The sequence below is a fragment of the Centroberyx gerrardi genome, chromosome 20 (genome assembly GCF_048128805.1).
Source record: "Centroberyx gerrardi isolate f3 chromosome 20, fCenGer3.hap1.cur.20231027, whole genome shotgun sequence".
Classification (NCBI taxonomy): Eukaryota; Metazoa; Chordata; class Actinopteri; order Beryciformes; family Berycidae; genus Centroberyx; species Centroberyx gerrardi.
In genome coordinates this window covers 5,511,367-5,623,638 of record NC_136016.1, presented here as the reverse complement: position 1 = coordinate 5,623,638, position 112,272 = coordinate 5,511,367, and the positions used below count along the sequence as shown (strand labels likewise).

The window sequence follows — 112,272 nt, the reverse complement described above, 5'->3', positions numbered from 1 at the left end:
AGTGCTCCTCGTAAGCTCTTACTTCCAGATTCCAGAAGTTGTAAATAGGACTTGTCAGGCATTCAAGTGTTTTTGGTTTTTGGATAACTAATAAAATGGCTCCAGTGACAGAAGTAGTTTTTTGGTGGCTGTTGTTTGATTTATTTTATTTATTTATTTATTTTTTAAATCAACCGGCACAGAGCTATTTTGTGCGTATGTAATTGTTCTTGTAATTAATTTTGAACTTTGAACTTTTAGTTGTCAAGCATTTTAACAGAAAAAAGTGAAGCACCAATTCTTTTCATAGCATGCATGCAAACAATAACTTTTAATAACATGTAATAATACAGTACATCACTTTTAGCATCAGTTGTTGACAGAGCTTCCATGCTCTCCGCCGGCAATCTTGGCAATTCGGCTGTCACAGAAAATTCCCACTTTCCCATGGGTGTGAATTGGGCATATCAAGGTGTGGCACTTGCCTAAAAGTGAGTCCAAATTCGTAATGCCGATATTTCCGACGACCCCTGAACGCAGCATAGTCTGTACGGAGACAGCGAGGAGCGGCGGACCCGGGCGGAGCGGCGCCGCGATTGGCCGAAGCGGCGAGGAGGAGGAGGGATTTGCCTCTCCTCGCCTCGCTACTGGAGCTCCTCTCCTCTCCTCCTCTCCTCCTCCTCCTCCTCCTCTCTCTCTCTCCTCCTCTCCTCCCATCCTAGAGGACAGAGCGATGCGGAGACAATAGGACGCAGCGCCGGAGGAAGGCTGCAGGATGCGAGGCGGCACACTCACCGCCGGACTGCTGTTCACTGGCTCAGAGGAGACACCCGGCTCGGACAGGCGTTTCTCCCGGCTCGTCTGGCCTTAGTATGCGCTCATACCCTCCGGTCTATTCGCCACCTGCCCGGGCTGCCAGGGCGGACTTCACAGCGCTCATATGGAAACCAATTGAATGGTGAGTATAGCGGAATATACGCGGATTGACGCTTTATCCACCTGCAAAAATAACACTGCAATTACTTAGGCTGACTGGGAAGGGGCTGCCGTTCCACTGCGCTGCCTTGTATCCAATGCATGATCGATTAGGCCTATTCTGTGCAGCAGCATCTCCACAGAAAACAATGCTGTGATTGCTCCTTTAGCGGTGTGTGGTGTTATTGTGGTGCTGTTGCACACTCAGTCCCGTTTATCTCCTGGCGAACAGCAATTCTCTAGCAACTTATTGCCGTTTTAGATTGCTCTGTTCCAAAAAAAAAAAAATGTTTGGGTGTTTTCTCTGGAATTTTGTGTTATTGATCGCTGCACAACCCCCCTTTGCTCTCTCTCTCTCTCTCTCTCTCTCTCTCTCTCTCTCTCTGCCAAAGCAATATAGAGGTACAGATGACTAGTGGTAATTAAAGAAAAATCAATCAACATCAGTGAAATTAACAATAACAACAGCAATATATAACCAGTAACAATTCAATTCAACTGTTCCACTCAGTTAATTATAATGTCCTTCCTGTATGTACTGTAGATGGGTAGAATGTCTGTATGACCCTCTCTCTCTCTCTCTCTCTCTCTCTCTCTCTCTCTCTCTCTCTCTCACACACACACACACACACACACACACACACACACACACATACACACAAACACAAACACATCTGCATTTTGGGGACAGCCAGGTATCTGCAGCTTGCAGCGGGGGGGTGGGGGCGTCCATGTTTCCCCCGTTTCCCCCGTCACTCAGCTCTGGGCTCTGTTACACTGAGTGACATTGATTTTCATCAGAGTCAATGCAGTCAGGGAGAAACTGAGGACACACACAGAGAGAGAGAGGGTGTGTGTGTGTGTGTGTGTGAGAGAGAGAGAGAGAAAGAGAGAGAGGCCTGCAGGTGGGATTCAACATGACGATATGGGGAATAATAATAAGCCGTAGTGTTTATATCAGTCAACACACTGCTAACACCAGTGATTTACATGTGTTGCAGCCTCGTGTCTCTGCTGTGTGTTGTTGTGTGTTTTAATCAATATCCCTGCTTCCCTCAGAAGACCTTTTACATTCCACCAGGCTGGAATCTGCTGATTGAATAAAGGTGAAGTGCAAATAGAAATAGACAGACAGAAATAAGGGGAAAACAGAGATAAAGAGGTTTTTCACTGCTATCACTGGCCCAAACAGTTTTTATTCTTCCTTATGGGATTTAAAGGATTGTACCAAACTGTCGGCACCCATTATGTAGCTCTGTTGTAATCATAAAAACTCGGTAATAACACAATTATTAGTAATTGTTTTGCAGGAGAAATCTAGGAACAAGCTTTCCTTAAGGCCAACATACCAGATTCCTCTTTCCAATAATCATCTTCCATCCTTTAATGTGCTCAGAGGCACTGTGGGAGGCTGTGTATGTCTGAGCGTGTGTGTGTGTGTGTGTGCGTGTGCGTGTGTGTGTGTGTGTGTGTGCCTGTTAAGCCCATAGGCAGCGACTGAGACACAGCTGATCAAAGGGGGCTTAAGCTATTTGCATGCACGTAAACCGCGCACACTCTCTCTCGCGCGCGCGCACACACTCGACCATGATGAGTCACAAATCACAATGTAGGTCACACAGACACAGAGTGTTGACTGGAGCCGCTGTGTACTCAACATGCAGCACCGGCAGCGTCTCGGTGGGACGGCAGACAGCGGTGGACGGTCGTCGCCCCGGCTGCTCTTGGCCCTTATCAAATTAGAATACAACTCCAATAGGACAAGATAAACAATTACTCATCTGTCCCGGTCCAGTCTGTGCCCTCGTCTGCAGTAGGAGTGGCGCCTCGTCTCGGCCGTTTCGTCGTCGCTCTTGTGGTGAAAATCCATTGCCTTAAGGTGGATATGGAGACGTTATGTTCTTCTTCTACTGAGTCATCTCCACCATGCCTATGTGGATCGGAGTGAATGGTAGAAAGTAGAGGAAGAGAATTAAACCTGTCAGTCAGCTCTATAATAAGAGACTTGAATGTGTAACGCTGCTGTAAACAAAACGGTAGATAAAAACCCAGAATATTTGAATGGATTTTGAGGCCGTCAGTGGGTTTCTAATGATGATTCTGGGGTCAAAGGTCAGGGTCAGTTACAGAGCAATGGTGTGATGTGGTCAAAGGAGCTTCAGCAGGTTGTTTGCATATGAAAAGTATGGAAAATGTAGAATTATATATTAGATTTTGTGAAAACAGCATACATTTATATGGCCGCTACACTGAGGCTTTGAATTGGTATTGCTTCAATTGGTGCGTAGGGATTAATCACTACACCCTTTTCTCTCTCTCTCTCTCTCTCTCTCTCTCTCTACACACACACACACACACACTAGGTGGTACTTTGTTACTCAACAGCCCTTGTGATTGTGTTGTGTCTCTTTCCTCTCTTATTTTCTTTTCTCTCTAATACACCACTCCTCGAAAACGCATTAACACACACACACACACACACTCCCTGATTGTGCATGTCAGTCGGCGACTCTCTGACCGTGCCGTTGTTCTCACAGCTTTACCTTGTGGAACCAGAAGCCAAAACCTACATGGGCAGAAAATGTAATAGCTTCAATTTTTTTTAGTTGTTGTTGTTCAAGTGGGGCAACAGGAACGCTTAACCTTGCAGCAATCCAATAAAAACCTTATTCCCCTTCAAGCATTCTTTAACATGGCCTTACATAACGCTCGTGGCTCGCGGCGGGGCAACTGAAAGGCCGCTGAAATGGAAAAAAGGCTTCGAGGAGCGCTTGGTTTTCGCGGCTGACGATGCCGTCGCTCTAGTTGTCTGAGGACAGGGGGGGTTTTCTGCCCCGGGGCTTACCGGGGCTTGCGGGCCGGTCAGCTCTGCCCGCCGGTTGCATAAGCAGTCTGGGATTGTTTTTTGTCAATTCCCGGAGAGTGTTAAACCTGACGGTAACGAGAGTCGGTGTGCAGGGGGGAGGCGGGAGGAGGAGGGAGGGGGGGCGGATGGATGTGTGGTCACTTCAGAGGAACACGGTGTATTTTCTGTCTGTTTCCGGAACATCGCTTTCTCAGGCCGAGGAGATTGGACAGGGGGAGACATGTTACGCAAGATTTTTGATTTAAAGGACCTACATGTAGCGTTTTAACATTGAGAAATCATCACCACATTCATTTTGAGATATTATTATGATTGCTGTAAACAAATGAGACTGTGGGACACTGGGTTTGATTTGGAGGGAAATCTGCTGGATTGCTTTACGGCACAAAACAGAGGCTGCCAATCATCTCCGCCATGGTCTCATTTGTTTACCAGTAAATTTATGGTAAACAAAAGTACCACAATTAATTCGACAATGATATATTGATGTTTCAAAATGCTACACACGGCACCTTTAAGGGCATTACAATACATTTGAAAGGACAATCTTTGGTTCCTATCATAAATCTATCTTCAACAATCTTCCTTATCCTTCTCATTTGGTGTGTGACAGACTTCCTATATTCCTCCAGCCAATCAGATTCCAGTGCTGCCAGGCCTACTGTCCAATCACTCGCTCTGCGGTTGTTTCTCCCAAAGATGTGAAACGTCTGTCCTGCATCTATTTGCGCATCGAGTTGCTTGTTAACGCTGAGAGCTTATGTGACGCAGCACGCGCTCACGCACGCACACACACACACACACACACACACACACACACACACACACACACACACACACACACAGTGGGGTATCAAGCTTCCTCTCCACATTGGCAGCCGACATTGGCTCTGACCTGATGACTCATCCGGCTATGAGTCTAATGCTGCTTCTATATAAATACAGATGCAACTCTCTTTGTGGTAAACACACACACACACACATACACACACACACACACACACACACACACACACACACACACACACACACATAGAAAGAGGTAGAGGTCCCTGTGAATCTGTATATGAACCGCCAACACAGAGCTGAGAGCAGAGTCTGATAAAATCCTTCTCCCAAAACTGGCTGTGGTGAGGAGAGTGTGTGTGACGTGTGTGTTGAGCTCCAGGAGAGGATGATACCACTGTGGTGTGATACAGTGACAGAGTGTTCTCCATAATGCACACACACACACACATACACACACACACCAGGGCTGAATGCTGAAGTAATGCTGTATAATCATATATGGGGATTTTAGCTTCCGGAATCAATAATTGTTGATATTGGATATAAGTTAGAATGTCCACTGTAGTTGAAAACAGTCAAGATGTTGATATAAGAGAAAAAAAAAGTGTTTTAAAATGATTTTTTCCCTTAAATCACTTACATGTAGCATCAACAAATCATCACCTGAGACATAACAAGCAAAGATCCTCTTTTTGACAGGAGGCAAGGGGGGTTTATGGGTAATGTAGTCTTAATTTTGAGAAACACTAGCACTAACAATACCACTAGTGTGAGATAGAGGCTACCAGTACCATGGACAATTCATTTGACAATGATATATTTATGTTTAAAAATGCTAAACGTGGCACCTTTAACTGATAATAATGATTAATAACTCGATACCAAAGCCAAACAAGATATTCCGGATTATCATAGTGCACTCACCCACCCCCACCTCCCTTCCACACACACACACACACACACACACACACACACACACACACATACACAAAGGGACATACATGGCAATATCAGGCGCTGCTAAGTAAGCGCTTCTGATCTTCGACAGATACAAATGGCCCTCTCTGTTTACAACTCCTGCAGAGCACAGCACAGCTCAGCACCGCCTTTGTGTGTGTGTGTGCGCGCACATGCTTGAGCGCATGTGTCCGAGAGTGTGAACGCTTTTATTTGAGTCAGAGAGAGAGAGAGAGAGAGAGACATCTCCCCTCTCTCTCTCTCTCCACTGCCATTTATCACCTAAACTGACTCATTCCTCCTCACCTGCTGGTGTCAATCCGCTTCACACAGAAAGATTACACTCCCACAGCGCAACACAGAGGCCTGTAGAGGGGGATGACAAGGTACTTAACTAGTGTGTGTGTGTGTGTGTGTGTGTGTGTGTGTGCATTTCACTGCATAGCTGGTGACCTCCTGTGTGTTGAAGCAGAACTGTGACGTTTCGTTTTTCGAGGTGGAAATCCACATATTTTGCTCCTTTCAAGCCTTTATGGGGCAGCATGGGGTTGGGGCTCGATCTCCCATGATGCCTCACCTGCCCAAGTGTCCTTGAGCAACATACTTGTGTTACTATAAGAGCAGATAAAGATGGCCGCCAGCAGCCAGTGTTACTGGTTTCATTGTGAGCGGCGGCTGAACGGCAGATTCACAGAGAGAGGCTGGCTGCTTCTCGGCATTTTAAGTTATGTAAGGAGTGTGATTCTGTGTGTGTGTGTGTGTGTGTGTGTGTGTGTGTGTGCCAGCTCACATATTTCTTCTCTCCTCCACACGTGCATTGGATCTATAGAGTGAGGGTCAGGGAAAAAAAAGAAGTAACAGGCCAATCACTAAGAATAATCACACTGCAGCAGGGATTGGATTCGGGAGAAAGGGCTGTTATTGGCTGATTGTGTGTGCACGTGTGTGTGTGTGTGTGTGTGTGTGTGTGTGTGTGATTCAGCTCTGGCATCCCTCCTAGCTACTAGCATTTAGGATTCAGCCTCCACTGGAGATAATTAGCATTTTCAATGACTAGCACATCACAGAGGAGCGCAGCAGACTCTGTTCTTAACAAATGAACATCAGAGGCTTGTTGTCCATCGACGCCCTTCAACACTGAAGGGAATTTCACACACACACACACACACACACACACACACACACACACACACTCATATTGACTGTATGTGGATATGGATTTTGTGCATTGTGTGTGTTTGTGTGTGTCCATGCAGCAAAATACAGTATCTTTATACAGTAGACTTGTTCCAACTATGAAATAAAAATGGAATAGTCATTGGGGCAAAAATGAATCCATACCTGCTCTTACTATGAACTCTAGTCTGTACTTTGTTTTTTATTCTTGTTTAAATTATGCTGTGCTTTGGCCCTTAGGCATTTTATTATTTTTATTTCTAAATGTATTCATTTATGTATGTATGGACTTATTTATTACATTTTCTATTTATCTTAATAATAACAATGTAATAATAATAATGTATTATTATTGATAAACGTCATCATATACATACATGATATATATAGATATATATCATTATTTATATATATTCACATTTATATAGACATTATTTATATACTGTATATATATACCACTACTACTAAGAATAATGATAATTTATACTTTTATAATGATAAATAATTTAAATAATTTAAATTAAAACTATTTTGTTATGATTATATAGTAGTATTAGTAGAAGTAGTGATGGGACAATATGTTTATCTCACAATATGATTCGATACGCGACATGGAGTTCATGATTCAATAAAACCACGATACGATGTAATAAATAAAAGTTCAATGACAAAGTCTGTCTATGCAGAATTATGTTTATTTCTTTCTAGCGATGCCATTGGCTTGCTAGAATGTAAACAATTTAAAAATGTCACTACAAAGTGCAAATATATAATTTCAATGGAGAGCTTTTGTGATGGTCAAGCGTCTCATTTGTGATTACTACAGACGAATAAAATGGAGCTAATATCGCGATTCACTTTTCTACCCCACGATAAGTATTGACACATTTTTGTATCGCGATATATTGAATTTCCATATATCGTCCCATCCCTAGCAGTAATAGTAGTAATATAACTACTACTTCAGTTTTTCTTCATCAATATACTCACTTCATTTAAACAAGTTCTTGCTTCTTGTTTCCTCGTCTGCAGTGACACCAGCTGTTAGCCGCTGCTCTTGTCCCGCCTGAGCGTCCATCCCCCCCCCCCTCGGTCTGTTCCCCCCCCCCGGGTCTGTCCCCCGAACCAGTCCCCGGCATGAGTTCCTCTCCGCTGGTGTCGCGCGCCAACATGGACATCCTGGACGAGCTGCAGCTGATCGCAGCCCAGAACCTGGAGAGGCTGGAGGTCAACAAGTACTACGAGGTGATCAGGGAGCTGGGCAAGGGCACCTACGGCAAGGTGGACCTGGTCATCCACAAGATCAGAGGTGAGGGAGCACGCACACACACACACACACACACACACACACACACACACACATGCACACACATGCATACACACAGGCTGACAAGCAATTATACTTAGTGAGCCACTCAAGGCTGTGATTAACAGTGATTATAGAACAACTAAGAGGCAGGTCAAGTGGAGTACCCTGTAAACCCTCTCAGCTGGTCTAAAATCACTGCAAATCACATCCTCATTGCTTTTTAACGCACTATTGTAATAAAAAAGAATGCAAATCTTGAAGAAATCTTTCATTTTTAATCAGTAAATCAAATGTGATTTTTCCACATAGCAATATAGTTCATGAACAGTAGCTAAACAAAGTGGTTGCTTAGAAACACTTAAGTGTGTGTTTATATATTATAATATAATATCATTAATATTTAAATGAACTGTTGTGTGATCAGCGATATAACAACTTCAATTGTGACTCAGCCAATCAGAACTGAGGACTGCAACTATCCCTTTTATATATAAATATACAACACACACGTGATTGTTTCTCTCCCGTTTCCCCCCAAAGGTACAAAAATGGCCCTGAAGTTCCTGAAGAAGAAGACGACCAAGCTGAAGTCTTTCCTGCGGGAGTACAGCATCTCTCTCTACCTGTCTCCCTGCCCCTTCATCATCAACATGTTCGGCATTGCCTTCGAGACGGACGAGTACTACGTGTTTGCGCAGGAGTACGCTCTGGCCGGGGATCTCTTCGACATCATTCCTCCACAGGTACTGCCATCACTGTTACTGTTCTCCGGTGTTGCAGCTGCACCCTTGATTTTGAGTCACGGACCAGCCCATTCACTGCAAAAATATCCATCTCAAGTTCTTTTGAGTCTCTAAAAACCTGTTCTTTTAAAAAATAAGTGAGAAAATATGCCAATGGGGTGAGATAAGTTCATTGTTTCCAATTCAAATGAACTTGAAATGAATTTTCCTGAATCATGTGAAACTTCCTTAAGCTGTATTGTAAACAAATGGAATTATCTCACCCTACTGGGAGAATTTTTCACGTTTTAAGAAATATTTTAAAGGAATACACTAAGTTTTGAAAGACTGGTTAACGTACCTGTAAAGCAATGAGAACACAGACATCAAAATCCTCCATGTGTCCCTCGATAGATAGATAAGTTGCTCTGGTGCTCCATGCTAACACTTTAGCATACACTGTGTTGAGTGATAGTAGCCTAGCATTATCTCAAAATGGAGAAAATGACAACTTGTAACCGCTCTATATTCATTGGTAAGTAATTTTAAATATGTATATGTACAGGAAATATGACACAAAAATAACCTTCCTATGAGACTTGTTTTGTTTTCATAGAAAATGAACATGGTGGGTGATGGGAGACTGTGTACAGCTAAAAATCACTGCACAGTGGATGAATATGAAATAGGCTACATTAGCTATATTGAGCTAATGATATTACATTTCCTAAATATATGAATCACAGGCCATATAATGCAAACCGCTAACAACTGTCTTCTTACATTTGCCTACTATCAGTCAACATAGTGTATGCTACAGTATTAGCATAAAGCAATGGAGCGAACGATCTACCGGGGATTTTGGTGTCTATTTTCTTGTCACTTAAAGGGTAAGTAAGACCAACAGACCAATCTCCCAAAAGCTCTCTGTATTCCTTAGAGACTGAATATGACACTAAATGACTTGGGCATTGGGCTTGGATTTGGGCTTAACATGGGCATTTGCAGTGTTTGATTTTAATTTACAACAAAAGCAGCAGGTATAGTGACGTGTTCATGCTTTCCTATTGGTACACATGTATTATTTTGCACGCGATTCTGACCTCTCTCTGCTCACGTCCTTCAGGTTGGTCTTCCTGAGGCCGTGGCGAAGCGCTGTGTGCACCAGGTAGCCATCGCCCTGGACTATCTGCACTGTAAGAAGCTGGTCCACCGGGACATCAAGCCCGAGAACATCCTCATTTTTGACCGAGAGTGTCGCAAGGTCAAGCTTTCTGACTTTGGCATGACCCGCCGAGCCGGCTCCCCGGTCAAAAGGGTGAGTAAATAAAATGAAAACGAAGTAGGATCAGATTATTGTTGGTAAAAATTGACTGACAATACGTGAACAGTAGATTTTGGAGTGCCTTCTGCTATTGGCTGATCTTGCCAGGTGATGCCACCACCTAATGCCACTACCCTATTGTACTCCTGGCAAGCAAAGACCAGCCAAAGGCAGATGGCCAGTTCAGTAATCAGTACCCTACTTTTCGCCATTAGATGTCAGGCTTCACCACAGATTTGGGTTTGGGGTTTAGATGCTCTTTAATGAGGAACATTACGGGACATTCGGCAGCTCAAGCGCCTCTTGATGTCTCATGTTGGAATGCAGCACTTCATATGACGCTGACCTGCTGTGTTTCCCCTCCAGGTGAGCGGCACCATCCCCTACACCGCCCCGGAGCTGTGCGACGTGTCCCGCCACGAGGGCTTCTGCGTGGACTACAGCACGGACGTGTGGGCCTTCGGCGTGCTGCTCTTCTGCATGCTGACCGGCAACTTCCCCTGGGAGAAGGCGCTGCCCTCCGACTCCTTCTACCAGGAGTTCATCCGCTGGCAGAGGCGGAGGACGAACGCCGTGCCGTCCCAGTGGCGCCGCTTCACCGAGCAGGCCCTCCGCATGTTCCGTCGGCTGCTCTCCGTGGAGCAGGACCGCCGCTGCTCCGTCAAAGAGGTGTTCGGGTACTTCAGCCACTCCTGGATGCTGGACGTGGAGAACAACAACGGCAACGGCGCGGCGGGAGGAGGCGGCGGGGAGAGGGAGCGGGAGCGGGAGCGGGTTGGAGGAGGTGGAGGCGGAGGTGGAGGAGGAGGAGGTGGAATCCGGGGAGAGGCGGACGGCACCATCTCGTCGTCGTCGTCCGGGGAGGAGGACGAGGAGCTGCTGGTGGAGCGGATGAAGCAGCAGACTCTCTCGCCGCTGTCTCCCGTGGCGGTGGACAGGGGGAGCGGCGGCACCAAGGCGGGGATGATGGAGCCGGGCGGCGGCGGCGGCGGCGGCCACCACTTCGTGTCCGTCTCCACCACCAGCTCCGTGTCGTCCACCAACAGCTACGAACGCATGCCGCGGGAGAACAACTCGCCGGGGGGCCGCATGCTGGTGGCCACGCCCATCGAGATCTGCGTCTGAGCACGTCGGACGAAAGACGTTGGCGCTTTGACGCTGCGGCGGACGCACTGGTGCACACTTTTATACCACTCACTCTCCACGTCGACATGCATGCACGGAAATACACACACCCAACACATGCACACACACACACACAGATAATAAGTATACAAGCGTATCCTGTTGTACAAACCTTGGGAAAGGAACGGCACACGAATGGAAGGCTATTGTACGCACTGACAGAAGACAGAAGGTCTTTGCCTATTGCTTTGAAGAATGCACACATTCCTCATGACAGTCTTTGGTCAGGTTTCCTCACACAAGAGCGGGACGTTTTTCAAGAAGATCGGGCTACGTTTCTGCGGAACGGGCCACTGGTTAGAACGTCCAATTCAATGAAACCCAGAGGAAACGTTCCAAATTGCTTCCATCCGAGATTCCGTCACTAAAAACCATCTGAAAAGAAGACCAAAATGTATTTCTTAAAGCAATATTTTCAGCAAAAAAAACAAAAAAAAACGAAGAAAAGCAAATAGAGGCAGAGATTCTGTGCGATCTTTCCAGGATGAGACTGGGTATCGTTTTTCGACAAAGCCAAGGGACAAAGAGAAGTTCTACTGATTTGTATTTTTGAAGCCGACTTAAAAACACAGCTCATGGAAATACCATGAAAGACAAAAAAAAACAAGCGAACGGTGGTTTTAAACGTCTCATGTGTAACAAAATGTGAAAGTGCGAGTGTGTCTGTGCGTATATCACTGTGTCGTATGAATCCAAAAAGATGACTAAGTGGATTTATTTTCCTTTTATGCTTTGAGAATTCTAGTATTTATTTGAATCGAAAAAGACTCCAGACTCTATTTTTTCTATTGGTTTTGTAAAGTAGCTTTGTTTGTGTTTTTTTTCCGTTTGATTTCACTTCACTAAGTAACGAGGCATTTGGGGGCAAACCTGTGCCAAATCCACTTGTTTGTGCAACATGTTTGGTTGGCTGCTGTACATAATTGAATCAATAGATGTACATATCAAAGCTGGAGCGCTCGAGGCCAGCAGATGGCGAGAGGTAAAGTATTCATTTTGATTCAATGCTTTCTAGAGGGAATATTTTCCCCGCTATTGGCCGCAAACCAAGATGTCCCTCCTGAGCCTCAGACCAGACAGAAGGCTTCTGATGTCTCTTTACTTTACCCCCGTTCTTCACGTCAAACATATCTACTTCATGGTTTAAAGACTATTTTCTACACACGCTCGGAATTCTGTTTTTGTATAGTTTCTCCTTTCTTTGAAATGTTCGACAAGTCTGAAAAGAAACGAAAAAAAATTGCTCATTTAGCATTTTCAATTCGATCTGAAAAAACTCATTGAAGAAGTACGCGGTAACATTTTATAAATTGCATGATGAATAGCTCCAACATATCTTTATGAAAATTTGACTTTGGCTTTACAAAAAACAAACAAACATGAAAAAAAAAAAAAGAATTGTAAAATGTTGTGATGTGGAATTTTTGCTGTAGCACAATTTCTTGCATTATGTCCCAGAGTGAATATTGCTGTTATGATCTCTCGAGACATCCTAGGGCTAAAAATCTGAACAATAATTAGTTTTTATTCAGTGTGTTGTATTTGTATGCTGTTAATGTTGTGTATCCATCTCACCACCTTTTAGGAACAGAAAAATACTTTACGCTAAGCATGAAAGACATACAGCGAGAGGCGTTGTTTCAAAATAAAAGTCTCAAACGATGTTATTTTTAGGAGAAAACTTTGCTTTGAAATTTGAAGTCTAGAGCGGATTTTCTTAGGTTTTTGCCAAAAAATAAGGAGAAAAAAAAGTAAACCATTACCCTTTCTTTGGCTTATCATAAATATTACCAAAATAATTTGAAGAGAAAAAAAAAGTCAAGAGCATTGGATCATGCGTGGGGAATGGGCATTTTGTGCGTCGCGATTTCCGGACATAAATCTGCATGAACTTGTATGTGCTGAAGCTCTGTTGTGAAAAACTGCTCATTGCTTTCTCTTGTCACAAGCTGTAGTTCTATAGATATAGATATAGCAGAGCTGCGAGGAAAACGTGTCTTTATCTCATTAAAGTCAAAAGCCTCAACTTTGATCTGCTTAATGGCTTTGAACAGGGATCAAGGATCAGCTCAGACTCTTTATTCACAAAGCTGCTCTCAGATCAGTGAGCCAGTATGCAAATGACTACATCTTGTGACAATCTCTGACCTCATCGGGCAGCCTTCTGACTCGGAACAAAGGGCGGTCCTGATCCGAACACTGTAGCGGTGCTGTTTTCATTCACACTGGTTCTGGAACAGCGATGTCAGATTCAACTGGGTTCAAGTGTTTAAGACGAGACCAATCTACCTTCACTGGCCTCTACAATACCTCATCATGTCACTCTCTTACAGCTTTCTGCTCAGTATTCCCCCTCCAATACCTCATGACGACCCTTTCCTCTTAAGCACTTCCCATGTGAATCTACAAAGCAGGAAAAATGTATCTTAAGTCATTTTGCCTCATATTCAGTCTTAACATTGTTCTTAAAATAAGTGAAACATTTGAGATAATTCCACTTGTTTCCAATTCAGTTTCACTTGTTTCAGGAATTTTCTAGAAACAAGTGTCAAGTATCTTGAAGCAAGACGGAATAAGGGAGATTACTCAGCCTAAATCAAGAACATTACACTTGATTGAAGAAAATTCTTGGATTGAAGCTGATTTTCAATGGAATCAAGTGAAATAATCTCCCCAAATCTTCACCTGTTCCAAAAAAATCAAGATTTTACGACTCGGTTCAAGATTAAATGACTTGTTAAGTTGGATATCTTTTAGTAAAGTGATGTGAAACAAAGATCAGGGTCAGTAAACGCACCGCTGCAGCTGAGGACACCTGAGTTAGGAGGAAGAACGAGGAGGAGTCTTCCTCCTGACGCCCGAGTCGGTCACTGCTCAGCTCCACCATGACGTAACGTGTTGCAAGCCGTGTAATGGAGTTCCCGTGTCTTTCTGTCCAGTGGCATATTTTCGAAGCACCATGGTTTTAGTGGAGTTTTAGTGAGTAGATTGAAACACAGCACTAGAACTCGTATCCGGTTCTGTCTTTGCAATACAACTGTCTTCCTGTAAGCTCCGATTTAGTCGACAAATAAACTGAGAATTCTTGTTGGAGTGATGTTTGGTTGGGAGTTTTGTCTTGTTTTTTTTCCCCCCCAGGGTTTTTGGCGTGTGATGCAGGGTCGGGGTCAATTCATGAATGAACGCATCGATTCCAACTGAGGAATTGGATTTGGAATTGAAATTTGAAAAAACCTACAAGAAATAGATTTGGAATTGAATTGGAATTTCAGGAAGTTGAATTTAATTCAATGAAATTCTTCGAAATTCCATGTGTTTTTGTTTTTTCTTACCACATATCTGGGATTACATGTAGTGTTATATATTGTCAAGTCAAGACAACCTCTCTTAGAAGTGGAATTAAATAGAATTTAATGGAATTCTGTTCTGTTTCCTATCATTCCAATTCAATTCCAATTCTGTTTCTTCAGAGATGGGTACAATTCAAATTCCAACTCATTCTCAATTCAGGTCATGAATGGCCCCAACCTTGGTGTGATGCTCCAGGACAATGCAGGAGATGCAGGCGGAGTCTTTTCTGATTGCCTCAAATTACATCACATCATCATTTGTATGCTAGTGGTCAGTTAGCAGCCAACCAGCACAGTGTGCAGCTGCATGTCTAACACCAGCACCTAGGGGACTGAATGAATTTGTAGTGATGTTTGCATTAGGAGCCCATACAGTCGGTAATGCTCTGAATATAACATTTGAGACTGAATAAGAAACCCACTGCACAAGCCGATCAAAGGAAACAAGATTTGATGTCCAAGAACAACACGAATCTTCTGCGGAAAGGACAACATTGAACAAAATATTTATTTTCGACAATTACATGACCTCCGACTCGCAAAGAGGTGGAACACACAGTACAAAATGTTGCCGTAAAATAAAAGGCGATGAAAAAAAAACGACATGAGTTGGCAGTCCTAACCCCATGTTAAACCTAAAAAACGCCACAGCACTGACAGACACATGGAGGAGGCGTTGGAATGTGATGGGTAGCGTGTGTACCAGTAGAGAAGGCTTTGCATCTGCTCAGATAACAATGTCCTGCTACATGTATCATTGCTCCAGTCAAACAAAAGACAAAATCATAAAATTCAAATCATTAGAATATCTGAGATTCAGCCCTGAGATTTAGACACGGACAAAATATTAGAAAAATCCAAACACGTTTTCATAAAACATATTCCAAAAGCTGTATTTGGTACGATGCGTACAACTGCTTGAAATAAAAAACAAAACGTACTGCAGTGAGAATTCAGGCTTGGTGACACACCCATACATGTGCCGCTGCTTGTTGAAGTCAAAAACACAGTCACTGCAACAGATATAAAATACACAAAAACAGAAAAGATGGCACAAATTAATGATAGGTGGTGTTGCGGGTGTGTTGGTCTCCCGCTGTGTTGGTGAGACAAAGCCATCAGTTCCCTCTGTGTGGATCTCTGCAACATTCAGTCATGGCTACGATCCAGCCTGCACGGACCACACACACACACACACACACACACACACACACACACACACACACACACACACACACACACACACACACACACACACACACACACACACACACACACACACACACACACACACACACACACACACACACACACACGGTCTCGGACAGCACACCGCTGCCCCTAATGGTGCTATGCAAAAATTACATACGGGACGTTTCACTAACACTGATCACATTGACTTCTTCTCTAAAAACGCATGAACGAAACATGCAGGCTTTACAGTGTGGCCGGTCCCGGGAACCCAGCAGCCCTGAACCTCCACACCTGATTATGCAGGTACAAATAAGCTGGGGACAAATCTCAACGCATGGTTCACACAAGTCCCGGATACTCAGAGTGTGCCTATGTGGTAGGAGGGTGGGGGCGAAGGGTGGGGGGTGGGGTGGGGTCGTTTGGAGCCGGCCTACCAGACGTCTTCTATTAATAACAACAAAGTTTGCAGCAGAAAAGTGCATGCAAGCTGCCTTTAGTCATCAGGATGTCCAAAGGAAGGCAATGTACATCCAATGATTTGTCGTTGCACCACAAGCTGGTAAGTATAGGAAAGGAAAAACTAATTTGTATACCTCTAGTAGATCAGATAAGGCTTTTTAAGAAAAAAGGTTGTGGTGGAAAAGCATCGCTTAGGCCCGAGTCAGAAACTAGCAGTGAACTGAGCTGAAAGAGAAAAACAAAACAGCGGATCAGGAATCTTATCAATACCAGAATGGCCGTTCCTGTAAAAACTAAAGATACAGGAAGATGTAAACCAAAGACTTCCAATGTCAGAAGGGAAGCAACTTGCTACAACACTCTCGGTTAAACATTAGTGACACTGTCGAGGTCAGAAGACGCGAAGATCCTGCAGCTGAATGGTCCTGTGATTCTAAAGAGAGCAAAGACGCTTGCCCTTGTAAATAGATCGTACAAAGAAACTGAGCGAGGTACACCAAGTTTAGTCAGCGATGCAGGCTAGGGCTGGCTGACTTTAAATATTGGTACAATGGAAACTGAAACTGAGACCAGAAATTAACTATTGTGATGAGTTGCCACAGTGGAGAAATCCCAATAAACAACACAGTACTTGTGACGAACGCCATCACTTTCCTTCCAGGAAAACCTAAGCCTGCTTGAACCAATTCTCCCCCAACCAGGGAACACAATAAAACTATATTCAAACTCCTTTAAGATAACACGTAGTATTGGGGCCGTGCAGGCAGCTACCCCTCCGTTTTCAACACTGGAACATGGGGCATCTACAGGATACACATTCAAGCCTGACGCAGATGGACAAAGTGCTTTAAGCCAACATAAATCATGAAAACGGTCTCATTCTGACAGTGAGACATGGCAAGTTCTCTCTACAGGTGGATCTAAAAGAACCACATGGGAGTGTCTGAACCAAATGAGACGATTGGGGCGGGGGGCGGTCGGGTGAAAGAGATAATACTGCGGCCGGAGCAGAAGACGAGACATTTTCAGAAGGTAAGTGCCACTCAAAAGTGCTTCCTGCAAAGACCCCGGACACGGGGAAAGTACATTCAAACACACGCGCTGTTCAGTTCCCTACATAACGTTCTCTTCATACCCGGCTACCGTCGACCGGGCCGACCGTTTAGCGCGAGTGCAATTCGTCTGAATTTGAGACTTTGCCCTTTGCGCCCTTCGTTGCGAGAGGAAACGTAATACCATGCGTAACGACGACGAAAACGGGCGTTCTGTTTAATGCAAAAGTTAAAACCCTGTTGCGTTGACAGTGTCCAATGGCATTTTGTGAAAAACATGTCAGGTACCTAGGTCAGAAGTTGGGTCATTTCTAGACCGTCCTGCCCCCCCAACCCTAACGCAACCAGCATTTCCTTGACTGGCTTAAGTTCTCAGCATCGAAATTACCTTACCAATAACTTAAAACACACAATCGAAAACCTCTTTGACAAACTGCTAAAGAAGACGCCTATGAGAAACTCCAGGAATAAATAAACCAAATATAATCAAATACTTACAAATTCTTTAAAAAAATTAAATATCTTTGATTGTTATTCATATTCAATCCAGAAAAAAAAACATTTTTCCTCATAAATAACTACAAAGTGATAACACAAATTACAAATTCAGCATGTTATTGTAAGTGAAAGTGTTTTTTTTTCCTCGGTCCAACGGTGTTCTTGGCTTTGAGGTGTGGATTAAAACCCCTGTGCGTCGGCGGCCGTGTCTTGAAGCCAGCGGCTGTGGCGAGTACCGTCAGACGGGACTGAGGGGAGGTACTGGGACCGGGGGAGGGGGGGGGGAGGACCGCGTCTTCCCAGTCGGAGTGTTGGGGGTTAACAGTGCAGCTGAAGAGCAGAGGGTGAAGTTAAGGTTTGCGGGTGCTGATTGCGGGTGCTGGCTGTCAGTCGAAGGAACCCTGGTGCCACGGTCGCCGTGGGTTACCAGGAGAGGGCGGAAGAACCCCCTGCGGAACGTCACAGGTGAACGTCTGGAAGAGCGAGCAGAAAAACATCTTAAAGTGATGAATTCATCTGACGGAGAGCAACGCAACGTTAGCGGGTCTTCATACCATTCTGCTTTTAGGAGAGAAAGCGCTGCCTCAACCACATTATGTGCTGATTAAAAAAAACACAACACACACTTTGTTCCTATAATGACCAGCTGCAGTAGCTGCCACTATCAGCAAACAGTACTTATGTACAACTTTCAAACACTTAGCAGAAAGTCCCACAACACAGCCAGTGTGCTCCCATCAAAGAAACAACTATTTCCAACTTTTCTACAGCTACTTTCTCCAATTTCACTCTGGTTTTTGTTGTTGTCGTTGTCCTCAACTGTAGCTGTTCTCTTTAGAAGGCCCTCTGCTCTGCTTAGAAAGAAGAAACATGGCTTTATGGATGGTGACCTCAACAGCTGAAACATTTTGAAACATGCCTTGCAAGCTGGTTTAGTAGGTGAAAGAAGAGTGCATTGCATGTTTGTTGCAACTGACTCCAACCAGCTGAAATAGGTCTGCATGCCCTCCCTATATTCATCTGCTAAATAGGTGAGCACTTTTGGTTGAGATTGTGACTTGTGGTTTTAACCACGCGCTCACTTTGTGAGATGAGCTGTTAGCAGAGGAGCGTTGACATTTGGATGGGGTGATAAGGTCACTGGGGGGATTTTAAACACAAACAAAACACACAACACAGTTGCTTGATTAAAGTATAGAGGGCTTTTACTAACCACGTGCAGTTTCCGCTCACTTTGTCACCTGTCATCCCATCGGTTCCCAGGAGGAGCTTTGAATGTCTTGTTCTAGGGTGAGGGGAGAAAAAAAATGAAAAGATTAATATTTAGTTTAAAAAGTCTCCCTAGAATATATTAGCGGAAATGCATTGCTAGATTCTGAGAACTTACACTTGAGACTTACGCTAGAGACATTAACATTTTAAACTACCAGCGCAATTATTCATGCTCACCTTGTGCTTTTTACACTTCATGGAGAAATTTTCCTCAATGAGCACACAGTCTGCAAGGACAAGAACGGAACATGAATCGATGGGGCAGTGATTCATCCAAAAGGTTGACCGGCCCACACATGCGAGTTCAGGCTTAACAGATGTAATAATAACAGCCTGCCGCAGACCACAAAAGAACTATTTACAGAAAATACACAAATACACACAGATGAACTCACACACACCAACACAAAGCGCTTATAGTGGGTGTATTCAATATATTGTGAGCAAGAGTTATTATGTTAAGAAAATACAGCAGATTTGGAAACTCTGAGGAAAAATCTCTTCTGGTGCACCTAAGAGAACAACTCCTCTTCATATCAGTGCTATTCTTGTCAGTCATCAGAGCTTGATGCAAGAATGCAGGAGTCAGATGTTCGAAGTGTAAAGATAAAAGAAATCAAAAAAACGTGCACATTGTGCCTGTACACACACAGAGAAAGGACTGGGCAAGATAAAGAATTACACTTTGACCCCTTTTCCCCTTGGGCTGGGTGTAGGTGAAGGGCGGAAGGCGGGGCTTACCTGACTCTAGAGCACATCTGTAGTGATACTTGTTGGGGCAGCCCTTGAAGAAGCAGCCCAATGTGGCACCTGGGTTGTGGCAGCCTGAGCACATCTAAAAACACCACAGAATAAGATTTCAGTCATAACCAGGGTGTCCGCAAGTTTCATGAAGGTAAACAAGACTTTTCAACACCTTTTTACTGCCAGTTAGACCAATTTCACCACTGAAATGAATGTGACAATGAAAAAAAAAGTTCTTCGGGCCTTTTACAGTCAACAATCACCCGATCAAATGACGGAACTGGGAAACATGAATAATTAACTTCCTGCATCTATCGAGAATTATGACTAACTGAGCCCCTTTGTGTAACAACACACTCAGATTACAAGATTAGACTGCAGCTTTACCGTCTCCTGCGCCACCTTGACAGCCTCCTCCAGCCCGTAGACTCTGCCCTTCACGAGGAAGACTCCCGCCGACCAGATGCCGCAGTCTTCGTGGAGCCAGTGCTCGCAGGGTTCCTGGGGCACGACGGGCGGGCTGTACCAGTCCTCCACAGCTGCCGAGCCGGCGTCCAGCCTGGCCCGCTTGGCCGCGGGGCTGCCGGTGACGTCGTCGGTCCACGGGTGGCTCCCCAGCAGGTCTTCCTGCTTCAGCTGAGATCCCGGCCTGAGGGGCCATGGTGCCGGCGCGCGCGCGCACTTCCGTCCCCTTCCTCTCACGCTGCAGGACGAAGAGTCGGAATCGCTGTAGTCCTCCTCGTCTTCCTTGAGGCCCGGCGTGCTGGCCGGCGTTTTGGCGCTGGGTTGGTAGCCCTCGGGGTAGTAAGGGCCGTGGAGGTCACCCAAGTCCATGGCGTTGGCCGACTGACCGCACAGGCAGCAGACGAGAGAGCGCTGGTGCTGGCTGTGGTTGGAGGCCCGGCCCAGCTGGAGGCAAGAGGTGCTGGGTACGACTCCGGACATGAAGTGGCCCTGCTGCTGCTGGCCCTTCTTGTGCTGCGGCTTCACCTCCTCGGGGTAGTTGATTACAGTACACAGTGACGGGGACGACTGCTTGCGCTGCACGCGGACGAACGGAGAGAAAGTGTCTAACCTCAGGTCCCTTTTCTCTTCCTTGTAGTTGACGTACCTCAACTTGATCTCCGGCTCGTTGGGGGAGAACATGGAGGACAACTGGCTAGGCTTGTGTTTCTTTATTCTCCTCTTGGGAGGGTGAGCCGCCTTCACCTTGGCAGCGGGAGATTGTTTGCTACCTGTAGCCTTGCCTTTGGAAGGGCTTTTCTTTGGAGATTTGGGTGGTGGGGACATTCTTGCCACGTGAATCTCTGGTGAGGGATCAGGTTGAGAAATATGCTCCGGCTCTTTCTTTGACTTTTTGTGTCCAGCGAACTGAGGACTGGACTGTGGAGAGGGTTGGGGATGTGAAATTTGCTCCGTTTTCTTCTTTGACTTTGTGTGAACAGCACAGTTGGGGCTAGCCTGCGGTGAGTGTTCGGGAGGTGAAAAATCCTCTGGCTCTTTCTTTGACTTCTTGTGCACAGCGAACTGAGGGCTTGACATTTTTGGGGGTGTGCTGTTAAGTGAGTTTTTGGAATTATTGATGATTTCAGAATCTGAGGTAGACTCTTTGCAACTGTCAGTGTTAATGCTGTTAGTTTTACCCCTTTTCAGCGGGGTTGCTGCTTTTTGTTTCTTCTTTTTCGCTGAGATAGACGCTTTCACTCTGCCTTTCTTTTTTCCTACCAATGCGGTGTCATTCTTCTTAGGACTGGCTAAATTAGAAACACTAGCTGCGGTTTGAAAAGCCTTGGCTTTCTTAGCAGTGCGTATGCATCCTGACACTTTATACCTGTTGGGATTGATGTTCATGACTATGGCCTCTAGCCTTGTCCCTCTGCCAGGACGCACTGGCAATTTCTTTTTTTTTAAAGTCCTCTGCAGCGCACTTGTATTCCCGTTCATGTGAGGAACGACACTCGTCTTGTTGGACTTCTCTTCTAAAACATTTGACAGAAAATCACCATCATCTGTCAAGTCAATCATAGGCTCCAAAACTGCCTTGCGTCTATGGACTGTCTGCTTGTGTTCATTGCTGGTATCTAACCTTGGTGTACTATCGCTGCTGCTAGACCTTGGACCCGGGACAGACGGCTGGATGGGCCCTTCTCTGTTCAGGCCATCCCACGCAGCCTCATCAGTCGCCTCTAGAAACGAGTTGTCGCCGCTGGGCGAGCTGGAGGCCTGGGGCAGGACGAACACATCGTCCACGTCGTCCAGTGAGGTAGCGGAGGGGGAGACGGGGTCCTCCAGAGGACTGATGTACTCCCTGCTCAGTGAACACAGGTCTCTAGCGCCCACGCTGTCGGGGATGACCACCGGCTCCTGTGTTCTAGAGATGAGGAGAAGCACTTCAGAGCCCCCCCTGTCCTGATGCTCCCCTGAAACAGGGGTGAGGGTCTCCGGGGAGGATTCAACGCAGGCTCCCGAACCCGACCAGCTATCACCTTGACCATTTTCCAAGCCCCTACCGTTTTCTGTATCCCGAGAAAGGCTGTGATCCGCTCCGCTTTGTAGGGGCGTATCCGTGTCGCCATCACCGGAAACGACTCCGCCGTTGATCTCATGAGACTGCTGCGTTAGACTTACTCCCACATCGTTCTCTTCCCCCACCTGAGCCTGAAAAAGTCCTGTCTGTGTGGCAAGGTCCATAGGCCTGTCGACCTGCTCTAAGTAGTGCTGGCTCAGTGCATAGCCAGTCTCCCCGAGCCCTTTGTCCAAGTCACAGGGCGGGTGCAGGGAGAACTTGCCGATAGACGGTACGCCATACAGCGGCGAATGCTGAGATAGAGAGTCATGAGTGGAGAAGACGTGAGACCTGCTCACATAGGACAGGGTGACTGTAGTGTTGGAGAAGGCATTGTCTGGTTGAATTTGATCCCCTGATTGGAGCCTGATGTCCGAGGAGGCAGTCTCTGAGAAGGAAGGTAGTCCAGTTTTGCTGGTCCCGGAGTTTGGGTACCAGCTGGGGTTCTTGACCATCCGCAGGGCCTCGAGGGAGTTGGCGTTGAGGACGCATTCCTCGCCTTTCCTGGTCAGGTCGATCACAGTGGGGATGCTGGAAGTGGAGAGGTCTTGGGGTTGTAGTTCATCTAAGCTCCCGGGTGGCTGCTCCATAACAACTGCAATGGATGGAGAAGAGAAGAGAATGTTAAGATTTGTTGAGTTGGGCTTACCAATACTTACAAGCAGGAATGTAGTGGAGGGTAAACCCACTTAAACTGTCTTTATCCTCGTTTTTATTAGCAGAATAGTGTTTACCCACCTTTTTAGGCTGACGTCAATCTGTATGAGGTAAATGCATAGTGCACACCACAGTAATAAGTAAACTGATGCAAGTTATGAGAGGATGAGGTCTTCTAATTAAAAAGCATACAATAATGTTGTAATGAAAATAAAGTTGTTTTTTTTTTATATTGGTGACTGTTTGCCTTATTATGACCACAAGAGGTTACAGTTTACCCACCTTTTAATTTACCACTGCATCACTACTTACAGGTCAGCTGTGTCGCAATTTACTTGATTCACGTCACCTGCCGATAAAATGCGTTGGCTAGTGCTATTTGTTAAGTTTTACTTTTTCCCCCCTACAAAACGACAAGTGGAAAGTTGAACCAGGTAACGTTAACATTGGCTAAGGGGAACTGACGTGTGTCTGAATTTGAATACGAAACATGGCTGTGACTTGACTGATAATTAACGTTATAGTTTATTTCCAGTATACGTAAATGTTGAGCCGTAATATGTAATTGCCTGGCATGCCCCACTCCAGACGACTGACGGAAGGGGCTTTGGAAAATATTTACCAATAACGTCGACAGGTCAGGGTCGCTAACGTTAGCTAGCTTAGCTACAGCTAACGTTAGGTAGCTAGGCCCGGCTTAGCCCCGATAACGCTCCGTTCCCTCTTACATGGAGAGAATGGTACGTTAAACTCCATTCAATATCTGGCAATTTAATGTGGCCTTGCTTAACGACAAAGGTACATAGCTCGTTGAACATGACTTGGCAGATTTTGCTGATCGACAGGACCCACGCTTCAATTCGGCACGATTTGATCCCCCAAGAAGCACTTTATTTCGATAAAATGTCAACTTATATTGTGGGTTCACACTGTTCGCTACCGCCAACGTTATTTTGGTGCAAGAAGATCGTGTGAACAACAGGCGAACCAATCTTAAAATGTGATATTTTTACTTCAATAAGTGGTTCTTGGTTTGTTGGATGTATGCCGAATTGAAGAGTGGATCATAACAGTTTGTAAAGCTCTAGGCTGTGTTCTGCCAATTGTGTAAGTTCGCCGATAAGCAAGGCAACATTAAATTGACATATTTTAATGGAGTTTGGCGACACATTCTCTCCATTAAAGAGAACGGAACGTATCGGGGCTAGGCCCGGCTGGATGAAACAAAGACAGAGCGGAGCTAATGCACTGCGCTGCCGATCAAAACTTACCCGGACGGGAGGGATCGGAGGGTTTTTAAACGTCCAATTCAAGAATCTGCCCCACCCTGCATCTCTTTCAAGAACCCATCAGCTTCCAACTCATCTAAAAAAAACAAATAAGAGAAACCCCCAAATTAAATAAATATGCACACACTTTCCATGAACACACTACTCTGATAGCAGCAGTGTCAAGTTAGCTACAATATAAACCTGAACTTCCGAATACAACCTTCAAAATAAAACGTTGTTGTCGAACGTGTTTTCAATGTTTTTTCAGTAATACAAAATACAAAAGTGAAAATAAAGAATGCATTTTTAGGATGACTCTAGTAAGTATAGTCAATTTAACAAATGGTGGCCTGGGTTCAGTCGGCCACTGACCTGCCCTGTGCTTACCATCGATGTGAGGCTGTCAAATTTCAAAAAATTCTCAAACACTAAACTTAGAACAGACAACTAACTTGGGAAGATGTATGCTATCTTATTTTTTTAAAATTTTGTTTATCTAAGAGTGACTAAATTTACACATTTATTTCGCATTACTTCCGGTCGTGTTGTAGCTAACTGTGGGTAACATGACACTGCTGTGATAGCAGCAGTGGAGCAGTTGTCACTCAGCTGGAGAACAGTGAGGCATCATGGGAGACAAGTGAGGGACTTGCTCCAGTCCAGAGCCAATGGCTCTGCTCCAGTCTAACTCTATTATTCACTCTCAAAGAACATTTTATAGCATTTCTTATGATTTATAAACTAATTCCTAAATTATACACTTTGCTACTTGTGTAACAGTTTCAGATGATCCTTTCAGACCAAATAAATTCACTTAGCAAGACCCTGTTGCCCTGTTTTCTACCTTTTATTACATTGATTTTCTTTGGGTACAGAGACCTCGTAGTGGAAAACTCCAAAGATTCACTTACTTTAAGAAAAAGAACTATAGAAACCCCATACTCATTTTTTAAAGGATACTATACAAACATCACAGCAAACTTATAAACTATGTATAATATCATATTGGAATATTATAAGGATATTATCGGGATAGCATAGGAGATTAAAAATGTCACTACAAACTTACTGAGTACTACAAACACATTGTAAGTGCCTATAGGAACATTACAGTCATACTATAGATTTAAAAAATATAAAGTATGATAAGGTTACTATAACCGTCCTATACTTTAGACACACTGTATTATTATATAGGGAATAGCAGTATTATATAAATATTATAGTGATTTTTCATCCTGGTTTATCTAACAATCTGAAACCCAGAATGAAAGAGAGAAGGCACATATGCTCTTCATTTAGATGCTATTCACAAGAACTCTCTCCCAAAGGTAGAAAGCAGAACCAAAGCTAGAATCTGTGGAGTCAACCCATGAAATATAGAGCCTCACTTATAAAAGCTTCTCAACTACAAAGTATGTCCCCATGACCAAATCCAAGCAAAGCTGTAATTTATGGAAAATTGATCTTGATGCCAAAACCAGCAGGCTACATTTCTCCAACTGTCAGAGATATATCAAAAGCTGACATGAAATTTCTAGCATTATCCAAGGTATGAATTCCTTAGAGATTTTATCACGTTCTTTGAAACGACGGTATGATAGAATCAAGGGCAGAGCCGAAAGTGATTGTTATAAATGAGGAGCAAAGCAAGACGGAAACCTCAAAGCAGTCACACAAGGGACAGGGTGCAAAAATATTTATTGCTAATAAACCTGTAGTCAGTTGGTGTATATTTGCTTTATATTTACAATAATAGAGTACAGAGGAATGGGAATGTGAGACAAAAAAATCCAAAACATTTAAATAAATACAAAGGGACTGCCACTGAACAAGACTACAAACATAACCAACTCCAACACCTCCTATACAGTTGGACCCATGATTGCAGTGAGGAAAAAAAAAAATCTATATAAATTTTCATATATATATTTATATTATAATCAGTGAATCCCATCCATATGCATTCAGCAAGTCGCCTTTCCACGGGTAATCTAAGATCGATCCAAGGATTTCAGAAAACATCTATGATGTTAATCACCATTTAGAAGCTGACAAGTCAGGCGATGAAGCAACGTGGCGGATAGTTTACTTGTGTAAGAATGCAGGCGAACATTTTTGTGCCATAGCTTGTTTATTGAGCAAGACTTCCATCTGTGCTGAAATGATAACGGAGTGGTGGGGAGGTTCAATATGTGCGTACTGACCACACCTAGCGTAACGTGCGGGCCTGCAGGCCAAACTTGTTCCTACGGTCGGTTATGCAAGTATTATTCAATCAATATGTAGTTGTGTTTAGCCGTTAAACATCACACGTAATCCTTTGGCTAGCAACACAGTCTACGGAGTTAAAACAGTAGCTTACACAGTCATGGTTTTAGTGTATGCATGATGCTCAATTAAAAACAGTACAGAGTATTTACAGTAAGACATGGCAACAAAAAATAAACAATACAAAAAAAAATTGTCACAGTAACTGAAGTGCATGGAATGCAAACTCTATAGACATGAAATTCAAACTTCATACCATGTTTTTTTAATAATATACGACGTGTGTTTTGTGACCAGTAGTAGTAGTGTAGTGTTACTAAATAAGTCATTACAGAGCTAAAATATAGTGGGCCTCTAAACATGCAGCAAGGTAGGCGGACGTGATGCGTCACTGTCAGAACTCCTTAGTGTCTTTATTTTCAAACAGGTGGAGTCTCTGCTCGGCCGTCAGCCCTTCCTTTAGACTCTGGAGGGAGAAAGAGAGCAAGATGTTAACACTGACCACGATACACAGAACTTCTTCTGGACAGTCGTGTTGTTCCTGAGCAGGCAGTGAAGCGCGGTGTTTCTCTCTTCGGTGAAGCTGCTACAGTGCCAATCTACTGTCAACATGTAATTAAATATCTAGAACACGGGCGAATAATGAGATCCCAAACACCACGCTACATTTGATCCCGAAACCTCCTACACCCTGTGTGGCACTGGCTCTGTAAGCAACACATACACGTAGAAGTGATAGGGTGGCTAGTGTGAGAAGACAGATTAAAGTCAAGACGAGAACCATGTCGACAAAGTTATTATTAAACCCCGTGATTTCTAAGGGAGATCATCACTCTGCGAGAGCTCAAATCATTTCATCTTCACCACCTTGCATCTGTGAAGTGGGAAATTTGTGCAGACTAATGTGCAATAGTGACGCAGTCAGGTCTATTCAGTGCTTTAGAGGTGGATTACAATAGGATGTACTTGACACCCGTGGGTGCGTCGGGTTTGGTTTACCTAAAGGAGAGGGGGAGGAGGCCTACACGTCCTCAGCAGCCCTAACTGTCCCAGGGCATGTCACGATTCACAGACTGAGGACAGAAGGGGGAAACACACCAGCAAGTGTGTGTTAGACTACTGTGGCGTTTACTCGTGCAGCACAGTCCAAAATGATGAAGAGCGCAGGGTTTATGGATTCACAAAATGGATAAATGAAACAAAATGTATGTGCACGTGCAGCTAAAGCAGTAATACTGCCGATGGTGACGCACCATTAGGCATTCAGTACTGCATGCAATTGCGCAGCCGTCCTCTAGATGGCAGTATGAAACCACTTGTTATCAGCCTTACCAAGTTTCTGTTGTGGTGGGAGACCTCTACTTGCAAAATACATCTCACTTCAAATAAGACTGCTCTTTCAGCTCAAACTCAGTTGCTGTGTAAGCAGCATGACTTAATGGGTGATACAGTTCAATGAGAAAAACTAAATAAACAGCTTAGTGGGTTGTAGGATTGATTTTAGTCTTAGTCTGCCTGGTGCTAGGGAACCCACCTTTGACCTCATGGTGCGCTCCGAGCGTTTAGCTGCAGCAGCTGCCATCTTGAGGATGTCTGGGTTGCTTTTGGACTTCATGATATCTAGGGAGGGAAACAGAGACTTTAATGGAAAATACTGCTGAATCGGTGAGGAAAGAGAATTCTGCAGGTACAGATTTCATTTGCTGCAAAGTAAAATAAAGCAGTGTCAGAGCTCAAATACAGGGGAAAAAAACAGAGGAAGGAGTCTAGTAGTCAGGTATAGAGAATGGCAGATTAGATGTTAGTGGTCACTTGACATGAGGTGTGTTTCGTACCGTATCCTCCTCCTCGCTCCACCTCCTCCAGCGACGGCTCCCCCAGTGCCTCGTGAGCCAGCTGCAGCTGGTCTCTGAGCCGGCCCAGGTCCCGCTCTGCTTTGGCCTTGACGATGCTCAGCTCTGTGTAGATGTCCTTGTACTTATCTGTCGCGTATTTCTTATCCTGCGCACACACACACACATTATTTAGGGGTTGAGATGAAAGGTATGCATTCATGCCATGCGCATCTCTCAGCCTTGATTTCCTGCATGTTCCCTGTGGGAGCGTTATCCTAACAGGAAAACCTCTTACTCTTTGGGCAGCCTGGAGTTCATCTTTCAGGGAGTTGATTTCCTGCTTCAGGTACTGGACCTCAGACTCCTTCACCCTCAGCATCACCTAGAAAATGAGATGATGAAACAAGATGAAAGATTATGTTGAAAACAACTTTGCCATCAGGGCTCCAAGACTTTGGAAGAACCTCCTTGAGGAGCTTAGGCTAAATCTATATCTGTATCATTATTAAAATCACTTTTTAAAACTCACTTTTTAAGTCTTTGCTTCTGTTTTTATGCTATACTTTTATGTTTCTTGCTCTGCTTGTGCTGTTGATTTTATCTTAGTCCTTTGTAAAGCACTTCATGGCTGTGTTTTGAAGGGTGCTGTGCAAATAAAGATTATCATCATCACCTGGCAGGAGAGTAGTAGCAATTAAAAACAGTCTAATCTATTTCACGCACTTGAAATAACTACACCTCTTGTTGATTCATCTCTTTGCCATGTGTTGATGTGCATTTGCCAGATATGTTTTAGGATCAGGCGACCCTACCTCTAACTCGTAGAGCTCTTTGCCCTGTATCGTGACGACCGAGTCTCCGTCCTCGCTGGTCATGGAGCGCATCTTGGTGATCTCTGCTGCAAGGCGGTTGTTCAGCTCCTAGAAACACAAGAAGCAAAGTTTAGCGCAGTCCAGGAGGGGGTTTCGGCGGAACCATGACATAATGAAAGGTATATACATGCACTCTGTGTCACTCTGCTATGTGTACGGTGTCAACGCACCTGGTTGTGTGCGTTGAGCTCCTGGTTCTCTCTCTGACACTGCCTGAGGGCCTGCCTCTCGGCCTCCAGCGCCTGCGCCAGGTGGGCGTTCTCCAGGCACTTCTGCGAATACTGCTCCGACAACACCTCGATCTCCCGCTGGAACGAACACAGCTCCTCCCTGGAACACAGCGCCGCACCGGGAGAAAATCAAATACCACCAGATTGGCTTCGGGACACAGTCAGAGGGTTCAATTATGGCTGCAGTGGCATCATTCATCAATCCTTTAATATGTCCAGTCTCTGCTTTACTTCACCGCTTGATCTTTAACGTCTAGACAGACCTGGAGCCAGAATGAGGTTAATCAAGATCTGATGAGGATCAGACGGGCTGAGACAGACGTAAAAACACAATGTCCCAAACACTGGACTGGAGCTGTGTCTGTAACTCCGTGTTTGGCAGGGTCACATATTGCTACCTCAGCCACCAGTCACCTTGGTTACAGTTGGCAAGCTGTGGGCTAGCAGCCCTTTGCCCTGCCCTATTCAGACTGAGATGGCTTTGGGTGAAGTCTCACAAAGCAGGATCAGTAAGTGAGCCAGCAATCGCTGACAAACAATGGTTCTGGTTCATAGAAAGGGCTTCAGTTGAATAAAGAGCTATTGAGTGTATTGAGTTATTACATTAGCATTTCAAGCAAACTTTCCCTTTTGAGCATAGAAGAAAGTGGCTGACATAATGAAGAAAGAAGAACGCAATTTACAGCTTAATGAAATTCCCCTTGATTTACTGTGCTGGATTTTAAACTACTCCTTTATTTTGCTAATGGAACCTCATCAGTCAGATCATAACACCTGCAGTTCCTCAGGTGATGCCAAGTGAAGTGTCGCAGCATGCAGAAGACAGGCAGGTGAGCAGTAAACACCCAGTGCCTCCACACGTGTCCCAGCCAGTCATGGACAACAGCCTGGTACCTCAGCATCTTATTAGTACTAAATCATTCTTCCATGAAGCAAATGCAGAGAAGCCAACAAGCTTGAGTCAAGCTCAGGATAAATCACATAACAAAGACTAGAGATTTGAGATGACGACAAACTGTCTGGCATTACATGAAAGAATCTTTGCTGGAGCCTGGATTTATTAAGGGAATACACTGAGTTTATGAAAGCTGGGTCTGTTGGTCATCTTACCTGTTAAGTGATAAGAACATAAAAGCCAAAATCATCCATGTGACCCAGTAGATTGTTCACTCTGGTGCTCCGTGCTAACTGTTTAGCATACACCATGTTGAGTGATAGTAAGTGACTAGCATTATCCAAAGTAGATTGACCTTATTTTTGGAACTATTTCAGGTGAGCAACCACGTATTCATCCACTGCACAGTGATTTTTAACTGTACACAGTCTCCCATCGCCCACCATGTTGACTTCATATAGACACAGAGGAAGTAGTCCCTGCTAGTTAAAAACAGCCCATAATTTTTGTATCATATTTTGTGTACATTTTTACCAATCTCCTACATAAAAGTGCCAGACTTGGCTACATATCAGTTAATATTACAAACCATTTAGTTTTAGAGTTGCTACTAGTTCTAATTTTCTCACTTTTAGATAATACTAATCACCTGCTATCACTCAACATAGTGTATGTTAAAGGAGCACTGGACCAGTGATCTACTAGGGACACATGGATGATTTTGGTTCTCACCATTTAACAGGTATATGGACCAATGAGCAAATCCTATTCCTTTAAGCTTGTTGGAGCAGGAGAGCTAATCTGGGATGATTGACCAGAAGCCCTCAGTCATAATGAGCTGAACATCAACACTGAGTGTGGAACAGCATTAATACCCAGAGGCTCTTGATCAATATGGGCCCTGGTCATAAATGCCATAACAGAGTACTGTTGTATAGGAAGCTTACTCGTGCTGTCTGCGAATCTCCTCGATGTCTGCGTTCTCTGCGTTGCTGTTGGCCTTGCGAGCCTTGTCCAGCTCCTTCTCCAACTCCGTCCGGTGGGCGTTTTTCATCGCTTCAATCGCTACGGCAACAGAAACAAAGAGCTTTATTGAGGGGAGAACACCCTGCAAACTCTTAAAAGTTGTGTAATTGCATTATCACCGAAGTATGGTGAGCTAAAAATATGGCAGCAACAAAGCTAAATCACATTAGTGACAAATTTGCACAGCAATAGTTTTACACTCTTTCAAGTCCCTTCGGAATTGTAACGTTTAGTAAGAGGAGACTAACGTTTTCTTCAGTTTAGACCACGGTTTTCCATCTGTGGTGCTACTTACCAGCGATGGTGGCTGCCGTCTCCTCTGCCAGCAGTCGCTCCTTCTCGTCCTGCAGGTTCTCCAGCTCTCTCTGGTGTTTCCGCATCAGCTCGTCTATCACCTTTTGGTGGGACTCCTCCATGGCGGCAAAGCCCCTCTCGCAGGTGGCCTACGAGACAGGAGGAGGATGCGGGGGCGACATTGAGTTCACAGGTCACCTGGACAAGGACCGAAAGGTTCTCCTGGCCGCGTGAGCCGAGCAGGAAAAACCCCCGGGCCCCAGAACATAAGCTAGTGCTGATCATCCGTTTCATGACAGCAAACAACCGGCAAGCTACAGCCTGTTAGCACCGAGCAAGATGAGCCTGTGTGAGTACAAAACGGGTTAAGAGAAATGGCAGAATACACAATACGTTGAAGGAATGCGTAGGCAATAAAGAGCGGTGGGTGTAAGAAAGTTATGTGCTGCCATTTCCTCTGCACAGCAAAATCATTCATCCACTGACAGGTCTTTGCTATGTAAACTTCTAACCACACTCATAAAACGCTTATTACAAACCGAGTTCATGTCTGGTTGAATAGTGCCCGCAGTCTACAACTATTGTGCAAATCATAATCTGTCTATGAGCCACATCTTTGATGGAATGTAGGGTTAAGCCGATGCCCTAATACAATCATGAATAGCTGGGCCCGGGCTTCTGGTGGGGAGGCTGGGACCGCTGGAATCAAATGTATCTTCAGCATAGGGCATTTTTGGCAAGCCTGTCTGTGTCAAATGAGGCAAGCTCGCCAAACTTGCACTGACACCTTTGGGCAGTATGGAGAAAGGGGGAGAGGAGGGTAATCCTGATCAACACCCTTTTAGGAAGGGCCATTCACAATGCTATTATAATTACAGTGCAAGTTTCCACAAGAGGGGATTTGAATGGCCTTCCGACTAGCCCGACCCGAAACTTAGTCCTACTTCCGTCCTCTATTCACTGCCACTAATCTGAGTACTCAGTCAACGGTGCTGCCCTGGCCAGCGGTCCCTCACTCTGCCTCAATCCAACTGCAGCCAAACAGGGGAACTGTAGGCCTCGTCTGTTTTCACAGGGATAAAAACCCTGAGAGCTCACAGTGGCCCGGGAACCTACTGTGAGAGACTGAACTAGCCAGTCCTCCCCCACTGGGCATGTGGAAACTTCCTGCTCTGACATCAGAGAAAGAAGCACCTGCACTTTATTTAGATACATTAGGCTGTGTATCTTGTGTGCAAAGGCTCATATCCTGTTTAAATAGTGTAATGGGACGGCTTGAACTCACTACTCAGACATTCCAGACTATTTAGGTAGCTTATAATGGAGCGGAGGGCTAATTAAGTGCAATGTTTAAGACGTGCTGAATATTTGACCATCTAACACACTGTATTCAAGAATGGACTATTGGCAACAATCAATGTTCAAAAATCATTTAAAGCTTTAAGAGTATTGATCCTGGCCCCCTTTACAATTGCCATTAAAATATCCAGATTGTATCTAGATATGACTTAGCTATTACACTTTAGATACACCACAGGCAATAGCTGATGAAAAGATAGTTTTATGCAGCTGCTGTCCTTACAACTTCAGTTTTATCAAAACAAACTGACAGCTGACATCTAGCTTCATTTGCTCCCCAACAATGAGTATCCTGACTATACAATTTCATAAGTTACCATGTTCAAACCTTAGTTAGTTTTAAGTTAAGTTTGTTTTTAAGTTTATCAGAGTTGCTTCATGTGCCCTTCCTATCTGTGTGCTAATGTTTATTTCAGTTATTATAGTTGTATGTACTTAGAGATGCAACTGCATTCACACTTTGTTGTTAATGTGGCCAAAATGCATCTCCCATAGGTGGTTTGGGTGATCAGATCTTCAATGCATCTTGGGTACATTTACACCTGGATTTCATACATTTTGCTCTATCCAAATACAATACCCAGGATGCATCTAAATGCCAGGTGTAAAGGGGGTCACAGATGAGATCACTTACATTGTGATTCAAATTAACTCAACTAACCTACACTGACAGTGTAATACAAATAGGACTAGAATAGGCAAACCTACTGTATTTCTGTCAACAACAATGAATTTGCATCAGTATGCACAAAATAATAATGTACATATGCGATTAAATAAAATGTTGAATCTGACCAGAACTTTATCAGACAGCGCTTTATGTTAAGTTGAAATGTTATGTCATACATTGTTAATCAGAGACAAAAGGAGGAAAATTAAACAGTAAGTCAGTAGAAACAGCCAAAGGAAAAGAGATCAGACCCATACAAATTAAGCTCATTAAGCTGAATTGATAAATTACAATTTTGGTTCTAAATACATAAATGCTTGGAAAATGTTAAAAAGGGTCAACTCTTTGCCCTTAGCACTTTGGAACTATCGCACCATGGCTGAGTAAAAGGGAAAGATTAATAAGCACATTGAACTAACAGCAGAGGAACTCATTTCACAAGGGTTTATAGATTCAGATGACTTGTAGTAGTGACAGAATCTGATAGCTTCTGTTTAAATTTTTACATAGCTGATCTAACTTTTCGGTTACTGGAGATTCTACAATTGATGGTGATGAAAATTCAACAAAATGGGTTCCTCGGTACACGACTACAGCAGCGTCAACAATCACATGCACTTAAAGGTTAGTCGTCATGCAACACTGAAGAAAACTGGTTTACAGAACAGAGAGCGGGAGTGAGGTGAGCGAGGTTAGGAAGGCAAGTAGGGGGTTGGGGAAGGAAGAGGATCTGGGAATGCCACAAAGGAACACAAGGCATCACGGATGGAGGATGGCAAGGACAAGGAGCGCTTCCACCTTCAGATTTTCCAGGTCTTTCTCGTACTTCAGCCGCAGAGTCGTTGCGTCGCCCTGCTCTTCGCGCCGCCTCATCTCTTCGGTCATGACTGAGACTTGGGTCACCAGCTCTTGAATGCGCTCCTTGAGGTCGGACGGATGCGTTGGTCTGTCCTCGGCCTCGTCTGCAGAGTTCCCGTCTGGGCGTACCGGAGTCACGACGCTCCTCAGCTCTTCCATCTCCCGGTCAAACTTCTCCGTGAGAACATTCCTTTCCGTCTCATGCTTCTTCTTCAGGTTCTCCATGCAGATAGTCAGCGAGTCGATCTCTTTCACGTTTTCTTCTGAACGGAGGCGCAGCGTCTCACCGGCCTTGGCAAGTTCCTGCCTCAGCTTTTCGGCTTCCAGCTCGTAGACATCTTTGACCTCCCGCAGCTCCTTCCTGTGCTTGGCTATCATGTCCTGAAGCTCAATGGTTTTATCCAACGAGTCTATGGGCTCTCCTTCAATCTGAATGAAAGTTTGTGGCCCTGTGTCATTTCTCAGTGGTGCTTCAGATAGTCGATTCTGAAGATCTGCCAGTTTGGACTGGAGATCTCTGGTAAGTTCTCTCAATTTAGGACAGTTTACACAATCCGAGCTACCAATCTGAATTTCTGCATGATTTTGCTTTAGTTCTTTCTCATGTTGGAATTTCAGCCGAATGATGACATAAGACACGTAAGCTTCTCTAAGGGCATCAAGCAGATATTCAGAAGCCCGTTTCTGTTCACTGCCAGAATCAAAGCTCGCTAGAGCCAAGGACAGGAGCTTGTCATGTTTTGACAACTTCACAGTGGAGGCAATTTGCTTCAAAAAGCATACCTTTGCTTCCAAGGTTTCTGTTAAGTCTTTTAGAATGAGAGTATTTGTTTCATTATCAAGCCAGCTATACATATTTGAAAGGTCTGGCTCTGTCACTGCCATCTCGCTATCAACTTCAATTTTTGCTCGTGGACAAATCCTACTAATCAAAAGCATCATGCTCTTCTCTGCCATCATGCGTTCTGCCACACGCCTTTCACAACTTTCTCCCTCATTTTCCTGTGGCCTCGTTTCAATAGTACTCAGCAGCTGGCTCCAGAACTCTCCCTCCAATACCAACCTCTTCATGTCTTTTTGACTCACACAGAAAGGCTCCTCTTTGGAAGAACCAAGGCAATCTGTGACAAGTAAAGTGCTTTTTAAATCACTGAGCATTTTCTCTACATTAACATCTACCTTTGCTAACATCTCTAATACCTGATTAATCGCCTCAGACTTCTTCTCAATCTCTTCTACTACTTGCTCAATACGTCCTTCATCAGCAACCTGCTCCTCACCTGACTGAATCAACTCTTCACTAACATGCGCTGTCTTTTCACCTCTACCCGCTTTCATTTCTACCTCTAACTTCTCTCGTAACATCCTTATTTCGTCTTCTGCTTCTTTTAGTTTCTGACTACTGGCTCTCTCAGATTCCTGGTTTTGTTCGATTAGTTCACTGTTCTGGGCTTCGAGTTCCATACAGCGCTGCTCTGCAGACTGGAGGTTTGCCTCTCTCTCAACTAACTTTGCCTCTGAGGCTTCGAGGAGCTCTTTGAGTTGCTCTTTCTCCAGTTGCGACTCATCGTCCTCATAAGATGCCACCTGGAATCCCAGACCTTTCAGCGTGGCCTCTTTCAAGTGCAGTTTCTTCTCCGTGTCCTTTAGGGAGTTCCCAAGCTCCTCCAAGGTCACCAGGGCTTCGTGAAGCCTCAGGGATTTCTCATTCAGCTCCCTCTCATAATACTCTCTGTCTATGGCATTTGCCTGGTTCTTGGCCAGTTCAGCCTTCAATCTGTTCAGCTCCTCCATGACGAGATGGTGCTGTTTGCCACCCTGCAAGTCGATCAGCTCGGCTTTCAGCCTGTCTATTTCTCTGTCAGCCTCAGTCAGCTGGTTCACTATCTCCTGACATCGTTGGTTCAGTGCCCCATTTTCACTGGTTAACAGCTCAACTCTCTGGGAGAGTATTCCGACAGTCATCTCGTTTGCTTCTGAATGGTTTTCAATTTTTGAGAGAGGGCCATAAGGGTTTTTTAGGCTTTCAAAATTTTGCTTCTGAACCTTCCCCACCATGTCCTCCATCGTTAGGAGACGGGCTTCATAGTCACGGATGCTTTCTCCTGCCCTGGCTAAGCTCTTTTTTATAGTTTCATTTTCTAGCTCCTGTTGACATTTCCAGGTCTCCAGGAGCTTCTGAAATTGACTTTTTTCTGCTATCTCCTGGCTACAGCTATGTGATCGCAACAATTTCATCAGCCCCTTAAGAGTCAGAGGTTTACCAGTCAACAAGTCCTCTAGTTCTTGAATCCGCTCTGTGCTATCCTGGAGCAAGAAGCTAACTGTCTTTTGGACAGGTTCTGGGGGAGGGCTTTCCAGAATGGATGTTTGTTGGGGTTCGGAAAAGTAAGGCTCCTTGATGGAGAGGTGAGAAAGTGAGAGGCCAAGCTGTGCCTGCATATTGCGCTTTTTCAGCTCTTGCAGCTGCAGGAGCTCTTTGGTCTCCTGGTACTTCTTTGTTAAGCTCTGTGCTTGAGAACTAACCAGTTCTGGCCTCTTCGTCTGGGGCGTCAGATCGGCCTCCAGACCCAAAGGGTGCTCCAGCTTGGAAAAGGGGACCAGACAGTTGGTTAACACACAGCAGGGGAGACACAAGCTTGCTAATCGTTTTCAGCGTCATCTACCAATCATTTCCCCCCCAATTTCTCTCAAAATGTGACATTACATTTAACATCCTCACATGATAATGTCAAATTATATAGATGAATATAATGATTCAAAACATTATCATTCAACTCTTCTTAGGCCTAAATGGTATGAATTAAAAGCACAGGAAAGAGATTTAATGGCCAAGGTTAGTTAATCACGACAGAGCATGCACATTAAATGGTTAAAAGTTATTTCATGAGGTAAGTAATGCAATATTAGTTTCAGCTGGATGGTTTACTTAGGGATGGAAGGCATACCAGGTCCTACAAACACGTTTTGTTCCAAGCTCATGTCTTGCAGCAAACAGATCTTTTTCCTCAGTAGAGATGTTGAATTGTGTGTGTCCAACTTAAGTGTAATGTTCAAACACATTTTTCAAATTTCTATATGGCTTAGTGCACTGAAATGTAATATTTCTACAACAAAAAGCAACACAAAAATGACATACTGTATATTCCTAAGAATCACAGGAATATAAATTCAGCTCATGGAAAAGTACTCAGAATGTAATCCATCTACAAAACTACTCATTCAGCTTTACTCTAACAAACCCATCCATACATCCACACACAAATATCAGAGGAATTCATCCAACAAAACTAATCTAAGCCATGACATAGCTGACAATATTTGTTAAAACAAAAAAAATGGATGGTCTACATAGTAGTTAATAGAAGATGAGAATCTGACTTCCATGCAAATAATTAGAAAACAAGCCAAGAGGTTATTCTTCATACATTTCAAGCCAAACATTTCAACAGCTAAAGCTATTATTTCATTAACAACAGCAACCACGGCACTGGAAATCAGACTTCTTTGGTCCATAATCAACTGATTATTCAATATATCACTGCTAGCATGAGTTCATGACTTCTATACAACACAGACCTGTCAAACAGAAAAAGAGATTCACTAGTAGAAGCCAAAGTAGTAACAAGATCTCACTGTTTTTCTTCACATGCAATGAACTCATGCAAAGGCACATAGCCGTTTGAAGCTTTGATGTCAGTTGGTTTGATGTTTTCTTACAATAAAGTACAACATGCAAAGGATGTTACAAAATGGAGGGAAAATACTGCTCAGTGGAGAACATAGGCCTAAACGCTACAACAGGACTTCCTATGATAGTAGAGTACTGTGAAGTACAGCGCAGCACAACGCTGAGTGCACAGAGGCTTGTAATCTGGTGACTCACCGGAGAGATGTAACCTGTCCGGATGTCCTGCTCTCTCTCCAGAGCCGTTCTCAGTTGGAGCTCCAGCTCCTGCTTGTGCTGGCTGGAGTCGACGAGCTGCTGGTGACAGCTCTCCAACTGTGCCTTCAGGTCTTCTACCTGGAGGAGCGGCAGGCAATGTAGAATGTTAGTAACAGAAAAGGAGAAAGTCTCTCAGTTTTACACAATTCTACAATCTCCACTACACATGCTGGGTAAACCTACCCCTTTCTTGTAACTCTCCAATAGTTTCTCCAGCTCTGCGGTCTCCCTGGGGTGCATTGTTGAGGGCAGGGGCACCCTCCTCTCCTCCCGTATGGGTGTCTTCTCCACCTGTTGCCAGTGCTGTTCAATCACCTCCTCCACTCTCTGCTGCCTCTCCAAAGATATGGGAGCTCCTGAATCAGGCCCCGTGTGTCCATCTCCCTCTCCGCTATCATAGTCCATCCTCCCTACCTCGCCGGCGGTTGGAGGCTCCGCCGATGAGCTGGTCACAGACTCGTACCTCCTCCGCCTCTCCTCCCTTCGCCTACTTCGCTCGAGGTCTCCCAGGTCTGCCTGCAGGCCCTCGGCCTCCTGGGCCCGTTGCTGAGCCAGGGCCTGGGCGATGGGCCTGAACTCTGCCCAGTCAAAGGTCTTAGACCGGCCTTCCCTTCTACGTTCGCGTGCCCGGCTCTTTTTGAGGCCGGGAGCGGAATCTCTCTCCACGGACGAGGCCTCGGAAGAAGGAGAGTCCTGCGTCACATCTGGCCTAACCAGACCCTCCAGAGGAGAGAAGGAGCCGTGATCCTCAGTTGAGCTGAAAGGCAGTAAAAAAGATAAAAGGCAGGAAAATTATTTTTCAGTAAGTTGCAGCTATTCTGAAGTAGTACCCATTGTCTAAATACCAAATAATGCTCTTGTGATGACTGAATCCTCAAACATCTTTTCAACAGAAGTCTGGATTAAAGAATAAACATCATGGTTGATTAATGTGTGCAATAGTATAGATATTATTGTGCTGACCTCGCCACATCGGGAGCAGTGGAGGGTCTGACGTTCTTCATGACTGCCTGGATCCAGTTCCTACGTATACCTGCCGTCATGGCCGACAGAGTGTGCACTCCCTCCTGGGTCTGTAGATTTAGAAGCACCATGAGATATAATGGTCAAGGCTAAATGGGGGAAGACATACCCTTTTTCATATGCTAAAATCACAACCCAAATAAGTCATGCAGCAAGAAAATCTGTACTTTAGAAGGCAATGCCTCTTACGTGTATTTGGAAACCATAGTTGCGTTGAGCCTGGTATTCAGTTACATTGTAGCAAGTAGACAGGTCAATCTCACCATCCAGGTCGGAAGCCTGTGGTAGTACAAATATGAGATAAGTGACAAACGTGAAATGTAACACAAAAAATTGCTCAAAAGAAAAAAAAGCAATAACAGTTGACATAAAGAGAATGACAGGTCACCTCCTCAGCGATGGAGTCCTTGTAGTATCGCAGGCTGTGATCTGTCAGCACAAACCAATATTTCTTCCACTGCCGAGGGGAGAGGAAAAAGAGCAAGTTGGGTTATACAAAGTTCAAAGGCAGAGTTCTGTCACAGCAATCGCGCCCATCTAAAAAGAGCATATAACAGTCATCTGGAGCGCTGGAACACCGATGAGTTATTGAGAAATGAAAAATTAGTCACATATATTATCGAATACTCCCTCCGAGTCAGTGAAACCTGCTCTAGGATGCGGTAGAGTGTGCAACTGATGACACCCTCCCTCCCCATATATCATATAAAGATGCATGTCAAAAGCCTTCAGGCCCCACCCTGGTCTTTTAACCGTTCTCTATTGAAGCTTCCACATCAAAGTCTGGCCAGGTCTCTTTAAAGGCCATAGAATGCTACAGACATTCAAAAGTGCTTTAGGTGGACAGTTCAGATGCTGTTTGAACTAGCTACCGACTCCCTTCTTTGATGACTCCATCCCTCCCATTCATGAAGACACCAATGACGTGAAACTGTGTTTATGTTTTTTAAATGTCAACATTTGCTGTTTATTTGCTGCTCTGTCTCAGTCTGGAGTGTTAGTAATCTGATTCCTTCCTTAGCTTCAGATTTTTACTCAAACATCAGCAAATAGAAATGTCATTTTAAGACATTTGGCGACCTTCCTTTTGTTTCAAAGTTTAATTTGTTCCTCCTGGCCTGACTGATCCACACAGACAAGTTCAGGTTACCAGCTCATACAGTACCTGGCCTTGCTCATCCAGCTTCACCATCCAACCTTTTTTGAAGTTCAGCAGATCCGGCTGTAAAGAAAAAAATTAAGTATAATGAGAAACCATCTCTGAATGAATATTCAAAAATGCATCTTGGTGTGTCCACAATGTTTCATCATGCAAGATGACCTCAGAGGTACTCAAAAATGCAAATACTGTGTGTCAACCCATTTCATATTACTCTTTGACACTGTAGCAGTAGCAGATTATCACCACTTACCTGAGCCTTTAAATACAATGATAAAAGGTAACAAAGATAAAAGCAGACCATATTCGCCCAAAACATAGCAAAAAATAATTCCTTACTCTTTTTCTTAATTGTTCAAGTGCAAAAAGTTGTATTCTCATTGTTCAGGTTAAGAGCAGGACAAACACATGCTCAGTCAGTCAGCTGAGGGTAGAAGTTGACCCTACCGATGGTTCAGACAAATCAAGCAGAGGATATGAGACCGTTTCAATGTGGGCCACTGGCCAGGGGCAACTTCTGCCAGTTTTACTGCCGTTCTGTGCTACTCTAGCTGAGTATGCGGAGTCCAGTGCTCAGTATTGCTGTACTCTGCTGTGATTCCACACAGTGGGAGAAACACACACACACACGTGAACAGTGCCCTTATGAAGCAGTGGTAAATTGTGACACACACACACACACACACACACACACACACACACACACACACACACACACACACACACACACACACACACACACACACACACACACACACACACACACACACACACACACACGTCTCTCTTCACCAGCAGACAGACATATAACAGCATAATAACAACGCGCAATATGGGTGCAATGAAAACACGCAGAGGGCAAAAATCTGAAAACGGAGGTAGCAGGAGGAGGAGGATAACCTGGACAGGAGAGGGAGAAGAGGGGGCTGCACTGCCCCCCGCAGCACGGAGGACTGCCCTACAACATCCACACCCTCACACACCCACACCAAGGCCAGAGAAACAGTGTTAGTCTTGAAGAGAAAGACACTTTCAACTACAATGGAAATATATCACAGACCAAGATATGAAGTCTTCTCATGCATTTTCAAACTGGATGGTCAACAGCTCTACCATATAATAATGTGATACGTTATTGCTCCCTATGGGGAAATTGTCTTTCCTCCAGGGATTTTTTTTTTACTTTATTGGCTTGTGATCAATTATAAGAGAAAGGAAATGGATGGAAGGATTAAACAGGACACGTTGAGTGTTCCACCTAAAGCTCCTACATGTAGAATATTTATCTCAATAAATCATTCTCAAATGAATTTTGATAGCATCGTATAGTGGCCATAAAAAAACGGGTTATTGTGGTGAAAATTGGTTAATTCTATGTGTTGCTTTCGACGTGTTAACTCCATTTGTCCTGGGGTATTTTTTGGCACAAAATGTGCAGGATTGACTTACGGCACAAAGATAGGGCCTCAACCAAAACAGAAAGAGGACTCACTTTGAACAAGTACAGTTGAACACGAATTGAGGGATGTCTGCCGAGACCTTTCTCAATCTTTTATTTCTCCTCACTCTGTTACCTAACCAAATCTAGCCCTGCAGCCCCGACAACAACCCAGTGACCTCTCTCAGCACAGCTAAAGGCCTGGCACTGATGCTGACCTTGGACCCTACAGCTTAGCAGAACAGCAGAGGTATTGTGTGGAAAACACAGTCCACACACAACACACACACACGAAACACCTTGAGTAAACAACGGTGGCTGATTCCTGGGTTTTCTCTTTATGACTTACTATTATGTTGTGTTGCAGGTTTAACTCACCTAGCTACCGCCGAGTCCTGCCATTCATTAACAAAATGCATAACATAACCTACTGGTTACAGAGACAAACACGCCTCGGTCACGGCGTGAACACATTTTCTCCACAAACACACCGCAACGACCACTACACCCTTACTTTGTGTGTTAATACTGGGCTGTAAAACAACATTACTTGGTTTCACATCTTCCAGCATCTGTTAGTCACAGAAGATGCTGTCTAGATGAACCCTGAACCTTGGTTAGGCCACAAAAGCGAGAGAAGAGTAGAGGCTCACCGTCATGACTGACTCGGTGGTCCGCCGGTCCAGGGACTTGGCTCTCCTCAGCGGGGGCAGGGTGGAGGGGAAGTCCAGACCCTGACCGAGGTCATGCCTCTGCTCCTGGAACAGACAAGCATACTACATTGTTTTTTATACCCTTGGATCGGAAAATAACTCACTCTAATGGTCAAACAGAGTGTGAGAGTCAATGTGCAGTGGATAAATGCCATGGCAAATGTTTTTTACTGTTACGGTCAAACATATGACATATATGAAATACAATAATCAGAGATCTTGACATTTAAAAAGCAGGATATAATCTAATTTGGTATGGGTTCGGGTGGGAATCAATATGCTGTGGATAAATGTCATGACAACCGATCCTTCCACATATTTTGCGAGGCTCAACCCAGCTCAGCACTGCACTGAACCAGAGAGAATGAAAACAAAGAACACACGCTGATAGAGTGAAGCAAAACATACCATCTCTAATTCTGTGTGTATGTAAGAGGGATTTGTGCACAATCGGGTGTTTGACAGCACCAATGAGATAAACAGAATGCCAATATGTGTGTGCAGTATGAGCAGAAAACCTTTATCTTTCATCTGTACCTGATTGTGCCACAGTTAAACATGATTGACAAAGCTGAAGAGATGGGACAAAAAAGGAAAGTGGTAAACTGTGATTTTGAGAACATTTTGCAGTCCGTCTGTGACTTTCTGCCTTGGTGTCCTGGGTCTCTGTGCTCCTATAGAGGGGTTTTGAGCCGCTCCAGCCCAAGCAGAGAGGGCCGGGGTGGGAAAGGGAAGCACAATCGCCAGGGGAATCCCACCACAGAATGGAAACTGGAAATGAATACAGCGCACGCTGCCGACCTCTGACCTCCAACCAAAACAAAGGCAGGACAGAGGGAGGGAGAGATGGAGGGAAGAGGGCGAGGGTGAAGGGAAAAGATAGGGGAGTGGGGGGAGGTGCTGGGACGGAGAGGAAAAAACCCACAACACATGCTGGTAGGTCAAACGCCGGGCTCGCGTCTGTTCTGCCGCGTGACGTTGTTTCAAAGCGCTGTTTACATGTCTTACCGCATCCATTGTAAAGCACTACACAATGTTGGCACTGTTGGCATGAATATGCAACCACACACACACACACACAGCAGTGTTACCTCTCTGTGGAAGCGCCTGTGCTCGCTGCGGCCCTGTCTGGCTCCACTCCTCACTGCCTCCTCCACCTCCATCCTCTCTGCGTTCTCCAGCTCCAAGGCCTCCAACTTCTCAATCACGCCGGAGCGACTGGAATCAACACACACACACACACACACAGTTAAAGAAAAACAATCCCTTCCATCTCTCTTGTTAGCTCTTATTCTATTTCTTTGCCAGCCTCTTACATGATGCTTCTATGGTCACAGGATTATTGAAAGGGCACCAAGGCCCTCACCTATGCACTCATTAAGTTTGGTTGCTTGTATTTTTTGGTAATCTGTGATGGGGTATCTGCAGGGCTCAGAAAGCAAAATGTAACTTTTTAAGACGTTTTTAATGCTGCCTGGAATTGGATTTAAGACCAACAACCAAACCAAAACAAACAGCTGGTAAAGGAGACACCAGGAAATAAATGGTTTATAGACATGTTGTCCAATATGTTTAACAGATTGTATCAATATCAATCCAAGAGTGGACACGCATTTGGATCAAACATAAAGCCCCAGTAGGTAGGTTTTATTAGTTGACTTTTTTTTTTGAATACAGCAAAAGTAATCCTCATGTTGAGTGAACATAAATGAGTAAGATAATCAGTCAGAATCTCCTCAAATACTGACAAGTGCCATTGCTCTGCTATTTGCTTTCAAAGTAAATTTTGTGACTGTGACCAATTGATGCAAACTCTGAACAGGAGGGCGTCACCCGGTGCTGTCAATCACCTGTCGCTCATTGTCACTGGCTGGATGGCTAGTGGAGGGAGGGGAATGGGGGGAATGGGGGGAAAGGGGGGATAGGGGTCGTTTTTTCCTGCGGCTTTAATGAGTCCAACTGGAAGTGCAAGTAATGTAATAAAACATAAGAAAATAAAACCGACACTGCTGCCGGTCCCACATCTCACATCTTTCGGTGAAACTACACAATTCATGGCAATTGCCTTATTTCATTGGCTGTACTTTCCAACTCTGCCTCAACTAAATATCACTAAATGTAAAGATTCTGTCAGTACAATTGTCTAATTTTATAGCTGCATTAAAATTTAAATCTAACTGAAAAAGTAAACCTGCATAATATTGTGCAAAATAAGACCTCAAATGACTGTATTCAGGGCATTTTAATGCCTTTTAAGGCCTTACATTTAGACAATTTAAGACTTTTTCAGACTTTTTAAAAACGACCAGTTGATACCTTGCAGATATAAAGCTTATTCTACTGCATTTATTGTAAATTGTTCTGGATAAGTGTATCAGCTAAATGCCTAAAATGAAAATGGAAAGATCAAGGGTAGCAGTCACAGTGATCTGACCACAACAAACAGTGAAGAGGGCCATGATGTTATGCAAGACAGAACAACAGAGTAAGTCAAGAGGTCAAAAAGCATCTGATAGCTGAACAATAAGCATCAATCAGACCTACGCTGGTATAGGCTCTTAATGAAAAACTAGTCCTTTGGTAGACCTATCTTATGGCAAGGTGGTCACACATCAGAATGAACATTGGACCGCAGATCCAAGGATGAGATATTGACCGAGGACGGCCTCTGCTCATTGGTGTTTACCCGCAGACTTCCTCAAACCCTGTTCAGACAGTGAAACGGTACACTGCCAGCTTTGACACGTTCCCACACATAGGCCTTTTGTTAAACGGTGGAGGAATTCATTTTACGGGGAGGAAGAGAGTGAGAGGCAGTGGGAAATATTAAATTACTTGTTTTTTTCCCCCCTAAATGCTGCCCTTATTTGGGGACTCCTCGGCCAAAGCTGCCCTCCTTAAAAGGCAATGAGGGAGAGAGGAGGAGGAGGAGGACAGAGTGAGGGGCATTTAAGTCGCATGGTCCATGACTGCGTCCCTGGCTGCTGGCTGGGCATGTCTGGGACAGTGTGTGTGTATTTAACAGAGATGCCGTTTCCCCGAAAAGCTCAAACTGGCCCAAATGGACCAGTTATCTGTTTATGGGGCCGACTTTGGGCACTCTTCCTATTTTCCCTCTCCTCCTTTTCCTTTCGGGCCTGGCATGGATGGAGTGGACTGAATGGAGCAGGAAGCTGGCTCTGGGAGGAAAAAGATGACCCCCCCCCCCCCCCCCCCCCCTCCCCCCTCTCTCTCTCTGATGTGTGTGTGTGTGTGTGTGACCTATGACCTTTCCGAGAACAGCACCAGGGGCCGAGAGGCAGATTACTGAATGGAAAGTACAGAGGCTGTGTGTTTATACAGTGTATGCTTACACTGAGTACGACTGCTGATAAAACATATAATTAAAAAAAAAAACTGGCAGGGAGAGGCGATTGTTAAGCAACAAAGAAGAAAAAGAAGAAGCACACACGCACAAACACACACGCAGAGGGAAATTCAAAGCAGAGCATCACAACACAAATCCCGGCATGTCTTCATTTCACCAAATACGGCCTTTTCTCCTCCCCTGCCCTCCGCTGAAAACACACCAGTTCTGAGAGCGTATCATCAAGCGAGCATCAAAAGCGTAAGTGTGTGCGTCACTGGACTCTGTGTGTGTGTGTGTGTGTGTACATGCCTTTAAAAGGATAAGCCCGCCGCTCGAGTATTTCCAGACCACAGTGTCTGTGAGCGTGAAGCTGGCATTCCGAGAAGGCAGTCCACTAACCTGGTTCACCAGGCTAAATCAGAGGCTGATTAAATGCTTTACCTGGCAGCGGGGACGGCAAGGTGTAGACAGGCTAAATATAGCTGGCCTCTCCTGCACTCCTGTGTGTGTGTAGTTCTAGTTTCATTCACGGCTAGAGAAGGCCTCTCTGTCACTTAAAGAAATATAATCCCGGAGGAGCAAGACAGCTAATCTGTCCTGGGGTTAGACCAATATATCGGGTTACCAATGTGTGTGGTCGATATTAGCCTTTTATAAAAAACTGTATCGGTCAGCCAGTGTCGTCCAGTTCTGATATGATGGATATGATGCAGTTCGTTTGATAACATATTTACTGTATAATTGGTCTCCAAAAAAATAGAAACAAAATCCACTGGACTTAAAATAAAGAGCTGTCAGTTAAGTTTAGCTCAACTGGATTTTGTTTCTATTTTTTTGGACATCTTACAGCCTGGATGACTGGAATGAATCTACACAGATGTATAATTGGTCAACACTACACTGGTCGTCCATGCTGAAATAATTCAAATGTAATTCTAAGTAATTCTAATGCAACATTTTAGTCAGATTCCACACAAGTGCGCATAAATATGTTTTATTATTATTATCCTTGGTTTCAATGAAGTGTTTGAGTGTCATGTGGTTTAAAGTTTTTTGGCACGAAAATGGTCATATTTAAATAAATTGAATATAGGTACAAAATGTCAGCTATAAGCAGCATGAATCTAATGTTATCGGATTTCAAAAACACATACTGGTCAAAAGGGACAGTTATATGACGGACAACAGCGGGACAGACAGAGCAGGCACTGACCTCCTCTCGGGGCTGAGGACAGCCTCCCTCTCCTGCCTGTCGGGGCTCCTCAGGCGGCTCCTCTTCTCCGCCTTCCTGGCCTCGGCCTCCAGGCGGCGGGAGCGCGCCGTGTCGTGGTGGCCGTGGGAGTAGCCGCCCCGGTGCGTGGTCGGGTGGCTGTCGGTGCTGGTCACCGTGCTGCCGCTGGCGTCCGAGTCCAGCGAGCTGACCGAGCCGCTGATGTGCGAGCCGTTGGAGAGCAGGGAGCTGCCGGAGGGGAAGGGGTCGCTGGGGGCCGGGGAGAGGCAGCGCGGCACGCCCCCGAGGCTGGAGCAGGAGCCCGTCGGCGAGAGCAGGTCGCCGGGCGGCTGGGGCGCCGAGCCGTGGAGCGGCGGGACGCCCCGGTCCACCTCGTCGCCGTTCACGGAGCCGGCGTCGGAGCCATGGCCCACAGAGGCACAGTCACCTGGTCCAGAGACAGAGAGAAGACGCCCGGAAACATGATAAGAAATGCTGCTTGACTTACAAACACACATATACTGATGAAAAGATGACTATACCACCAATTTTCTATGAACTTTTTGCTAGCAGAATATTGTATTTTATTTTTACCCACTATTCTTATCTTTAGAATATCCTCAACCTTTTACTTGTTTCAATCCATGTTGTGAGTATGATTTGCTTTTATTTGATTGCTGAAGCACTTAGTAAACTCTTTAAAAAGTGCTATACATACATAAGAGATTACTCTCATTATAATAACATAGGAGATAATGGTGTTGTTCCTCCCTACCTGCAGGGGGCAGTGGCGAGCCCAGCGGCGGCAGGTCAGCAGCAGACCAGACGGCGGCCCCCTCAGCCTCTCTCTGGTTCAGCTCCTCCTGCCAGATGATGGAGCTGGAGTCTGGAACCTTCTCGGCCTCGGGGATGCCGGAGCCCGTCACCGCTACCTTGGCCGGACCTGGCTCCTGGACACACGAGAAACGAGAAAAGCCACAAACGATGGAATATGATGAAGAAACTATCAGCATGGTTGGAACATGTCTTTAACCAATCAGATTGCTTGGGTTAAAGCACCTTGTTGTGTAAGCTGTATGGAGGATTACCTGGGAGGTGGTGGGCTCCACCTTGCGTTTCTTCTTCTGGTTCTGTTTGTTGGTCCTGGGATACACCACCAGTTGTTCGCTCCACCTGAAGACGGGCAGAAAAGAGGCGTTTTTGACTCATCCATGCCACCCTGCCCTGCCCTGCCCATCATCACACACATAAAACACAACTTACCCATTGATAATCTCTTTGTTCTCTCCTCTGATGAAGTACTCCTGGTCCGGGGTGATGATGCACAGGGCGTTCTTCTGGCCCGTCTTGGGCTCGGCATCAATGACGTCTGTGCATAGGTTCATGTTCACCGTGCCCTGGGGCAACGTGCTCGGCTGGGGGACAAACAACACTGACATTTAACTTCTAGACTGAATTTATTAGAGCCTGTATTTTACCCTTTGAACTTTAATGATCTCTGTGCGGAAATATGGCCGTTGCAGCCGCAGATAATAGGATACAGCAAAGAAAAAGTAGGATATCAAAAGGAATTGAACAAATGGAGAGTATTAAACATAATGCCACTGACAATTACACTAGAACATATTAATAAATATATGAATGGAAAATATACGCTACCAGTCAAAAGTTTGGACCCACCTGATGGAATGTACTATGTTTTTCATTATCTTAAAGCCATTTTGATCTAAAGGCTTCTGCTTAAATGCTTGAAATTTGTTTTTTTAGACAAATATAAATAGTAAAGCCTTTGCCTTTCCATCAAGGCAAAGGGCGGCTACTTTAAAGAATCTAAAATATAAGATAGTTTTGATTTGTTTAACACTTTTTTTGGTCACTGCAAAATTCCATTTGTGTTATTTCATAGTTTTGATGTCTTTACTATTATTCTAAAATAGTAAAAATAAAGCAAAATGCGTGTGTCCAAACTTTTGACTGGTAGTGTACATATTCACTGTATATGTGCAGTGTGTGCAAAATAATAGCAGTGTAACAGATACTACAACATAAATTAAAAATGTGAAAAAATATGTGTGATTTTAGAGAGGAGCTTTCACTTTCTCGCTGGTTTGTTTCCATATCGGACGGGTGGCCGCCCCAACTAAACACTGCTATCACATTCCATATAGTTACAAACTCAAACAAAGAGGATTTGAGGGGGAAAAACATGACTCAGTAATGTACAACATTTCATAGGCTTCATAGGCACAATAACTCTCTCTTTCAGTCCTTCGGTTTCTCCTCTGCCTTTCTTGCTCGGAGGACACGTCAGGCCTCGGCTGTACGGTCGCGCCGCTGTTATCAACCGCTCACCATGGTAACTGGGGAAATCTTTCAGTTGTAGCGCCTACTGAGTGAATAGGGGGGATGACAGCAATGGGAGGCTGGACTAAAGCTGCTTTGTGTGTGTGAATGTGTTTGAGCGTGCGACCAGTGTAGACCAGAGGGCTATGTCTCTGTTTTGTACACCAGCTAGGGGACTAAGAAGCGCATTTCTTATACTTCTTTTCAGAGAATCCCAATGCGCTACGCTGACCATGTGATAACAATAATCCATCCCCTTCCATCTCTGCTGCACAATCTGTTCCAATAAAATGCTAAGACAATCCCTTCCATATTCCTTGGGTTAAAAGGACAGAGGAAATATGGCCATAACCTGGTAGTAAAAGCAGAAAAGTTGTTCAACCAGCCATTTGGCAATAGACCAGTGTAAGCTTCATCCGTGTTTTGGGCGGCTGTGTAATGAACTCATTGTTATTTCTACCTGATAACTTATTGTCTCGTCAACATCGGAGAGCAGAATTCCCCTAAACTTCCTCTCAGACCCCCGTGCTTTCTGTGCGCGTCTGGTCTGAATCCTGCAGCGTCGTTATCAGGCTTTGCTCGGCTCTGCCTGCTACAGATGTAAAACAGGTGCTGGTTCCCCTCTCCAGCTCCTTTTAAGGCCATTCAACACAGATCCAGCTTTATTAAGATCTGCCTGTAAACCCCCGGGGGCTGCCAAATATGGCAATTACATCGGGTCGCACTTTAGAACTCGGAGGCTGCAGAAGGATTTGCTCCACTAGAAAGAGAGTAGACAGTTTGAGAGAGAACATCGAGGCTGCTTAGTGCTGCTGAGGGCAGGGGGCTGAGAACTGCTGAACCCCGCAGTGGGGTAACACTCCTGCCACGTCAATGTTGTAGTGACATCTGTAGAGACGGGAATGGTAGCACGCATACAGTTCTTTAACACGCGTGGAGAAAAGCTGACAGGGTATTACGCGCCCTGGTACTATATTACCACTATGACTGAAACACAGATTTCTAGCTGTTCTTTATCTGTACTGATGCAGCTTAAACCTATGGCCTGGCTCTTCTAGGCTTTATCAGGCCCATAAAACTCAAGTAGCTTAATCATTTTCATTGTCAGCAGGGGAGGAGAGCTTCAAGATAGGAAAAACTTATTTTCTGTCGAGTTCTATAATCCAGTGCCCTAGCTTTCAAAACAGACACATAGATTCTGTGAGGAAAAACGTGATCGCTACTTCAACCTACGAGACTAGGACAATAGCTGGAATGGTAACAATGAGGCTGCAAGCAAAATGTCCATTTAGAAAACTCCATTAGCTACAATAATGGAGTGATTTGATCCAGCGACTACTCGTCATGGTCAGTGTATGGGGTCAAGCAAAGATTAGGTTGACCCTGATGCTGACCTGTGTTTGTTGCCGTTATGGTGAAGCCAGAATTTTCAGAATTCCAGCTGACCCTGGTTCTGTGCAATATAAAGGCAACTTGTTGTTGCTTAGAAACTGCCCTCTGCTACTGGCACCAAAACAAAGGAGATGTATCTGCCAAGGCTGCCATTCAAACGCAGATGAATTATAGCGGGTTTGATTTCTACACAACCGATCCAATCCCATATCCTCCGATTGTGTCTGGCTTCCATGGGGCTGACTATTTTTAGCTCCGCAGCGGGATATTATTAAAAGTAACGACTTTCTCACAGACTCTTCTTGAGATTTCAGCCTCTCAGGGAGCATGACACGACAAGAAGCAATAAAACACAACATGAGACTGAACTACACAGAAACAATACGGGCCATGGTAGTCTATCAAGTAAAATGTTTTTCATACTAAGCAAGTACATAATTCGTAATTATAGTAAATACATAAAATTATCCACTGAATATGTTATCACCACGACTTGGCTACTGCAAACAATTACCCCCATGCTAAACTCTGGGGTATTTATAAATGCAGCCCAAGCCCAATAGTAAACTGTTGAAACCTTCCAAAAAACACTGTAAAAACGGTGTGAAAAGCCCAACTCAGCCAGCTTTAGAATTAAGTGGAGTACACCCACTCTATAAATGAGAAATCCTCCGGGAGGCTTTTACAGGCCAAAGCCAGTGGCAAGTCCCGTCAGAGACGGCCGCAGCAGGCTGTGTGCGGAGTGGAGGCTGCTGTTTTATACGGCATATGTGCCTCGACACGCAGCGCCCTCCGTCAAAACTCTCGGCAAAACTCCCAGCGCTTAACAGACAGGAACTGCCAGTCTAGCTTCTCCTTAACCCCCCCCCCCTTTCCCTGCTAGGGCTGCCATGTTGGAAATGCCTACAGAAAGTCATAAAGCGGCATCCTGGATTCAACATCTGGCAGATGCAGTGGAGGTGTATACTAGCCTAGGGATGGGACAGTACGCTTATCTCACGATACGATTCCATATGTGATATGGAGGTCACAATTCAATACAACCACAATACGATGTAATAAATAAAACTTCAACAACAAAGTATGACTGTGCAGAATTCTGTTTATTTCTGAGCCACAAATCTTTCTAGCAATGGCATTGGCTGCTAATGTAAGCAACAATTTAAAAATGTCATTACAAAGTGCAAATAATATAATTTCAATGAGAGTTTATGAAATTGTGATGGTCAAGCGTCTCATTTGTGATTACTACAGCAGAATAAAATGTAACTAATATCGCGATTCATTTTTCTGCCCCACGATACGCATTGTCACATTTTTGTATTGTGATATACTGAATTTCGATATATCGTCCCATCCCTAGTGTATACAGGACGATGTGGCAGGTTGGGGCGATTCTGACCATGTGACCGAATGACAGAATTGCTTTTAGGTTCCTCAAAGATGAGGAAGGACAGAAGCGGCTCTGGAGCGAAGCGGCGCGCTGCGTGACCTTTCCTCCCCCTTCAATGTGTTCTCGTGGTCAATGACCTTTTAACCTCAATACTTTCCGGGTGGTCTCACTCAATTTCCATCCCTCTCAGCAAATCTGTTTCTCCACGACCCGTCTGTCCCGCTTTTATGGTCTCTCTCCGCCCAGCCATTTAACGTTATCCTTCACGCCGCCTAAGCAGTGTTGTAACCTCTCTTAACTATTCCCCAAACTGTCTGACCGTCGGACGCATTACCACCCGCCCCGTCCCCAGCATCATCAGAGCTGGGTGCTTGCCGTGGCGGGATGCGTGTGGAATGTCTGGGTCTGGGGCATATCTGAGCGTTTCCCCTGTGGTTTCGAGGGGCGAGTGCTCCCTTTCTCCTGCTCTCTGTGGTCCTGGGGCTGCGAGCTCGCTGCAGTTCACCAAATAAGGGCATAGGAGAGGAATGCTGGCGAAGACCGGAGAGCATCTCTCCCTCTCCTCATGGTTAAAATAGTTCAGCTTCAAGAGGCCACCGCTTCGCATGTACATAGCGCCCTGCTGTCTACTGGTCGAAAAATAGCAACCAATGTCATCACTCCCTGGACCTTGGTCTTCAAAATCATTAAAAAGGTTAAAAGGCTTCGCTGTGTGAAAATAGGCTGTTCCTTTGACTAATATAAGACACATTTGCGCTTTTCCAGGACGATAAGATCTGGTAACTTGGTGACCGGGACCTGGTCACTGGTCGTCCTATTCATTGTTAATGTTTGCAGTGTTTCCATCTATACCCACAAAATATCAGTTGGTTGCCGACTTTGACCGCCTCGGCTGGCTCAGAGTAGAGGAATTACTAACAATCACTTTAAGCATAATAAATACCCTCATCCTAGACCATATTGAGCCTTTTATGGAGACAGGCACACAGGGAATCACAGTTGCAATATTGCGCATAAAAAACACAAGCCAACCAAATTACAGTCCTAGACAAAGACGATGCCAGGGCATTCCAGTCTAGTCCGACAAAATACCAAACAAAAAAAAAAGAAAGCGATCTACATCATCTTAAGAGTGAGACGAAAAGAGCAACCTCATTACTCTTAACAGCAATTCAAATGATCAAGCATCCAAATAAGCAACGAGCTGGTAAACACATTAACTTGCTGATTGATGTCAGTTGGTAACATCTTAAACATTGTCATGTGGCTGGCCGGTCCTCAGCTGGCCGCTCGTCTGAGAGTCAAAGAGTTAATCTGATCACTGGAACAATGGCCCTTTTATCACTGGTCACTTCACCCATTAAAGGGATACTTTGACATTTTGAATTTCAGTTAGTTTTCCTGGCCATTACTGATTGAAACTAAAGGGAATAACTAGCTCATGCTTGCACACACAGATTCCCCCACAACACATGACAAGTGAAGGAAAATTCAAAATGTCAAGGTATCTCTTTGATCCACTCCAGCTGGAGTATCGACTGCAAGGGAAACAAGCCCATCTCTTCTTAGATGGACAGCTACACAATTATGACTTGAAGTGATGAATCCCATTATTTAGCTAGATCTTGTGATCACAATTATTAGTCTGGCCTTGAGCAAAACACTGAATCCCTACCAAGGGTTCTGTAGCTGACCCTGACCCTTGACCTCTGACCTCCCTGGGATCAATCGATTATCACGAAAATATGGCCAATATTCTATGATAGTTAATTGTGGAAACTAAAATGATGATACATGATTCATTTTGCAGCCCTACCCTCTGCATGAACCTCCTTGGCCTGATAGGCTTAGCTGCTCTGTTGGAGATGAACAGCAATAAAAGGGGAGATAATGTGATCAAAAGAGGAATAAGACTGCCAAAGACAGAGCGGGTGGGTGTGGCTTCTGTAAATCTCTCCACTGTATAAGAGCGACAGGAGGGGGATGGGGGTATCCGGCACATAATGTATACACCCCCCCCCCAGCCCAAAACAAAGCGTATCTGCCCTCCACTGCCAGCTCAAGCCTTTGGGTAAACAATGACGCGCTTGACGAGCTCAACATCAGAAATTAAACGTGTGGTTATCAGCTCAGAGTTTTTCGGAGAATTCCTATCCTGGGGGTCCCGAGCACAAAGCGGCCATTTCCCTGACCCAGTTTTCCTGCCTTTTGGAGCGCTCTCCGGGCAGATGAAAAGGCCGAGGGACAATGAGGCCGACAGTTTTGGAATCACCGTTACAATGAGAGGAAAACACAATTACACACACCGGCGTGGGTGTCACTGGAAACGCATGACACAGTGGAAACACGCACGCAAACGCACGCAAACACACGCAAACACAAACGCGGTTTCCTCCCTTTGTCATCGCCGGCAGATCAATGACAATATGAAGGGATTCACCAAGCGTGACTTCAAACGTCTCCTCTTGCATCACCAAATGGCTTCTACACCCACACACAGGCAGAGTCGGCCGATCTCGAAGCCTCAAAGCTCATCTCCTTTCCCCTCGCAGTTCTACTGACTCGCAGGAACAGAGCTGCTTTAACGAGGCCCTCTCTTTCACGTATACAGAGCTAATAAAGAAGTGGAGTTAGGTTAATATTCTGTGGTTGCTTGTGGGAAACCCCCTGGCTCAACACATGCGAAAAACAGAAAACCAAATAAAAAGTCAATGTATGTGTGTCTCTGGCAGGCTAGCTTGAATGTGCGGCCCCCAGTGTTTACACACAAGCAGTCTAATCTCCAGCCTGATCAGCCGGTATGGGTTTGGTCACCCGTGTCACATTCCCGCGGCGACACGCTACCAGCATAAACATGGGCTTAGTGTGGGCACCGAGAGGTGACTTCCCAGCCGCTCTGTCCTCTCTCTGGTTCTCAGACCCTTTTCGCTCCACGTCACAACACTTATCTCCATTGGTCTATTTACCGCTCTATGAACTAATGTATGACTTTCCAGTGGCCAGGTTTCCGGTGAGGTGGCGCATTTTCAACATCGCTGACTTTTTTTTTCTACCCCCCCACCCCCACCCCCGAGATAAGCCTGTAGTACAGCCATCACCTTCCCAGGTAGGCCTGATAAGCCTGTCTTAGGCTGGGGACAAACTACGCAACGGAACAGACTGAAGTACACACATTTGACGACAAGTTGGATTTAGGAATCACACAATACCCTTGTTTTCACGCCCCAGTGTGGCTCAAACTCAAGCTCTCACACTACTACAACCCAGAACAAACATGGACGTAGAGCATTTTTGTTGCCACATTTCCTGTACTTTTTTCTTTGTGTCATGCACAACTCATGCATTGCTGTTCAGATCTGAATGGCTGACCTGCTAACTCTACAGGAGTACGTCAAGATTTGTCCAGAATTGAGTCATAAAAATCAAACATGTAATAATTGTAATTGTCCTGACTGGGAGTCACAGTCACTTGAGAGGCAACAGATTAAAGTCCTGAACCAGCATAAGCTACTAGATCATCCTAGCCTAATACCGGCTTGGTCCGATCTTGAAAATCAGCTGTGATGCCATATCGTGGCTACAATCACCCTGAAACTCATGTGGTGTGTCTCCAGCCCTAAGTTCAGTTTCACAGCCTGGCCGCTATGGGACAATAGGAGAAGACTCTGTGTGGTTTTGTTGACGGCGGACAGGTCGCGCTACTCACCGATTCGTCCAGGGCGAAGCGCAGGCAGCCATGTTCGTACAGTACAAAGAATCTCCGCTGCCATTTCTGTCAGAAGAGAGACATATACCGTCTGATTAGCCCGATTATGAACCAGAGTAGGTGGTTAATGAGTCACAATAACCATGATAGGCCACTCTCTAACCAAAGAATATGTTTCTTTCAGAACTGACAAAGGCTATTAACCCTTTTCTCCTCAACAGACCAAAAACAATGAAGGGTTCAGCCTTACTTTTCGTTATCTCACAGGGGGCTGTAGGCCGTAGCAGTTAATGGAGCTTGTGTAACATACCACTACAGTACATTTCCATGGAGTAAAGGGAAACAAGAGCAAGTATACACACCCATCCCCCCCCTACTCCACAAATGTGTAGGCCTACATGCACGCTCTTACCCGGGATCTCTGCATAGGATTGTCAAAGTCAGTTCCCTCGGGGGCCAAGCACAGCCATCCACCATAAATAGGTTTAGCCTGTAAAAGAGAGAGAAGGGGGGGGGAGAGCAATTTAGGCAATCATTAAAACTGGAAGAGAGTGTGGGCTGGAGGGGGGTGGGAGAGAGGGGGAGATGGTGTAAGTATAAGAGAGAGAGAGAGAAGCCTTTTGGGGTCCAGATGTTGCCTCTCCTCTCACAGTGCATTTTGCAACCACACAAAACCAGTTAGGGAGCCTCTTGGTGTAATCAACTCTGTTTGATGACATGCTTGAGTGCCTCTCCTTCCCATTTCCTCACAACAGATGAGACCAGAATGACCGACACCGACTGACTGATCGGCATAATCAAAACAAACAGACAATACCTGCACACACACACACACTCACTGATTCACCTTCTGGCCTTGTTGAGCCGCAAATTACTGAAGTCCAATGGAAACAAAGAAGTTCAAAAGATGTGGAAACGTATAAAATAGCCCACTCCCATTGACCTCTTTAAATGGCTGCTCTTTGCTTTCCATTAACACTGACAGTCTGTCTCTCTGCTTTAAGTGTTAACCATTAGCAAGCAGCTCTCATACCCGTCACCCCCCTCCCTCCCAACCTCTTCCACCAAAGCCAACTTCAATGTCTCACCTGGAGCACAGAAGCATCTGATTATTAGTGTGCTATTCGAATGCTGGCCCTGTTGCTGCTCCGTGTCACTGCATGCCTGCCATAAATCTATACATGCCTTGTTTGAACTTGCATAGACGCGCCTATGGAGACAGCTCAGACAAATTGAAACCATTTAAAAAGGTGATTTTGGAGAGGAAGCGTGCTGTGACCCAGATAAATCAAATCGCTCTGCTAATTTGGCAGAGGATGACAAATGATTTCACTCATGTCCTGATGCTCACAGCACACGGAGAGGTTGAGAAAGGTGGAGAGAGCCAATACACAGAAAGGGAAAGGGGGAAAAGAGGGAGCAGCTGTTCTAGAAACCCGGAGAGGAGCGGCAACAACACGTCGCTGCGTATGCTCGCGCACTCGCAAAAACACACAGTGGCCCCGACTTCCTCTCCACTGGTCCTGCAGTGACCCCCGCCGCCCTTCCCGCCTCCTCCCCCCTCCCCAGCCCACATCGCCTGCAGAAATCTCCCCCGGCTCTCAACCCCCGGGCCCTCCCACCGGCAGTGAGGTTAACTCTCCATTTCCTCCCCAGCACAGGCCAGGGGGGGGGGCCTGGGGGTGAACTGCTTATCCATGGGAGCCTGTCGTCCAAAAGGTAACTCTGGAAATCAGGTTTGTTCTATCAGGGGCAGCGTTGACGTTGGCTAGGCTTATGGGTGACAAAAACAAACACAGCTGGGTGTGACACCAGAAGGGACCCATATGAAAGTCATCCCATTATCACAATAGTGATCCTAAATGCTAAAAGCCCTTGCAGTGACACTGCATCAGGCTGGGCCAGTGCCATGGATATGGGCTATAGGCTATTTGGCGCAGAGTGTTGGCATCTATCATTCTGTGGTGACAAAACCTTGAGAATAGCCCGCAGTCAGTAACTGCCTTGGAACATTTGGTAAGCGTTAATGCTATAGGCGCTGTAAAGCCAAGTGTTTGACTCAGCTCTGTGACCGGTGCCTGTAACCTTGCATAGTGAGACGCTGAGCAGCAGCCTCTGGGAAACTCTGCTCCGGTTTCCCAATCCCACACTTCCTCTCACCAGAGCTTCCTCCCCTTCCCTCCCTCTGACTCCTGCTCCTCAACTCCCATCATGTCCCTGCCTCTCTCTCTCTCTCTCTCTCTCACAAACCTTAGCCTGCATCCTCCATCATCACCCTGCCTCCCACTGCCTCTCCCGGAGAGTGCGATCACTTTTCTCTTTTAACGGTGCGTGGGGAGGAACCGCCAAGGCCGAGGAAGATCTCGACTCTCCGCTGACAAATCACTCATGTGACCGAATGAAAACCGTGACAACAGATTAAACAGAGTTGGACCTCGCGGGGAAATAAAACGTCTTTTAGGAGTACACGGGCCGAAATAAAAGAATGCGCTCTGGCTCCCAGCGGCGTCCCCTCCCCCGGCCTACCTTCTATTCTAGCAGTGTTGAACAAAGAGATTGTTTATATTGGATACTGTCCTTCCGACATTCAGCTCCCTTCCCTTTGGATAACTTTTCCATGTGGGCTATCTATTTCAATGTTGCATTCATAGTGCCAGATCTAACAAATGAATGGGGGGGGGGGGGGGGAGGCGAGAGGGTGAAAGTTAAGCTTGCAACTCCGGCTCCCTTTAAGTCCCAAATAACTCGCATTTAATTTAGGGCTCAAATTCACTTAGCCTAATGAGCCATTCATGGTGTTTTAACAGCATTACATAGCCGTACTGGAGCTTTCTTCTGACCAGTTTATTGAGTTTATCTCTTCTAAGTCAGGCTTGTAACGGTTTCTGAACACTGGTCACATCTTACAAAGCCCAAACCTCGTCTTATGCCCGTGTAACAAGGCTGTGAACTTTAACACTGTTCATGCGGTGTTATATAACAAGTTCAGGCCAATAAGGGCTTGTTGGTTAGGGCTAACTGGTTTGTGGACCGTCCAGTTGGAATCCTTCAGAAACGTGCTTGTGCAACTAAGTTCCCCGCTAATACTGTTCCAGTCGATATTGTTTGGATCGCTGACAGACTGGAGAGCATTTTCAAAAGCCTGTGGGTGGGTGGGTGGGACAGAGTGAAGAGCGAGGAGCGATGCCACATCTTCCATGGAGGCCGGTGCAGTGAGCCTCTCTGCTTCCACGGACGGGTGTCGTCATTGAGGCTTTTAGAGAGAGTGTGGGCCGGGTCGCGGGGGGATTAGAGGAAGTGATGTAACCTTAAGAAGACGCCTATCCTGACTCGGGAGTCTAGCATCAGAAAGGGTTAACCTGCAATAAACTTTAAGCAAGCAATAGACACAGGAGAAAAGCAAGCAAGCGTGTGCCCGCATGCACACACACACACACACACAGGCGAAGAGGATGCTGACGTTGCCGTTTGGCTCTTAAGCCATGTTCAAGGGCCCATCTGGACCTCATCGCCTGGGATCAATTACAGGATACAACAGAGACTAAACTAATGATCTGAGAGAGCGAGAGAGAGAGAGTCAAGGAAAACATGCCTATAACGCAATCTCCACAGTGTAATGGTGCTTCACGTTATCTCTGCCCCACTCATCCGCAGATAAAAGCATAGCTGGGGTGGTGACACCATGGATCACAGGCAGCCAACTGTGGCAAAACTAAAGTAGCCATAGCTTTCTAGAAAACCGCAGGAATTCACTTTCGCCAGTCTGATTCTGCCACACAGGAACAGAAAGGTATATGGGAGATGTGAAGGAACAGAGATGCGTTGTGTTTTGGCCAAAACAAACAAGCGCTCTACCCTCATTTTCTCTGCATCTTGGCTTGTTGTCATCATCACTGCTGTTTTCTGGCACAACCACTTAAAGGACTGATTCCAGCAAATAAAGGTGTATCTCTTGGACACCCTGTATCCACACTACCTAAACCTAACGTGATAACTAAACCATTAGGAGGGCAATTTCATACCTGTAAAAGACTTAAGAAGTAACAGATATAAAACAAGCAAGGCATTTACAAGCTACTAGGCTGTAGTTGTCAGCCTACATTCTCACGAGCTAGACAAGCTGGTTACTTTGCTACCAGCCAATAATTATTTTTGACTGTCCCAAGTTTGGCAGGAATAGCAGTTCTGCAACTTGCAATGGGTCTTCCTTGTTTTGTTACTGTGATTGGTAGTCTATCAAGGGGGTTTAAAACGGTACAAGGCATTAAGCAGCATAAGTGGAAACAATATTATTACTGGTCCTAACATTTAGCTTACCTGGGTCAAATCCTGGTCCGTCAAGAGATGCAACTCCCGTGGTTTGAAGCAGTTCTGACATTTACTTTTGTTGAAGATGTTCGCCTGGAATTTCCTACAGGAGTTTTCTTTTGCGGCAGACATTGTATTTCACCTCAAAGTCAAAGTCACCCGGATTTTCTCTTGAGAACTTTACCAACAGTGTAGTAGTAATCCCGTTGTTTTCTTGTGCGTCTCTTCTATCCCAACTTCGAAAAGGGCCCAGCACTCCGACACATTATCAAAAAAAATGACCGAACAGGCTTTTAATCGTGCGGGAACACAGTTCAAATCTGACGCTTCTTTTGTCTGTTTAGTTGTATCCAATTACCGCTTCCCAATAAATGATTAGCTGCCATCAAGCCAGCCTACTCATCACTCAGTCAGTGATGAATGCCTTTCAGTCCATGGCCTGCACCCACAAAGCCGAGTGGCGAGAGAGGTGGCTAATAACCCGCTAGCTTGCCAGTGGATTTCCAAATCAATAACGTGATGGCGCAAGCCACAAAAACAACATTTGCACCCAGTTATCGGCCTCAAGCTCCGAGGCGACAGTGTCCATTAAGTAACAACATACGCCCATCTGAAGGATAAAAGCCAAACGAAAGCTTGCCAGTCAGCTAGCAGGCTACTATCCCAGTCGCAGCAGTCAGTCCAGGCGAAGTTTACCCAGTGCTCCTTTGCTAGCTAGGGTTAGCCCAGTTAGCTAGCTCGCAGCCTAGCCAATGAAATCCTCTCCTGGCTAGCTTCTTCAACTTGACTTTAAAAAACGGAGGGTCCAAAAATCCAATTAGTCCCCGTGCTTCTCTCCCGGTTAAAGTCGCAGCATGCAGAGAAAGCACCTCTTGCCAAGTCACAGATGCCAAAATGGGTATTTAGGGTTTGATTCCATAACTAGCTCGGTTAGCAGCAGTGGGTTTATTTTCTTCTCTCCCAACGAACGGAGGAGGCGAGATCACACATTTGCTGCTGGAATTCTACGGGATCTCGCGATAACAGCTCACTGTCGCCGCCCACGGAAAAAGCATGGTTACTGAATGTTTGTTTATTACATTATTACTGATAACGGATTATCATTGATGTTTCTTTGATCACCGCTAGTCCTCTGTTAATGTTTATAATAGCACATCAACTGATACTATACTGCTTTGGCAACATGGGTTTCTCTCGTGCTATGCCAATGAAGCATATTTGAATTGAATTGAATTGAATTGAATTGAATTGAATTGAATTGAATTGAAACACCACATCAGATTCCACATCAGTTATAATGTCTCTGTAGTTTTACTTAAATTGGAAATTCTGATTTCTCTCAAAACAAGTTGAATCAGACTAATTATTGAAAAATAAATCTCGTGAGTCAGCCAACATTTGATAGAAACAATGGTCATCAGTGAGGTTGACAATGTCACGTACTTAGGAATCATCTTAGACTCACATCTAAGATTTGATAAACAAGTGAATAATATTTGCAAAAAAGTTAAATCAAATCTCAACTGCTTCAGACTCATCAGAAAGTATTTGCCATTCAGCACAGCCCAGCTCTACATGCATGCCATGATATTCTCACACTTATCATACTGCATCACTACCTGGTCACAAGCCTCACAAACAACTATAAAACCCATCATATCACTATATAACCAGACAATAAAAATCATGGACAAAAAACCAATGAGGTGGTACCATTGTCACATCTTGGAGAAACACAAATGTTCAGCTTCGAAAGCTTCATAAGCTATTCCAACTTAAAGCTTACTTTTAAATGCCTACATGGTCATACTCCTTCCTTGCTTAATGAATTCGTTACAAGACACCAGCACACCAGTAGAGTCAGCACACGGGCCTCAATAAACAGTAACTGTCGCATTGCAATACGCAAAACCTCATTTGGACAATCAGTCTTCCCTGTTAAAGGAGCAAAACTATGGAACTGTCTGCCCACTGAGCTGAAAATACAACACAATCTTAATGTTTTTAACAGAGGTATTAAATCATGGCTAAAAGAGAAACAACATTGTTCTCACACCTAATACTCCTGTAGACACACCTGTATTTTGTGTATTTGTGTATGTATTTTTGTGTATGTATTGTGTATGTATTTTTGTGTATGTATTTGTGGGTGTATTTTATGTCCTTTTTTTTTGTTTTTCTTCCGTTTCTTATCTTTTTTTTCCCTTTTCTTTCTTTTCTTTTCTTTTTTCTATTTTAACTTTTTTTTTTGTTTAAATCCTCCTGTGGACATTAAATTAACGTTTCGCTACAAACACTAAACACAGTGCATCTGGTCCTTGTGCATAAATGTATGTCACAATTCTAATGCTACTGTGATGTCCATGTCAAATAAAATAAACTTAACTTAATGCAGTCTCTAAACTACAAGGGTGAGGATAAAATCAGTTCTCTTACACACACACACACACACACACACATAGACACACACACACAATCACCACAGCTTTCTACTTTGTTTGTAGTCAAAAGCTAATTTAATCAAGGTTATCAAGGAGCTATAAGCATATTCAAGTTTGATCAATAACCACATTGCCACTTAGAAAAAACTCCCCAATTCTTTTAAGAGTTTAATTACAGGAAATTACATTACCTAAGGTCAATATTTAAACAAGGTGCTGAGTTTAAAATAGCAATACAATGCAATCAACCCAAAGTGCGGCTGAGACTTGTATGTATCCTGGGTTGGGGGGGCGGTTGCCACTCATTTGTCCTCCATCCCTTCATGTTGGCAACAAGGGGGCATGCCTCAGATACTATACACCACATATGAGTGTATTAATGGCTGACACAAGCACAGGCTATTATAAGCAGTGGGTTGCAGTGGACAGCGGCGGGCGGGTGGGACGGACGGACAGACAGAGAAGAGGGGACAGAGCCGTGTGAATGGACGAGGGACACAGAGGGAGGAGAAGGCTCTAATGCTCTGTTACCTCACTAAACCCGGAAAACACAGCCAGCCAGCCAGCCAGCCCGTCCCGCTGAAGGATTAGCCCCTTGTCCATGCTGTAAGTGAACCAAGAATAACACAGATTACAGGTGTGTGTGTGTGTGTGTGTGTGTGTGTGTGTGTGTTACAGAGAGAGAGAGAGAGAGAGAGAGAGAGGGAGAGAGAGAGAGATAGAGAGACTGTTGTGTGGTTGCTATAGCTCTGACTAACCCACTGGGATCCATGGATGTGTCAGCCCAAACATGGGGCTGAGCCGGCGTCATCATAAATCACATTTCTGATGTTGATTATGGCTTATAGCTTCAATGTGTTTTTCCCAAGTTAAAGTAGGGCAAGTAAGGTCATCCATTGCTTATAAATGTGAACCTCCCCGGTTGCTCCCCTCGGGGTATCCTATGACAATATCCTGGAGGTGACACAGTGCAAGGCATTTCTGTGGCCCGGGGCATGCAGCATATATTTAGCTGTTCTCCTCAGACACACTTTACATGGTAAGTGTGTTAGCACGGCTTCCCTCTGGGGTCCTGCACACACAAATATAGCAAGGAAAAATGTCATTTGTCACCATTATAAATGTACATTTGCTGTAGAAAGCAAATAAAGCTACAAATATAGATCCAATAACCAGTCTATGTGCAAATAAGTCTGTCCACTTAAAACTCCATAGGTTGAAACGTGACCTATATTTACTCTGATGTCACCCTTCCTTATGTGGATAGGAAGAGACACATGATACAGGGAACTGTATTGTTTCATAGCCTGAGGTTTATTCCTCTACTATTGTGGAAACACATTCCAGCGGAGGTTATTGTCTCGCACACAGATCCCGCTGATATACGTTCTTGCATTTTCTATAAAGCAGATGAATTATTTTTAGTGACGCCGTATCAGTTGACGCTATAAGTGCGGCCACGCCTTGGAAGAGCTAAAACATGATCCCAGATTTCCTGTCGGCGCAGAATGCAGGTCAGTAGGTCTGGAGCCGTGTCCTGTCCTGATCCTGTATGCTCTCTCTCTCTGCCTTCCAGATCATGGCTCTGCCCTTGGTCATGGTGTTGCCCCTGCTGGTAGTGGTGGCAGCGGGGGTGTACTACATCTACAACGAGGTCACCCAGTTCATGTCCAAGTCCCTGGTGCGGAACAAGGTGGTGGTGATTACGGATGCTGTGTCAGGGGTGGGGAGCGGTAAATGATGCCACTTGTCTTTTAAAGTTGAACTCATTACCTCTGCCAAAGATGTTTTGTTGTCACCCGTAAGTTTGTCTGTCTGTCTGTCTGCAGGATATCTCAAAAATATACAGATGGATTACCATGAAATTTGGTGGACAGATAGGCCTTGGGCTAAGGAGCAATTGATTCGACTTTGGTGGTGATCTGTATCTTCTTCATCTGATTTCTGCCATTAGACATTTATCTTTTCTAGCCATAACTATGAAACAAACAGAGATAGAGACTTGATCCTTAGCGTACGTTTGCAGCAGAGGTGTGACCAAGTCAACTTTGCTCGAGTCCCAAGTCAGTCTCAAGTCTTGAGGCACAAGTCTCAAGTCATGTCCATGTCATTAATGTCAAGTCTCAAGTCTAAATGTAGAACAGCAAGTCAAGTCAGAACAAATCAGGAGTCCAGTATCAATTTAATATCGTAAAGAAAACTAAATATCTAGGACTTTTCAATGCAATATGGTTTTAATAGGATAAAAACTTGGTAAGAGCATCATGAATTTGATTTCTATAATCAGTTTCAACTTCAATAAATTCAATCATTCCATACAAATTCAGAAAACAGAATTTAAATTCAGTCATCTGCTGGAACAAATCTCATCACTTTCAATCTAAGTCATTTACACAAACACAAGATCTCAAGTCAAGACTTTAGAAACCTTTTCAAGTCATCAAAGTATAAGTCAGAGTCAAGCCCCAAGTCACCAGGACCCAAGTCAAGTCTCAAGTCTTCTCTTCATGCATCAAGCAATTCAAATTGTGACTCAAGTCTGACTCGAGTCCAAGTCACGTGACTCGAGTCCCCACCTCTGGTTTGCAGGGTCAAGAAATCAATTTAACTTAAATTCTAGTGATAGGAATGATGTCTTACGGATGACAAAGTTATCATATATGATTTCAACCTCCTCCTCTCCCCACTGTGCCATCCAGAGTGCGCCCACCTCTTCCACAAGGCGGGTGCCAGGCTGATCCTGTGCGGGACGAGCTGGGATAAGCTGGAGTCTCTGTTCGACTCTCTGACCAACGACGCCGACCCCAGGGAGGTGAGGAAACGGAGTAAATAAATAAATAAAGTGTGACGCATACTGGCAGCCGCTTCGGTACGCAACTTCATAAACATGCCAAACTGTGAATAAACCCTTCCAAACTAAAATCATTACTGCTCTTTGAAGAGATGAGTCATCCTTTGGCAAACTCCCCAACTGAGAAGCACATCATTGCTCTATGGCTGCTTCAGTAAACACTGCTACTATCTCATACCCATAATCTATCACATTATATCTCTAATTGAGATTTTCTTCCATATATATTAACCAAAATCCCTCAAATGGCGGTTAGGACTCAATGCATGACACTGACATGACATGGTGGGTTTTTAGAAAGAGTACAGCAGGTTCTGTCTGTGCTTTTATTCCAATCCTCTGCTCTATCTACTGCGGTACAGATCACCGCTTCCTCCTCTGGTCAACACAATAGCAGGATATCCTCTCTAACAGCACACTGTCCTCTGAGTATCTCCTATACACACACACACCGGACCAGATGTGTGTGTATGGAAAAAACCCACTGCAATCACAATAGACTAATAGATAACGATATTATCTATTAACGAGCAAACACACAAACTCATGGTCATTGATTACGGGTGTAGCCGTTAAAGGCACAATTCAAATTGATTAGAACAGTGGTTGTCAACCTGGGGGTCGGGAGAACATTTTGGGAGGTCGCAAGATGATTTATGGGATAGGAAAAAACATATTTCTGCTATACAAATTTATTACCATGTCTATTTTTTTCAGATTTTCCACAAAGTTTACCTTTTTTCTTGTGAACTTAATAGTTTTCAGCCTCTCTGCCTTCTCTGATAGTTAATCAAATGAAACAACCTGAAAAGGGAAAATCATTGGTTGGTTGAACTCTCTTTGTTTTAAGGGGTCACAAGCCAAAAAGGTTAAGAAATACTGGATTAGAAGTTATTTTACCTCCGCATAGCATATAATCAGGAATGTAGTGGAGGATAAACTCAGTTAACTCTTAAAACTTTTTATTTGCAGAATAGAATTTATCCACCTGACATAAATCTTTGAGATAAATTCATAGTATAAATCATACTAAATAGTATTTTACTGATGTTATATAGGATCTTTTAAGAAAAAAACTCAGAAATGAATGCTTTTCTGAAAATCTAACTGATTTCTGTTTATATTGGTGGTTGTTAGCTGGCTGGAGATCATAGTTTACCCTCCTTTGTAGTCACCACTACATCATCTGCATGTGACAGATAGTTTTGCTTCCAATCAGTGGTGCCTGAAGCACATATTGTCCACATAGGATGAGTTACTAGACCTCCTGTGTCTCCCTAGACGTTCGCCCCCAAGCTGGTGATCCTGGACTTCAGCGACATGGACAGCATGGAGGAGGTGGTGGCCGAGGTGCTGGAGTGTTACGGCTGTGTGGATGTGCTGATCTGTAACAGCAGCATGAAGCTGAAGGCCCCGGTGCAGAGCGTCTCCCTGGAGCTCGACAGGAACATCATGGACATCAACTACTTCGGCCCCAGCTCTCTGGCCAAAGGTAGGGCAGACGTCAGCAAAACCAGATGAAGACATTGTGCTCTTTTTTATCTGATTGCTCATAAGTGCTGTGAACAAATCATGTGACAGGTGTACTTCCAACGATGATCTCAAGACGATCGGGACACATTGTGCTGGTCAACAGCATCCAGGGCAGACTGGCCGTCCCGTTCAGAAGTTCCTGTGAGTTTTTTATCACACAAACCCTATTAGATACTAACAGCCTACTAGGGTTTCAAACTTCAGATCATGTCCTCACAGTGTGGTGTAACAGACAGAAAGGATTCTTCTGATGAGACATAATGATTAGCTGCAGTATCTCCTCTGCAATGTATGGAATGAGGCTTATTCATGGGTGAGGTGCACCTCTTTTGTGTGTGTGTGTATGTGTGTGTTACAGATGCAGCATCGAAGCACGCCGCGCAGGCCTTCTTTGACTGCCTGCGGGCCGAAGTGGAGGAGTATGGGATAGTAGTCAGCACCATCAGTCACACCTTCATCGATGCCTCCGGCCCCCCGCCCCCCCCCGCCCCCCCCGCCTTCCGACCAGCCGGAACCTCCTAAACCAAACAGGCTGGCTGCATGTGAGTAGAAGGAATGGCATGCTGTGCAGCAGGACTGGCTGGGTAATGGTATATGAATAATCATTACAATGTAAGGGAAACAGGAGGGACAGGAGGCGGGGATGATTCTTAGCTTCTAATGTTGAATGTATTTATTTTTTGCTATTAGTTCTTCTATTTATTTATACTTTTATTTATTTGTTTATACTTTTATTTATTCTTTTTTACTTTTTTTTAACTTACTTTTTTCCCAAAAATTCTGATAATTGATAAAAGAAAACACAAAATAATGTATTTATGGTATATATTATGTTGTGTATGATAATCATTATCATAATAGGAATTAGAATGATTATTGTGTTTATTGTATAATATTATGGTGATACATAATGCTTAGCATAATCATTATCTGGTATTATAACAATTTATAATAACTAGATATATATTTTATATTGTAAGAATAAAGATAATATATATTATTATATTGCACTGAAAAAAGAACGTTGTCCTGTCCTTGTTTGAAATATATTTATTTACTTATAAATTGTAAAATTATATATATTCACCTTTCCTCCAATTCTCCATCAAGAGGCATTTGGCCTCTTGCCAGGCTGTTATTTTAAATAGGAATTTGTTCTTAATTGATTTGCCTCATCAAATAAAGTTTAAATAAAGAATAAACACATAAAAAAGGGTCATTTAGAAATCATGATGAAAAAAGAAAAATCCGATGCACTCCAAAAATCTGTTAAAAAGCCTTTATTGTGTTTTAGCTAGTCATAATTTTTAGTTAAAAAACTGCCACTAACACGTTTCAGTCTTCAGCCTTTTAACAGATTTTTATTTTCCACATGTCCCAATACACGCAGTGCAAAGACAAACCTCCATGCATCTGTCCCTGTTCCTCCTCCACAGTCATCGCCAGCCAGCTGACCCATGGTGTGCGCCCGTCCGTCCTGGCCAATGAGATTATGTGCACAGTGAACAGGAAGAGGAAGGAGGTGGTGCTGGCCCACCCCATCCCCCGGGTGGCCCTGTACCTCCGTGCCCTCTTCCCCCCCGTCCTCTTCTCTGTGCTGGCCGCCGGGGTGAAGGACTCGGCCTTGGCGGAGCAGATGCAGTAGGAGAAAGACGAGAGACGCAACAGATAAAGAGAGTGTGACAGAAAAGTATGGAAAGTTCACACAAATGTTAGTATGTATGGGCTTATGCGGCTTATTAAAATGGCTTTATATGCAGTCAATGAGTTCAAATAGCCTAAAAGAATAAGAGGATGGATCTGGGATGACTTGATTTAGTCATGTGATCATAATTAGTACTCCTTTTCTTAAATATTGCATTTTACCAATATGGACCATTCAAATCAGGAGAATCCCACATGACAACATGACTGGAAAGTGTCACATTTTGTGTTCATTGGATAATAATTTATCATAATTGTGTTGTTCTGCTGTTTTACTGTTATAGGTGATAGGAGAAGCACCAAGGATTGTGTTTACTGCCTCTTTAATTGCACTTGGAAATTGGGTTGTCACAGCAGCAGAGAATAGGACATAGATAAGAACAAAAGAATTAGTAGTTAGTGAAGATAATGGAACAAATAATTACAAAACTGGACCTTTTGACAATAATACAGCAAATATACAGTGTCTTTATTGATTGGAGCGGATGGGCAAGTGTGCATCGCAAGCTATTCCCATTATAATGTGCACAAATGGGAGAACAAAGATACAGAAATGTGTGCAGACGACGTGCAAATATGCATTGTAATGTTATTATTAGGTATTATGCAGGAATATGTACAGGTCATGTGCATGGACGCATGAACAGATCTGGATGGAGATGGAGAAGATGGAGGTAGATCATATGTCCAGTTTCATTTTTCCATATTATCATAAAGCATGGTTTTGATTAAATGTATTCCATGTTGTATTTACATGAAAGTGGAACCATCTGTTCTCTGTAAAACGCTTTCAGTCGTGAATGAATGTCTTTTCTTTGAACGTCCTCTAGATGGCAGCAACATGCTGTTATTAGCGCTGTGGCCTTTGTGGCTGCAGAGATTAGACTGATCCTTCTCCCTTAATGTGGGAGATGAAGTGTCCAAGTATTTACTCTGTCACAGTATTAACTCTCCTAATGAGCTGAGGATGAAAGAGTTGAAAAACAGACATCAAATTGTCAACTTGGTTCCATTTCTTTGCATTGTTGTGGATGGCGCTGATTGTTTCATAATGGTGCTTTCCTCTTAACGTTGTAATAATTGCTTGTGCATTGCAAAAACAGCATAACAATTAAATAAAAAACAATTTAAAAAAACAGTAGATGCTGCAATAAAAAATGACAAAAAATGACAGAATATGAAAAGGAAAATGCTTTGTCTGTGCTGATACTCACTTTCAGTGTACATCAAATATATTCACTGTCAGCCAAAGACCTTTTCTGGCAGAGATGACATTTATGTATAGATGCAATAGCAGTCCAATTACATGTCAGTCACAGATTTATCGGAGGACGGGAGCTGCTGTCTGGTATTATCCAGTAAGGATTACATTGGTGGGATCAATGCTTATCCATGCATTCTGCACATGCACACTCTATATTGTGATTACTAAAATGCACATAATAACACATTTGCAAAACAACACACAGATCCGTCTTAAGTTGTATCAGCGAATGTCATATGAGGATGTCTGAACAGTGTGTGTGTGTGTGTGAGAGAGAGAGAGAGAGAGAGGGAGACTACCGGCGTGAAGTCCAGCTGGTGTGCGTGAATGCGTCCTCCAGGTCATTCTCCTCTGGGGAATTCGGCGTCTTTTGTCTCCGGGACGGCCGGACAGGAATCGGCCTGTAACGCTCTACATGAATAAATGCAGCGCCGTGACATTTCCACATGTTAAACAGGAAGGATTTCTTTAGCTGGCACTCAGCTGGACCCTCCAAATTGGCGTGTTTTTTTGATCTGGAAGCATTTACATATGTCACACAGAACTGCCAAGTCATGTATGTTTCATTGAATCGAGGCTGCATATGAATAATTGCTTAACAAGAGGGCCATAGGTTCCGGGGGAGAATTCCAGATTTATTTAAAAGTAAATCCAATCGAAATGCATTGAGGTATGCAGTAATATCTCAGAATGATCTCAGCCTAATGGTTTCTCTCAATCATCTGTGTCGGCTCTCTTTGGTGAGCAATGTGTTGATAAGGCCCCGAAACACAGCGGAGATGACTGTCCCGAAGCCATATGTGGGGTGACACCTCCTGAGTTATATATGAGAATCGCCTCATAGGGACATCTCGCCCCCAGAAATGCTCTTTCTATGAGGGAGGTGATCACCCGTATCAATATTTAAAGCCCCCCGTTATTGACACTAACCTGACTTATGGAGGTTATGCAGAGGCCAGGGTAATGATTCCCTAAGCTTTCACGCGCACGACACTTTAAAATATGGGTTGATGGCTCCGATGAGTATGACTCTAATGTCTGTACAATGATGCTTTATTCGTCCCATCTGTTGTTGGGATGGGTGTTTGTATTCTGTTCTACAGTCAGACTCCATAGAGGCCCAGACAGAAATGGGTGTGTCCGAAAATTCTCAAAGTGTAAGCATGCTGAATGTTGGAGTATCTACTAGGGTTGGACTGATATATGAGGCCGATATTGGGCTTTTATTAAATACTGGATATTGATCCACTGCTGATATGATGGAGGTTCCTCCCTGACCACAGCTACATAAAAACAGGCTGTAAAACCTGACATGACGTTTTATTTCTTTGCACATTTTTATTTCTTCACCTTTCACCTATAGGCAGTAATGTATCCCAGAGTTTCCCTACCATTGAATAGGTGTGGTGGATCACTCTGCCTTAAAGAGCTGACACTAAAAGAATTTCATTATGGGTTACAATGGAGAGTTTTAGTGTCCCATGATGGTCTAAATGCTGTTTCAGAGGTTTTTACACCCTGACAAGAAGGACATTCTAGGGGAAACACTGAATCCTTGTAATTTTGGGGCATAAAAATGGTCAAAATTAAAGATATTGAATATCAATACAATAGTCTGATTGCATGCTGTTATCAGCAGATTCAACACAAACATATCAGTATCGGTATTTGCCTTCAACAACCCTTATTGATCGAACCCCAGTATCTACTGGGTGCCAACATAGAGTATGAAGTATGTTATTTTCAGTATATGCAGAAGTTAGCATAGTGCTGAAACCCATACAGTGTCATGTTACTGTTTTCCATAACTGTTAAATTTGACCAACTATTTGTGACTTTTATCATACTGCTTCCTATAGCATTTGCAAATATCTGTTCATTCAAATACTTAAGTAACATCCTAACATTTTAACGATGAAAGAGATGAAAGAGAAAGGAATTTAGTATCCTTAAAAGGCCTTTTTGAACAGTGAATACTGCACATTGTAGCAGAAGTATTTGGACAGAGCCAGGCTGTCAGCCCAAGCACACTATATAGGATTAAACTATTCTGTCAAGGTATAATCTTAGTATCACATGTCTTCTCGAGAAGGAATTTTTTACCCATACACGTCTTCCTAATCCTTCTGCCTTGTTTGGTTTAAAGATTACATATTTAATCTCAAAGGGAAAGTTTGCCTTAATCTCTCATAAATCCCAGCGCACACCGGCTTCTCATATCCCCGTCTCTCCAGAACAGTTTCTCACAGACGCACGAGAACGAGACTACACCGCCAGTTACAGATTAGAGAGTTTTAATGTTGGTTAAGATAATCCTTCAATTTTCCTGCTTTCGGAAAAGAAAAGCATTGTGATATTTCTCATGACCCTCAAATCAGCCGAGGCCACAGATATAATTATGTTACCAACACATGTCATAGAGAGATTTAAATCAGAGCAAACTTCAGGGAATACGCATTACAGTCGGTCCGGCTAAGTCATTTTTGAGCCAATGCAGCAGAAGCCAATGGGAAAATTCAAGCACGGATCCTCTGGCTTTGTACTGGAAATAGATTTGGATTAATCTGACAAGGGCAAATCTTATTGTTTGGTTCGCAGCTTCATTTGGAGCATTCCTCATTGGCAACGGCTCTTTGTCAGAATGTCATCATGTCAGAGCTCCTATTGATCTGACCAGCTCTAATTGGAGACGTTAATAAAGTTTGAGTCTCGCCATTGATTGTCTGCCCATTATCAGTCAATGTATTGGGTGGCAGCTCAATGTTCAATGTCATGCGCCGGGGCTGATGTGTTGCTTTTATTACTCCCCATCTAAATAACCATCTTTATTTTTGTTGGGGTAAAAAGGGACAACACAGATTTCCCCCCCTGTGATCTAGGCCTATTTCAGAAGAACAGAGCGAAAATAAAGTCAAAGAAAGCAGGTTTTATTTAAGGTTTGGATGCAAACTGCTGATACTCCACATTAACTGCATTAATGCGCCGCATGAGGGGAAATTATTGCACACTTAACAGAATTCCCAGGCAAATACTAAAAGCAAGGACTTCAAAAGGACTTGAAAAAAAGAAAACGTATTGAAATTTAAGGTGACACGCCACACCCGCTACCGATTTCAAGACAGCAGAAGAGCTAATACAGACGGTGACAGCCTGCAACATGATATCCGTGTTGATGTGCCCCGGCCAAGTTGCTAAGCTCGAGCGTATTGAGTTCTGATGAGCCATCCCTCTTTGTGCATATTATATGAGAGCTATGGGAATCCAAATGCAACAATATTGACATTGTGCAATTAGAGTGGGGTCGTTAGGTCTGCTGCTATTTTAGAGCAAAAGAGAAACCGGGAGCGCGTCACTGGAATCCTGCCTGGCTCGGAGATGGAGCGCACGCACGGCAGCACACTTGGACACACACACACATACACACACACACCTACCCATCCCCCGCACACGCTCACACCCACTCCCCCGCTCCCTCATCCAAATTAAAGGGGGTGGTAATGGGAGGGGAGGGGGGCGGCTAATGAAACAGAAGGGGCACCGGGGCAGACTGGGATTCATAAAGCCCCGGTGTTGTGGATGCCGCCGTTTACCGAGGCCAGATTCCCGCCTGCCTTGACCCCCCGCCTCGGCTCCTCACCTCCTCCAGCCAGCCTCTCCTAACCCTGAGAGGGGCTTGGAGAGCGGCAGGGGCCTTTCAATGCGGTTTGATTGGATTTTTCTTGCCTCGGATCTGTGAAAGAGCGTGGAGGCTTTCACAATGCCGAAGGAGGCAGCGCGCGTGTGCTTCGGCATCGCTATCGACCTCTTGAGGAGCTATGTGAGTGACCTCTGAGTGGCCCGGAGTGACCCTACATAAGCTGCGTTGGAAGAGAAAACACACATACACACACTTGTACACACACAAATTCAGGTATGTGCTGCTCAGTCACATATTTCGAAGAGGCTTTTTCTAAGCACAAAACGCAGTAGGCCAACAGTGACTGAGGCTGTCATTACTCCACTACACAAAATAAACCACTGTCACCAAGGGAAGCATAAAGACAAAATTGCTTCTGCTTCACCAAGACACCAAGGCAAGATGAAACCAGATCCCTTGTCTATACTCATACACAAAATACCCACTGTAGACTTAGCAAGATGTCAATTGTTGCTCTCATACACATCACTTCACATTGGAGCTGGGCAATATTGTTGAAATCAATATCGCGATAAGGATTTTTTTCAATATCAATATATATCACGATATGGCTCACATATGCCATATATCCCATTGAAGTGAATGGTAATGTTAGGGTGTGATGTCAAATAAAACTGAAATGTTCAAATAATATTCCTACCATACATCATTTTGTCAGTTTTTAATAAAATTTGCCTGTCATCATCAATTTAAACAGCAGAATTGTGTGTCATGATATGCCAAAATCACCATATCATCACCATATGATTCCACTGAAAGACGATAAATGATAATATTGAGTCATCGCCCAGCCCTACTTCACTTTTCCCCATTGGTCCTCTGTTCAACCTTTTTATATTCCCTTGTTTCTCTCAGCCTCTTTGCTTTGGTCCTAGCAGGAGCTGACAGCCAGCCTAAACAGACCTGAAGGCAGCGAGGGAGGCGCAGAAAAGAAACGCGGAAGAAGGGGGATCGGAGAGAGGGAACGGGCAGAGGAAGAAAGAGGGAAGGCATGCATGGACATAGAGGAGGACAGAGGCAGGACTCCTAATTGTCTGTTTAGAAGACTTTTGTTCTCTTGCTCAAGGCTGACAGCATGTTTCTTTATGTGCCCACTAAAAAGGTCCAGTGTGTGTTTTGTGTCTGCGTGCGTGTGTGTGTGTGTGTGTGTCTGTGTGTGTGTGTGTGTGTCTTTTACATGGCCACTAACAGGTCTCGGATCACTGGTCATGAAAAGAGCGGCTGGTAACCGTTGTGTCTCTGCTGGCGGAACTCTGCCTTTTGATTGGCTGGCTGAGTTGTGCTGCCGCTCCGGGCAGGAAGGGTTATTTTGGACTTGTGAATGGAGGCCATGTGGGCTGTTGGGTAATCTTTGTAAAGAGTGACTGGGACCCGACTGTTGTGTACATGTGCTCGCATTCACCAAGTTGTTGTTCAGCAGGCTTCTTTGTGATCGAGACGAGAGTGAAATGAGAAGAGGTAACAAGTTTAAAGAGACGGAAAAGAATGTTTTTCAGACTGGGGTTAAACAATATATCAATTTGGCAATATATCCGGATAATATTAGCCTTTTTTGTAAAAATCAGATATTGGCCAATCATCATCGTCCACCTCTAATATGATGGATATGATGCAAGTTTGTACGATTACATATTTACTGTAGAATTGATCAATACCATACTGTATGTACTAAGCTCATAACCTGAAATGATTATATTGCCAATGTTATGCAAAATTATTATTAGTAGTATTGGTAATAGTGCTTTTATTATTTTTATTATCCTGGGTTTCAATGGTCTAAATGCTGTTTCAGAGGCATTTCCACCCTGCTAAGAATAAAATTATGGAATTTTTTGACATGAAATTTAAAATAAAACGAACAGCATATTGGCTATTGGCAGCCTCAATCCAAACATTTTGGTATCAGCCTTCAAAAACCCATATCGGTCGAACCCTAGTATAGCCCTACCTATACGCTGCCTGGACATGCATCTGTTTTCAAAGCGCTTGAACGCCACGTTTGCGTATGAAATCTGACATTATTGCCTTCCACTATTATCATCTGATGAATTTGTGATTGTTATCAGGCCTGACAGAGGCCTGCGCAGCGGTCACCACAGGGACGCTGGCAGGAGCTGCGCGGGACTCGGGGGACCCGGGGATCAATAGGCAGACTGTGGAGGAGCAGAGGGCTGGCTGTGATCTCCTCTGCTCAGCTGAAATAATGGCAAACCACTGTGGTCTCTGAGGGAGTATTAGGGTATGTAGATAATGGCAAGGCAGGGCTTTGAGAAGGTTAGATGTGCCGTAAAACGGAGAAACGAAGAACATCCGCTTTTTCGATATAAAAATGATACAAACAAATTTCACAACATTGATTTTCCTACAAAAATTGGACATGTAGATGAAATTTGGTTGATGATAATATAATCAGTTTGGTAATGAGCCTCTATACACCTTTTTCTATGTGTAAGTAAATCTTTTGATCTCCAGTTTTAATCCTGTTATGTCATTTGCTCTCAACAGGGATAAGGGCAAATATAGGCAGAATGGAGTTTTAGTTATGCAAACACTTCTCAGAGCTGCTCTGGAGGCAGAAATAATCGGTTGAGTTAAACATCACTGGGCGGAGCCAAACAACCACACTGTTTTACTGCCAACTTGGCAAATCTGTCTCTACTTTTAGTGACTTTTCAGACCCCCTGGCAAATATTTCAAAAAGGCGACGAGTAACAAATCTGACGACAAACCATGGAGAACAATGTTAATATCCTGACTCAGAGCATTTGGCGGCAGATTGGTACAGCTGATGTCGATTTGCACTAGTCTATAGCTTGTCTAATCCAAAGATGTCACAGCGCTTCCCATACATAATGTAGCCCAAGAACGTGGGACTGTAGCAAATATATTCATATGCAAATTAGTATGTGACTTCACCTTACGACTTTTTGAGCAGTCAGTGTAGCTACTTTCCTTGGGAGAGAGTTGGCAACACTGTTTCTGAGTGCAAGTAAGCTAACTGTCAATCTTGAATGGGAAAAAAGGAACTCTGGTCAATAAATAAATAAAAAATATAAATGGCAATGACTTTTTTCATTCATTCATGACCATGACATTCATGATGTTGGAAGGTCAGCAGGCTAGCTAGCTAGTTTACCTAGATAACTATAGGCTACTACAGCTAATTTGAACTTGGAAAGTCAACCATGCTAACTAGCTAGCCTAGATAACTCAGTATGGCTAGACTGCATTTTTTTGGTTAGTAAGGCTTCATAATATTAGCTTCCTCCTCTCTTACCTCTTGCCTTTTTCACTTGGCTTCAGTCTAATGTTACAGCCTCTGAGAAATGTATAATTAAAACTCCAATCTCCCAAATCCCCCGTGCAAAAGCAAATCTTTGTCTCTATTCTGCAATACTGCATCACACAATGAAGTCAATATGAGTAAATATACTCTTTAATCGCCTTCTGTCAATGACTGGTATGGGTGCTTCACAAAAACAATAGAAAAGAGCAAATAGACCCAAGACAGATTAGACTGTGTGTGTGTGTGTGTGTGTGTGTGTGTGTGTGTGTGTGTGTGTGTGTGTGTGTGTGTGTTTGTGTTTATTGTCTATACAAGTGAGCAGCGTCTTTATGTGCGTGTCCATTAGGTGAGAGCAGCATATGTCACAGCTCAGTCAGATGGGCTTCTGTCTCAGTGGGAATATACTGCCTACAGCTGGCATCCATGGGGAACACACACACACACACACACACACACACACACACACACACACACACACATGCACACACTCAGAAACCACAAGGAAAAGATGTGGAAAGCTGTCCTTCATGCTTAACCTCTTTACAAGCAGGGATTATTTTCACTATATAATTAGGAATTCTTGGGTGGAGGGTGGAAGTGGGGGTATTTAGCGACAACAAAAGAAGTTCAAGTGACTTTCATGTGTTGCCTGGCGCTTTCTTGTGCTGCTCACACAGTGCCAACTCAAAAACAAGGCAATCCGATTAAGCGCTTCAACGACTAATGGTTATAAAATCTTTATCTTGCTTAGCCGTCCAATAAGAGAGCTGAAAGAGAGAGTAGCTCTAATTGTTCGTCAAAGTCAAGTCAAATTTGCATTTCATACAGTGATGCAACTCAAAGTGCTTTACAAACAGGGTAAAAAAAGACATAAAAGTAGTTGAAAGTATAAAAACTAGGAGAGCCATGTGTTGCCTTGTTGTATATTTTAAATGTTACCTACAAACTATTAAATGAAAGATACCTCTGTAGGATCCAAAAGTATCACTGTGTGTGCGTGTGTGTGTGTGTGTGTGTGCGTGTGTGTGTGTGTGTGTGTGTGTGTTATTATGTGAGCGGTTGTGTGTACTTTTGTGTCTTTGTATGCGTGTGTCCCATTAAGGCCAATGAGATGAAGACCCCAGGGACGAGCTAAATGAACAGGGTCATCAGTCTCTGGCTACTTGCTGCTGTCAGGACCAGAGTCAGGGGAAAAGAAGAGAGGAGAGGAGAGAGGAGGGAGGAGAGGAGAGGAGAGGAGAGGAGAGGAGAGGAGAGGAGAAACGAAGAGAGGGGAGGAGAGGAGTGGAGGATCTGAATTAAACAGCTCTATCGCGAGTGACCTAGTTCAGTTGGGATGGGGATAATTTGGGGGATGTGGAGGGGGGACAATATTTGGGTGCAAATGGGGATACGGGGATGACAATCGGAGGGATATAAGGCCTGGAGTATTGACTAATGCCTGGAGCTGTTGATAGTTTTAGCCTGTACTGTGGTAAAGTGAGGCATTTCCTCACTTTACCACAGAATATCAGAATGAGTCTGATGCACGAGTGTTTAGCAAACTGTCAAAATTAAACTGAAAGCTGATGTTAGCAACAAGGTTAACGTAGCATTATCAAAGATTGCCCTTCTCTCACTAGCTCTATCCAGTCAGCATCTGCTTATTAGCAAACCTGGCTGGTAAGCATCATCAAACTGTGGTACCTTTAACGTAATATAACCCCTTGAATGCTATAAACTAACGTAGCTTAGCCTACTTTTAGTGGAGAAGAAAAGTTAGCATTCACTAACTTCAAACAGCTATTGGACATCGTCTGAAACTGAGATTAACTCAACTAACCACTTCTGCTCACTGTGCACAGATATCAAAACTTTTGACTTACTTAAAAACACAGCAGCAAACTAGCCTCCGCCATTTTTACATTGCTTTGGTCCTTGCTGTAAAACTTCTCACCTCAGCAACTTGCCATAAATTGGTTCATACGGAAGCTAGCCCAACGGTACACATAAAAATGGCCGCCACTCCGACCTTCCTGGAACGTTGATTTGAATGAGAATGACCGTTCTGTACTGTTCTGTATTCAGAACAGTAAGCTCAGGAAGCTGATTAAGGACACTGATGAGAACATTGGGCTAGTTGAGAGAAAATGAACCAGATTTGGGCCAAATTTTGGGAGCTCTAACAATCGAAAATCCTCCTCATCACTGAATAGAAATTAATCATCCAATATCCCATGAAAAATAAGTGGATTTGAAACTTTTTGAATTGCTTTGTGAAGAAACACTTGCCTCATCAACACTTGTAGGAGGGCTCCTGGTGCCCAAATATGATGAATGGAAGATAAATACATTAGGGATGTAATCTCCGCCTGAGATGAGGGGTCAAAGGGGGCGGTAATCTGGTGGTAGGAGATGGGAGAGGGGAAACTTAATCCCTAGTTCAGCCATGCATAATATATTTTGATTAATCATACCCCCGCTGGCGTGATGTGACACGTGAATATGGGCTAATATATATTTTGCATTGCGTCCCATGCCCTGGTTTAATGTTAGAAAAACACAGTCAGATGGAAAACTAATGGGTCACTTGAAGCAAAGGGAGCGAACAATGAGGAATATGAACAGAAGTCCCTTTTGTTTCAATTTGGGAAAATCCGAAAATCCAATCGCACAGCGACAATTGGGGTATTGAGTCCAAAACATGAAATCACTTCATATCCATGACAAAGTCCTTTTGCAGTGGAATCAAATGAAGGCATGGAGACAGACTGAGCAAATTATTCTTCCAACAAATCCATATGAGCGGTACTTAGGATTAATATTTCTTTATTGTAAACCCTGGAATGAAACTGGACCTAGTGAGTAATGTGTCTCCTGATAGATCCAGCATGTCTGGAGAACATTCAGGAGCCTTCGAACGAACCTGTAAATTTGAATTCTGCGACCAGCGGAAGTACACTGACGAGGAGCAGAAGTCATTTTCCCCCCTGACACCGGGGTTTTTGAAAGGTGAAGCAGGAAACTGGATGGGATTACCCCCGTATCGCTATACTCTCTCCCTCTTTAATCCCCTTGCAAAGAGTATCCCTGTACAAACCCGGGATAACAGATTTATCCGGGATAACGTCCGTGTTGTTACATGGTCTCTCTCCTCTCAGAGGGCAAGGGGAGCCGTAATCCCCCCTCTCTTTACAGCAGGGACGTTAAACAATGCGAGCAGATGTGTCTGGAAGCCTGCGGAAATGAGGGCAGACTTTTCAGCAGGTAGTCCTAATCTCTTTTTTTCCCCTGATCTCGCTCTCTCTCACATACACACACACTCTCTCTCTGCACTCAAACTCCCTCTGTCGATCTCTCTCTCTCTCTGAGCGCTGAGTGCTGGGACATTAACCTGTTGTCTTTAGTGGTTGGATAGTGAGCTGTGTGTGTGTGTGTGTGTGTGTGTGTGTGTGTGTGTGTACTTTTGTGTCTTTGTATGCGTGTGTCCCATTAAGTGTGTGTGTGTGTGTGATTGCTTTCGCCCGAGTGCAATAATACATTTTAATGACGGAAAACACCGTGGAAAAATACATCATGCCACCGGTTCTCCTTGTAAAAGCCGAATCAATATTGAACGCAAAGGTGTTCATGCTTCAGCTGACTGCAGAGGGATCGATAGCAAAAATGCATTGAGACCCAGAGAGAGGCTCTTTGCAATTACAATTCATTATTATTCCATTAGGATGCATAGAGAAACGCGTCGGTCGATACGGACAGCAGTCGCACAGCACCTGCGGGCTTCTGTTCCGGCTTCTGCGCCAACCTCCGCTGTAAATGTTGTCCGTCCTTCCCAGCGAAAAACCCCCATCATCCCCTTCCACCGCGCTAATCTCGTGACTTGAAGAGGCTACAGGCCGCGGCTCAGCTGATTAGCCCCGACTCGGCCGCATTGTGGAGATGTAGCCGCGCTGATAGGGGCGCTGGCACCGACAGCGAGGAATTAGGGCCGATTAGGGTCGGACTAGCCCGGCCCGGTAAACTGTCCCTGGCCCTGAGACCTGCTTAAGAGACGTGGACGCCTCTGAGCAAAAGGTGTTTGAGGTTAAGGAAACAGAGAGGTAACTGGGTCAGCGTCAGGGTGAACAGAGGGATGAAAGAATGGGTGCTGGGTGTGGCGTTGTGCGATAGGTGGAAAGATGGAGGGAAAGCAATCCAAAATCGGCCATCTGCAGCATAGCACTTTGAACTTCATTCCAAGTGATGATGCAAATCAGGCATTTCAGGGTTCGATTGATGTGAGTTTTTGAAGGCTGATATCAAAACCAATATTTTTGTACTGAAGCTACTGTAATTTCGACATCAACATCTTTAAATTTGACCATTTTATGCCCCAAAAATGACAAAAAATGCAATGTTTTTATTCTTGTCAGGGTGGAAAAGCCTCTGAAACAGCATTTAGACCATCATGGGACACTAAAACTCTCCATTGAAACCCAGGATAAAGAATTTTTTTTACATGGTATGGCAGCTTTAAGCTTTAAGGCTATTCAATGGTAGAGGAAACTCTGGGATACATTACTGCCTTTAAATGAGGAATTAATTCACAAAATACATGATTGAATAATTAATTAATATTTGAAAAAAATGTGTGGCTGTGGTTGATGAAGATCCTCCATCATATCAGAGGTGGATGACACTCGATATTTAATTAAAGGTCAATATCAGTCTGGTAGCATTTATTTACTATAACACTTCCAGGAAAAATGATCATGGGAATAAACATTCACTGCAGGTTTGAAAAGCCTACAATTAAAGAATGAGCGCCGCCTACAGAATTACTCAATTGAAACAGCTCAGTGGATCAGCAGACCATGACCTGTGTTTCACCACGGCACAATAACCTCATTACAGCTACGACATGAATGGGTCAAAGAAGCACCTTGCTCATTAAAACCAAAACCATATCCACATGAAAAGACCTGAGGGCTCGCACAATGGAATTGCTCGAGCACCAAAACACACACACACACACACACACACCCACACACACATACACACACACAGACGCACACACACACAGACACACACACACACACACAGCCTCCCCAAAGAGGCATAAGTAGAGCTTATCCCTTCTTGGAGTGTCTGCTCTGATCTGGCATGGACCTCTCATCCCAGTTCACCCCATGGGTCACACACGTCCATGCACACACACACACACACACACACACACACACACACACACACACACACACACTTGGCCTGTTTGCGGATGGGTGACAGGTGGAGAAGGTGCTGGGGGAGCAGTAGGTGCAGCCCTCTGCTCTGGGTGTGGCTCTGGCAACGCTCAGCGATGCTAGCGGCCTCCCATCCAGGGACACAAGCAGGACATCAAGGCTCAATAAACTAGGCCTATATAGGGATATGACCTCTATTGCATTACTTATTCATTTCAGATCCAGCTGAGTTACATATCAAAAATTACGTCTCCCTCAAACCCTGAAAAAACCCTGTTAAAACCCTAAATTTTTGTTCATGATGCTGCACAACACATTAGGAATGTGTTCTTCCTACAAATTATATTGCAGATATGGCTCAAGGTTAACTGAAATTGACAAATGAAATTGAAATTGTGTGTGTTTATATAACCCCCATTTGCACTATAATTATTCATATTCCATTTTTCTTGGCTGTATCCTATTACTAATTGATGCTGCAGCGGCTCAATTCCCCAACAGGGATCAATAAAGTTTCATTATATCAAATGCTGAATGCGTTGTTTGCACACCAATCAGATTGGTAAAGCCTGTTACAACCTTGCCAATGCGATGATGTGTGGTGTGTCGTTCCAAACCGGACACACACATTGAAAAACACACACGGAGCGATTAGCGGATCCGTTTTAAGAGCACGGTCCAATAGAAAAGCACTTTAGCCCGGGCCCGTCGCGATGAGAGAAGTTGATACCGGGTCCTTAGGTTGGAAATGGATGGTGAGGTCACCGGTCAGCCAGCCTGGTTCATTAGTTCGCCAGTGTGATTGGCTTGCAGGTATAGGGCTCTCCACTGGGTGACTTATAGCTGTAATTTAGCCTTGATTACATACACCATTACTTTAACTCTAATTAGGCTGTCACTCAGTGGGGGGGAGGGTTGGGAGTGTGTGTGTGTGTGTGTGTGTGGGGTGGGGGGTGGGGGGGGGGTGGTAGTGAAGGATGCCGGAAAACTCACTGTAAAGGATTTATAGTTGTGAGATGGCAATTCCCTACTGCATGACAACGCAGAAATTTCCGAAAAAACGGCTATGCAAAAGTTAAAGGCGACCAAACATTGCGTAACACTGGAAGCGATACGGTGGATGGCTCGTGTGCAAAAAGACAAAACCCCAGTTCCAGGGGGTTCCTCCTGTCACATAAACACTCCTAAAAAACCTCTTCATTTCATACGCCGCGACACCCGGGCGTATTAATCGGGTTCCTCCATCCCCCCGCGCGGGATAATAAATCACGGGCCCTGCTCCGGCCCTGACCCCGGGGGTCGCGCTTTTATAGACGACCACTTCATCACGGAACAATCTGCTGGCCGACTGCAGACAAAAGACACACACAATCTCACCGGGTGACCTTGCCTCCTGATCCATGGAAGGATAAAATAAACAGGAAACAAAGAAGACGGAGTTATCAATTTATGTCTAATGTATCACTTTATATGTCTGTGTATGCATTCGGGTGGACGCTGCTCAGCGAGTGTCTGTCAATGCGGAATGAAAGGATACAGTGACATAGGTGATGGGTGTTATTGGAATATTGGCCAGGATAATGATTTGCTTATTTCAGGGTCAGTTGAGCATTGCGTATAGGAGTTTTTACTGCGCTGATAGATGATCGGTCTTGGACATTTATCATTTAGCACATAACTGCGACTTGATTCTAATGCCAATGTTCTTTAAGACCTTTCACTCCGTAACATCTGAGGAAACGATATTTCACGATGGGACAGAATAGGCTTTGATGGGAGAAAAAGAGAAGTGGATGCAGTGATGGAAGTCAGTTGTACTTGTGCTTCTTGACAGTTGATTGGGAACATTCAGTGAGAACATTCCAACGCCAGGAAATTAATTTGTCAAGTCGGATGGCAACTGGAGTGACTGATCAATAAAGTGTTAATGAGACAGGAACCACTATATTGATAGAGGGGCAGAGCGATGAAATGCAAATCCTGAATCTACACTGAAAGTACAAAATATTGGAAACATTTAACTCCTTTTATGAAGTCCACTGATGAGGTGAATCCAGGTAAATGCCATTATTCCTTATTGATTTGCCTTATTAAATCTATACCAATCACAAAGGAGGAGATGTAAGGAAAGAGAAGCAGACAATAGAAGGATTTTGAAGCTTTGAGACAATTGAGATATAGATTGGGCAAAAGGGGCCGCAACTCAATATCAGGAAGAACATATTATTATACCATATATTTTTGCCAGGTTATATTTGCAGCTATTTACATGCTACCTAATCTGATGTGTTATTCTTTTTTCTCTGGGCCTAGCAGGACACAGGATTGTTAAACACAAGAAACTTTTCTCTTTCCCAGTTGTTGTTGAAAACAGTGCCGCCATGATGGTGCATCTTTTTAGTCTCTCAGTGCAGGACAATGCAGTGATTTTATGACATGGGTCACATCTGCTATGGGATAATGACAGGGGTAAGCCAAATGGAACATGAAGTGTGTGCGTGCGTGCGTGTGTGTGTGCGTGCGTGTGTGTGCGTGTGTGAGTATGTGCGCGCGCCTGTGCACGTGTGGTTGGAAGGGGGAACTAATGAGTCTCCGATGAGCTATTATCCGTACCTTAGCTCCTCGCTCTGCAATAATAAAAGCCAACATTGCAGAGCTCCCTAACCTGCAGCCGCAACACAACACACGTCTGCTAATCCGAGCGATAAACCTTCCCCTTATGATGTGCAAACTTTCATAACTCACGTCGGCGTATCATATATTTGCACTGCAAACACTGTCTAGCGTTTAGTCACATATTCAGTCTTAACATCTTATTTATCTTTAAATATCCACTAATTCCACTTGTTTCCCATCTCTCATCTTTCTTGAGATGAGGCAAAATAAGTGTAAGTAAGGAAGAAAAAACTCTGAAACGAGGTGATTTGCATAGGAATCAAGTGAAATTATCTCACTCCATTGACAGAATTTTTTCACATTATGATGTGTAAATGCGTGTGCACTCACAGACAGTCCTTCAGGGTCAGGATCAGTGGACTATTGGCAGCTGCAGTATGTATGTAGCCTAATACTGTCTGACCACTAAGCCAATTATGTGATCAGTCTTAGAGTTGTTAGCTGGGTGTGATAAAGCCAGGTCCAAATGCCACATATGACATGCACTTGTTCACCTGGTCAGCACTAACTAGGATCTGCTGATTAGTGCATTTCAAATGGCACATAACATTTTTGTATGATTTGTTATTGGCTGGTTTCCTGGATAAGAGAAGGCAGCAGTGAGTGACACTATATGGCAGCCTCTAAATGAATCAATCATGTTAGATGAGGGTGATAATAGTATATATGAGGTATGAGACATGACCAGCACCATCTGCCCCATCTTCCCATGTGGGCGCACTGGATCCATCCCAGTTCCCCCCAATAAATAATGCTGGAATTAAACCCGCCTCCGGCCATGACCCTCCAATCAAAGATATCTAAGGAAAGAGAGAGAGAGAGAGAGAGAGAGAGAGAATGAATCCCCAGGAGATCCGTAGTGGAGAGAGACAGAAAGTGTAATCCCGTGGAGAGAGAGAGAGAGAGAGAGAGAGAGAGAGAGAGAGAGAGAGAGAGAGAGAGAGAGAGAGAGATCCCCGCTCGGATATTAAAGCTGCATTCTCCGCTCCACGCTGCGGGGGGTTTAGTGAGTGGGTGGGCGCATAGCCTGGATGTCACGCAAAAAATAGACCCACATAGACTTGCGGTGTGCTTGAGTGGTCGGGCTTTTTTGGAGGGGGTTTAGGAGCCGCTCGATGCGCACCGGACGCGCAAAATGAAGCGCAAGTGGAGGGGAGCGGAGCGCGCTGAAGGAGACTCTCCAAGAGTTACCGGGGTGAGTTGTGTTAACGGCGTTAGAGAAGTGATGTGAGCGGGAACTTGTGGTAGAATGGCCCCAAATCCCACATGGATCTCTGAGGGATGGCAGCTTTTCACCATAACCACCACCACCACCACCACCACCACCCGAGCGCCGAGCTGCGGAGGCTCCTCCACCGGCTCACCATCGCGTCCTCCTTGGGCATCCTCTGCTTCTCCCTGGTCTACCTCCTCACCGGCTGCTGCGAGTCGGACCTGAGAGAAAACTCCGAGATCAAAGCGGCGCCCGCGCACGAGTTCCTCGTGTCGGGATGGCAGTACGAGAGAAACGGTACCGCCGGTGTCACGGCGACCGGAGAGGGCGCGCTGTACCCGGGGGAAACCGGCACGGGTCCTCCCGGTTTGGAGACGAACAGCTCGGGGAAAGACTGGACAGCCTCTCGGAGGTTACCCCAGGCTCTGATTATAGGGGTTAAAAAGGGAGGCACCCGGGCTCTGCTGGAGTTTCTGAGGCTGCACCCGGACATCCGCGCCCTGGGCTCTGAGCCGCACTTCTTCGACCGGCATTACGCACGGGGTCTGGACTGGTACAGGTACGCACACACTACAGCAAATATCCACCTTGCCTATGTCATTTCATCTAGTACTGAGAGCTCAAATCTTAGGAAAAAGTCTGCCATTGGTTCTAGTGCAAATCACGTTTATTAATAGTGACATTTTTTGATTGATTCAAATGTAATTTTCTACTAGTGGAGAGATCTGCCTTATTCTGGCTGTTACAAATTCATTCCTCAAGCAAATTAAACTATATTAGCAGCAAGTGGGATTATCTCACTCCATTGGGAGATTTTTCCTCTTGTTTTAAAAATATGATTTTAAGACTCAATACTAGACTAAAAAGTTAAAAGATGCAGTCCCATGCCAGCAGCAGTGATGGAATCTTCATACCATGCTAAAATGATGGATTTTTACTTAAGTCTGTATGTGTGTGTAGGAGGTTTATTATCATAATTATATATGTTGGAGACCCAAGTGGGAGACCTATGCTTCTTCTGGAAGATATGAATTTGTTTGTGTTGTTTGCATACCCAAACATATCCACAGCCATTCCATGGAGGTTTAAGTGACAGTCGCAGAGACTCTGCCATCTGGCTATGCCAATCTGTGCATGTGTGCATATGTGTGCCTGGGTGTGTGTGTGTGCATGTGCATGTGTGTGTGTGTATACTGTAGGGACAGAGCGAGGCCTCCCCGGATGAGTTCTCACAGAGCAGCAGAGTAATCATCTCTGGAGCCGGAGCCAGATGTTACTGTTGTCATGTGGCTCTGTTCTCAGCCTCTTCCATGAAAACTTTGAAGTACTGTGCAGACAGACACTGTACATACTCAGTACAGTACGCACACACACACACACACACACACACACACACACACACACACACACAATGAAATCTAGGGGACAAATGCTGAATGATTCACGTTACTCAAAACTGGGTGAAGATAATGTGGAAATATTTTCAAAAGCTTTTCAGTAGGCTTTTTCAGACCCTGAATTTCAGATTTTTTGGCAACACTCTGCTTTCATACTGTGTGTGTGTGTGTGTGTGTGTGTGTGTGTGCATGCTCCTATAGACCCAGCCGCAGCCACAAATATGAGAGATTAAATGTGAGTCCAAATCTGGACGATGTGGCGTGCCGTCAGCGAGCTTACAGTATGTGACAGAGGCTCAATAGTGGTATTGGCTCAGCGCTGGAGCCTCTTTGGCGTGTCAGCAGCGATTTAACCAATGACAGAGATCAAATGGAGGGATGAATTTCTGCTTTCTGGGTAGTGTTTACATTCATGTGGCCATACACACACACACACTGCTATATCAAAGCTGATGTAAGCAGGGGAATCGGCAGAAAATCTGGAAATACTGTAAAAGCCACTGACACTCCTGTCTGCCAGCATGTGCCACTGCTGAGTGTGTGTGTGTGTGTGTGTGTGTGTGTGTGTATCACTCTCACCAGGTGATGCGAATGTGACACCAGATTGTCACGTCTTTCCCCCTCGGGCCAGATGGGGCTCGCTGCATGTCGAGCCACTTGACATCACTGTCAGCTCTGTCAATTGACCTCTGACCCCGGGTCACTTCACCCTGGGAGTTAATGATGTGTTCGCAGCACTTCATAACAAACAGCACACACACACACACACACACACACACACACACATACAGTATAGAGGCCGATGAAGGAAATGTTGTTTACGGGGAGGAAAAGAAAACTACATAATTTAGTTTATTTACTGATATTTGTGTTTAGAGTTTGGGAAAATGTCATTCTTTATCATTTCCAAATTGTGGCATTTCCTCATCTCTTCATGCACTTTCACTTTCACATCACACAGGCAATAGAGGATCAGCTGTAGTGCGTACATCAAAGCTGAGTCCACAATGCATTTCTGCATTACAAGTCAATGGAGTTCTCTCGGACCCTATCACGGAACATCAAATAGACGATGAGCGATACTGCATCTTCCTCCGAATCGCTCTTCTTCTTCTTCTTCTTCTCGGAAAACATTTAGCTTCACAAGGGCAATTGAGATCGGCGTCCCTGACAAGGATCCGCTAATGGCGCTGCACGGGCCGAGGAGATTGGATCTGGAGCTCGGCGCTCAGATGAGCCCCGAGATGGACTGGAAGTTTCCTCCTCGCCGTGTCGTCTATAGGATCGATAGCTCTATCTCCTCGCCCTGACCTTGAGTTGACTCCGGCATTAGGGCGGTTAGCGCTGGTCAGCTCGGCTTCTGTTACAATTAGCAGGAAGCTTTATCCTACATCGGCATAATCCCCCCCCGCATAGACACACGCAGGTCATGTTACACACCGCTCTTTCCCCCTCTCTCTCTCTCTCTGAAGGAATCCATTAAAATGGCTCCGCTGGAAATTAGCTTCGCGCTCGTAATGTTCCGCGATACTCAGGAAAGGGAGGTGGTGCAAGACGTGACAGGTGAATGGAAAGAGAGGAGAGATACCAGAGAGGAGGAGGTTAAATGGAGAGAGAGAGGAGAGATAAGGATGGGGTGAGGCGGAGGTTAAAGGGCGACGCCGGTGTTGCCGCAGCCTCGCGCGTCTCCGCTGACCTTTGGTTGAACCCGGGGGGGGGGATCGTCATCGCCGTCGCCGTCGGAGCTGGACTCCGACTCCTTCAGGTCTGAGTCCCGAGGGCGGCGGTGTTGTGTGTTTTTTTTTTTTAGTTCTTGAGGTGCAGCGAGATGTATCGATGTATTATCGACCCCGAGTTACTGGCAGAGCGCTAACCTGAGAGGGTGCAGTGTTCGCAGCTCCCATTGATTTCCACCAGGTCACACGAGTCGAGAAATTCATAGCGGATGAAATACGGTTCAGAGGCAGCAGGTGCGGCCTTGTAAGTAAGGCTCATGCGTGTTTTGATGTGTTGCTGTTTTGTAAAATCTTAACTTGTGAACATGGAGGATCATCAGAGATTATTGGGTTCATGAGGGAAGCAAAGGTGTTTTATAATTAGTCAATATGCCTCCCACTCATAGGCTTCAGTGTGTTGATTTAATGCTGGGGAACAAGGCCTCTCAGGACACGCAACGACAGGGAGGGGAGGGCAGAAATGACTCGGTCCTTTCAGAGTCAGACGTCCCGATGGCAGCGACTCATTTGCAATTCATATTGCACTCGTTAAAAGGAGGCGTTTAAATTCATACCCATACATTGGGTGGCTTTGTCCCGCGATGACACAGCACATGGTGCTACTTGTGTTCCTGTGTGTTTTTTTTTTTTGTTTTTTTTACGCAGGAATATAATTGCCATGCAAATCGCAAGGAGGACGCCTGCCAAAGCATTTGATGTTCAGCAGGATTCGGTGGGTGGGAATTAGCGGCGGACATGAAAGGCGGATTTTCTGATGAATCAGATTTGTTGATCTGAAGGGGGGCGGGGGGGAGTGGGACTAAAAGAGTGATCAAGTCTATTGGGGTTGTTATATTTGGATTATCATGATTACAATCATTTCACTTTTTTATTTTTATTATTTTCGGCATGTTATTGTGGCATAGTGCAAAACATGATTTGAGACCTATATGTTTAAATGTGAACTTAATTGATTACAGAGTTAAAATTGAAACAAGAACAGAGGCATACATCAATGCATCTGACTCTATGTAGCGTTTTTGCTCCTGCCTGTGTGTAACTGGGGTTCAGGTGTGGTCTGTCCTCTCCCTGTACTGTACTGGAGGTGATCACCATAAGGCCCAGACGGGTGGGGCGATCTGGCCCTCATTAAGGCCCTCTCCTGGGGGTTGGAGAGGGAAGGCGAGGGGGGGGGTCCGGGGCCCCTCCATGATGGATGTCTCCTGGAAGTGGACAGGGCACAGCCACAATGGACCGACCCCCTAATGGTCCCCATCCAGGGGAAATGGATGAGCGGCCCCCCAATAACACACACAAGCAGGCACATGAGCACAGTCGCATGCACTCATGCACACACACACGCACAGACACACCCACACCTTGTATGTGATACAGAAATACACAATTGAGAGTGCATAATGAATATTGTATGCATTGTGCTGAGTCGATACCGCTCTGCTGTTTGACCGCTAATTATTTCCTCCTTGGATCAAACATCAAAGATAAACACGCCAGATTTTACATCTTTGATCCAACACACCCTCAAATCCCTCAACTCTTTGCTCTATATTTCCTGGTGTATGTGCGATAGGCGCTGCAATTGCTTCACATTTGTTAACACACACACACACACACACGTGCGCGCGGCACAGCATGGTACTGATGGGGCTCCAGAGGGTCCTCGCTCCCCCAATCTCCACCTGCCACCCTTCATCCCAGCTGAGGCCCGGTGCTGCATTACCAGCTCTCTCCGTCCCCCTACATATACACTAACACCTTCTTGCTTCATACACACCATCATACCACCCTCCTCCCCATAACATGCTCCCGCTTGTACCCCAGGTAACCCCGACCTACACCGCCTACGCATCGTTACTGTAAGCCCCATAGGAGCAATAGCCAGTGGCCTGGGCTGGCCCGGGCTAAGTCACCAGGGAGGACCGCTGAAATAGTGGGAAATGGATGACAAAAGAGAGGTTCCTCAAAGGCAAACAGAGGCTTATTATAAGCTGCTGGCTAATCCCTCTGTTCGTCCACAGGATGTTTGATCTTACGCTCGATAGTAAATGAGAGGTGTAAGGATGTAGCGATCATAAAGAGGGTTTCTAAACTGCCAATTAGTTCAGCTTTCTGACTGGTGGACATTACCTTTGTGTTCACATATGTGACCCAAAATGGCCAATAACCCCATTGTGGGTTTTTTTCTTCTAAAACTGTGCAGTCGTAATACATTCAGCATTTCACATCACAAGTTAGCTAACTAGCGAAAGCAAAGAAGGAACTCTGGTCAAAATATATATAAAAAATATAAATGGCAACGACTTCTGTTTCTCATTCATGACATGGCATTTAAAATCTTGGAAGGCCAGCAGCTAGCTAACTAGCTTTCTAGCTAGCTATAGGCTAGTATGGCTAGTTTGAACTTAGAAGGTCAGCTAGCTAACTAGCTAACCTAGATAACTGCCATTTATATGCCATAGCATTATTGATAATGCCATTTTTCAGTTAGTAGCAAGCTAGGCTTCATACGGCTAATATTAGCTTCCTCCTCTCTTACCTCTTGCCTTTTCACTGGGCTTCAGTCTGACATTACTTACTCACACAAAAACTGTGGTTATGTTACGTCTGTAACTTCTTTTCGATTTTTTTTACCTGAATGTATGCAGACTTTTTTTTTTTTTTTTTACCTTTTTTTTTACCTTTTTTACCTGAATGTATGCAGTTTTAGTTCAACACATTTCTCAGAGGCAGAAATAATGTCATTGGTCGAGTTGAATCTCAATAGACCTTTTTCACAGCAGCCATTTTGACGTCCGTGCCATTCCAATGAGCCAGCATGCACAATACCAGGCCCTGGCACTGGAAGTTCTGGAACACCTAAATGGAATGGAACCATCATTAATGTTATTAGTTACACCTGTGTTTACCCTGCTATGACATGTCAAAATGGCTGCTGTGAAAAAGGTCTATTGAGATTCAGCTCGACCAATTATTATTTCTGCCTCTGAGGCAAAATGTTTGTTGAACTAAAACTCCAGTCTGCATACATTCAGGTAAAAAAATCTAAATGAAGTTACAGACGTGGCCCCATATTCACAAAGCTTAGCCATTTATGCCAAAAGAAGGATTGGGGCATATTTAGTTATTAAAAACGAACAGCTATTTTGTCTGTCAATTAGCGTGTTTGTGCAAACGTCGTAGCAGGAGCATATTTATGTTACATCTTTTCTTTTGATGGGGCTCTTAGGTCCAGTAATTAGCTCTTTGTGCTTAGGTAATGGTATGGGCTCTGGGCTCTAAGGCTATTCACAGACAGATTGCTAATGGAGGCGCGTTTGTATCCACTCCCATCATTCCTTCATCAGTCACCCACCCCTTTCATTTAAAACACTCAAGCAAATGCTCTAGGCGCACACACACACACACACACACACACACACACACATCTGAATGAGCACACACGTAATCTTTAAAGGTCTGTTTAAAATCCACCACACCCACCCTTTTTGTCTTTAAAGGAGCAGAGTGTTTGTGTGTGTGTGTGTGTGTGTAATTTTGGATCTTTTATGTCTTTGTATGTGTGTGTGTGTGTGTGTGTGTGTGTGTGATAGAGCGTGAGAGATGGGTCCATTGGGAGGCCAGAAGCACAATAGCAAATGCTTGACTAATGACTGAATAATGAGTGTATGTTTGTGTTTTGCTGTGTGTTTGTGTGTGTGCATGTGTCCGTGTGCGTCCGTGCGCACGTGTGTGTGTGTGTGTGTGTGTGTGTGTATGTAACAGACTGTGCGGCTCCTCCTGCTCAGGGTATCGGAGTTAAAAGGGAAGTCTTCAGGCTAAGTGGTACTCACACCGCTCAGATCAAATGAAATCACTCACTGTGTGCGTGTGTATGTGTGTGTGTGTGTGTGTGTGTGTGTGTGTGTTTTGTGAGAGCGGGGCTGGCTTGGAGGGTTGGATGTATTGACAGGAGGTCATGTTGCAGGAGCAGCTGAAACCTGAGCCGATACCAGAGGACGATCAGAGCATCCTGTCCTCGTCGGTTGACCCCCCCTCTCTGTCTTCTCTCTCTCTTTGCTTTCTTCTCCTTCTTTTACACACGTTTCTCACTTAATACTGCTTGGTGACAGTAATTCGGTCCACTACTTTTCCGCTAAAAATTGACAATTGCATCCTCTCTTATCAGGATAACATGATGGCCTTATGTTCTTGTCATCCTTTTGCTGGAGAGAAGATCAAATAGTGGGCACACTTCTACCCAGGGAAACTGAGCTTTTTTGCAATTCTTCATCTAAACTAGCTTTTTGTGAGAGGATGAAGACTTTCTGACTAAAACAAACTGGTGGGATATAGTTTTTGGTTGGTTATAGTTAGGGTTATATTAGTTATTTAGATAACTTGCTTACTTTCAATACTATTTGACCCAAACCTGTGTGTGTGTGTGGAATATATCAGGCGATATTGGCTTTTTAAAAATCAGGTATCGGCCATTCAGTCGTCCACCTCTCATATGATGGTTCCTCCCTTACCACAGCTTGTGAATATGTTTTTATTATAATTGTTTTATATCAGATGCCTAAGCAGAGAAATAATCCCAGTGCGGTGTGGGAGGATTTTACTCAGCAGTCTGTAAAACCTCTAGTGAAACCTGCCTCACCCTGCTTTAAGGAGCTGCTATCCCACCTAAAATAATTTTATTATTATGGCTTCTAGTGGAGAGTTTTAGTGTCCCATGGTGGCTTAAATGCTGATTCAGAGGCTTTTCCACCCTGACAAGAATAAAACTCTTCCTTGTAATCCTTGTATTTTGGGGAGAAAAATGGTCAAATTTAAAGATACTGATTATCAGCTTCAATCCAAAATTATTATATTATAGCTTTACTTTAGTGAGATGAGTCCATGATTCAAAACACTCCGTGCCCACGGCATGGGGGGGAGGCTGTGTGTGTTTGGTCAGTCAGTCAGGTGTGTGGCAGGTGTGTCGGCAGATGTACCCGAGTCTCCAGCCGGTCCAGTGGGGCCTCTGGAGTCATTTATCTCTAAATGAGTCCCATCTGCTGGGCTTCTGATGCTGAGGTGGAGGTGAGCGGAGGAAGACGCATTAAAATAATGACTGATCTGTTTATGTTGCACCGCCGTCCCCTCTCTCTGTGTCTGGATCACTGTGGATCTGAGTCTATCTGTCTTGTGAGGGTGCAAATGGCTTCCGTGTGTGTGTGCGGGTGTGTGTGTATGTGTGTGTGCGCTTGAGCGTTGTATGCAGAGATGTAGTGGAGTGTGAACCCGCCTAAACCCGGTTGACCCACCTTGTTATTTGCAAGAATAGAGTGTACCACCTTTTAAGGTTGACATAAAACTGTAGTACCTAAATTCATAATATACATCATAGAATGTAGAATAAAACTGCTGCAAGTTATATAAAGATAGAGTCGTATAAGGGGGAATTTTTCTTTATATAGGTGGTGGTTTGCCTTATGATGATTTGCCTGTAGGTCATGGTTTAACACACCTTTTTATTTACCACCACATCACTGATTGTATGATTGATGACCGTCTCATATTAATGATAATTCAGAATTACCTTGAGACCAGCCGCTAGACAGCAGCAGCCTACTGTAAGCCAGGTACATAACGCTACTGCAAAATAACTGCAACCGGATACCAGATAAATCAAAACGCTGCTAATAATAAAGACACAGTATATGCTGCTGCTTTTCTGTGCCTTGGGTATTCGCTCCTAGGAGTCAACATGTTTTCCTCTACTTCCAGAAGTATGATGCCCAAAGCTCTGGACGGCCAGATTGTCATGGAGAAGACGCCGCGCTACTTTGTCACCGTGGAGACGCCGGCGCGGGTCCACGCCATGTCGCAGGACGTGAAGCTGATCGTGGTGGTCCGGGACCCCGTGACCCGGGCCATATCGGACTACACACAGATCATCTCCAAGGCCCCCGACATCCCTCCCTTCGAGAGCCTCGCCTTCAAGAACCGCACCACAGGTATCCATTATGGTGTTCAAGTCCAAGATTCATAAGGTTTGTGTTTCTTATGTAATGAGAGACCTTATGAAACCTGGGGTGTCCTGGTGATTCAGATGGCTAAGACTCACACCATCTCCTGGCTTTGATGTAGTGGATTCGTATTGACCCTAGTCTTTCCTGGTTCTCTCTACTCTGGACTCTGAACTGTTTGAACTCTGATTTTCCCCTTAAATTTCCCCTTAAGTAGCTTCAAAGTAGAATTGTTTTCCCATACTGTACAACAGTATCACATACATGTTCTGTATCTGCTGGTTCCAATGTGTCATTGATGATCTGACCTGGATCTGACCTGTTTCTGACCTATTGCTTATATTGAGTGAAATATTCAAACCCAAGACGCCGTTTTTTATGGCTGCACCATTACATCAAATGGGAAAAATCTGGATGTCTTGCGCATCATTTCCCTGTAATTCAGCATGACATATTTGGTATCTTTGGAAACCTTGGGTTCTTGACTAGAATTTAAAATAAAGCTCTGTGGGTTTGAACAAAGCTTGGCCACGCAACATGCATTTCTAAACATGGACCAACCGGTGGGACCGGCAGGGTTGAAGAATTAAGAGTGTCTAGGTGTCGATGCAGAGTTTCAGGCAAACAACATAAGACAGATTATCATCATTATCTTCATCAGATAAACAACCACAGCCTTCCTCTGCCCCCTACCAACAGGCCTGAGACAGTAGGGATAAATAAGTCCTTCCACCTGTTTTTCTTGGCAGTAGCGAGACTAAGGTTTTTACCTTAGCGATGGGACAGTCTTGATGAGGATTCGAGAGGACGGTGATGGTTATGACGATGATTTTGAGGTTATAACGGTCTTGTATCTCTGTTTGGGCTGCAGGTCAGATCGACTCTCTGTGGAGCCCGCTGTGGATCGGCCTGTACGCGCAGCACCTGGAGCGCTGGCTGGCCTGGTTCCCCAGGGCTCAGATCCACCTGGTCAGCGGGGAGAGGCTCATCTCCGACCCGGCCGGAGAGCTGGGCAAGGTCCAGGACTTTCTGGGCCTCCAGCGGATCGTCACGGACAAGCACTTCTACTTCAACAAGACGAAAGGCTTCCCCTGCCTGAAGAAGCCGGAGGGCAGCAGCAAGCCCCACTGCCTGGGCAAGACGAAGGGGAGGACGCACGCCTCTATCGACCCGGAGGTGATGCGGAGGCTGAGGGATTTCTACAAGCCGCACAACCAGCGCTTCTATCAGATGGCGGGCCAGGACTTTGGATGGCAGTGACCGCCACTGACTGTGCGGAACCTGCTGCTGGCAATCAGGGGGCGATTACAGCAGTTAGCTTTACACTGCTTTGGATAGAAGCCTGTGCAAACTCGCCATCTGACTGTGGCCCAGATGCAAAGACTCGCGTACAAAAGGTCCACAGAACCGAGCCAATGGTCTGCTTCTGACCAGCAGGGACATCTCAAGAGACTTGGAAATGAAAACCCAGTGTCAATACATGTACCTCCATCAATCGATCATCTCGCTCAGCTGTTTCCAAGACAGCGACGTCATTTTATGTATCACTTAGATGTTCAGTGAAAAGGTGCTTGCACTAAAACTGTTTGTAACGCACACTGTAGTTCCATGTAATAAGGGTGTCACCTCCCATCGTTATGGCTACTTATTCCTACCCCAGTGTGTTCAACTAAAGCCTTTGTGTGCTGCCAGTGCGAAGTTGGTTGTCAAGCTCTGGTTACTGTGAATATTTCCAGAAAGAATCAATGAAGTTGAATGGTGAGATGCACAGTGTAGCTTAAGTCTTTTAGCTTCTCCGGTCTGCAGTTTAATCCTGATGCTCTAGTCGGTAGGCTCTGCAATGTAGTGAAAAAAAATGAACACAAAACGGTTGCCTCGTGTGTTTTTACATTCCTGAATTTACACAACTTTCTTTTTCTACCTGTCCGTCATTCAGTCTCACCGGTTAAGAATCCTATAGGCAATCAATACATACTGAGTATCATCCTCCGAGCATTATTCCCGAAAAAGGGGGGATGAATCTTTTATGTGGAGCGCAGCAGATGGGGCGAGCGAGAGAGTAGCAAATCTTTATATGAGCTCAGATTTGACTGAGTGGTTTTGTATTCTTGAATAATGAATGTGGATAAGTGGATGTAGGGGAACTGGTGTGGATCACTTGCTTCTTAGCGCTGTTGCCGATTGGCACATTTCTGTGGTAGGCTTAGGTTAGCATCCCATAGCAAACCATCCTACCTTGAGCAAAGGGACCATTGGAGGACAACCAAATCAGTGTGTATAGGTCAAACTATCAACGGCCATCTCTTTTGACATAATGTATGAAGCTTTCGGGCTCCGTTATTGTGAGAGAGGGCCTGCTTACAGGGACGTCTGTTTTCAGTTTGCATGTATTTGCACTAGTTTGAAAGCATAAAAAACATTAAAACTATTTTGAAGCAAAGTACTTGTCCCAGTTGATTCAGTTGGTTATTGTCCTGATTTTTGTGACGTTTATTCTTTTTCTTTATTGTTTGGCCCAGAATGCTGTTGTAAGGTGTTGGTTTGAATCACGTGTGTGAATTTTGATTATTACTGAGTTTGATTATTTCGGTGGACTTAGTAACTGATTACAAATCTAAGAAGGCAATTCATAATCTGTAACAGATCACACTTTAGTTGAAACATTTCCAATCCTGTGTGTGTGCATGTATGCATTAAGGCACATGGTTAAATATTAGTTAAATATTATTAACACAGTGGTGGAGAAAACAGATTTTGAAATGAGTTGAACTGTGCTGGGCTTGAACTGAGAACATTATGTGACAGCAGTCTGTCAAAGTAAGACGCTAGCGCCCTCTTATGGACAACAAGGGAAGGATTTAAGAGCAGTGGGAAGAAAAAACTGACCAGCAACAAATTTGTTAAAAAAAACGTTTTTTTTATTATGATATACCCTCCTAATTCACCTTAAAATAATATCTTCTCTTAGAAATTCATATTTTTAATTCATATTAATATCTGCTAGGTTGCCTATAATTATCCACATAAATGTAACAAAAGAACACTACACAAAAAGTGCCACTATAAATAAGTCTATGACACACACATAAGGACACAACAATCCATGCTTCAATATTTACTGTAACCCAGGATAATGAAATAGAACTTAAAACTTTACCAGAATAAATTAAATTGTGAAAGTGGTCTACGTTACGTCTCACTTTGAATCGAACAAATAAATAAAGTCCACAAATATACAATATATTTTCAAATGCACTTAAAATGACTGTAAATAACAACTATCCTGGTCTCTGCTACTCCATAAATATAGTTCTGGAATACTATGCTCTATTATAATTCAACACGAAGTAGAAGAAGTCAGGTGCGTTTACTGAGAAAAGTACCCGCGGTACCTCGCCCCTCGTCAAGTAAAAGTGACTTAAAAAGCTTCAAAAGAGGCGCGCGCCTCTCGCTGATGAGTTTTGGCAGTTTGCACAGACGGCTACATGGATCCTCTGGAGCATTATTAGGTGGAGAAAGAGCATTCCCCTCGTTAAGATGTTGTGAGCACAGAGCATGCTGTTTGATCAGACGCATGCTGCTGTAATCAAAGGCACTCAGCACGGCCTAGGCATCCTCCACCCATGTACACCACCTTTTATTCCTCTGCGGCTAAAACGCCCATTCTCGCATCGATCCCTCTGTTATTAGCGGCCTCCTTTTTATCTTTCTCCAGTGATAGCAGTCTGTTCTCCTAAATAACGCTTCACTTGTTCGGTGGGGAGAGTCGGGGAAACTATTGACTACATTATAGTATGCGATAAAACTTGATGAGGTGTTAGGGTTAGGATTGGGTGGGTGGCAGTGCACAACGTCTGTCATCAGTCCAGTATGAGAGTACGACCTTGGTCAGGTACCTACTGTCCAGCAATGTATCTATAACTGAATGATTAAGGAAAAGAAATGTCTCCAATGTTATTGACGCTCCCTAATGAATCATTTCTAAAGGCAAAGTACATACAGTATATATTCACACTCCAACTGGCACAACCACGCACACTCACACACACTCACGCAAAGTCATGGACGCAACTTTGTACACTTTCCTCAACGAACCAAATCCAGAGCTCAGAGCCTTGAGAGTCGCTTGAGTCTTGAATACTGTGGATGTTGGAGCATGGGTGGACTGAGGCAGGTGGGGGGTATGGGGGGTACAGAAGGACAGGCCCTGTGGAGGGAAGGCCCGCACTTGGCTCAGGGTTTCGTGGCGAGGAGTCTGGGTCCGGCTCCCCCGCTCAGCTGTGTGCTCTTTTGGCTTCAGAAGTCTAGTCCCGTCTTCCTTTAAGGACAGTCAACGTTCAGCAGCTCCCCCGCCTTCAGCAATACGCATCTCTGATTGCTCAAGTAGAGGTACAGGGTTAGGCCTACTAACAGGAGGGCTGGGTCAATGTTGTGGGGGTCGTTGTGGTTAAAAGACGCGGTTCATGGTTCAGCATCTGATGCTTAAATGTGCTACGTGTCGCATTTTAAGATCAATAAATCATTACCACGTTAATTTCGAGACATTAGTGTAATTACAGTAAACAGACAAGACCGTTGACAAGAAGATTGGCAGCTTCTTCTAGCCTCTACACTGCATTTTACATTGTGTGCCACAGGGTCAGATTTCATGGGACATCAATCTGCTGGATTGCTTTATGGCACAAAACAGGAAGAGGGCGCTGTTTGTCCAGATGTTCTGGCAATGGCTGATGGCTGAAGGAGTGAAAAATCACTTCCAACATGTTTATCCTCTTCAGTAAAGCTGGAGAGAAAACCTTTGCTGGGAAATAAAGTCTTAATTTTGAGAAACATTCGCCCTAACAATAGCACTGGTGTGAGATAGAGGCTGCCTATCATCTTGATCATGGTCTCATTTATTTACAGCTGTTATACCAAGGTGTCACAATCAATTTGACAATGATATAGCGATGTTTCAAAATGCTCCACGTCGCACCTTCAGCAGTACTCCTCCCCCTGCGGGTCGGGCAGATCGTTGAGGTCCAGGAAGACGGAGGTGTTGGAGAGCTTGCGGCCGTTGGACGACAGGTCCAGCAGCTCCTCGGCGGTGCTGGGGACCGAGCTGATGTACATGTCCCACACCTGCTCCGGAGAGTCCAGCTCCAGCAGCTTCTGCTTGATCTTCAGGTTCTTCTCAATGTTCCGGCGCTTGTGCTTGAACTCCAGGATGGTCTTGGTGTAGCGGTTGATGGTGGTGACCGAGGACGCCATGCAGGCCGTGAAGGAGCTCCACGCCAAACTGAAGGGAAGGAGACACGAATCGTTTGACATTCTTCATTCAAATTAGGAATTTATTCATTCAGGTGTGTAGCAGCGATTTATGTAGTTAATAAATCCTGGATAATGTGATTATTGGTCGAAATGTAATAAAATGCCCCTTAAAATAGATAGAAAATGTAATAAAACTGGTAATAAATTGCATCTTCAAACTAATAATGTAATAAATAAAAATGTCCCACAACTTATAAAATAGTAATTTCAGGTTATTAATGTTATAATTATGCTAAAAACATTATCATTATATAAACATTATCATTATCAAAAACTACAATCAAACTTACCATCAGTCTGAGGATGTTATTGCATCATCTGGCATTACATTAACATAATGTTCATTACATTTTCGACTTATTTAGAGGGACGTTTTATTGCATTTTGACAAGTTATTAATTTATTACTTTAAAAGATGTGTCATTGAAAATGCATCATATTTTACCAATTGATTTTTAGTTAAGTGTTGTGCACTCAGAATCCCCTGGGCTTCCAAAACAGGCCCATACATCATGTTGCATTATGTATTCATAATAGACATATTCCTAAACAAACTAAGGCATCACACAAATAAAGTACATTCCTCTTTTTCCCCAGGCTTCACCACATAAAATCCACCTTTTCTGAAACATACATATATCATATCAATAATCTTAATAATCATAATCGGCTCCCAGAATTGCAGAAATCAAAGTCATTTTGTTATAAAGCATGCTTCTCAGCTTATCATATAAGGCAAAATAGAGCATAAAAATAATACATTTCGTTTTCAAAGTCACCTCTGAACCTTGCTGTATTTATTTGCAGGTTATATTTGCAGACTGTGGAGACACACACTGTATGTTTACTCACATGTATGACCAGCTGTAGTCCCATGTTTGAGGTTTCCAGTCCTCTGGGCCCAGACTGACAGTCAGCTGGAAGGCTGTGGTGTACATCATATGGGCCACCATACCTAACAGACCTGACAGAGATGGAACACTGCTTACTGATACTGAGAACATTGGTAGAATAAAGATTAGAGTGAAAACAATTCTACCTGACACTGACATCCTCCTCACACTGTGAGAAGGAACGGCAACCTTGCTGTTCCCTTCTTTCACCACTTGGTGGCAATGTTAGAATATTATGTGAAGGTAAGTTGCCACTGTAACTCCACCAGCATGTAAAAACAGCTATCATTTCTGTCAGTGTTGTTACATATTTGAACTTTCATTTTTGAATTTTGCTAGCAATGCTTCATCAGATATGTCCAGATCAGATTATTTTGTAAATTAAAGTAATTAATCAGCAAAAATAGATCTGTCATAAGCCCAGATATCACCCCACATACACAAACAAGACAAGCCAGTATGATCAGATGACCACCTTGAAGACTGCTAGTATGGACATCCACTGTGTCAATCCAACATTTGGTATTTGTGTTTATCTTGTGAGCAGGGGCATTAATTAACTAAACCCAAAGCTATGGCAAAGTCCATGCATCTGATATCATTTCCAAACCCACTCATATTCACTACAAGATCAAATGTGAACTCACTGCAGGTATGACAACAGACACACCTTGCTATACCCAACTGACGCTCAGGCTTGTGAGTCCCAGTGTTGGCGTGAGCTGCCTGTGTTACAGAGCTTCTTAATGGTAAAACAACCCTCTTTTGTGCCTGATTATAAGGCCTGAGCAATAAACTCATACATCCATATCAATAAACATACGGCAGCCACATATGGACTGCATAGATTTATGTGTCCAAAACCAGACAGCAGAGCTGCTCTGGGGGCAGAAATAATCTTATTGGTTCAGTTAAACCTCAATGGAAGAAGGAACTCAAAAATACAAATGGTAGTGACTTATTGGTCTCATTCATTGAATGCCATTCATGATGTTGGAAGGTCAGCAGGCTAGCTAACTAGCTTACCTGGTTAGCTATATAGGCTATGGGTAGTTTGAACTTGGAAGGTCAGCTAGGCTAACTAGCTAACCTAAATAACTTAGTATGGCTAGATTGCATTTTTTCAGTTAGTAGCACAAGAGCGCTAGGCTTCATAATATTAGCTAGCTCTCTTACCCATTGCTTTTTTGACTTTCAGTGCTTAGCCAGAAAAACTGTGATTCCAGGTAAAACTGTCATAAAACTGATGTAAAATTGTGGTAAAACTCATATCTATACACAGCAATTTAGGCTAGAGCACGTATTCACTTGTGCATGTTTTAGTAAAAAGTGTATCTATGATTTACAAATTGGATTACCATTCTTTGAGAGACAACTGGTGCTATGAAAAGCACACAGTGCCCTTTGGTAATCACATCAACTACCTGTGCATGTTTCTTTGGAAGATAAAAAGACAAAAAAGAAAGAGAGTGAAAGAGAGAGAGGAGACAGAGAAGAGAGCCTTGCATACAAAATATGTTTCAGGACCAGTTCTGAGGTCCACTAGGTAAAGAACAGAGGAGTTACCCACTAACCAATGGATGAGCTAACTGAAAGTGGTCTGTTCTCTCTGTCTGTACTTTATCATTCATGCTTCCAATCAGCGCTACTCGCTGTGCTTTTTTTCTGACTCATTTTTTTTCTCTGTGCAATTTTTTCTCTCTCCCTGTCTCTCGGCTCCCATTCATTTCTGTTTCTCCCTTTGTGTCTCTCTACTTTGTGTTATTTTTTTCCGGATGGTTTAGTTACATGCCAGATTTTGACAGCTGAAGCAAGGGATCTCCTCACACTGGACTTTCATCACCCATAAAACAGAGCAGGAATAAAAAACCAGCCTGTGCACCAATCCGATTACTACATAAGCCCCCAAATCCCTGGACTGAACAAGAGCGGACCAGATTCAGCACGAAACACCTAAATTCCCATCTCATCCCTATCAATGCTCATGTTTATTCCTAAAGATATCCCACCACAATATTATCATAATATTATGCAAATCAAAGACAGCTTTGTGTTAGGATGAGCGGAACAAATCCTAGATCCAAGTCATGGCATGTTCCGCCGTGTGGAAATTATGCATGTGCTGTTCACAGAGAGGTCAGATTATTCCATATAAAAATCAATACGTGTGAATTCAGGTTGTTTATTTTTAGCGCTAAACCGCTTCCAAAATAAGGACATACCACAAAATGGAGTAACGAACAGAAGCAAACTCTTGCCTCTTTCCTCTCTATATATTGAAAGTTTTACAGTGTTATGGCTGAGTAAATCCAATGGAAAACCCTCATTCCATTTTGGTTTGTTTTAGCATTGATTTTAATTGAGCTACAATAGGATTCACTCAGAGGACAAAAGATGGTTGACGCTCTATGGTTTCCATTTGCATACGTGGTGGTTGTGCAAAACGTGCAAATACAATAAAGAAACTAAAGAAGAATAACAATTCCTCTTACTTCCCACAAATTCTCAATCCCACATACATCAAATGGTTTAGGTGTGTTACAGCAGTCTGTCTGTTTCTCCCAAACTGAATGCACTTTTTGCCTCTTTGCAGCACAGTGAGTCAGTGAAAAGTTGGGGAAACTGCTGTTTTTATAGTGATGGTAAAGTTAGGGTTATCACCCACACAGGAAGTTTATTCTCAACAAAAATAAGTGAGCTCTCTCTCTTTCTCTCTCCCTTCCCCTTTCCCCATTCACTCACTCTGTCTTTCTCCCTCTCATACTCCCTCTTCAAGCCGTCTGTCTTCATACCCCGAGTGATGCATGGCTTTAATAAAGGTTATTCTGGTCCTGTTCCTCTGGTGCTCATTACAAGAGGACGAACCCCTCTCTAATCTATTCAGCCCATTAAAAACAGCAACAACTTTAAAACGCCTTACTTAATTCAAACATTTTATGGGCAGATTAAACCCTTTGCGATAAGACGAGCTGGGGCCTATTTAAAAGAGTTTGGGAAGTTCCTGAAAAGTCAAAATGCTGGGACTGACTTCGACTTGCTCGGCCACATTACTGTCTATACTGCGAAAAGATAAAAACGACACTTAGTATCCACTTTATTTGCTACACGTCCGTCCCCATTTACGCAAGCAGCCCGCTCCTCCAGACAGTGAGTCACGCATTAATAAAACATAAGCGTAAAGCATGCAGACAGTGTTGACAGGTTCAGTTACTGTTTGACCGAACGTCGGAATGGGCAAGATGCCAGGGCATCAAAGCACAACTCATCGAACCTGGAGGTGAATGGGCTACAGCAGCAGAAGACCATGCTGGGTTCTACTGCTGTCAGCTAAGAACAGAAAGATGAGGCTGCAGTGGGCATGAGATCACCAGAGCTGGATGATTTAAGGGTTGGGAAAATGTTGCCTGATCCAACGAATCACAGTTTCTGTTGTGACATGCTGATAGCAGGGTCAGAATTTGGTGTCAACAGCATGAATCCATGGATCCATCCTGCCTGATATCAAAGGTACAAGCAGGTGGTGGTGGTGTAATAGTGTGGGAATGTTTTCTTAGCACACATTAGGCCCCAAAGTACCAATTGGCCATTGTTTAAACATCACAGAATACCTAAACATTGTTGCTGGCCAGGTGCATGGCCAGGTGCATCCCTTCCCCTTTTTCAGCTAGATACTTCCGGGAAGATAAAGCTCCATCATCTCAAAATGGTTCAGGAACATGACAGTGACTTTAGCTCAGTCCCCAGATTTCAACCCAATAGACACCTTTGAGTCGAGGCAGAACAGGATGTTCTCAGCATGAAAGTGTCACTGAGAAATCTGTGAGAACTGAATGATGCTATTGAGTCAGCATGGACCAAGATCCCTGTGGAGCGTTTCCAGCACCTTGTTGAACCCAGGCCTCAATTAATTTAGGTTGGTCTGGAGGCAAAAGAGGGTCCTACCTGGTTCTACCTAGATGTACCTAATAAAATGGATCTATAAAATGGAACTGAGCATGTGCTACACTTCAAACATTGATGTACACGTTGAAACCGTGGATCCAGGATGGACAGCGAGGTTAGTCTGAGGTCATCACAAGTCAGTTCCCTCTAATGTAGTTCCGTCAGCCTTCAGCAAGCGTTCCTTTCTCCAAGATTCTGACCTGTCAAGTCAGTAAAAACGCTCCAAGTCATTGCTGCTGAGCGGAGTATCTTTCACTGGTGATTCATTGCCCAGAGTGTGGCGGTTGGGATCGTTTTCACAGAGTGGATTAGAGAGAAGGTCATTGTTAATTCCTCCACCGAGGGAGGGAGGCAGACTGCAAACTGGCTGGAAATCTTCTCAAGGGCTGTAAGGCTGCAACTGGCCTGGATGCAGAATTGGCCAAATGCCACAGTGGGAACAGAACTAAGGACTCAATCGTCTTCGTGGAAACAACCATCCCAACTCTTCCGTTTGCATTTGACGCTCTTACCCACAGCCCTCCCCATCGATAGCAAACCTCACGAAGCTTGAAAGCAGCTACATACCTGAGAGTACAGTGAAGATGGCGGCGAAGGCGTTGAGCTTGAGGCCGTCGATGACATTGCCGAAGTGGCACACCTCTATCGACATGAGGATGCCGCCGGTGGCCAGCAGGAGGATGTACAGGCACTCGGCAACGATGCACAGCCACAGCACTCCTACGGAGAGAATATTGGTGATGGGAAAGAAATGGAAATGAGGAAGGGGTTGGGGTGGGGGATGCATAAGGTTGAGTGAATGATGGAGAATGCGCGCGGATAGTAAGTGGTGGAGGATGGAGAAGGGGGGGGGGGGGAAGAGGGGGAATTGAGGAAAAAATATGGGTAAGCAAGGGCGAAGGGAAAGGAAGGACAGGGAAAAAGGGAGGAAGGGGAGAAGGGAAGGAGGGGGGGGTGAGTTGGGTAAGGTGGACCACTGACCCACTCACCCATATCATTAACCTTCACTGTCAGAGAAAGGATGCTGAGAGACATACAACATCCTGGGCTTAGCTCCGCACGCCACCCTCCATAGTGGAATGACCGGCCATGGAAATATCAAGGTCTGCATATATGGATTAAAAAAAAACCCTGCTTGCATACAAGCGGTGGTGTAATTGCATGTATCCCCCCCTAAGGGCAGGTAGGTCTACTTAATTAATCACAAGGTTGACCAAAGTAATATGCCTGTTACCCAAAATATTTCCTATGAATTATGAATAGATTCACATCCTTGACTTGTTCTAAATTGGATTCCATACTTCAATGAAAGATGTATTCATTAAAATGTAGCAGTAGGTTGAAGAAGATAAAGTAAAAAGTTAGTTTCTTTGGCATTTTTTCTTTTCCGTTTTTGTTTTTAGTTTGGACCAGTTTCCTCCAATGTATAGCTGCATCAGCAGATGAAATCACAGCGATAAAAGCAAACTTATTTCTGACAAGTCCCTATCCCACCTGACATAGCAATATCACTGTACACTTTGGATTGAAGCTCTCAACGGGTTATGCATAATCACACCAAAATGAACGAACCACATCCTTCATCCATTTGTCTTTCGTCTTTTCTAGGGGCCGTGTTGAAGTCTATTGTGTGGAGACTGAAGTGGTCATAGAGGACGTGATAACGGGGAGGGGGGGTCATGCCACGGGACGAGGACCGGCGAGGGGGCATGGACTCACACTGAGGACGAGAGATTGATTTCTTGATTGACCGACCCGCTGCTTGATTGATTAACTGATTGCGCGATTGATGATTTAAGTGTCGCTGCATCTCACAGGCATCAAGGGTGTTGCCGAGACGTACGGAGGATGATTGGGTCAAACCATGATCGTACAATTGCAGTATGTGATATGATACATTTTTTGACTCTTATGCATTGGATCTTGGAAGATGGAGATTTACTAAATTACTAAAGAATTAGGAGGCCTACTGATGTGGTTTCAAATTCTTTGCAGGCCTAAACATGAAAGGACGAACAAATCCAGCTCCTCTTAGAGGCCAACAGATGTTCTAAACACATTGCTGTCCAGAAAAAACAATGTGTTTTGGCAGAAAGCCTTTGTCAGGGTTACATGACAAAGAGACAATGGATTGTAAATTCCCTTCCAAAATGTCCACTTCAGTCAAAATGGCCACTGTAGTGGACTTAGACCAGAAAATCGCCCTAAACATGAAGGGACTAAAGATTTCAGGCCTGAAGATGACAAACCTGCAAAAAGAGTGTGTGTGTCCCTGTTTGACACTCTTAAACCTGCCTGATCATCAGTACAGTGAAAGTTTTTTGGCACGTAAAATACACTCGGATGCCTTACTTTTGCATCTAGATTATGCAAACAGTAAGTGTGAAGTATTTCCATTCCGTTCTTTACATTTCATCTCCGGGAACATTACTTATTCCATGTTTATCAAATACCTGAGTTCATTTTGCAGCTCTGAGGTGGAATTGCATTACCTGACGCTGCTGCATGGGTGATGACTAGAAACATGAGCTGAAACTCCAATTTTGCCTTTCATTGCCTAGTTCAGTGTCGTAATGTATGTATGGTTGCCAATTTAAGACACACAAGCTTACCTCTTTCATTTGAAGGTGCGACATACAGGAAACTTCTGCAGTTTTCACCTGGAAGAGATTGTAAATTAGACTCTCATTTCCATTGACACTCAGTGACAGGAGCCACTACTGCAACACGCTGATAAGTGAATCAGGGGACGTCATCTGTATTCCATCAATTTTCCCGCATGAAAGAGAATCACAGGTAGCCTATTGCACTTCCTTCTGTCAAAGATAAACCCATGATGTAAAAATCACTATTTGATCCAATCTGCGAGGGGATTTCATTGAACTTCTGCATTAATGGACTCTTGTCCTCCCCAGCATGTCTAAATCTCCTGCCTTAAATCCGGCCTGCAACAGTTATCTGGCCACAGTGATGCTGGATTTCATTGTCAACAGTGGGATACAAATGCATGGCTCTAGTGACAGACGCAGAGATAGCGCATATTCCTAGAAACCACAGTCAGGGGAGCATGCAGGTCTCAGCTGGCTTATCTGGAACAGCCTCTGAATAAATTAGTAGCACTGTTTTCACACGCAACAACAAGTGCTGTGTTTTTTCCTACTAGAGCAGCAGGTAACACAATCAAAACGCATCAACATTGCATTGGAATAAATAGGACTTTAATGCTACTCAGGTCTACAGTAACATCTGTTGTAAATTATGCACAAAGGTTAGATCAGCCACAGTCTAAAGCCCCCAAAAATACAAAATAAAAGGATTTTCATGGTTTTACTACAATAACACTATAATAATTGCATAATTGATCATTGCAGGCTCACTAAACCCTTTGTTATGGTAAAGTTCCTGCATCTAATATCATTTACCACCCAAACTTGCAAACCTGCTTATATATATATATGTACAATCTGTTTGTTATGTACATTTCAGGGACAATGGAGCAATGACTGATGACTGACTGGTGTTATTATTTGATGTGATAAAGCAGGTCAAATATCAGGTTCGAGGGAGCATTGATCCTGCATGCATTTTTATATGTTAATAACAAAATGTAGCCTATATAGAAGCCGCTTTGGAAGTTTTTATTCTGATATTATGATGATAAATGATATTAGAAGCCGGGACTATGACCCGCCCGTCCGTTACGCACCTCTCCGTGCGCTCTGCGCGTCCCGCTGCGCTACAGTCCCGCGATCAGCCGGCGCCTCTTTAAAAACTTACCGGTCATGTTGACGTTCTGCTCGCAGGAAAACCAGATGCCGGTGTGGAACTTCCTCATCAGGTACTTATCCTCGCCGGTCTCCCAGATGTACTGCACCAGCCGGGTGTCGTTGATGTTGGAGCTGTTGAACCTGATGCAGAACGACTGCTTAGTGGTCACCGGGCCGGTGCAGAACGGCTTCACCACTTTCCGCGTGCCCTCGCACCAGTAGCTGGTGGTGAGAGCCGACACGGCGAGGAACAGCGCGAGGAAGTTCAAGGTGAGAGCCAGCGAGGCTCTCCGCCGCCGGTCTATGCCCATCGCGGCGGCCGGAGTGGTGAAGACGCGCAACTTAATCCCCCCGGCGTTTATAACACCGTATTCTGGCAGGCGTCTCCTCCTCCAATCCTCATAATCCGGTTATTCCCGTTAATATATCCGCGGCTAATTACCACGGCGCGTCTGGCTCCTAGCGCGCGCCTCTCAGCTCTGCTCCTCCGGTGCAGCTGATTCTCTCATTTTGTAGGCTGCTGCCCCGACATCCCCCCCTCCCCTCCTCCCTCTCTATTCAGCCTCCCCTGACTGTTGAGAGCAGCGGCACTCAAACTGGGGTTCGGGGACCTACACGGGTCCTTGAGGCAGGGTCCCAGTTGCCCCCCCCCCCCCCCCCCCCCTCTCTCTCCACCCCAGCAAAACTCAGAATAGATGAATTACACCTTTAATTAATTCCCTAGAAATAAGCACAATGACAGCCTGTATAACACTGCAAAAAATGTCCATCTAAACAAGCCATTGACTCTCATATTCATTCTTACAATTCATTCTTTTTCTTTAAAACAAGTGAAATATTTTGCCAATGGGATGAGTTGATAATTCCACTGGTTTCCGATGCAGTTTCATTTATTTCAGCAATTTTCTAAGTGTCATTATCTTAAAACAAGGCAGAAAAAGGCAGATCACTGCATTCATGTCAAGAAATTGACACTTGATTCAAGAGAAGTTTGCATTGGAAATAAGTGCAATTATTTCACTGGCAGATCTTTTCACTTTTAAGACACATTTTAAGACTCAATATTAGATCAAATGATATTGAGATGAATATTTGTGCAGTGAAGGATGGCTGTTTTGATCAGAGGTTTATAACCCCACCCACAGTAGAAACAGTTCCACAATTCTGTACCAAGTCACATGGGGATTGGGTTGCTTGGGATACAGTCCGATCCAATGGAAGTCTATGGTTTAAAATGCAGATCTATTTGGGGGTGTTTGATGTGGAAAAGCCTGGGAACCCCTTGGGTTAAAGGTCGCTTTTAACTGTAAAGAAATTCATGCTGTGATAAAAAAAGCAATATAAATAAAACTAGGCTCTCGCTTCTTATCATTGCAGTCTGTCCCCAATGGTTTTCTTTTGTTTTTACATTTGAAACCAAAAAAAACAAACAAACAGGGGAGCAGATGCAAAATATGACAATTTCCTGCATAAACACAGTTTATTTTTGGGGACCTCTGGCAAATCTCCCATGAAAAAGAGAAAAATAATTGTTGACAGCACAAGTTTATCACTCCCCCCCGAATAGACAGCGAGCCTCCACCTCCACATAATTGCTGCCTTGTGGGACCGGCTGTGGCGGTGTCAGGGCAGGACAGCTTTCAATCAGGAGAAGTGGCAGGACTCTTTAAAGGTGGTTAAACGCGTTATGTGTGGAGCGGAGAAACCCAGCCGCCAAATGTTCCAGTCTCCCTCCTGCCTGATACCCAGTGTTATCTGTATATATATTATGGTTGTGTGTGTGTGTGTGTGTGTGTGTGTGTGTATGTGTTGGAATTATGTGTGTGTGCAAGGATATTGGCCCATTGCGATGTCCATCATTAATTTCCTCTGACTGTCACATGCTGTGGGTGTTTGTGTATGTGAGCTGGAGAAATTGTGTGTGTATTTCTTTCTGTGTGTGTGTGTGTGTGGGTGTGACGAAATGGGGGGTTGTCGAGGGAACCGCAAACGTATGTCCCCCTGAGATTAAAAGTCATCATTCTTTCCTCCCTGCCCTCCCTCTTCTCTTGACCTACGCCACCCCTTTCCCAGCACACGCACACACACCCACCCACACACACACACACACACACACACACACTACCTCCTCGGAGCAGCAGTTTCATGCTGCTCACAGCGTTCAATCTCAGCCTCTTGCTCACTCTTTCCATACAGCGTCGAAGCGGATTCATCACTGTAATTAATATCGGCGATGGATGCACATTCGTTTGTAACTGCAACAGATAACATGGCACCCCTGGGAGACTGGGTGTGTAGGTGTGTGTATGTGTGTGTGTGTGTGTGTTTCGCTCCCGCAGGGCAGAAGAGGGAATCAATAGCGGGCTGCAGAGCGTGGATCTGACACCCGTCTTTGATGCTGCCTCCCCAGGCCGGTTATCCTGGTTATGAGCATCCACAGCAGGACAGCCGGCTCTAAAAAAAAACCCTCCTGTACTCGCACTCTGTCACTTTCAGCTTGATCTATGCCTAACCCCCATGCTAGTGTAGAGGAGGAGGGTGGACTCTAGCGTTCTTAATATCATGCTGAGGTGGAGGGGGAGGGCGGTTTGACTCATTTTCCGTCCGAGGCCAGGGGAAGAAAGCTCCAAGGACACCTCTACAGCCTATAGATTCACGTCACATCCGATGACCTCGCTGATGGAAAAGATCTGGAAGCCGCTCGCGTGCCGGCGGCCTCTATGAATATGTGACGTCAAA

At 44.4% G+C, this 112,272-nt stretch overlaps 6 protein-coding genes across 10 annotated transcripts; 3 read left to right on the top strand and 3 right to left on the bottom strand.

Annotated features, from left to right (window-relative positions):
• The first annotated feature begins 7,879 nt into the window (after positions 1 to 7,879).
• On the top strand, positions 7,880 to 11,222 carry bsk146 (brain specific kinase 146). The gene is made up of 5 exons (XM_071907917.2): positions 7,880 to 8,051; positions 8,592 to 8,794; positions 9,900 to 10,091; positions 10,464 to 10,818; positions 10,924 to 11,222. The coding sequence occupies exons 1-5, from the start codon at positions 7,880 to 7,882 to the stop codon at positions 11,220 to 11,222; spliced, it is 1,221 nt and encodes a 406-aa protein (XP_071764018.1).
• A 3,891-nt stretch (positions 11,223 to 15,113) lies between these two features.
• Positions 15,114 to 24,494, bottom strand: LOC139918439 (uncharacterized). Its single transcript, XM_071907834.2, has 6 exons — positions 24,346 to 24,494; positions 20,239 to 23,012; positions 19,849 to 19,942; positions 19,285 to 19,334; positions 19,049 to 19,120; positions 15,114 to 18,308 (listed from the first exon to the last, which is right to left on the bottom strand). Exons 2-5 carry the CDS (start codon positions 23,005 to 23,007, stop codon positions 19,073 to 19,075), a joined length of 2,961 nt encoding a protein of 986 aa, XP_071763935.2. The 5' UTR covers positions 23,008 to 23,012; positions 24,346 to 24,494; the 3' UTR covers positions 15,114 to 18,308; positions 19,049 to 19,072.
• A 1,544-nt stretch (positions 24,495 to 26,038) lies between these two features.
• Positions 26,039 to 61,583, bottom strand: mpripb (myosin phosphatase Rho interacting protein b). Of its 5 annotated transcripts, XM_078290746.1 has the most exons (25): positions 60,645 to 61,583; positions 56,740 to 56,817; positions 56,328 to 56,393; positions 48,757 to 48,908; positions 48,582 to 48,666; positions 48,269 to 48,443; positions 47,497 to 47,941; positions 44,026 to 44,152; positions 42,875 to 42,979; positions 40,790 to 40,846; positions 40,013 to 40,081; positions 39,814 to 39,903; positions 39,565 to 39,674; positions 38,785 to 39,358; positions 38,542 to 38,679; positions 34,596 to 37,241; positions 31,770 to 31,917; positions 31,396 to 31,513; positions 29,494 to 29,653; positions 29,264 to 29,371; positions 28,747 to 28,833; positions 28,452 to 28,617; positions 28,151 to 28,236; positions 27,616 to 27,689; positions 26,039 to 27,082 (listed from the first exon to the last, which is right to left on the bottom strand). In XM_078290746.1, the coding sequence occupies exons 1-24, from the start codon at positions 60,765 to 60,767 to the stop codon at positions 27,657 to 27,659; spliced, it is 5,946 nt and encodes a 1,981-aa protein (XP_078146872.1). In that variant the 5' UTR covers positions 60,768 to 61,583; the 3' UTR covers positions 26,039 to 27,082; positions 27,616 to 27,656. The 5 variants fall into 5 exon arrangements, with proteins under 5 accessions (XP_078146872.1, XP_071763912.2, XP_071763915.1 ...); XM_071907811.2 differs by lacking the exon at positions 27,616 to 27,689; XM_071907814.2 differs by lacking the exon at positions 27,616 to 27,689 and having other exon boundaries at positions 37,182 to 37,241.
• A 1,935-nt stretch (positions 61,584 to 63,518) lies between these two features.
• dhrs7cb (dehydrogenase/reductase (SDR family) member 7Cb) lies at positions 63,519 to 69,105 on the top strand. Its single transcript, XM_071907886.2, is given in 8 exon segments — positions 63,519 to 63,682; positions 64,653 to 64,809; positions 65,776 to 65,888; positions 67,209 to 67,419; positions 67,509 to 67,601; positions 67,819 to 67,964; positions 67,966 to 68,002; positions 68,897 to 69,105. Coding segments are annotated over 7 exon segments (963 nt in total). The 5' UTR covers positions 63,519 to 63,682; positions 64,653 to 64,655.
• A 17,461-nt stretch (positions 69,106 to 86,566) lies between these two features.
• hs3st3l (heparan sulfate (glucosamine) 3-O-sulfotransferase 3-like) lies at positions 86,567 to 96,881 on the top strand. The gene is made up of 3 exons (XM_071907646.2): positions 86,567 to 87,057; positions 95,380 to 95,609; positions 96,493 to 96,881. The coding sequence occupies exons 1-3, from the start codon at positions 86,567 to 86,569 to the stop codon at positions 96,879 to 96,881; spliced, it is 1,110 nt and encodes a 369-aa protein (XP_071763747.2).
• A 3,717-nt stretch (positions 96,882 to 100,598) lies between these two features.
• On the bottom strand, positions 100,599 to 109,844 carry gsg1l2b (gsg1-like 2b). Its single transcript, XM_071907649.1, has 5 exons — positions 109,544 to 109,844; positions 108,379 to 108,426; positions 106,334 to 106,486; positions 101,784 to 101,895; positions 100,599 to 100,899 (listed from the first exon to the last, which is right to left on the bottom strand). Exons 1-5 carry the CDS (start codon positions 109,842 to 109,844, stop codon positions 100,599 to 100,601), a joined length of 915 nt encoding a protein of 304 aa, XP_071763750.1.
• Between the last annotated feature and the right edge of the window lie 2,428 nt (positions 109,845 to 112,272).

What these genes read in the sequence shown, in the direction of transcription:
- hs3st3l (XM_071907646.2), top strand. Translation starts at nt 86,567, where the DNA reads ATGGCAGCTTTTCACCATAACCACCACCACCACCACCACCACCACCCG. An exon ending in CGGGGTCTGGACTGGTACAG is followed by an intron (nt 87,058 to 95,379) that starts GTACGCACACAC and finishes CTCTACTTCCAG; the next exon opens with AAGTATGATGCCCAAAGCTC. An exon ending in CTTCAAGAACCGCACCACAG is followed by an intron (nt 95,610 to 96,492) that starts GTATCCATTATG and finishes TTTGGGCTGCAG; the next exon opens with GTCAGATCGACTCTCTGTGG.
- LOC139918439 (XM_071907834.2), bottom strand. Translation starts at nt 23,007, where the DNA reads ATGGAGCAGCCACCCGGGAGCTTAGATGAACTACAACCCCAAGACCTC. An exon ending in TCAAGGTGGCGCAGGAGACG is followed by an intron (nt 19,943 to 20,238) that starts GTAAAGCTGCAG and finishes TGGTGTTTTTAG; the next exon opens with ATGTGCTCAGGCTGCCACAA. An exon ending in CAGATGTGCTCTAGAGTCAG is followed by an intron (nt 19,335 to 19,848) that starts GTAAGCCCCGCC and finishes TTGTCCTTGCAG; the next exon opens with ACTGTGTGCTCATTGAGGAA.
- gsg1l2b (XM_071907649.1), bottom strand. Translation starts at nt 109,844, where the DNA reads ATGGGCATAGACCGGCGGCGGAGAGCCTCGCTGGCTCTCACCTTGAAC. An exon ending in GCAGAACGTCAACATGACCG is followed by an intron (nt 108,427 to 109,543) that starts GTAAGTTTTTAA and finishes AATCTCTTCCAG; the next exon opens with GTGAAAACTGCAGAAGTTTC. An exon ending in CATCTTCACTGTACTCTCAG is followed by an intron (nt 101,896 to 106,333) that starts GTATGTAGCTGC and finishes CATCTCTGTCAG; the next exon opens with GTCTGTTAGGTATGGTGGCC.
- mpripb (XM_071907811.2), bottom strand. Translation starts at nt 60,767, where the DNA reads ATGTCTGCCGCAAAAGAAAACTCCTGTAGGAAATTCCAGGCGAACATC. An exon ending in CTCGCCACTGCCCCCTGCAG is followed by an intron (nt 47,942 to 48,268) that starts GTAGGGAGGAAC and finishes TCTCTGGACCAG; the next exon opens with GTGACTGTGCCTCTGTGGGC. An exon ending in GACGGCAGCCACCATCGCTG is followed by an intron (nt 31,514 to 31,769) that starts GTAAGTAGCACC and finishes CTGTTGCCGTAG; the next exon opens with CGATTGAAGCGATGAAAAAC.
- bsk146 (XM_071907917.2), top strand. Translation starts at nt 7,880, where the DNA reads ATGAGTTCCTCTCCGCTGGTGTCGCGCGCCAACATGGACATCCTGGAC. An exon ending in GGTCATCCACAAGATCAGAG is followed by an intron (nt 8,052 to 8,591) that starts GTGAGGGAGCAC and finishes TTCCCCCCAAAG; the next exon opens with GTACAAAAATGGCCCTGAAG. An exon ending in GGACGTGGAGAACAACAACG is followed by an intron (nt 10,819 to 10,923) that starts GCAACGGCGCGG and finishes GAATCCGGGGAG; the next exon opens with AGGCGGACGGCACCATCTCG.